The sequence below is a fragment of the Setaria viridis genome, chromosome 4 (genome assembly GCF_005286985.2).
Source record: "Setaria viridis chromosome 4, Setaria_viridis_v4.0, whole genome shotgun sequence".
In the NCBI taxonomy this organism is placed as follows: Eukaryota; Viridiplantae; Streptophyta; class Magnoliopsida; order Poales; family Poaceae; genus Setaria; species Setaria viridis.
This window is the reverse complement of record NC_048266.2, coordinates 22,628,962-22,773,140: the sequence shown is the minus strand read 5'-3', so window position 1 is coordinate 22,773,140 and position 144,179 is coordinate 22,628,962. Positions and strand designations below refer to the sequence as shown.

The following is a 144,179-nucleotide window of genomic DNA, read 5'->3' as shown; positions in this document are numbered from 1 at the left end:
ACAGCCAACTGTTGCAACATCCAAAAATCTCTACTGCAACACCAGGAGGTACCTATCGCAACATGGAGCCGTCAGTAGGCGCGAGCTTCTACTGCTCCGGTTCGCTATGACGTCGAGCATCACGCGGAGGAGACGGAGCCCGCTCAGATCCATGACGACCAGCCGGCGGGACAACCGTCCGGCGCAGCCACCGGTGCCGCCTTCGTCGCCGAGAAGCCTCCAAGGGTGGGAGGAAGGCGCGGCGTGATGGGGTCGTAGATGCAGAGGCCGGCACGCTCCGCGAACAGGGCACTAAGGTGGAGGACGAGGAGGCCGCCGCAGGACTCCATAGGCGTGTACCTATCAAAACACATTTGACGCGAACGCCCGCCACGGCCACCGCGCGACCTGCGAGTGGTGCCGCATTTGGTGCTCGTCAAGGCTTTGTTCATGGAGGAAGAGCGGCGCCGTAGGGCCGGTAGGCAGTGGAGATCCGGGACCTAACACCAAGGAGAAGCGCTGGCTCGGCACATTCAACACGACGGAGGCGGTTGCGATCGTCTACAACCACGTCGCTGCGACTGATTGAGGAAGAAGGATGTCTGATTTTTTCTAAGCTCAATCGGTGGAAGGTGGGACCTAGGGGCAGTAGAAAATGAGTGGATGACAATGAAAGCATGTGTCCTGAACGGTGGAAGGTGGGACCAAGAACGTCCGATTTTTCAAGTCCTCTCCGGACATCAGGTTCCTAGCATTTCCGCAAAAGATTTGTAATATATCATGGATTCGTGCAAGCATCAAAGTAGTTACAAAGATCAAATTTCTTCTTGATCATCATGATTTATGGCATCATGATTTATGTGTCCATGGATGAATTAAATAGCTCACAGACAGCTACATAGATGATTCACCGTACGAACTGTTTGTATGTCTATCTTCGTATGACATGGCAAATCAAATAGACAACAACTATCTAAACTGTTGTACGTACCCTAATTAAGGTTTTGTTTGGAGCTTTTGGCTAAAGTTTAGCTGCTAAGGATCTAAATGGGTCCAGCTAAAACTTAGCTAAACTTTAGCCAAAGCTCAAAAAGAGCTTTAGCCATTAGCTGACCAAGAGTAGCTAAAACCAGCTAAAAGTGACTAAAGTCCAAAATGCTCCTAAGGGTTCCCAAAAATACCCGCTACCACACAGCATTAACACCTGAGCCCCCTTTCCCCGCCACCCATCGATGCATCACCGCCCTCCCCCAATCCTTGCTGCTGAAGTGGGTAGTGGCGGCAGTGACACTAGCGGCTTGCCCTTTGGAAGCCGCGGCGGCCGTGTCCCACCTCTTCGTCCAACCTCGGCACCAAGTTTGTACCACCCCCCGTCCTCCAAAGCCGCACCGCCCAGCCCTTCCGAGGGGTGGGCATGCGTACACTTTCATCCTCGCTTTGTGTAAAAGGGTTAACCCAAAGATGCTATGGCTGGGGGACAAAGGCTTATAAGTTGGCTCCACTCCTAATCAACTAGCAAGGTGGTACTAAACATGCGCACCTACGCTCATAGGCCACTGCTGGGCCTCAACCAAATTGGGTTGGGTGTCACAGAATTCCTCTCCCTCGTCACCCTAGCCACCCCACCGCTAGCACCGCAAGCCCCGGGGACGAGTTCCAGTCTCCGATTTGGCTCCCCGGAGCTTCGCCCCCTACCGCCGCTCCCACGCGGTGGCTAGCCCTCCGGCGAGTCGTTACCATTCACCATTTTTCCCGCCAACCCGAGCTCGCTGTTGGGCCGTTTCATCATCGTTGGTAGGTCTCCGGCTGAATCCTCGCGCCCACAGCTTTCCCTTGAGCTCGCGCACTCATTTCGCCACTCATCAGTCGCTCTCCCTCGTCGTGCCGACCTCCCGACGCTACCCCTATCCACCGGTCCTGCCGCCGCCCATCAAGCCCCGCTGCGCCACCTCTTCCTCGTCGCGTGGCCCCTTGCTGGTGAGCTCCGCCGCTTCAGGGTGTAGCCCATCTTCCTCCCAACAACGCTGCGCCATCCTTTCACCGCTGCCGTCGCTGGCCACGGGCGCGCACCCTTGGCCTTGGCAGACCGGCCTTGTTTGACTGGAGATGCTGGTGGTGGTGGTGGGCGGTGAGAGGGAGCGGTAGTATAGATAAATTTTTTCTCAACTAGCATTTTAGATAGGGGATCTAAACATCCATTAGCCAAAATAGGTGGATCCAGATAGGACCTAAGCAGTTAGCTATGCTTACTCTTTTGCAGGACTTTTGTTAAATGTTAGGATTATGCTTTTCATAGGTCGGACAGAATAGAAACAACATGCTACCCCATGGAAAAAAAATATGTTAAATCGCCAGGTGGACGGTTATATTCACTGAGCACTTTACGGGCCGGACAAAGCCTTTTTTACTCGCTTGGGTGTAGCCCGGTCCAAAGGGAAATCCCGAGGGAGGAGAGGGGCAGTTCTGGGCCCAATTCACAGGACCGGAAAGCTTCGCCCAAACGGTCGCTGGTCTCTGCCTGTGTACTATCGTCCTGTCCACGGCGGCAATCCCCGCAATCGATGCTGCTGCCATTGCTCTGTAGTTTCGCCGCCCCGGGCTGGCGGGCCCTGTCCCGTCCATCTAGATCGAGAATGCGGCGAGCTCCGGCAGAGGAGCCGAAGTGGCCGAAACGATTTTGAGATGCGCAGCGAGGAGAAAGCATATGGGAATGGATCTGATGCGCTCGTTGTCGTTTCCGCCGGGGAGCCATTGGGCCGGACGCGACGATACGGGGAGCTCCATCGCCGTGCCCTGCTTTCTCCACCGCTGGCTAGCAGGTGACTCTCCTCGCTACCCCAATGCTTTTCCACCAACCACGAGACACCCGACCCATCTCCGCGACTCCGCCTAGGCTTCCACGGCATATCGCTGTGTTGCCGAACTACGCGATAGATCCCATCGATTGCGATTAGGTCCTTTTCGGTGAACACTACATATCGCGATTAGCTTCGACATTTTGAACAAACTGTCCATTGACATACAACTCTCTTTCCTCTGTTTGTTTAAATCCTTTCGTAACGTTGCGGCGTACAGTATGCCCTCCTGCATTGAGATTATAATTGGAGGAAACCTTGTGTCAGTTATCCGTGAGTCAAATGACTCGGACGTGTTATTGTCTGTCAACGTATGTTTGTCTGCTTTCCAGTGTCGGACTACTATCAGCTTGATGAACTGCTGACGCCAGAGGAGAACGATTTACGGATCAAAATCCGGCTGTTTATGGAGAATGATGTTGCTCCAATAATACCCCAGGTTTCTGGTTGTACTAAGTCCGATCCGTAGATTTTTTTTTCCTTTTCTCAAATGTTATATTGGTGAGTGCTGATGATTAATTTACTGTGCTTCTTCTATTGGTTTCTCTGATAGTACTGGGAGACAGCAGTACTCCCATTTCATCTCATTCCAAAGCTGGGTTCTCTCGGTTTCCTTGGAGGCATCATCAAGGTATGTATATATTCGTTTATCTACATTCCGTACTATCTACAAAAAATAATGTATTTAGACTGCCCCAGAAAAGGCTGCAGAGATATCACAGTTTTTGAAAAATAGTATAATACCACAAAATCCTCCTAGCTCACTCAAAACATGAATATATAACAGCTTAACTTAATTCAAGGGTTGACCCATCATCAACATATATGAGGATCTTAGACAGTAGTGACAACCTGAAGTCTGCAGTCCAGAACACAGGTGGAGGTGAAAGGTTGTAGGTGTTTACTTCAAAAAAAAAGAAGAAAGGTTGTAGGCGTGAAGAGGTGGAAGGATGGTGATAGGGTCTGGTACCATATTTAGGTACCTGACCCTATCACCATCCTTAATTCTTTTTATATTATATCACAAGATCTGGCATTTTTCCAGATGTAATATAAAAAGATTGTCTACTTTTCACTGAGCTGGCATCGTTCATATTTATATATAACACGCAGTGTGCTTAGGATTTCCCTAAATGTGATGTTTTGTGAAATCGCCAGAAGAATTTAGCATTTATGCAGGTAACGGCTTATGTTGTATACTAGTACTATGTATTCAGGTTACTGGCTTTACAAATACCGGTTAACCAGGTTAGAGAACGTAAAGCATTGGATTACAGATTTTTCCCTTCTTCAGGGCCACGAATGTCCTGGGCTATCAGCAACAGCTTACGCTATGTGCATATCAGAGGTTGCTCGTGTGGATGCAAGCATAGCCTCATTCTGCCTGGTTCAGTCGTGTCTTGCCATGCTTTGTATCGGTATGTATTGATCTATAACATACTCTATGATCGGAATATATGATGTTTGGAACTATTACTAGCAGTTTCTATGAAAACATGACATTTCAAATAAAAATGATTAATTTTATGAAATTATTTTCGTGATGAATCAAATAACATCTACTCCCTCCGTCCCAAATTACATTCGTTTTAGCTTTTCTAAGTACATAGCTTTTGATATGCACCTAGATATGTCTAGATACATAACAAAAGCTATGTATTTAGAAAAGCCAAAAACGAATAATAATTTGGGACGGAGGGAATATCTTACATTGTGAATACGTGTAATTCTCAATATTACTTGTTAAAGTTAATAATATTTTGATTGGTAGCCGGTTTGAGGAACCTTAAACGACACATATTTTGATTTGGATGAGTATATATGTAATTACATCTATCCTTACCTAAATGATAGACATTGTATTAATATTAGATATATATGATCCTAGAGCTGGCATGAGTGCATGATATATCTGCTGTACTTGTATAGTAATAATCAATGGATACAACAGATTAGTGCTATAGGTCGTGCTGATTAGATTTAATTGATTTGCTATGAGGGAATGAGAGCTTTTGGGTTGTAACTTCAATTCTTCGAGTTGGTGAACATGAAATTTTGATGCGATAGGAAAAGATAGTTTTAGGTCCCATCTCTTACCTTTCTTCAAACAAGAGGGGCAAAAATGTTTCCTAATATAGATATGAGGATTGCTCCAGTTCTCTCTAAAAATTAGCAGTTTAGCACGAATCACAAATCCTAAAGAACATTTAAATAATTAGTTGATTTTATTTTGTGGTGCTCCTGGGCTCACATGCCACGATCACAAGGCAACAGTTGTGCATCTTGATCTAATCCTGATGAATTGGGCTAGGATAGCTAAGGAGCAGGCAGGGCTAGGGCTGGGAGTAGCACAAAACAAAATCAACTAATTATTTTACAGGTGCTTCAGGATTTGTGCTAATTTGTAGGGAGGGAGTACCGGAATAATTTTCAATAGATATATACTGTAAGCCGTAGCCCCTAGCTGCTCAACTTCAGTTAGATGGTGTGTTTATAGCTAGCAAACACTTACGTCTATGTATGCATGACATGTGGTGATCAAGCAGCACAGTTGGGATCTGAATCACAGAAGGATAAATATTTGCCGTCATTGAGCAAACTGCACAAAGTTTGCGCTTATGTAAGTGAAACAGTCAATCCATGGCACTTTGGCTAATTCGGTGCCTAAGAGGCTAGCAAGTTTTAACTGACCTTGCACATTTCCAGGCCTTGACAGAGCCAGACTATGGTAGTGATGCAAGCTCTCTGAACACCGTGGCCCGAAAGGTAGTTATTTGACATGTACTACGACTCCACATCGTTGCCATCATGTCTGCATAAGCTTATATATGCAGATCCAATTGTTCTGGACCTCATCTCAACAAACATTCTATGTGTTAGCTAAGTTATGGAAGATTATTAATTGTGCCCAGAAAACTGTCATTTAGTTCATATATATGCTCTGTTTGTTGATACACTTATTTTAGACTTGTGGCCCAGTTTGATCGATCTTGCGATATGATCTGAGCTTCTTGGTTAGGTTCCTGGAGGGTGGGTCCTAAATGGTCGGAAACGGTGGCCTGGGAACAGCAGTTTTGCAGATGTGTTGGTTGTTCTTGCTCGGAATACCAGCACCAATCAGGTCAATGGGTAAGGCAGACTATATATGAATCGGCATTGTTCACTCACATTAACAATGTATGTTATTTTTTTTTGGTGTTGAACCACAATTTCAGGTTCATCGTGAATGGAGGGAGCCCTGGTCTGCAGATCAGCAAGATTGAGAACAAGGTGTCAATGAGAATGGTGCAGAACTGCGACATCGAGCTGAAGAATGTGTTTGTCCCCGAAGATGACCGGTTGCCTGGTGCCAATTCTTTTCAGGATCTCGTTAATGTATTTAATATCTTTTCCCACACCTACCCTACATATGTTAAAAACAGCTTGGTAGTCTACAGCTGGTTAAGGAAATTAAACCTTTCCATTGTTCTTGCATGCAGTCGCTTGCTTTCAGTCGTGTCATGGCTGCCTGGGTCAGCATTGGCATCGCAGTAGGGGTGTACGACGCATGCCGGAGGTACATCACTTCAGCTCAGAAGCTTCCGTTGACAATATTTTCATACACTCATTCTTGCTGCGCTGCACCACTATATTTGGTCAGGTACCTGGGAGAGAGGAAACAGTGGCGCGTACCCCTAGCCGCGTTCCAGCTGAACCAAGAGAAGCTTGTCAGGATGCTTGGCAACATCCAGGCCATGTGGCTCTTCGGCTGGCGCCTCTGCAAGCTGCACGGCTCCGGCAAGATGACCATCGGCCAGGCCAGCCTGGGCAAGGTCAGTTGGTGGCTCAGTTTTACCCGTACTTTCTTTCTTTTCGGTGCATAATTCAATGGATAATTGACAGTAGGACTCGAACTGATATCAACAATACATATATATGGACATCACAATAGCTACCTAATCAATCTCGCAGGCATGGATCACGAAGCAGGCAAGGGAGACGGTGGCGCTCGGCAGGGAGCTCTTTGGCGGCAACGGCATTGTCACTGATTTCCACGTTGGCAAGGTAGGCTGTTGTGACAGTTACTATTTATCAGTTACCTAAGCTTTATTTTTCTGCTCATTGGGAATTCTGGTCCTTTGTTGACTGTCTAATTCAGTAATTTGCGTTGCCTATTTATGTCATGCACGCAGGCATTCTGCGACATGGAGACCGTGTACACATACGAGGGTAGCTACGAAATTAACGCCCTCATTGTCGCACGGGAGATCACTGGCATCTCCAGCATTAGGCCAACAAGCCGGCTCTAGCGATGCCAAACTGTGAGCCAAGCCAATAAACAGAGCATGTAGTTCTGTTTTCTTTCATTCAGCACGTCTGCACCTACTTGTATGGGAAATGCACAAAGAGGACTGTACGAGGCAAAAAAAAGGGTCATCATCACATAAGAGATCCTCAACCCCCAGTGCCCCACAAGACTAACATATAAAACTATTAGGGATAGGTGATGCTACAAACTTGGTAAACTTCATTGTGATTTGATAAAAAGGAACACCGTACTAATTCCCACAATGAGGCAATATATGTACGCTACCCAGCTAGACTTGTATGTCAGACATCAAGCCTAAGCAAACTCTTCTCTGAATGTTGTCTTCCAACCTGAATTGGACATTATTTCACTGTTGAACACTTTCAGATATCTTTGCCATGATGTATTCTCTGGATGTCGTTTGCCTTAGCCAGTTAATGCTTTGGCTTAAAGCACATAGCCACATAGGCCACCGTACTTGCTCTGCACAATATAAACCTTCCTATCGAAAGAGTCTTCTTGTGCAAGTGTATTGTTTGATAACTATATTCATTTACTTACGATAACTTTGTGAGGGTAGTCAAAATTAGTATCCTAGGTGTCTAGAGTTCGATGAACGGATACTCCCTCCGGTCTAAAAATAACCGTAGTCTATTTTTTGAGAGGGCACACAACCACGGACACACACGCGTACGTGTTCATATACACACTAGAGAAGAGATTGGAGAGACTACTTCCCTCATTGCGCGGGAAACACGCAGTACCACTGAATGCGCACGCATGTGTATACCCATAGCAATCCAGGAATAAATCTTGAAAAACCCACCAGAATTCATCCTCACTGAGGATCGAACCTGCGACCTCTTGGGCCGGGATGCTACCGAGGTCTTGCTGACCAACCCTGATCACAGGCCTGTTCGCAGATAACCGTAGTCTTGATCACAGGCCTGTTCGTAGATAACCGTAGTCTAAAGAGCAACACGGTGGAACACTATTTTGATCATGAATTATTAGTATTATAAACACATTCCAAATATATCAAGTGTGTAATATTTTGACTGTTGTTAAAGATGAATATAGGAAAACTATTTTCAAAAGTTAATTTCAAATATTAAAGAAATATTGATGTTCAAAACTAAAATGTTTTGACTACAAGCGACACGGGATGAGGTTGCTCTGTAGTAGCTGAATCTGTAGCTACCTCACTGATGCATGGACCCAACCCCACATGTTAGTGGCCAGTGCATAGGAACCTCTTATCTCAATTTACATTTATTTGGCAGCTAGAGGGGTAAACAAAAGTCTCCCAGGGCCCTAGCACGTGTCTCCCACGTGCCACATAGCCCTGCGTACCGTCACACCTGGTTGCTGCCCTGTTACACGGTTGCGTAGCCTCTTCACCGATGGCGTGATCAGCGATGGATTCGGATTGAATACACATCGAATCAAATTTGGATAGCACTATTTACTATATTTTAATTCAAATTTGGATACGAGTGCAAATCTTATCGAATACGAATACAAAATAAATAGTTCGAATTCGGATTCATATTCGAATACTTATGACTTCACATATATCATCAAAGTGTGTATCAATTTGGTTTATGGATAATTTTTTTGAGTAAAGTATGGGTATATAACTTATTGGAAAAAGGTCCTTTTTAACCATCAAACTATTGCCTCAATCTTGTTTCGACCATCAAACTCAAAAACCAGGAATCTTTAACCATCCAACTGTTAAAACCGTCAATTTTGACCATCTAGCGGTTTTGGTCGGTGGTTTCACTAACGTCTACGACACGTGGCAACCCACACGTCAGATTTATCTTTTTCCCCTCCCTCCCCTTTCTCTCTCCCTCCAGCCACTTCCTCTTCTTGGCATTGCCGCCGCCACTAGCACTCTCCTTGTTCTCGCCCCCGCACCGAGCCGCTGCGGGCCAGCAGTCCATTCCCTCGACGATGGCTACCCGGCAGTGCCAGGCAAGGCCGGCTGGTGCCACCTGGGGTACTCAACGCGCCGCATCATGCCCCAACCCATGCAGGTGCGCTGTAGGGCGAGGAGCAGGTAGGAGGAGCAGTTGAGCGCTGCATAGCGGCAGGTGGCGATCGGTGTCCGCGACCATCGGTGCACGGGCGCCCACTTGCTCCACGACACCCATGCTGCCGATGTCCACGCCAGCACCACTTTCTCCTCTTCTTTCTTCTTCAACCTCTAGCCACTCGCTGGTCAAATAATCTCCATCTGCCCCACCAAACTCAAATCCCCCATACTCGAAGCTCATTCACCCTTTGAGCTCCACCCCTAGCCCCTCCTAGGACAACTCTAGCCACCGGTGGGCCCGGAATTAGAGTTTCCCGAGCTACCATGGCCGTCGGGCCGTCGTGATCCGCTCGCTGTAGACCACCCGCCTCCGGCCATCCTCTACCCCTTTGAGGTACCAAAACTAAACCCCCACAACCCACTAGCAGCTCGCGGGTTAAGCTGGTGTCCTCATCGGAAAACTCGCGAGTGCCGCCGCCACCATCTTGTATGTGCTGCCGCTCACCACCGGCCATGCTACGATGTGTTCCTAGCCACAAGTCGTACAGGTATCGGTGTGCCTAGTCGCTCGGTAGCTATAGGTTTCGGCCTCTTCGTCGGTGACCTTACTGCCGACGAGGAATCACTTGTCAACGGCCAGCAGTGGCTGTCTTGATAGCATTTGGGTCGGTTGACCGCAGTCCTGCACCTTCAGGCAGAGCTGAAGTGTGGGTCCCACTGCCATGTGTCATCCATGTCAGCAAAATCATGAACCAAAACCGCTCGATGGTTAAACGTGAATGGTTTTAACAGTTGAGTGCTCAAAGATTCCTGGTTTTTAAGTTCGATGGTCGAAATCAAACCGAGGCAATAGTTGGATGGTCAAAAATGAACTTTTTCCTAACTCATTTACTGATAGCTTATTGAAAAACATATTATTATAAATATTTCAATAATTAAATATGTAAATACAAATGTAAATGAGTTTTTCATAAATATATAAAAATTTAAAAAGGAAATAAATGCACTAATATGTATAATATATTTTCTTCATTAATAAAATAAACTAAAATATTTCAAAATGATAGGATTATCCATATATAAATTAATTATACTTTATTTTATATATCATTAGTAATATTAGAATCAACATAGTTAGTAATGGTGTGCATGATTACTTCATTAGTAATATTAAAATCAATATCATTATTTATCATTAGTAATTAGTCAAAAAAGATAATTTTAGATGGTTTCATCGGGTGCATTATTCTTCACGGATACGGATAATGTCGGATATTCCATATTGTTTTCCGAATATTCATATGAAATCGGATAGAGAAAAATATTGAAAATCGAATTCGATACATCCATTTAGCATCCATATTAAATCGAGTATGAATATGGATATCCATATTTCTATTTTTGTCGGATATGAATACGAATAATTTGGAATTTTTAGGCATCCATGTCCATCCCTAGACATGACCCGTCCGCTCGCTAATGGACACTACCACCCATTGCAGTGCAAGCTAATGCCCATCAATTAGGCGAGCCGAGGAAGTGGAGGCTAGTAGGCTACCCGTATCGAGACAGAACTAGCAACTATCCCCATGCGTTGTTAAGGATGAAAACAATCTGCTTATATTTATATTCTCACATTATGATGTGCTTGTACATTGCTAAACATGATTGTTTATCCCCATGCGTTGTTAAGGATGAAAACAATCTGCTTATATTTATATTGTCGCATTATGATGTGCTTGTACATTGCTAAACATGATTGTTTAAAAGTGTGCGATGGTGGTCTAACACTGCGAGCTGGGATTCGGTGGAACCTCTTTTTGAGATTCAACATGGGGGTTAGTTCATAACAAGTTGAGTTCATGAGAGTGTTGTTAAGGTGAATTGATAGAAGGATGTTCGAGAAAGTGAGTTAGGCAGGTTCAGGCTGTCGAGAAGCGTAAGATCCTACGTGAGCTTTTTGTATCCCTACTTCTTTCTCCTTGGCCTTAGCTTTTTTGGGCTCAAAGAGCATGTGTCCAAGCCATAGGCTCCTCCCATTTATCGACATGTTCGGCTGGACTTATAAGCCGGCTGAAAATAGGGTCGAGTCGGAAAAAATCGAGGCCCTATACCAAACTCTAAAATGAGGCCTACCTTCCAAAAAAATAGAACTTTAAATAAGATATATGATATATATCACAATAAGATATATCAAAAACCGTACCTATTCGACTTTTGCTTTCATAATCTTTAATTGAAGTACTTTATTCTTTTAGTATTCCTTGAAATGAAATCTTCAATGATATGCTCATAATCAATCTTCTCCAGTAATCCACTTTCAAGTGCTATTGTAGCCAAATCATTAAGTCTTTATTGTGTCATTGTCAAACGCAAATATGACTTCAATAGTTTCAATTTTGAAAAGCTTCGCTCTGCTGATGCAACGGTCACAGGAATGGTCAACAGAATTCTATATGCAATACTTACATTGGGAAAACAGTCATGCCGCTTTAGGAACTTTAGAATTTCAACAGGACCCATATTTTCTTTAGGAATGAAATCTTGAAGAAACTTTAACTCCACATACAAATCATTGGCATCAACATCAGATTTTTCATCTTTTGTAAGGATAGCCCCAAGATTATCACAAGAAGATTTCAAACTCGTGTCATCCAATGACTGTAATGTTTCAGAGGTAAATAGGAAACCAAAATTTTATTGGTAACTCTGGTACTGTTCAAATCTTGTTGTAAGTGAGGAAATTGCTTGATCAACAACAGGTAAAAAATAGCTTATTCTAAATAGCTCCTCGGCAAACTGTGTAGTAGCATTTGTGTCATCTAGGTTTTCATCAAAATGTTTCTTTCTTTTAATTTCTCTTCTTTTACAAAACGTTGTACCAATATCCATCTCAAATGCAATCCCTTTGGCAATCTCTAATGCTTCTGAGAAACCAGTTTCCCTATAACCCTTGAAGAAAGAAATCAACCCTTCCACTTTCTCAATGGCAACATCAATAAGCATATCTTTTGCTTGCAAGTGTTTGCTTACTAAATTAATGGCATATAATACCTCATACCAAATGACGATTGCCACTATAAATTCATATTCTCCAAGTTCATTGTTTGCCAAGCCCTTAGCCTCACTGCTTGTTTTTGGATCATTATCAACATCAGATACCTGAAATTGAAAGGAAGAAAATATGTGTTATAGTTGGAGATAGCCAAAATAAGTACATTATTATCAAATATCAGTACAACAATATTGGGTACTTGAAGTAGAGCCTCTCGAATGTCTGTGCACTGAAATCTTATAGCTTTAACACTTTCAACACGACTCTCCCAACGTGTAGAATTAGCAAAAGTTGTATAGATGCGCTGGATGATTCCAAAGAAATCCTTAGCTTTACCACAAGTCTTAGCCATATCACAAAGTGTTAAATTAAGGCTATGACAACCACAAGCAGAATAGAAAGCACGAGGATTTACATCCAAAAGTTTCTTTTTTACCCCTTTATGTTTCCCTTTCATATTTGACCCATTATCATAACCTTGTCCTCTCACATCATCTATATCAAGACCAAGGAGCTTTAGTTCATTCTCTAGCACATCAAAAAGTCCTTGCCCAGTTGTATCATTGACATCCAAAAATCCTATAAAGGATTCTTCTACGTGAACATCACTTGAAGATGAGTCAATATATCTTATAATTAAAGACATTTATTCTTGGTGGCTTGCATCAGGAGTACAATCAAGTATGACAGAGAAGTACTTTGCACTCTTTATTTTCTTAATAATTTTAGACCTAATAGCAGAAGCAAGAAAATGTATCAACTCATTCTGAATCTTAAAATAAAGATAATGAGCTTGAGTTTCCTCACTTGTAATACGACGAACATGTTCTTGAATAATTGGGTCAAATTCAGCCAACATCTCTACCAATCCCAAGAAATTCCCATTGGTATGTTCATATATTTTGCTATTAGTCCCACGAAAAGCTAGATTATGCTTGGCAAGAAATTTAACAATGCAAACAATTCTGAACAAAACTTTTCTCCAATGGTCCTTTTCTTTCTCGAATTGTCGTTGCGCACCTTTATCAATAGTTTGATCCTTTTGCAATCTACTACGCAACTCATACCAAGTTATCATACTCAAAACATGATCTGGACTTGTCTCATGCTCTTTAAGTCTAATACCAAGATGTATCTGTCGGTGTTTTAGACCGGCAACCCGCCTAGGGGGTACCCTAGGTTGTCTTTTATGCGGTAAGGGTCGTCGAGAATCAAGGAATCAATGGTGACGCAAGGAACACGATTTAGACAGGTTCGGGCCGCTAGATCGCGTAATACCCTATGTCCTGTGTGTTGGTTTGTATTAATGTATGTTCTCGTCTTGAGGGATTGTTGTTTGAGGGGGGTCCCTGCCCGGCCTTATATCCACGGTAGGGCAGGGTTACAAGTCTGAGTCCTAGTCGGGTACTATTACAGAGTTCTACTCGGTATCAGTTCGAGTAGTTTTCCATAAACATACAAGACTAGTCCGAGTAGGATACGCCCATCCTTGTTATGATCAAGTCCGAGTACGTCCCTTAGTGGGCCGTCCAAGGCCTACTCGTGGGTCTGGGGAGTAGTCCCGATAAGCCCCCGAGTACTTTGTAGTCGTGCGCCATAGTCTTGGGCACTGCAGGCACTACCCGAGTAGTTTTGCGGACTGAAGTGCTCGAGTACTGTCGCGTGGCTGGAAGGTACTCTTTCTGCAGCTTCGAGTTGTCTCTATTCCTGAGTAATTTTATATGGTAGTGCGATGTCAATCGCACTCCATATGGAGTAGCCCCCGAGCCTTAGGTTGAGTCGAAGAATCAGGCTTAGGGTCAAACCAGCTTTTGTCCATTTTACCCTCGGAGATCTTGAAAAAGAAAAAACTGACCAACGGGTACGGTACCCGCAGCCCCCGAGCACTTAGGCGATTCCTGTCGTTGAAGTGGTCATCAATCCGTTGAATGTAGTAACCGTTGGGTGTTTATTGCGATTAATACGGCATTTAATCTGTCTGTTGAGCAACTGACGTGTCGAATCCAGAGCCGGCGGAGATAAATATGGAAAGCCCCCTTTTCGATTGTTGTGACGCCGCACGGGTATTAGATCTGTTCTTCCTCCTCCTCTGCACCTTGGCTCAGTTTTTCGCCGCCGCTAGTGCCGCCGCCTCAGCCATTGCCACTTAGATCCGAGTGGAAGCCTCTTCCTTAACTTGAGGTTGAGTCCATCGGATGCCCTCCAAGAAGATGGGCAAGAAACCCGAGAAGATCCAAGGCAAGGCTCCGGCGATGGGCAAGCTCAGATCCAAGAAGGGGAAGGAGTTGGTGCTGCCGGCGCCGAAGGTGGGGCCGACGAACCAGACTACTCCGCCGCCACCTGGGGCAACTTGGCAACACTCGGTGATGAAAGAAGAAGTAGTCCAAGCACTAGTCGATGCCAAGCTACTTCAGCCGAAGGAAATCGTGCAGTGGCGCCCCGCATTTCCCAATGCGTGGCAGTTTGAGGAACATCCGGCGGAGACGGTGATGCTTGCTCACTTCGTGGAAAGGGGACTGGCCGTGCCTACCTCCGACTTCTTCAGAGGTATTCTCGAGTACTATAATCTTCAGCTCGTCCACTTGAATCCCAATGGAGTTCTGCACATGGCTATATTTGTACATCTGTGCGAAGTTTTCCTGGGAGTACCTCCAAGTCTCGAGCTATTCAGAAAATTGTTCCGTTGCAAGCCTCAGCCAAGTGCCCAGCGGACGAAGGTCTTTGGAGGCGCCGGGTTCCAACTTAGGAACTCGAATGCATATATTGAGTATAATCTGACCGACTCCCATGGGGATTGGAAGAAAAGGTGGTTCTATATCGGGAATCATGATCCTCGCCTGCCTGTAGTGACTGGTCACGCGCCCAAGCATGCGGAAAATTGGGTAAGCGAGCCCGAGGACACCCCTGAGCTTGATCTCCAGATGCAGCAGATCACCGAGTTGAAAGCACTCGGTCTGACTGGGATCAACGTGGCAGCCAGCTTCCTGAAGAGAAGGGTCAAGCCACTTCAGAAACGTGCTCACCCGGGAAGTGAGTATAGAGGTCTGAAGGATCCATCGCGTATGTCTGAGGAGGACATATCTGACGATGACGTGGAGGCGCTGCTGGCTAAGTTTTTCACGAACTATCAGGGAGTACCAGTAATCCCTGCAGCCCTACGACAGTATGAATCCTGGTATGAGCCAGAAGTGGTAAGTTTTTTCCTCCTGACTTGTTCTTCTTTGACTTTGGGATTCTTGTTGCTGACACCGATTTGTTGTTTAGAAGTCCCGAGTATTTGACGGCTATGTGGCACAGTCGGAAGAAGAGTCGGAGGCTATTGTCGAGGAGTCGGAGGACGAGCCTTCTCCTCCTATCAAGAGACGCAGAGTAGTCCGCAAGATGGCGGCGGCGAAGTCTCGGGGAACCAAGGTATGTAGTCAATAACTTGTATGTTACTGAGGAGTTTGAAATGCGTTATTGATGTGGTGAATCTTGTCTTGGTTCGCGAAGGCTGTAGATGAGGCTGGCTCTGAAGAAATAGTCGCGTCCGACCCTGAAGTCGGTGATGCAGCTGTTGACATGGTGCCGGAGAGGGTACCATCAACAAAAACTGTGGTAGCCCCCAAGTTAACTGCGCCAACTCCTCCGACTGCCATGCCGCCCATTGCCGACCAGGCGGTTCTGGGGCTGCCTGCTGGAGTAGCGAAGGAGGTGTCACCAGTCCTTGCTACTGGCACCTTGCTGTCCAACGTGATCGCCAGTGGTAAGCGTTGTCTCTTCCGATTGTCTTCAATTGAGTAGTACTGTTGGTCTTGACTTCGTTTTTGCAGGTCTTGGTGAGAAGACGGTGTCGGCGGCTGTTCCCGCGGCTCCGAATACTTGGCCGCCTGTCACCGAGAAGAAGCGTGTGCGACTGCCGCCACGTTCAACCTGGTAGCCTCCTTGTCTTATTGGATGCCGTTGAGTTTTCTCAAAACCACATAGTGACACTTTGTCGGTGCAGGGATGCAGAGGAGACTATCCCTGGAGAGACAGGGATAGTGCCGAAACCTTTGACTACAACATCTATTCCTCTGGAGGACTTCATTGTTGAAGAGGTACCCGAGGTTGACCCCGGTCGTCTTGGAGCTACGATGTCGATGCTTCAAGACGTGATTCGCTCAGTGGAGGAACCTGCTGCTGCATCAGGCTCGGGGAGTGCCGACCTACCATCAGCTTCTGGTGGAGTGCTGGCTGTGGTTGAGAAAGACAAACGAACGAATGCTCCAGGTTAGTGCCCGTGATTTGTTATTGTAGTCGTAGTCGGTAGCTGATATGGTTAATGTTGTAGGTGCTGCTTTGGGTACGATTCCTCATCTTGTGGAGAGTACCCAAAGGCCAGTACCCAGCCCGCCTTCTGACTTGGAGCTCCAGAGGGCCATGGATGTGTTCCGGGGCGTCCAGGTAGATATTGTTGATGTTACTACATGACCCGAGTAGTCTTGAGGCGTAAAAACTCACCACGGCATACTCGGATCTTTTCAGGAAAGAAACCATCAGCTGGGTTCATGAAGTCGGAGCGAAGTCCTTTGCCGTGGAACGCGCAGATCACGCCGTTCTGCAGGAGAAACTGGAGAGCTACTACAAGTCCTTGAACAAGAAGTATCAAGGTAAGAATTGCGACTATGTTGGGTGTGCCCAACTGTAGTTGGTTGTGGCCTGAGTTCTTTTGCTTTGTAGAGCTCAAGAAGCAGGAGGCGGCTGCAAGAAACCAAGTTATTGATTGGAGGAACGCTCATGACTGAGTGGCAGATGAAGCCGAACATCTTCGGGCCGCGCTCACTGAAGCAGAAGCTGGGTGCAAGCACCAGTGGGACCGAAAGATGCAGAATGGCGTGATGCTCGCCATGGCCATGGTGGCATGTAGAGATCATGCCTAGACCTTGGGAAGACTTCGGGGCGAACTCCGAGAGGTGTCTGGAGCGGCCGAAGACTTGGTAAATGCCATAGCCCTCGTGGAGGAAGGCGCAGGACCGCAATCGCTAGTGGAGCGACTAAGAGCTGCCCCGAGTAAAGTAGTGGGACTTTGCAAGACTATTTGCAAACAGGTTCTTGCAGTTGTGAAGTCCTACTACCCGAGGGCAGACTTGGCGGCAGCTGGTGATGGCGTGGCTCGCAACTGCACAGAGGAGGCCTATGCGCAGTACCTTGAGGAGGCAGAGCCTATTGCAGCCAAGATGTCGGAGTTTGTCTCCTTAGAAGAACTCTGAGATTTTGTGTGTACTCTTGTTCTTGTACCAAGTATATTGATACTTTTGAATATCAAGATTTTGGATGTTGTCTTTTGAAGAATGTTGTTGAATCCCGAAGTATTGCAACTTGGCTGAGCCCGTCCCTTTGAGGGGGTAGCTTCACCTCGCTCGACCCCGAGTCCTGGGGCCAGGTGCGCCCGACCCTTTGAGGGTGGAACTCCGCTTCACCCGACCCCGAGACCTGGGGTTGGAGTAGTCGGAGCCCCCGTCATGTAGGCTAAGCTTGGCTAGTAGTCCCGAGTGTCGAGTAGTCGTAGTGCTGTTTGAGTATTCGTCTTCTAAGGGACACGGGTGTACTGTACTCGGCTGTCCTTTGGCGATGTACGGGTGTACTGTGCTCTTTTATCCTTTGCGGAGGCACGGGTGTACTATGCTCCTTTGTTTGTTGCAGCATGAGTGCAGTCACATGGGCAGAGTCAGGAGTTGTCAGACTCATTGATCACGGGTGCACAGTAACTCTTGGGCCGGTGGTAGTTGTGGCTTATGGCTATAAATAGGGCCATCTGCTGGTCGAACCAACTTAAGCTCCTGAGTAGCAATGGATTGCCTGCGGTTGCTTCTGTTTGAGTGTAGAGAGCCAGCAAAGAGCGCACCGGTGCTAGAAGATTCCTCGTAGATTAAGGCCACCTTGCCTCCACAGACTCTTGCGCTCGTAGGGATAGCCGCGATGCTAGAAGAATCCTCGTAGGAGGGTTCATCAATTACCTCATCTTGCAGCTACTGATCCAGCGGAGTACGCGCTGGAACTCGCAGCGAGTGATGGGTGATGAGTGCCGCGGCCTTCATCCCGCTCTGAAAGATGGTGGAGGTGCGGCCGTAGAGTAGATAGGCTTCGCAAGGCTAGCAAAAGAGCAGCCTTGGTTCCCTCTAGGCGCGTCTTGCCGGATTTGACGTTGCCGCTGTCTTGGTGATGGCGGTAATGGAGTACCTGGACGTGCCTTGGGTAGGATACCTGGGCATGGCTGCGTTTTGCGTAGCTTCCTTGCGTGTAGGCCCTTCCTGCGGTTGGCAGACCTGAGTGGCCTTGTGATATAGTAAAAGCCTGAGGCTTAAATGCAGCCCGCCAGTAGGCAGTTGCTTGTAGTCTTTGTTAAGTCGAGTCCTTGTACTCGCATGTAACTTGATGTATTCTTGTATCAGTAAAGATTGATATGAAGAGTTTGTATCAGGGCAAGTTTCCTTGTTGTATTGATAGCGCGTTGAAGCGAACACCCCTTGAAGTCGGTAGTTGAGTAGTCGTCCCGAGTAGTTGCATTGAAGTAAGTACTTGAGTGCTGCTATGGGTAATAGCGACAAAGGTGTTCTATATTCCAGGAGTTTGGCACCTGTTCTCCTGAGAGCTCTTGGAGTCTGCAAGATCCGGGTCCTGTAACCTTTGATACGGTGTAAGGACCTTCCCACGGTGAATTGAGTTTATGTAATCCAGACGTGTCTTGAATACGCTTAAGGACCATATTGCCCGAGTTGAAAGATCTTTCCTTGACGTTGCGATCGTGATAACGCCTTAAACCGTCAAGGTATCTGGCAGATTTCACTAGTGCTGCGCATCTTGTTTCTTCCAAACTGTCTATATCTGTTCGTCGTGTTTCTATTGCAAGCTCTTCGTCGTATTGTTCAACGGACGGTGATTGCCACATGATGTCGGCGGGTAGAATGGCTTCGGAGCCATATACTAGAAAATAAGGTGACAGTCCCGTAGTCTTGCATGGTTGGGTACGTAGGCCCCACAAGGCATTGGGTAACTCTTTGAGCCATCGGCCGCCCTTGGTGTTGCCGACGTCATGTAGTCGTTTCTTCAAAGCATCGAGTATCATGCCATTAGGACGCTCGACTTGACCGTTGGCTCGCAGATGAGCAACCGAGACATAGCGGACGTCGATGCCGCTGTTCTCGCAATATTCCCAAAAGTCGTGATTGTTGAAGTTTGACTCGAGATCTGTGATAATCCTATTGGGAAAACCATAGCGATGGAAGATTTCATCCAAGAAGTCGAGGACTCGGTCTGCCTTTGGGCAAGTGACTAGTTTGACCTCGATCCACTTGGTGAACTTGTCAATTGCCACGAGTACTCTGTTGAATCCTCCTGCCACAGTTGGTAATGGGCCAATCATGTCGAGCCCCCAGCAGGAAAATGGCCATGTTGGAGGTATTGTGACTAGCTTGTAAGCCGACACATGTTGCTGTTTTGTGAAGAATTGACAACCTTTGCATTTCTGGACTAGTTGCTTGGCGTCGGCCAGAGCCATTGGCCAGTAGAACCCTGCTCTGAAAGCCTTGCCGACTAGCGTCCTCGAAGAGGCGTTGTTGCCGCAGATTCCTCTGTGAATCTCTTCTAGGATTTCTTGGCCATCTTCTCTGGTGACGCACTTCATGAGTACCCCAGATGATGCACCTTTCCTGTAGAGCTTGTCTCCGACTAGAACGTAATTCTTTACTCGTCGGGAGATTTGCTCAGCTTGATTCTTGTCGGATGGTAGCTGGTGATCTTTGATGTAGTCGATGAAGGGTGTCCTCCAGTCGACTTCTATCATCATGATCTCTCGGGAGGCGTCAGTAGTCGGGACTACTGGCGATGTGACCTGTTCAGGTATGGAGGGCTTGCGTAGTTCGTGCACGAAGATTCCTGCTGGAACTTCTGCACGAGTTGAGCCCATTTTGGATAAGACGTCGGCAGCAACGTTGTTGTCGCGGACGATGTGATGGAACTCCAAGCCGGAGAATTTGTTTTCCAGCTTATGGACTTCTTTGCAATAAGCGTCCATGTTGTCTTTGTTTCGGTCCCACTCATCATTGACTTGGTTTATGACGACTAGGGAGTCGCCGTACACCAGTAGTCGTTTGATGCCAAGAGAGATCGCAAGGCGAAGGCTGTGTAGCAGTGCTTCGTACTCGGCTTCGTTATTGGATGCTTCCCAGAATATCTGCAGCACGTATTTGAGTTGGTCTCCCTTGGGGGAGATGAGTAAGACGCCTGCGCCGGCCCCTTCAAGTTTGAGGGATCCGTCGAAGTACATTACCCAATGCTCTGGTCGTTCGACTGGAGTAGGAACTTGATTTTCGGTCCACTCGGCTATGAAGTCGACCAAAGCCTGAGACTTGATAGCTGTCCTTGGCTTGAAGCTCAAAGTAAGAGCTCCGAGTTCGACTACCCATTTGGAGATTCTACCCGTGGCATCTCTATTGTGGAGAATTTCGCCAAGCGGGAAGTCGGAGATGACTGTGATGTTGTGCTCTTGGAAGTAATGGCGCAGCTTCCGGGAGGTGAGCAGAATAGCATATAATAGCTTTTGTATCGGTGAATACCGAGTTTTGGAGTCCGAGAGTACTTCACTGATGAAGTAGACAGGTCGTTGGACCTTGTAAGCGTGGCCCGGTTCAGACCATTCGACTACTATTGCCGTGCTGATGACCTGAGTAGTAGCGGAGATGTATAGGAGCAAGTCCTTGTTCGGTGAGGGAGCGATGAGTACAAGAGGCTTTGACAGAAAGTCTTTGAGTTGTGTGAAAGCCTTATCTGCCTCTTCCGTCCATTTGAACTTGTCCTGGCATTTGAGAAGCTTGAAGAAGGGTAGTCCCCGTTCTCTAAGTCTCGAGATGAACCGGTTGAGAGCAGCCATGCAGCCTGTGAGTTTCTGCACATCTTTAATGCTGGCTGGTGCCTGCATGTTTGTGATGGCAGATATCTTCTCAGGGTTGGCCTCAATGCCGCGATGGCTAATGATGAACCCGAGTAGTTTGCCAGAGGGTACTCCGAAGACGCACTTAGTGAGATTGAGTTTCCATCGGAAAGCGCGGAGACTGGAGAAAGTTTCCTCCAAGTCAGCAATGAGTTCCTCCCGGTGTCTTGTTTTGACGACGACGTCGTCAACATAAGCTTCGACATTGCGATGAAGTTGTTTTTCAACGCACATCTGTATGGCCCTTTGGTAAGTTGCTCCTGTGTTCTTGAGTCCGAAGGACATTGTTTTGTAGCAGAAAGCTCCAAAGGGCGTGATGAATGCTATTTTGGCTTGATCTTCCTCTTTGAGGCTTATCTGATGATAGTCGGAGTAGCAATCGAGGAAGCATAGCAAGGCGCACCCAGTGGTGGAGTCGACCACTTGATCGATCCTGGGTAGCCCAAAAGGATCTTTTGGGCAGTGTTTGTTGAGGTCGGTGTAGTCGACGCACATTCTCCATTTGTTGGTTTTCTTACGAACGAGCACAGGATTGGCGAGCCAGTCAGGATGGAAGACTTCCTTGATGAATCCTGCCGCGAGTAGCTTGGCTAACTCTTTTTTGATGGCTTCGCGTCTGTCCTGAGCAAACCGGCGTAGTCGCTGCCGTTTTGGAGTAGCTTTGGGATCAACATTGAGGGAATGCTCGATCAATTCCTTGGGCACACCTGGCATGTCGGCCGACTTCCAAGCGAAGATATCGTGGTTAGCCCGAAGGAAACTGACGAGCGCGAGTTCCTATTTAGGATCCAGCCCTGTTCCGATCAGGGCTGTCTTGGAAGGATCACCGGTCTGGAGGTCGATCGATTTGAAGTCTTGCTCACTGGCGGGTTTCACCTTTGTGGAGCCTGACTTGTTTTCCGGGATCTCGAGTTCAGTTGGATGGAGTTTCTTTGAAGCTGTGAAGACTTGCTGCATGGGACTGGGAGATTGAGTAGTCGCAGCAATTTCCACAGCTTCGGTGTCGCACTCGTAGGATCTCCGGAGATCTCCTCGTAGCGTGAGCTCTCCTTTGGGACCTGGCATCTTGAGTACCAGATAGACATAATGTGGTATGGCCATAAACTTGGCTAGTGCTGGTCGTCCGAGTATGGCGTGATAAGAAGTCTCGAAATCGGCGACCTCGAATCTGATGTACTCGGTGCGGTAATGTTCCTTAGTTCCGAAGGTGACGGGAAGGACCACTTGCCCCAATGGTATGGCCGCGTTTTCGGGCACAATGCCGTAGAAAGGTGAATCTGTTGGAGTAAGCATGTCCGTGATGTCGAGGCACATTTTCCTTAATGTTTTGGCGAAGATAACGTTGAGGCCGCTCCCGCCGTCGATGAGTACTTTGGTTAACTTTGATCCTGCCACGACTGGATCCAAGACTATTGGAAAACGGCCGGGTTCTAAAAATTTCATCCATTGATCTTTTCTGCTGAAAGAAATTGGAACTTCTGACCACTTTAGCGGTGTGGGGTCCGTCGGCTCGATGGCCATGATCTCCGTGAGTACGAGTTTGTTGGCTCGCTTGGATGCCATGCCAGGGATGCCACCAAAAATGACGTTGACGGTTTTTGAGGCTGGTTGGAAATCGCCGTCTTCATCTTCGTCGTTGCAGGCTTTGTTTTTGCCCTTGTCTCTGTTTTTGGCGTACTCTTCAGGAGTTGGTGGTGCTGGCAAGTCTTGCATGACTCGGCGCATGCTGTAACAGTCCAATGCGGAGTGCTTGCTAGTCGGGTGCCATGGACACTGCTTTTTGAGTAGCTCCGTGAAGGTTGGTCCGTCGTCGTTTTTGCGCTGTCCCTTTTTCCCAGAGCTGGTCATGGCAGCAACATTGTTGTCGGGCTTCCTTTTGCGGTTGTGATTATCTGGATAGGAGTTCCGAGCATCATTATGATGAGTTTTATTTGTGTCATTGTTGTGGGTGTTGTCGCGTCCGCGGTTATGGTGGGAACCGAACCGTTCGCGTTCTTTGTCTTCTTCATCAGCCCACTGTTGCACCATAAGTTTGAGTTCTTTGACATCGGCTGGCCGTCGGCGACCGAAGTCTTGGTATGTTCGTCGATCATAGAGTCCGTTTTGGAAACACTCGATGACGTCTGCTTCGGAGATGTCTACTATGGTAGCCTTATTTTCGAAGAACCATCATAGATAGTCGCGCAGGGTCTCGCCCTCTTTCTGCTTAATCTATTGTAAGTCGATCTTGTTGCCTGGTCTAGCCATGGAGCCGGCAAAATTGTTGGTAAAAGCCTTTGTCAAGTCTGCCCAAGAGTTGATGGACTTGGGTTTGAGTGACTCGATCCAGGTCAATGGTGCGGGTTCCATGCATATGGGGAAATGAATGACTTTGGTGTCGTTGTTACCCCCGGCTGCTTGGACGGCTAGCGAGTAACATCGTAGCTATTGAACTGGATCTTGCTTGCCATCGTACTTGGTAATGCCGGTCGGTTTGAACTTTTCGGGTAATTTTGTTTTCATTACCCGGTTTGTGAAAGCAGGAAAGTGGTTGTAGCTGTCGACTTCCCGTTCGCGCCGACTGTTGAGGATTTCTCGTAGATCGCTGATGTTGGACATCTCGCGGTTCTTCCGAGTAGGGCGAACACTTTTAACCGAGTTGGTGCAACTGGCTTCACCCACATCCTTTTGTTGAGTAGGAGCTTTATGCTTGCTTGGACCTTGGCTGTGTTGCCAGGGTTGGTTGACTGCATCATCGTTTTGTGGGGCGACATTTTTATCGGCAGCTCCCCTGCTTCCATCTGTAATGCAAGGAACGGACGGGATTGGTGATTCTTTGTCGAGTAGCTTGTAAGCTTGCTCCGCGAGTTGTGCGATTAGTCTGTTGCCACGCTGCACGAGTTGAGCTGTGGCTGCGTTATCATTATCTTGAGGCATCAGTGTTGTCAAAATATTGATTGAAGCGATAGCCGCGAGTGGAGTATTGTGCTCCTGAGCCTGAACTGCGTTGAAAGCCCGTTCAAGATTTGTAATAGGGATATTTGTAGCCATCGACTGTCGACGCTCAGCTCGAGTAGCATTGCGCGCCCTTCGTTGGTTGCGCTATTCAGGAGTTTCATTGTCGGTTGTAGACTCATCGTCAGAGATGTTGTTTACTTGTGCTAGTCGCCTGGGGGTTCTATTCTGGCTAGTACCCGTGTTGTTAGTCTGAGTGATAACCAGTATCTCCTTGTCCGGGTAGTAGCTTCCGAAACTTGATGTAGCAATCTTTATGTAGCTTCCTTCGTGGTTGGACGTAAGTGGAACGCCTTCTTGATATGGCAAGTTGTCTATATGAGCGACGAGCGCGAGTCGTAGTCACGGTCGAGGAAAGATGGTCGCAATCCCGGCCAGTGGACGAATTTGCCTTGTGGTGTCGAAGTTATTACCAACCCTTGGGCTGGGCCAGATAATGGTATTTCTGGAGAGTAGGATGAGTCGGAGTCAACATCCTCGTCGTGCCCGAGTTCAACTCGGGTTCGAGCGAGAAAATCTTGGTAGACTTTTATCGCGTTGCGAAGTCCGTGCGGGAACTGCTTGAAGTCGAGACCGATTTGGATGCTGACTGGGGCCGCCGAATCTGAAGCGAGTCCGACCCTAAGTCCAGGGGTCGGCTGAGCCCGACCCTTTGAGGGAGTAGCTCTGCCTCGCCCGACCCTGAGTGGTAATCCACCTCGCCCGACCCCGAGTCCTAGGGTCGGGAGCACCGGACCCTGCGGAGGAGTAGTTCCGCCTCGCCCGACCCCGAGTCTTGGGGTCCGGAGAGCCTGACCCCTGAGCGAGACTCCGCCTCGCCCGACCCCAAGGCCTGGGGTCGGCGGAGCCCGACCCTGTGGAAGGGTAACTCCGCGTCGCCCGACCCCGAGGCCTGGGGTCGGCGGAGCTCGACCCTGTGGAAGGGTAGCTCCGCCTCGCCCGACCTCGAGGGAGGCTCCACCTCGCCCGACCCTGAGTGCTGGGGTTGGCGAAGCCCGACCCTTGAGCGAGACGTTGCAGTAGTCCGAGGCGAAGTCGAATCCGACGCGTAGTCGAACTTGAGCTTGTTGACTTTGAAATCTTGATTTTTTCGGGTCAATTCTTCTGGTTTCTTCTCCTGAGTGTCGACGATCTGGCACCGAAACGATCCCGAGCCTTCGGCGACGCAGAGCCAGGATCCGAAAACGAAGGTGGCGCCGGCTTCCATGAAGAAGACGGGCCTGATGATGACTTTCGCCATTGGGTTCGCACTGAGAAACTCGACGAGTTCCCTTATCTGGCGCGCCAGCTGTCGGTGTTTTAGACCGACAAGCCGCCTAGGGGCTACCCTAGGTGGTCTTTTATGCGGTAAGGGTCGTCGAGAATCAAGGAATCAATGATGACGCAAGGAACACGATTTAGACAGGTTCGGGTCGCTAGATCGCGTAATACCCTACGTCCTGTGTGTTGGTTTGTATTGATGTATGTTCTCGTCTTAAGGGATTGTTGTTTGAGGGGGTCCCTACCCGGCCTTATATACACGGTAGGGTAGGGTTACAAGTTTGAGTCCTAGTCGGGTACTATTACAGAGTTCTACTCGGTATCGGTCCGAGTAGTTTTCCATAAACATACAAGACTAGTCCGAGTAGGATACGCCCATCCTTGTTCTGATCAAGTCCGAGTACGTCCCTTAGTGGGCCATCCAAGGCCTACTCGTGGGTCTGGGGAGTAGTCCCGACAGTATCCAATCATTAAACCCCTCATTTGCTAACTGACCTTTTCGATGGTCTTTTGTAAATAATTTACAACCAAAGCAAAAGACCCTATCGAGTTCCTTAGAATAGACAAGTCAATCTCTATCACAATGCTCCCCATTTGATAAAATTCTTGTATAGAATAGTGTAGAAAACCTTCTAGAATATCTATCCTTAGGACCTTTTGTAATTGATAAATCTCTTCTAGGGCCCTTTTGTGCTAAAATATCAATTTGTTTATGATTAAGGGAATCCCAATATCTAGGATCAAATATATCAGGCTGAAAGGAATCATTAACATCTGCAACAATATTGTCATCATTAACTTCCTCAACCCTAACAATATTTTCTGTCTCTATCTGACCATCTGTAGGATCATTGTCATCATTATTATTAAGTGCAGCTTCCTGTCCCTGACCAAGTGATTAATTATCGGTGGACTCTTTTCTAACAAATTTATCCATAGCACCCTTTTGAGATTGAGTTAAATCCTCTATTCTATTTTTTCTTACGCTTTTGGTAACCAGATTCATACTTTCTAGACCGATTTGCAGAAGACATGACTACAACCTCAAATTGGAACACTAGATAATCCAGAACCAGAACAAAAATAATTGAACACGTAGATTAATCAATATTATATTAGTCATCACCCATCAATATTGAATAAAATATTGAAAATTTATTGGATCAAATTAGTATACCTGGAGCGATCGATTACAATTGACAGACCGATTGACGAATACCGGTGTCGATCTTGATTCGTGACGCCGCACGGTACACGCCCACTCGCAGGACGCCGCGGTAGTGGGTACTAGCGCATCGGAGTCCGGAGGTCGGAGCTGACAGACGGACAGGAGTTGCGGCCTGTGGCGGCTGCGCCACGAACGAACAGGGCAGGGCACTAGGGCAGCGAGCTAGGCAGCCGGCGATGGGCCACAAAGGGACACAGGCGAGGCGTCACGCCGTCATGGGACACAGCGACGGGTCAGAATCTATAATCTATTCAATTTTTCACCTATCATCTATCGGAATTCGAATAGACTCCTGTCAAGCAGGCTGGCAGCCTGGCAGGGCGTCAGGTACTCAGGTTCCTAGAGTCATGGGCTCCTACGAAACAACAGGCCTACGAAACAATTATGCCCAGGCCTACCACTGCCTAATGCCTATACCTACAGAAGGTGCGCTCCTTGGGGGCCCTCCAATTTTGGGGGCCCTGTTCATGCGCACCGCTCGCACATGCTCAGGCTCGGCCCTGGCTGAAAAGTTGAAACAACTGATTTGTTGTGAGATGAAAACATTGTTCGGTGGCTGATAAGCCAGCTGATAAGCTGAAGCGAACAGGCTCCATAAGCAGAGGAGCCCATGTCAACTGTCATGGTGGTAGTCACCACCGCACTGGCATCCGGTCAGGCTATAGGGGCTGAGGTGCATACACTGTTGCTTCGTTCCGTCCATCGTCCTAGGTACCGCAGTTTGACAACCCTCCCGCCTCGGGGTAAGGGAGGAAAGGGCTGCCGCGCAATATATCTTAGGTCCTTTTTGGCAACCCACTCTTAAACTTTAGTACCTGTTACATCGGATGTTTGGATACTAATTAGGAGTATTAAATATAGTCTAATTACAAAACTAATTGCACAAATAGAGTCTAATTCGCGAGACGAATCTATTAAGCCTAATTAGTCCATGATTTGACAATGTGGTGCTACAGTAACCATTTGCTAATGATGGATTAATTAGGCTTAATAGATTCATCTCGTGAATTAGTATAGAGGTTCTGCAGTTAGTTTTATAATTAGCTCATGTTTAGTCCTCCTAATTAGCGTCCGAACATCAAATGTGACCCTCCTAAAATTTAGTACCTCGTATCCAAACACCCCCTAGCCCATTGACCCATCGCGTCAACCTGTGTTTAGCTTGCTGCGATGTGAAGGGTCATGGACGGTTTCGTGGGCTGCAGATGAGTGCCTTACCGGGCTTATCCCTGTAACTACGATGTTGCCCATGTCCTGGTGGATGCTGCTAAGTTCATGCACTAAAGTTTAGTTCCTATCACATCGAATGTTTAGATACTAATTAGGAGTATTAAACATAAACTAATTACAAAACCAATTGCACAGATGGAGGCTAATTCGCGATATGGATCTATTAAGCCTAATTAAACCTAATTAGTTCATGATTTGACAATGTGATGCTACAGTAAATATGTGCTAATCATAAATTAATTAGGCTTAATAGATTCGTCTCGCGAATTAGCCTCCACCTGTGTAATTAGTTTTGTAATTAGCTCATGTTTAGTCCTCCTAATTAGCATCCGAAGATTCGATATGACAAGGACTAAACTTTAGCTCAAGGATCCAAATACCCTCTAGGTAATGCCGTCATGCGAGCCCACGCTTCTGGTGACGTGGAGACCAATTGCCCCCCGCGTTTTCCATTGGTGTGGGGAACCCCTTCATCACGACGCCAACCGTGTGAATTGACGAGGGAAAAAAAGAAGGAATGCTTCACTTTATATTTAATAAAAATTATTATGGTTTGCCATGAGAATTATATTTGTGCTTATTAACAATCCAAATCACCACGAAATTTCTTTTTTCCTTTGCATCATAAATTTCTCGAGTCACTTCAGTTGGATTGCCATGGTTAAGGTTAGGTGTAGCTGAACTCATGCATCCTTAAATTATGGTAAAATAGAACTGTTTAATTAGTTACCACAACTTAGTTAAATTGTGACAAAAATGGATGAGGCTAAAGTTTAAGTGCTAGTGACTTTTTTGGAACCGGTAATTAGTTTTATGTTTTAAGTGAGTTCGTTAATGATATTTTATTTCTTACTAGATGGAATTCATCTCCAGGTGGATTTTGTCGAATATTATCCGAATGCTAATGTGTGTGTTCGTGGGATGCTTGGAGGGCTGTGTTTCGAGTCATGTGACTATCGGATTTATTTCTATATTTAAGTGCAGTTAGTTGAGGCAAATTCATCTGCTCATTACTGATTGGATTGATGAATCGCCACGGTTCGCCACAGGAGTGAGTTACAAAGGAGTCTGAGGCCACGTTTAGTTACCCCCAACTCTCAACTTTGACACTATGAAAAAGAAGATTCCTCATCACATCAAACTTGCGGTACATGCATGAAGTACTAAATGTAGACGAAATTAAAAACTAATTGTACAATTTTGTTGTACTTTGCGAGACGAATCTTTTGAGCCTAATTAGTCAATATTTGGATAATAATTCACAAATACAAACGAAACGCTACAGTGTGCTACAGTGCTGGTACAGTAATTTTGCATCTTCCAAATTAGCCAACTGCCTCTAGTTTGCACCCACGTGGTCCGCTGTCGCTGCCTTTTCTCTGTTCCGATTCCCTTCCATAGTTCCATTTGGAGCACGACAACAGATATTATGGCCTGCAAATACGGAAAAATCACCTACCAACTCAGTTGATATTTACAGGTGGGACCACTGTGGGCTAAATTTATCGAAATCTTATCTTACGTACTATTATTAAAGTAAGCAATGCTTTTGCCTGTTTTTTTTGTCTAACCTAATCTTATTGACAGTGGACCTAATCATTGATTTATTGTGATTTGGATTATTGACAGGTGGGTCCCGGAATCCACTCCGTTTACGAGCGAATCGTCCCAATCTGCGGCTCCCTCCCCTCCCGTCCAGCACTCCAGCCGCCACTGTTTCTCGCCCGAGCCTCCTACGCCCGTCCCTACCTCTCCCGCTCTCCGGTGGCCGCAGCCACCCTCCCCGCCCATCCCTGCCTCTTCGGCCACGTGACGCCGTTCGGCTCCCTCTCCTCCATCCATCCCCGCCCGAGAACACCGGCTCGGTTCCACGGCCACGCACAAGAGCCCGCACAGGCGCACAGCGAGGTCGGGGCCATGGCCAGCAAGCAGCACACCGAGGCATAGGTGCATTGCCACTGAAGCTCGGCGTTCGAGAACACGGAGATGAACACTTGCTGCGTGTCGAAGGTCCAATCGGAGAATAACAGGATTGCCTTGAACAACTGCATGGCGCCGGTGCGATGCTTCTGTGCTACCGCTACCTGAAGAAGAGGAGCAGAAAGGTGCTGACTTTACTGTCACCGCCGAATCGAGCGGACAAGCACTGTCGACGTGAATCAAACCTCAGGTGCCGCCGAATTGAGCACCGCTGCTGCCACGAGAGGCGGACGACGTCGGCAGGGCTTGTGTCCGTCGGCCTCGCAGGTGGAGTCAGCGATGCAGATGAGGAATCGGCGGTCGGTGGCGCCAAGGAGAAAGCGGGCTGCCAGGCCGTTGAATTCACGTGGCTCAAGCAATAGTGGCGGCGCCACGGTGTGGAGGCGCGGGTGCCTGGCGCTTGGAGGTACTGGAGGCGCAAGTGGAAAGAGAAGGCGCTCTCTAACGCTGCTGGTTCTTGCTGGACTGGACGTCTGGAGAACTTTTTTTTATTTTTAACCCTTTTTTTATTTATTTTTAAAAATAACCTCACCCGGGCTTTATTTGCGGGGCGTGACCCTTTTGGCCGCGCCAGACCGCCTGGCGCGGCAGTAACACTCTGCCCCGCCGCATGCACTGGCGCGGCGGCCCCTGCCACGCTGGCGCGGCGAGTCGCGGCGCCAGGTGGGCGCTGACGTGGGCGGGCGTTCGCCGCGCCAGCCCGCCAGGCGCGGCAGGACCCACACTAAGTCCACGTTCCGGCTCCCTTCCTCCTCCCTCCCTCCTTTCTTCCTCCTCCAGACACACCACACAGCAGCACCTTGCAGTGCCGGCCCCCACCGCCCCACCCCCAAATCCACCCAAAATCTGACGATTTGGGTGGGGAAAAGTAGTGAAAATCGATCCCTGCTTCGTATGGAAGGTATTCCCCTACTTTTTCTCGTGTTTTACCGTTGCATTTGGTAGATCGGAGGATGTTTAGGTGACTTAGGGTTAGGTTAGTGATTTGAATTTTGAATGAAATGCAATGGTATTTTGTGTTAGATGATACGTAGTTCATACGCAATTAAGTCTCTGCCCGTGATATTGACGTGTAGAACTTGTTGAATGCTTCGATTTAGGTATATATTCATCCAATTGTGTGGTTTACATGACATGTATTTTTTTTATATCTTCAATTAATTAGTCTCATATTTGTTTCAGTGTTTGTATTTTGTAGATCGAGTGTTTACATTTGATCAAAATGATGTATATAGCTTGTATGGATTACGTGTGTAAAGTTTATTTGTGTATTAAATTTGTTGCACTTGATTTCCAGGTGAGATGGCGTCGTTTGGTTGTGAATACAAACGGCGTAGGTGGTATGTGCGTTATGTGGGCGAGTCCAATGGTGGTGGTCCCGTACCTCCTGCCCTTCCGGTACCTCTTTGTAGATGTGGCGCGCAAGCAGAGGTGAAACAATCAAGGCATTCAAAGACAGCCGGAAGAGCCTTCGATGTATGCAAATGGACTTTTGATCCACTGCCTGCCGCACCTTGTGATTTCTTTCAGTGGATCGATGGACTCGACAAATATGATCCTAGGATCCGCCTATTCCCATATCATAGCACAGAGCTTAAACCATACCATCAGTTTAGGCGTTGGGTTCCTCCTCCACCAAACCCACCTAGGATGACCGAGGAGGAGAAGCAGGAGGCTGCTTGTAGGCGTGTGAGGGATCCTCCCATGTGCAAGTGTGGTGTTCCTGCTAAGCTTATGCGTCCTAACTTAGGGGATCCACCTAAGTTTATTCCATTCTTTCGATGCTCCCTAAAGACTCATGTAAGTATATTACGAGAATATTAGTATGTCGTTTAGCTAGCAGTTATAATTTTGCAGTATATTGTTCATACTTTTACTTGATGTTATTTACTTGATGTTATTGCTTGGAAGTTGGAGCAGCGTTTTGTAGTTACTTTACGTATGAGTAGTTCATGTCACGGGTTTTTTGCAGGATGGGTGGCCGTTGTGTAATTTCAATGAGTATATATACGGCCCAATGGCAATGTGGCCAACAGAGGAGGAAGTGCGGGAGTTCGAAAGTGGAGAGGCACCGTGGCCATGTGTGCCCTCTCCTAGTGATAGATGCAAGTGTGGTATATTGGCAACAGAAGGTGTGGTGCCTTCTGAACTTGGATATGGTTCGTTCTGTGGAAATGCACATGGCGATTACTGGGTTAGTAACTACTCGTCTCTTATGTTTTATGAAGGTTGTAACTTGTTTCAAATTTGTAAGAATATTGAATTGTTGTTGCAGGAGGGAAGGGCATGTGATTGGGAAGATTTTTGTGGTCGATATGATTTGTTATTAAAGTTGGGAAATACATCGGAACCATGGAAGTCAAGGAAACAACAAGAAATTAAAGAAAAGATTAGGAAGAAGTATGATGTGCCTATTCCTGACGACGACTTGCTTTGGGGGAAAATATATCAAGATATGGTGCATGAGACTGGAGTGGAACCTGAAGGACTTTATGCAAGGGAAACTATTATTAAGTATTGGAGGCAAAATAGATCCAAGTATCCACGACCTCTAACTGAAAATGAGAAGAGAGAAAATAGGAGGAAGTTGCAGGAGGAGAGGTAGTTGGAGAAACAAAGGTTGAGGGAGGAAAGAGATCGCTTAGGTTATGTGGTGGATCCGAATGTGAAATACCCTAAGGGTTCATGGGAAGAATATTTGCAGCAAGTTAGGGCAAGAAAGAGAAGGATTGAAATGGAAGAGTTACAACAAAAAGCGGAAGAGGCACAGATGGAGACGATGAAGGCTCTTGTTGCCGATTTACCTGTTGGTAAGGTTAATGTCGATAAGAAAGGTAAGGGAGTTGTTGTTGCCGGAGATGATGATGATGATGATGATGATGACGACGAGTTACTATATGAAGGTGACTCAGACTAGATGAACGTGTTGATGTAGCTAGATCATGTTTCTCTGTAGCTGTGAAAACTATGTTCTTTTATGAGAAAACTATGTTTATGTTTATTCTGGGAACTACAATTAGTTGTCAAAACAATTTTCATTTCCGAGAGAACTATGTCCAAACGCATCAAAGTTTCCTCTCCGAGCTAGTAGTCAGCGCTAGAGTGTGAAAGAAATAGTAGTAGCTTCGATGGGATCGATGATTTGGATGGAGGACGAGGAGGAGTGGGCGGTGGAAGAGGAGGAGTGGGCGTGTACTTGCAGTGTACGAATGGGGCAATACGTACCCCTAACATTTAATGCATGTGTGTGTTATTCTTATCCATGATTGCGCACCGGTCTGATCTAATCCTATTGCAGAACACTTTGTGGGTGTCTTGTCAGTACCATGTGCCTTGAGTTAAATGTAGTCAGAATTCGGGCCTACTAATAAATATTATTCTCTATCCTAACCACGGGCTTGCTGCGCCACTCCGCCTGGCGAAGCAGAAATGCGCTGGTGGTAGGGAGGGTGCCAAACGAACCGAACTTTCAGGTTCGTGCCGTGCCGCGCCACTCCACCTGGCGTGGCAGGAGTGCGCTCCCGCGCCAAACGAAACGAACTTTCAGTAGGGTTCCGGGGGGGGAGGGCCTTGCCGCGCCAGGCGGCCTGGCGCGGCAGGAGTGAGCTGCCGCGCCAACTGCAACGAACTTTCAGTAGGTTTCCGGGAGGGGGGGAGGGCCTTGCCGCACCAGGCCTGGCGCGGCAGGAGTGAGGTGCCGCGCCAACTGCAACGAACTTTCAGTAGGTTTCCGGGGGGGCCTTGCCGCGCCAGGTGGCCTGGCGCGGCAGGAGTGAGGTGCCGCGCCAACTGCAACACGCTTTCAGTAGGTTTCCGGCCGGGGGAGGGCCTTGCTGCGCCAGGCCTCCTAGCGCGCCAGGGGTACGCTGCCGCGCCAATTTTAGTAACCTTTCAGTAGGTTTCGGCCCAGGAGGATGGGGCGTCAGGAGCGCGCTGCACAATCCGAAACGTATTTTTGTTCTGAACATTTACGAAAAAATACACGAAATACAAGTACATCATGGAGCAAACATATAACATTGTACGGACATAAAAAAACCTAACAACCAACTTAGTCTTTTACAAACGTGACATGAATAAACCTAACAACCAACTTAGTCTTTTACACACGTGACGGTTCCAAAAGTCTTGAGACATGCTAGGTTCAGTGTCGTGACCGCCGCTCATCCGGAGGGCTAAAAGGATCTCTTGGGCGACGCTCCCTCCTTGGATGCGTGGGCAGCACATTGGCGCTGCCAACGTCGGTGTGGTCCCAGGAACGACGACGTCGGCATGGCAACCGGGTACGAGGTGCATGTTCCTATGGAATAATTGGGCACAAATCATAAAATTTGTATGACACTTCGGGAGCGAACATTAAAATGTATAATTGAATTTGGAGAAACTTGTGAATATACCTGGCTGGACTCTCCCTGCGTCTGAGTCACAGGTGGAGCATCATGAGAAATCTCCAGTTCCTCACCATATGTAGGGTCATCATCCTCAGACTGCTCACCTTCAGAGTCCTCGCTTTCCTGAGGGGATGCGGGTTCCTTGCCTCGCGATCTCCTGCTAGGACCTGCAGCAGTGGACGATGTTGCAGCCCTGGGGGTAGTCGCCAATGCAGTCCGACGTGATCCCGAAGAAGTACCCTGGCCATTGCCCCCGTGGTGCACATCTGAGGACATCATGCAGTTCATCCTCATGGCCATTCGCCTGCAGCTTTTGCGAACCCTCTGCCACATGTAAGCAGCATATATTCACGACTATGTTATTGATGGTTACAAAGGTAGTACGAGTATAAGTGGAAATTAGTTTGGGCTTCTACATCTGCAAAAGCACGAAGCAGACCATCACCTTCCCCGACAGCGTGCTCCATAATCACGCCCGCCTCGTTTGAGAGCCTTGCAAGCTGCTGTCCCTGTACGCAAGAGTTTTCATTCCATGAGTGATCAATGTTACGATACTATAATTACAAACCGAAATCTTACCATGTAGTCGTGGAGAGGTGCACGCTCAGGCTGTGTCCCATAGCGTGTCACCGTGTCATACGCGTCAGCTATGTCAGCGTCATCCTCAAACGGTGCATCCTCAATGGGCACATTAGTCCAAGATGGTTTCACTTTGGTTCTCGTCGAAGTACAGTACCATCGTATGTACTCATTGTTTGGTCGCCAGTACGGTCCACCTTCAGGATCACATCCTTGCTTGTTCTGCCACAGGAGGAGGTACTGGCCATGCTTCAACCTCCAATCATTCTCCTTGTACCGCTTTCTGCGGTCGATACTGCATCAGGAATTAGTGAAGTATTAGTATAACATGTTAAGTGCGTTAATTGAATAGCCTCCAATAGTTATTTATTCCTGCGTACCTGTGCAGCTGCTGCGAAGTCGATAATTCCAAAGGAGGGCACGGTTGCATCCTCCCAAACTGCCGCATCACCCTATGCGCCATATGAAACTCTACCACGTAGTACAATATCAGTGGGGTCGTGCACCTACACAGCTCTCTGTCTCTGTAGCACGTCGGTGAAAATACGATATGGCTAAGCTGCTCACGGTCGTACGGTTTCCATTCCACCTTCAAAAATTTTCACGCAATACTTATTTCATCTATCATTATACGAAAGTTAGCTTAAAAAACTATGGTGAGCAAATTACCTGGTGCTGCGTGAGAACATCAAACTCGTTTGTGTAGGCCCTATAGCGCCTATCCGGGTTGCCACGAACGGGCCGCACATGCTTCCACACATGATAGAACGTGGGACGAGCATCGTCTCGATGCCATGGCTGAAATTGCAAGTAAGTCCAATTGGTCACATGATACAATAGTTTTTCGAACATTAAAGTAGAAAAAGGAATTAGCCGTTGTGACTTACATCGACACGGAGGCGGGAAGGTCGACCCACGGGCATTCGCTCCCAAATCCAAATCTGGAGCATATAAGTGCACCCTCCAACATTGGAATCCCTCGCTGTGTGCCTGCAAGCCTCACATAGCTGTCTGTACAGCCAGGCAAGAGCCGCTGAGCCCCAACTGTAAACAGCTATGTTTTCCCAAACCTGACCTAGAATGGGGAGAACCATCCACGATACTGTGTTCCCAGCTGCATCTGGAAGGAGGAATGTACTGACAAAGTGCCATAGCCACACTCGAGCATAGCGCTGCACGACCTCGTCATTTGCTCCCGGAGGACACACATCGAAGTGCTCCCTCAACCATGCCGAGCTGACACCGGACGTCTTCTTCGAGCTGTCTCCGCCCTCTGGCTCTAGCGGCCTAATCCCAATATGCATCTCGACCATATCACGCCAATTCTCATTCTGTATAATACCCGTCACTAGCTGCCCATCCAGTGGAAGGCCGAGTATCATAGCCACATCCTGCATTGTGATGGTCATTTCTCCGAAGGGCAGGTGGAACGTGTGAGTCTCCGGACGCCACCTGTCGACCATAGCGGTCAACAGCGGTCCATCCATTGGAGGGAGACCCCCCACGACCTGAACAGCGATATCCAAGAAACCTGCTCTCTGCAGGTACTGGGCGTACCGCTCATCCCACATAAGTGGTGAGTGCACCCTAGCCCTGAGTGGTGTCAAATTCTGCAAAACATTATAAGATTATTAAAAAATGAGAAGTCAATCCAATTGTGAATAACGGGCTACTAAAGTGGTAAGTAACACAAATATGATACAAATGACATTTGCAGTATGAAATTGTTTACACTGTACACAAGTGAATAGTAACGATAGGCACATCCTCAATTCATAAGAATATTTCATACGAAAATCTTGCAATTCTCATCCTAAGGTATGCATTCATCAACAAAAATTAGCAACTATTGTTATACCTCATTTAGGTCCGCGAGGTGGTGGGCACGGTGCTGCAAGTCGTAAGCAGCCTCAAGAAGAGGGTACCCCGGGGCCACCATCCTAAAGAAACAACAAAAAAGATCGTTAGTAAAAAGCTTCATTATATGATAATTACGGTAACTATGATAATGTACAACTATAAAAAAGATAAAATAATAGCCATGCAAAATACAAGCAACGCACATACCCAATTGTTCGAAGTACGTGGCCTATTACTGCTCGCTCTAGATTTAGTGCCTTTAGATTTTCTATTGCGGCACGTGCAATTCCTAATGATCTTGTGGCACTTGGAGCAACGATTTTCCGACTTATCAATATCAAAATCACCAGTATCATAATCTGCAGAAAGCCTCCCTTCCGACACGTCCATGTCGCCTGTGAAATGCTTCTTCTGCCTCCTTCCTACTTTATTTCTCATTAAACTGGGGTTAGGCACGTAGCCTGCCCCTTCATATGCCGGCCATTTGTGACGGATCTAGGTAAGGTTGAAAGCTTGATTCCCATATTTTGATGGTGTGCTCCCTAGAGTACAACGGTGACATGTACAAGGGGCTTTCATAGTTAAGACCTCTTGCCTTGCAAACTATAATGAAGTGTGAACATGGAAGGTGCAACAATTGAGGAATATTGCAGGTGCACGAAACTTCGTTCAGATCCACTCTGTAGTGTCGGCCTCCATGACTCTCACCCCCAATGTTAGTCGTACCATAACTTCTTATAGAATACACCATCCTTTCTGGCCCGTACGGTTCTGCTAAGTGGTGCACGGATCTAAGCTCAGCCTCTGATAAATAATTATCTGCAACTTGCCCAATTCTATAGCCTTGATCTAACATTTCACGTGCCTTTCGCCATCGGTTCACAAAGTAGGCGTTGCATTTTTCGAATGTGTATTCAATAATTCCAGCGACAGGCCTACTTCGGATGCCTTTGAAAACTCCGTTGAGTGATTCCGAATAGTTCGTGGTCATAATACCCCAACGCATCCCTCCCTCATCGAAAGCCTGCGCCCATTTATCCTTGTCCTCCATTTCACCCTTCAACCATTCTTTTGCGTCGTCGTTCAAGTCCTTCACTAGATCTTCTAACTTCTCACAAAATTCTCTCTCTATATGAACCTTGCATAATAATTTCAATTTTCCAATCACACGATTGCTCTTCTGCCGACGCGACATATTGACAGCAAAGTGCCTCATGCACCACCTATGCACAAGCGGTGGAAAACCATCAATGTGGTCCTTCGCACAATTTAGGAGCCCATGATGCCTATCTGATATCATACACACTATCCGTGAAAGTCCAAGAACATGTAGCCGAACAAGTTTCATAAACCATGACCAACTCTCATTATTCTCACTCTCGACCAAGGCAAAAGCAAGAGGCACAAGCTGTTGTTCTGGATCTACAGCAACTGCCATCATTAATGTACCCTTGTACTTGCCAGTCAAGAATGTACCGTCCACAAGTATCACAGGACGGCAATGTTGAAATGCCTCACTACATTGAGGGAAGCACCAAAATACCCTTTGCAGTATATGCTTCAAAACTCCATTGTCAGGAAGCATCATGCCACATGAGTCGATGCACCATTTAACTCCGGGATTGTAGTAGGTTATAGCTGAGAGTACCCTAGGAACCATGCCGTACGACTCCTTCCAGTCGCCCCAAAGCAGGGCAACAGCGTGTTGCTTCGCCCGCCAAGCCTTCGAATACTTCACACGGTATCCACTAAAGATGAAGATGGACTCCACGAGTGATGGCACTAATGTCTCGCTGTCTTTACGGATAATGCCTAGGATACGCCGTCCAAGGTACTTTGCTGTGCACTGTACATGCTCTCGCTTCGGCTGTGACGACCGACAAGTATGGGGTTGCACAACATTTGAAATTCTCCATTGTCCGGTGGTTGATATTAGCCGAGACCATACACACCAATGGCATCCTTGCTTGCACATCATATTGTATCTTAAGTTCTTATCAGAGTGAACTACGCTAAAAGGTCTATGTAACCTCACCGCGTAGTCAGCCAAGAAAAACTTCAGCTCCTCAAGACTATTGAACTTCATCCCCTTCTTAAATACTGGACTCTCACCAATGGACGTGCCTTCGGCATTCACCATACTAGATTCACATATTGCTTTGCGAACCATACTTATGTCCTTATCATTGGGAACGGATGGCAGTTCGACATCACGTTCTTCTAACAACCGCAACTCATACTGGGTGTAAGAAAAACAATCGTCCATACGACGAATGCCTTCTACATCATGCACGGTTGCGGTGTCAAATTGCGGTCCATCCTCTTCATTTTCTACCCCGACGTTCTCATATTCATGCCCACCACTCTCAAATAGTGATTCCTCCTCTACCTCCACACCTACTACCCCATCTTCCTCCAATTCACAATCTTCGGAACCCATAGAGACATTATCAACATCTATATTTGCTTCATCCCTCTCAAAAATGTTATTGGGAAAATCATCATTGGCAATAGCCAAGTCAAAATCACGTTCTGTTTCACCTAACATGTGATGCAACATTTCTGACTCCTGGGTACCATTATGGTTCACTACCGCCACTTCCTCCCTCATGACAACATTTGGGCCAGGCATACGAACAATTTCTACTATAACCTCCAAACATGCAACATTAGCTTCATGCACAACATCCTTATAGTGCTTCCAATTCGCATCGGATGCTAACTTCATGAGAACATAATGAGCTCTAGCTTTCCCACAATCAAAACGACCTCTCAAACTGATCTCATCCACTCTACATCCATACTTCCTCATTACACGGTCAACTAAATCACTAAAACTTGGAGGACCATCGAAGAATTCAATTGACTCATTCATATTCTCTAACTCCCCATTTTGTTTCACAACACCACCATCAAAAAATCGAACTAAACGATCCATCTACAAAATACAAACATTTCACCATGTCATATACACTACACATTGCACATATTCGACATATCAACTACACACATTACATATATTGGACAAATTCCAAACAAAAAATACACATATACATTGCACTATACGATTCAATGAATATGTACCTAAATCGACAAGTTCTACACGTCAATATCGCGGGCAGAGACTCAATTGCGTATGAACTACGTATCATCTAACACAAAACACGATTGCATTTCATTCAAAATTCAAAACACTAACCTAACCCTAAGTCACCTAAACATCCTCCGATCTACCAAATGCAACGGTAAAACACGAGAATAAGTAGGGGAATACCTTCCACACGAAGCAGGGATCAATTTCCACTACTTTTCCCCACCGAAAACGCCGGATTTTGGGTGGATTTGGGGGTGGGGCGGCGGGGGGCGGCGCAAGGAGCTCGGGCTCGGGCAAGTCTAGAGGAGGAAGAAAGGAGGGAGGGAGGAGGAAGGGAGCCGGCGCGTGGACTTAGTGTAGGTCCTGCCGCGCCAGGCGGCGAACGCCCGCCCACGTCAGCGCCCACCTGGCGCCGCAACTCGCCGCGCCAGCGTGGCAGGGGCCGCCGCGCCAGTGCATGCGGCGCGGCAGCGTGTTACTGCCGCGCCAGGCGGTCTGGCGCGGCCAAAAGGGTCACGCCGCGAAAATAAAGCCCGGGTGAGGTTATTTTTAAAAATAAATAAAAAAGGGTTAAAAATAAAAAAAAAGTTCACGTCTGAATGCCTATAGAAACATGTGGTTCAAATTTATCTGATGGAATTGGAAGAGATAAAGCTTGGCATATTTGCTTGAAAGCTCTCAGCGTTGATGTAAAATGGACTGCTGATAGTATATGTTATGCAATTTAAAAAGCTTAAAAGACATTAACTTTCCAATATTTTAAATGCGGTTAGCAGATGCAAGCCTGCCGCCACACGCAGTATATGTGTCATCTATTTCATTATATCAAATAAAATGTAGCTCTAAATGAATGGTGCATGGTTGTTTCAAAGTGCGGTAAGTTAAGCAATAATGATATTTATACAAACATATAATTATTTGACCAATTTAATTTAAATTTCATATTTTTTTCTCCCATTGCAATGCACGGGCATATTTGCTAGTAATATATAAATATTTAAAGTAATAATGAATAAAGCTCAATTTTGAGCTAGTTCTCATTCGCTCAATAACATGTTCGAAGCTAGGGAGGAGCACTCTTTTTTTTTAATTTTCTCTCCCTTTTTATCACCTCGGACATACGTTTGGAACCCTGGTCCGTTCATGATAAATATGTATTACTTATTTTTGAACTCATAATGATTAGTCGATAGGACCTTATTTTATCACAAAACCTGACTAGTTGTTTTCTGTTTGGCTTGGTGGTAATTTTTATAATGTTTTGTAATGCAATGTGTTTTACGACGTTTTCAGAAAATAATCATAAATGAATGATGTTTCCCATTTGTCAAAAAACTATGGTGATATATCAGCCAATTTCTTGTAGCGGAAGCAATCCTCTTCGAATCTTCTCCTCTACTAGGTCACGATGTATCCAGACGAGGAGCGGGATGCGGTGTGGAAACCCTAACTTGGGGAGGCAGCGAGTGCCACAACTGTTCGAGAAACTCTTCTATCTAACACGCCTCTGTAGCCGGGACCTAATTGTCAATTGTTTACGGCTTCCACCTCGTGGATTGCATCAAGCTTTGCCAGTTAGCGCTCATCCGCACCCTCCCTCCTCCCTCCTCCAAGCACTCCTCTATGCTCAGAGCCCGATCAGGGGATTCTGGTGCCCCTTCCACCGTGATTTCCCCCCTCTTCAAGATGTAGTTGTAGTGATGGAAGTTCCATCGGATATCCCTCCTCATTCCACGACGAGAAGGCGGAACGATTGGGGAAAGGTGGCGGCCAGTGATCACCAATCTCTCATCACCTAGGAGCCAGCTTTTTGCGCGTTGCCTCGATCAACTCCGCATATTGATGACCACGGGCCGTTTGGAGGGGAGAAAGTGACATCCTCTACCTCTTATTGATGCAGAAGGATGTTGAATTCGAGCCACCATCGCGAACTCTGGCGTTGGAAGTTCGCCAACACCATCGCCCCACTTTTCTTCATTTTTGCCGTCTCTTCCCTTTGGAGCTCTCTCTCTCTGTTTTTCAATGGAGCTCTGACCATTTTTCTTCTTCTTCTGAAATACAGGTGTCCTTTTGGTCTTACAAAAATATAATCATAGATGAAACAGACAGTGTATTTGTTGAGTGCATGCCACAAAAGTGAAGTCTCAACTTTTCCAATACCAGTTTGGCGACATCCCAAAAAAGATCGCCATTCGTATTCCCCAACTTCTCTGTCCAATCCATGTTAACTGTCACTCCACTATGGTTGTTAAATGTTATCGTGCCATACATATAAGACGAAGATCTGACTTGCCAAATCTTCAACTTCTCTTTCCAAATCTACAATCAGGCTCTTATGAAAATGCTCATTACTCACTGCAATCATCATCATAATAAACACCAGTTTGGCGCCATAACAAACTACGAGACAAGATCATTCCCATCCTGCAATTAAGTTCTTGCGTTAAACATGAAAGGCCCCTGGAAAAACCGAGCTAAGTGTATTGTGGAGTATATTGATTATTGATAAACCGAGCTAGTCTTTCTCGAAGAATTTCATGGCATTAAATTTCATGTCATATCAATAATTTTACTGACTTGGCAAGATCATTAAAATGAAAATGAGAAAGATGGGAAACATAACTGAGAGAAATCATGCGTACAATGTAAATATTCAGGTTCCATAATTTGCATCATGCCATGAGTGGACTATTCACATCTCTCCCCACCTCACGTCAGTCGCTTGCTAGTTTTAACTGTCGTCATGGGGTCACGCAGAGAGCGCTGCAGCCTTTGGAGAGGGGAGCGGCGCCACCAGTTACTGCATCACGGCCACGATTAATTAGGTATCGGTCGGCTTGCATGGCGATGCCATGCGTGCCCACTGCCCACTAACACGCGCTGGCAGCGCAGGAAGACAGAAGACTCGCGGCCACCCATGCTTCCATCGATAATATATGTTCGCTGGCACTGCAGGAAGACTCCACGAAGGGGTGTTTGGAAGATACAGGTTAAACTTTAACTCCTATCACATTGGATATTTGATACTAATTAGAAGTATTAAATATAAGCTAATTACAAAACTAATTGCACAACCCCTAGGCTAAATCGTGAGACGAATCTATTAAGCCTAATTAGTCTATGATTTGACAATGTGGTGCTACAGTAACCATTCGCTAATGATGGATTAATTAGGCTTAATAGATTCATCTCGTGATTTAGCTTAGGGGTTCTGCTATTAGTTTTGTAATTAGCTCATGTTTAGTCCTCCTAATTAGCATCCGAACGTCCGATATGACAGGACTAAAGTTTAGCCCCTCCCTCCCAAACTTCCATCACTAATTGCTTGCCACGGTTTTATGTTATCCTTATCTTTTCTCTTGCCAAGTTCTCTTCACGAACATAAGTCTTTCTTCCGTTTACAAATGTAAGTTCAGATCAGATCGCTCATGTGGACGAGCACGATATATCCCTTTTTTTTTGTTTTGTTTTATTTCTTGGCTTCAAAATACGAACAGTACACTATGACTCGCGTGCTAGAACAACACTCATCTTATATTAGGAAATAAACAACCTTATATTTGGCCTCCCCCAAGAAAATTACGGATCCGGGTAGTGAAGTTGTGCGTTAGGGCACACTCGATTGTGTGCGTGGCAAAGACATTTAAATCTATGCTTTTTAATTTTGTTTCCATTTTCCCTTTCTTTTCTTGGAGGTACGTACGGTTCACAAGCATGTACATATAGACTATTCTTAATGGATATTTCAAAATTGTATTTTTAAATTAAATTTGAAACAAGCAACATAACATTTAAATTACAGTAGAACCATACAACACAGTTTTATTGTTTGTTATTTCCAAACATATATGCAAGTCATTAGCTATCTTGGAAATGATGTACATAATGAAGGTAGAGGTGAAATGAATTTCAAACAAAAAAAAATCTGCGGCGGCAGTTTCTGTACTTGCGGTTGTTTCTTCCAACCGTCGTGATTGTTTTGCAAAAAAGTCTCTCAATTTTTTCGTAATCAACCCGTAGTTTTGGGAATATGTCTTGATGATTTTGCAAAAAGATCCCCAAACTTTACTGCAATTGGCCGTCGAAGCTCCCGCGGCGTGCGCCTGCACCACGTGCGGCGCGGACGGGTGCGCCGGCGGCGGCTGCGAGCTCCTCGCCGTGGTGGGGATCGGGTCGAGCAGCAACAACGACGATGGAGGGGAGTAGTCCGCGTCCGCAAGCCGCGCTGCCGTCGCAGGGGCGTGGGCAAGCTACGGCGGCGGCGGAGGAGGAGAGTGAGCAAGAACCGTGGTGTGCGGCTGCGGTCGTGGGGCAAGTGGGTGGCGGAGATCCGTGACCCGCACCACGCCGTGTGCAAGTGGCTCGACACCTTTGACACTGCCGAGGAAGCCGCGCGCGCCTACAACATCACCGTCGTCGAGTTCTGGGCCGTCGCGCCAAGCTCAACTTCCCCAACGACGCGGCCCCAAGCCTGCACCTTCCTGAGCGCTGACCTTGATGTACCACCGCCACTACCACCTACCGCAGCCACTGCTCGAGAGCCTGCATGACATTTGCAGGTCGAACGCGTCCTCGCCGGTGCACCTGGCTCTTGTGGTGGTGGCGTCGGCCAGGCAGCACGGCGCGAGGCCAGTGCCGAAGGAGCAGGACATTTGGGACGGGTTGGACGAGATCATGATGATGGATGACGGTAGCTTCTGGTCGTCCATGCCATTGTCGTCACATTCCCCTCTTATTTTCACTTTCGTTGCTTAGCGGATAATGGTGGTCAGCTGCCCTCTGGTCTATTGTCAATCACAAGCCATCCATCACTTTCATATGGTTTTACACTAGCTTTTGGGCTTTGGCCATGCCTCCACACCCATACGAAATGACTAGTTAGAGTGATATTGATCTACTACCACTTGCCCTAGCGGGCTGCACGCCCTACCCGCCACCTGGACCTAAGGGGTGAAGGAGAGAGGAGGAGGAGGAAAGGAAATAAGGAGCCGAATGCGTCCTTGCAGTCAATCAAGTAGAGCCATGTTCCATCGAGGGCATCATGCCAGCGGCAGTCGGCAGGCAACGCAAACAGAGGGGTGGAGGTTAGGACCTCACACCCCCCTCTCAATGACGTCCATCCCCTTCAGATCCGGAACTAAGACCTCCACATCTAGCAATTGGGGGCTCGATTTTGCAATTGGAAAGATTTGGAGTGGATTATAGAGGGAGGTGGATGGAAATGAGAAGAAGAGGAGAATGCACTCTTGCTCATGGTGGCTAGAGGTGCTGTGGCCTAGCACTCGAAGCGGGAATGAGGCTAGGCATGGGGAGGACGAGCACTTGCCTAGGTGACGGCGAGGGTGGCAAGATGCACAGCGCCTGGGCGATGGCGAGGATGGGGCAAGATGTGGGTGGTACCGATAGATGAAGAGGCAGCGACTGGCTGGGAAATCGAATGAATGGATAGAGCAGATGTTAAGCTGTGATTTATTATTTTCATGTGTGGGTCCCACATAATAAACAGATGGCATCAAGCCACCCACAAATATCTTCTACTAGTATACTGGGACAATGCACCAACATAGTGTGAAGTGAAGCCAATATATTAGGAACAAGCGAATAATAACGTGAGCAAAGTAAGGACCCATATTAACGCGCGGGCATTTCTGAGAGGGCATTAATCCATGCGTGTATATAATATCATACACGACGTGTTTCAAAAAAAAAATCTAGAGAATATTTGAAAAACTGTCCGCCCTATGCATGCCCTTAATTACACTTTGCATTACTTCCCCTCTGCGGCGCTGGATACGTTATACGCACCCATATTACTCAGCAGATCTGCGTGCAGTGAACCTTTTGCTTTTCCTTCTGCATGCTGTCCAGCCTTTTGCTCCCTGCCGTTTACGTGCCATCAATGGCGGACGCTCCCGCTGCGTGCACTGCCACCGCCACGACAAAATGCTCGTCCATATAAATCTGCACGCTGCACCACCGCCCTTTCTGCGCTACACACTATCTCCTCAATTTTGTTGTATGTCCTGACCAGCTCATCCGTTCCTCTTGGATCTGCTCGGCAGAGAAAATAAGCTGCAGCCTGCAGCTCCGACGATATGGAGATAGAGGTGAGTCCAAACAAGAATATACATGCATGAGGAAGAACGTAACCATATGAATTGTCGTTTGTTTCTGCTAGAATTCTTGGCTTCTGTCTGTGTCTGACTGCGGGTATGTTGTTGTTTGTCCATACCGGGCCAGAGGATGATGGGTTGCCAGATCCCGGCGTTTGGGGTGTGGAACTACTGCAACGACCTCTCCATCACGCAGTACTTCGACTCCGCCATGCAGGCAAGGCTGACGAAGCGCTGGAACCGCCGCGGCGACGGCGTTGTTGCGGCCGTCGAGAAGGGTGTGGCCTGCGGGGAACCGCTTGTCTTGTTCAGGACCCCCTCTTTTCAACGCAAGCCAGCCCAGATCAAGGTATGTGTGTACGTAGGCCGAGCAAAAACTCGTCCGGTAGTTCTGCATAATAACGTAATAACTTCATTAGTCCTGATAGTCCACTAATGTTTTAACTCGATAGCTAGGAGGCCACTGATTCATTTGGTATTGTTTTTTAAACTGGTGCATCAGGTGATAAGGAGAGAAGCAGAGAAGCACTGCAGTGCCGACGAGCTGCAGGACGGCGGCGTGCAAGCTGAGGTTGGAGCATACCCAATGAAGCGTAAGGTTGTTAGTAAGCCTGTGGATGAGGACCTGTACAAGGTACCTCAACCGCTGCTGTACCGAAAACCTAAAAAGGTCAGAACAATATATAGAAACACAATAAATAAAGCTATTTGTCCCAAATATTATTTTATGAAATAATTGTTTGCACAATTGTTTCTTATATTCTTTCTTTCCAGTTAATTCTCATGGGCTCAGAGTTGTGATTCCCTGCATGCAGCATGCTTAATTTATTTCTTCATTTATTATGTTGGTGTCTCTTGTCTGCATGGACAAAGTATACGCTGGACCGGTGCTAAAATGATATATGTAGTCTAATTACGAAGTATCTCTCTTGAGCACTCATATTCGATAAAAGACTCCATTAGGCATAGTGAATTGCATGCTGTAATTAATATCCACCAAGAAAAAAAATTATCGGTTTATGAAACATTCCCTTCAGAATCGAAGATTAATTTATTAATGTCTTTACACAATGGGAGGCATGGACTTGTTAATCTGTAAATTATTTGTGTGACTCTGTTAATTGAAACTGGATTGATTGCATCAAAATTAAACAATATAATACTCAACTTTACCCCATTAGCTCGTCTTACAAAGACTATCTGTTGAACTTTCAGATGAGGAAGGTGGTCTGGAGTATGTGGATTGGATGCCTGGGTCTGGACTGCATTGCCTGAGAAACTGTGAAGTAGCTTTATATATATTCCTACTTTTCTTTCTCCAGTTCAAAAATAATTATCCATCCTGCAGGGATCACTTCACCCTTTTTTCTTTGCTCTAATTCTGTGTACCATTGTTTTATTTATGTCTTTAGCTTGGATCCTTTCTCTAGTATAAATGACAACTGAGTATGATTTCTTTGTAACTTAGTACTATTTTCGTACCAAAGGTATGAAGTTTGTCGTAGAAATTTGCCATCAAAGTACTCTCAACAGACACTTTATGATCACTTTGCAACTTCATATTTGTACCAAAGGTATGGCAGTTTGCCAAAGAATTTTGCCATTTACTTAACGGAGCCTTTCCCAGAAAGAAAAAAGAGATAAATCTACTAGCAATCCATCACACCTTGGGGGCACAAGTATCCCTTCGCACAGTGAAATTAATGGAAAAAATAAAGATATAATGTAACTGTACATACCTTAGATGAATATGCATCATAACGTTCTGCCAGACAGCAGAAAATTAACGTGGTCTCCACACAAGAAATTGTGAAACATGCAGAGATTTAGCTGTATATGTAACCCGTAGGGCTTCCCAAATTGCTGGTGATGTTCTTGTCCCATCCCTACATCTTGAAGTGATATTATGTGCTTGACCACTGACTGCTGTACAGAAAGAAAAAAAATTATGAAGTACAGGAAGCAAAATGATGAAACAAGTATCTGTTATAGTTAACACATTCAGTTTTCATGTAGACACGCAACAATCAATTGTCATAAGAAGTCAGGACCCAAGCATTGAACTAGTAACCAGAGTCAAATCATACTAAATCACACAATTCATCTGTGGAACCAAAAAGTGTAGGAGGGCTGGAACCATTGTAGGGAAGAAATTTAGGGGGTGTTTGGATACTAGGTGCTAAATTTAGCAGTGTCACATCAGATGTTCGGATCTTAATTAAGAGAACTAAATATGAGCTAATTATAAAACTAATGATACGAATCTATTAAACCTAATTAATCCATCATCAGCAAATGGTTACTGTAGCACCACATTATCAAATCATAGACTAATTAGGCTTAATAGATTCGTCTCGCGAATTAGACTCCATCTGTGCAATTAGTTTTGTAATTAGTCTATATTTAATACTCCTAATTAGCATTCAAACATCCAATGTGATAGGTGCTAAACTTTAGTGGGGTATCCAACCACCCCTTATCCAAAGTCATAACAGGTTAGCACTACTGCGCCGGAGAGCAGATCCGGTGCTCCCGTGCACCCGGCTGGTGAAACACTTTTACATTTGGCCCCTGCACTTTCAGCAAATTGTGCCCATGGTCCAACATTAACTCCATCACTTGGTGCATCTGGTGCGTTCGCGATGTATCCGACAGTGTGCATCCGTCGGGTGCACGGGAGCACCAGAAGGCCCAGGAGCACCAGATATGCCCTCCTGCGTGCCCATATCTATGGCAATTCATTAAGTAGATATAAGAGGTATAGATGCAGAAACGGGAGAAAGGTTCACGTGCTTCTGCGGGTTAGGGTGCTACCCTGCTCCCAGCCTGCGGATGCACCTCTAAATGTGCATAAAAAATCCATCTAAATTTGAATGTATACTCCTTGACATCTTCTACCATGCATAATTTATCTTTTTTTTCTCCATGCATAAGTGGAGTCTTAAGTTCAAATTTTTCAAGATGATAGCAGACATCATAAGACATGTTAAAAGGTATATTACGAATTTTTTATCATTATTTTGATAGGGTAGGATATTTAATAATAAAATTTATCCTTAAGATACAAAATTATATAAAAACTAATGATGAAAAATTCATAAATTATCTTTAACATAGATTATGATGTCCACTACCACCCTGCAATGTCTCAAATAAAAATTCAAATTGTGTATGAAGAAACAAAAATGACAAATTGCATTGTGGTGTAAGTTAAACAAAATAGTATAGTTTAGGGTAAATTGAACCGAAACATAGTTTAGGAAGTTATCTGGACTTTCGCTATACTTGAAGGGTCCGTGATGCACATATTCCCAGTTGTGCTGGTGAGCTTCAGAAGGTTGCATCCAGCTGGTAGTTCAAGTATGTACCAGTCCCATGTATATGATTGCTGCTCTGAGCATTGTAAGTTTGTAACCATAATACCTTTAAATTGTGATCATGCACTATCATTCATCCACTGTTAAATAATAAACAATATTGGAAGATCAGCAGCAATAATCTGAAAGTTTTCCTTAACATTTTCCTTCGTCGTGTGTGCATGTTTCTTGAAGCAACATATGGTATGGTCAAGAACAACATTCAGCTGAAACCATTCATGGAAACAAAAAAAAAAGAAGGTCTTGTTTGGGAGGGAGGGGTTAAAGTTTAGCCCACTCAAATGAAGGGGCTAAAGTTTAGCAAATGGGGTGTTTGGGTGGAGGACTAAACTTTAACACTAATGAGCAAAATGACTCATCTGCCCTCCTTCCCTCCTCCCGCGCTACCCCTCCTGCATGTTTGCAGTTTGCGCAGCCCCTCCCTCCCGCGATTGCATGCATGCACCCGTGGCCCCTCTGTGCTTGCATGTGCTCGCATGCACGCTCTGCTTGCGCTCGCATGCATGCAGCACTGCTCGCATGCTGCTTGCTGTCCAATAACCACGAAATGAAATAAAAAGTACATTATCCTTATAACATTGAAATTAATAGTTTACGACCTATTGTACAAGGTATGAGCTATTTCATCTCGGAATGCATTCATGTTTCTATCTTCATCTCCTCGGGTACTCGTCCCATATCCTCCACAGTTTAATGTTGCAACCATTGGAATAAAATTTTCATCACGATCACACAAATCAAATTCCCTATCGGCAATACCATTATCTCGAATGAAATTGTGAATTTCCATGCATGCTACAATAATTTTGCTTTGCTTGTGCATTGGAAAACTTGGTATACCTAACAGTATCCGCCACTTCATTTTCAAAACTCCAAAGGACCTCTTGATAATTTCTAAGGGATGAATGCGCATAATTAAAGGTCTCTTTCATACCTTTGGACATTGGACCATTACGAAACTCCGGTAGATGGTACTTCATACCCTCGTAAGGTGCTAGGTAACCAATACGGTTAGGATACTCCGAGTCTACTAGGTAAAACTTGCCTACAAATGAAGACAAACTTGTTAGGTCAATGAACTAGACAACATGTATGTACAAATGTAGAGAGTATCATATAGAAACTAGTGTACCTGTAGGAGGATGTGGAAACTTGTCACCATATTTTTTTATGGCATCACTTAACACTCTCATATCATGGACCGATCCAAACTATCCACTAACAACAAATGTAAACCTCATGTCGAAGTCACAAATAGCTAGCACATTCTGTGTGGTATATTCATGTCTCCCTGTATGCTGAACCACCTTATCACTTGGCACCACAACTGGTACATGTGTGCCATCTATAGCTCCTATGCAGTTGTTGAAGTATGGAGCAAACCGAGGGTTTTGTAATCTTTGGTGCACCATCTTAAATTCAGGGTCCAATGGCCTAATATTATCTACTGCTAGCTTAAGAACACTGCATAACACTTTGTCGAACGTACGGCTTATTGTTTCCAATGACCTCACAAATCGATCCTCAACTTGTCTAAGTGACTGCGGTGCACCAATTATCCACAGGAACATTCCTAAAGCCTCCATTGTTGACATATCTCTAGTTGCCCTCAAATCATATGAGTCAACCAATAAATTATGCAGTTGATGAAATAATGGGCAACTCATCCTAAACATGTTATAGCAAGAGGTCGTACTTGACAGTGTTTCATTTACCCATTCAATGCTCATCACAGTTGCAACCCTCCTTGGAGCTTTGTGTATGTAAGATTCATAGTACATGCCGAACATTAACAGCAAACCGACGAACTTCCGATTCCTCTTACGACAGTGCATTATGAACTCCATAGTTTCATCTTCACTAGAGGAATCTTCCATAGTATGTGATGAGGACATCAACACCAACGATACATCCACACCTACACAAGTACCAGTTTCTGGTCCCATTACTCGCGCCCGTGCTCATCAACTTAATCATCAAGTAAGTTCACTCTTGAGTTCCTGTCCATCCTATTTAGACCATGGAGACGTGTGAACTCTTGTTTTGGTTAGGAACCATGGAGAAGTCCGAAAGGGAAAAGGACTCGCGCAGGCTGGATTCGGACTCCAGTACAGTACCAAATTGTGGTGGTCACCACGGTCGCATACGGACTCGGATTGGGGCGTTCAAGTACTTCACGGATTCGTTATGAAGTCTATTTTCATATGAATCTGGACTAAAGTCTATATCTGGTCTGAGGCGGTCGCAATAACTAATTTACTACCGATAGGTTTTCTGGTGCTGTGTCACCTTATTTTGGTCCAATGGGTTGTGTATCAAGTTGGGTCCATTAGGGACATGTCCTAGGGTTGGAGCACGACCCCAACACCCTCCTGGTCATCCTCCTAGGCATTAATAAGGATTAGAGCCACCACAAATAGATTGAGTTTTGTTTAGATCAAGTTTAGCTCTCGCTACTTGCTTGTAAGCACGCATGCTGGATCAGCCGCTCGTCTTCCTGTCTTCGGAACCCCACCTTATTGAGATTGAGTTGGAAACTTTCATCTTCATCTAGTAAATTCAGTACTTGTTATACTTGTTCTTGCTAGTGGTCGGGTGACGCGCTCCACAAGATCGCGGTAGCCATTGGAGGTGGTGTATCGGTTGCTAAGGCGCAGCTTGGAAGGTTGTAGTCGGGCTGTGAACGTCGTCTCCATTGACCAATCGAGTTATCCCATGCCTCTCATTGAAAGATCGGGAATCAACCGTAGCAGGTTAATATCAGTTGGTTATCAGAGCAAGGTTTATCGGATGAGAGACTTCCAATCCTTCGCTGTTTTACTTTTCCATAGTCAAAAAAAAAGCCAAAAAAATTAGTAGATTAGTTTACCCGCAATCCTATAAACCCTTTGAGCCTTTGCTAGCACTGCTTAGTTAGGGCTATTGAGTTTTCGATTGCATCGGTTGTGTCGTGTTCCTAGTCTTAGTTTTAGTCCTTTAGAGTTTCGAGTTCTTATCACGTTCTGGTCACAGCCGTGTGCTACCATATAAAACCTTCTATTGGTTGGATCTGAATACATCCTTATGTTCAAGTTTGACTAGGACTCTGATTTTGTTTAAGACCAAATCCAACGTGGTGCTGAGTTCGAGTTGGAATCAGTTTGGAGTCCGAATTGACAGCTGCCTTGTTGCTATCTTGAGTTCGAATCTGATTCCTATCCTTTCGGAAAAAGTTTGTGTGGTGTGTGACTCTTGTGAAGTCCTTTTGTTCCTATAATTAGATTTGAGGATCCCCTGAAAAAAAAGAAGAAAAAATACAGAAGAAAAAAGAAGAAAAGAAAGAAAAAAAAGGAAGAAAAGGGGCTGTTTGTTGTGCTTCTCTATTATTTTTTGGTGGTGTGTTGTGACTTCCCTTGTGTCCAGGATCACGTCTCTAGCATGGTCTAGGCTAGGACCAGCACAGTACCACTATTGAACGATTATTCAGCTTTCTTTTATGACTAACGTGGTGCTAATACTTCCTTGCTTCAGCCCACCTATAGCTCCATATATTTTGACTACAACTTGACAGGTCCTGTTGTTGCGGCACCGATACACTTCATTCCACGATTGCAGACTTGTTGGTAGCCGTCCCCCCTGTTGAGCAAGGTAAGAATTGGTAAGAGCTTGTGTAACGGGTTGAGAGTGAGCGCCTTGAAGTAGCTACATCCTAGTAGCTGTAGGGTTTTTATTTCTTCACCTGTTTTCTTGTTGCCTTTGTTTATCTAACCATGACAGGATCAAAGGATAGTCAGAATATGCCACATTCTCCCCGCACTAAGGGCATCATACAACATTTTGAAAAGCTAGTGAAGGGGCACGTCGAGGGGCTCGATGATGATTTGCAGGTGACGAATGAGAAGATTGGGCAGTTGGAGGCCATGCAGCTTGCCACCAACACCAAGCTTACAGGGCGGGAGACGTCAGTCGCTCGTATTGACAAAAGCCTTGATGCTATTTTGAGGCGCTTTGATGAGATGCACACCAAAACCACTAATGGACATGATGGAGATAACAACAAGGATGAGCGTGTCGAGGACAATTGGGATGCTGATACTGAACAAGATGACTCAGATGCTCATGATCGCCGACGACTACGCAATAATCGCAGAGGTATGGGTGGTTACCAACGACACGGGGTACATAATAATGATGATGCTTTCAGTAAGATAAAATTTAAGATACCTCCTTTTGATGGTAAATATGATCCTGGTGCTTACATTACTTGGGAAATTGTTGTTGATCAAAAGTTTGCATGTCATGAGTTTCCTGAAAATACACGTGTTAGGGCTGCTACTAGTGAGTTCACTGATTTTGCTTCTGTTTGGTGGATAAAACATGGCAAGAAAAATCCTAATAACATGCCACAAACATGGGATGCTTTGAAACGGGTCATGCGAGCTAGATTTGTTCCTTCTTACTATGCACGTGATCTTTTAAATAGGTTGCAACAATTGAGACAGGATGCTAGAAGTGTAGAAGAATATTATCAGGAGTTACAAATGGGTATGCTGCGTTGTAACTTAGAGGAGGGTGAAGAACCTGCTATGGCTAGATTTTTGGGTGGTTTAACCGTGAAATTCAGGACATCCTTGCTTATAAAGATTATACTAACATAACCCATTTGTTTCATCTTGCTTGTAAAGCTGAAAGGGAAGTGCAGGGGTGACGTGCTAGCACCAAGACTAATATTTTTGCAGGAAAATCTACATCATGGTAGCCGCACACGACTACCTCTTTGACCACATGTGCACCTCCACCCGCTCCCTCTCCAAGTCGGCCGGCACCACCATCTCTGTCCAGCGACAAGCAACGTGTTCCTCCCACAAATTCAGCAACCAAGACTGCCTAGAAACTAGCCACTAGTACCACTTCAGTTGCATCCATGGGTAGAACAAGAGATGCTCAGTGCCATCGATGCAAGGGCTTTGGACACGTGCATCGTGACTGTCCTAGCAAGCGTGTTTTGGTGGCCAAAGAAGATGGTGGATATTCCTCTGCTAGTGATTTTGATGAAGATACACTTGGTTTGCTTCCTGCTGACCATGCAGGTGGTGAGGAACAACTAGAAGAGGAGATTGGTGCAGAGGATGCAGATCATTATGAGAGCCTCATTGTGCAACGTGTGCTTAGCGCACAAATGGAGAAGGCGGAGCAAAATCAGCGGCATACACTGTTCCAAACAAAGTGTGTCATTAAAGAACATTCGTGCCGTTTGATAATTGATGGAGGTAGCTGCAACAACTTGGCTAGCAGCGATATGGTGGAGAAGCTTGCACTTACAACCAAACCGCACCCACATCCATATCACATTCGATGGCTCAACAATAGCGGTAAGGTTAAGGTAACGAGACCGGTGCGAATTAATTTTGCTATTGGATCATATCATGACATTGTTGAATGTGATGTTGTGCCTATGGAAGCTTGTCATATTCTGCTAGGTAGACCATGGCAATTTGATACGGATTGTATGCATCATGGTAGATCAAATCAGTATTCTCTCATACACCATGATAAGAAAATTGTTTTGCTTTCTATGTCTCCTGAAGCTATTGTGCATGATGATGTTGCTAAAGCTAAGAAAACTAAAACCGAGAGCGAAAAAATGTCAAATCTATTAGTAGTAAGAAATATGAGATAAGATTGAAAGGGCATTGCTTGCTTGCTACTAAATCTGATATTAATGAATTGGTTGCTTCCACTTCTGTTGCCTATGCTTTGGTATGGAAGGATGCTTTGATTTCGGTTCACGACATGCAGCATTCTTTGCCTCCTGTTGTTGCTAACATTTTGCAGGAGTATGCTGATGTGTTTCCAAGTGAGATCCCAGCGGGGCTGCCACCGAAACGAGGGATTGAGCACCAAATTGATCTTATTCCTGGTGCATCTTTGCCAAACCGTGCGCCATACAGGACAAATCCGGAAGAAACGAAAGAAATTCAGCGACAAGTGCAAGAACTACTCAACAAAGGTTATGTGCGTGAGTCTCTTAGTCCTTGTGCTGTTCCGGTTATTTTAGTGCTGAAGAAAGATGGAACATGGCATATGTGTGTTGACTGTAGAGCTATCAATAATATCACAATTTGATATCGACACCCTATTCCACGATTGGATGACATGCTTGATGAACTTAGTGGTGCTGTTGTGTTTTCCAAAGTTGATTTGCGTAGTGGGTACCACCAGATTTGTATGAAATTAGGAGATGAATGGAAAACTGCCTTTAAAACTAAATTTGGTTTATATGAGTGGTTAGTCATGCCTTTTGGGTTAACTAATGCACCTAGTACTTTCATAAGATTAATGAACGAGGTTCTTCGTGCTTTCATTGGAAAATTTGTTGTGGTCTATTTTGATGATATATTGATTTATAGCAAATCTATGGATGACCACCTTGATCACTTACGTGCTATTTTTAATGCTATACGAGATGCGCGTTTATTTGGTAACCTCGAGAAGTGCACCTTTTGCACCGATCGAGTGTCTTTTCTTGGTTATGTTGTGACTCCACAGGGAATTGGGGTTGATCAAGCTAAGGTAGAAGCTATACAGGGATGGCCTGTACTAAAGACTATCACACAAGTGCGGAGTTTCCTAGGACTTGCTGGATTCTATCGCCGTTTTGTGAAGGACTTTAGCACCATTGCTGCACCATTAAATGAGCTTACGAAGAAGGGAGTGCCTTTTAGTGGGGCCAAGTATAAGAAAACTCCTTCAACATGCTGAAAGATAAGTTGACACATGCACCCCTCCTCCAACTCCCTGATTTTAATAAGACTTTTGAGCTTAATGTGATGCTAGTGGAATTGGATTGGGTGGTGTTTTGTTACAAGAAGGCAAACCTGTTGCATATTTTAGTGAAAAATTGAGCGGGCCTGTTCTGAATTATTCTACTTATGATAAGGAATTGTATGCTCTTGTTCGCACATTAGAAACATGGCAGCATTACTTGTGGCCCAAAGAATTTGTTATTCATTCTGATCATGAATCTTTGAAACATATTCGTAGTCAAGGACATCTGAACTGTAGACATGCTAAGTGGGTTGAATTTATTGAATCTTTTCCTTATGTTATTAAGCACAAGAAAGGGAAAGAGAATGTTATTGCTGATGCTTTGTCTAGGAGATATACTTTGCTGAATCAACTTGATTACAAAATCTTTGGATTAGAAACAATTAAAGACCAATTTGTTACTGATGCTAATTTTAAAGATATGTTGCTGCATTGCAAAGATGGAAAAGGATGGAACAAATTCATAGTTAGTGATGAGTTTGTGTTTAGAGCTTACAAGCTATGCATTCCAGCTAGCTCCGTTCGTTTGTTATTGCTATAGGAAGCGCATGGAGGTAGCTTGATGGGGCATTTTGGAGCGAAGAAAACGGAGGACGTCCTTGCTGGTCATTTCTTTTGGCCAAAGATGAGAAGAGATGTGGAGAGGTTTGTTGCTCGTTGCACGACATGCCAAAAGGCTAAGTCACGATTAAATCCACATGGTTTGTATTTGCCTCTACCTGTTCCTAGTGCTTCTTGGGAAGATATTTCTATGGATTTTGTGTTGGATTTGCCAAGGACTAGGAAGGGCCATGATAGTGTGTTTGTGGTTGTTGATAGATTTTCTAAAATGGCACATTTCATACCATGTTATAAAACTGATGATGCTGCCCATATTGCTGATTTGTTCTTTCGAGAAATTGTTCGTTTGCATGGTGTGCCCAACACAATTATTTCTGATCGTGATGCTAAATTTTTTAGTCATTTTTGAAAGACTTTATGGGGAAAACTAGGAACTAAGCTTTTATTTTCTACTACATGTCATCCCCAAACTGATGGTCAAACTGAAGTTGTCAATAGAACTTTGTCTACTATGTTACGGGCTGTTTTAAAGAAGAACATTAAGATGTGGGAAGATTGTTTGCCTCATATTGAATTTTCTTATAATCGTTCGCTGCATTCTACTACAAAGATGTGCCCATTCCAGATTGTATATGGTTTCTTGCCTCGTGCTCCTATTGATTTGATGCCTTTGCCATCTTCTGAAAAATTAAATTTTGATGCTACTAAGTGTGCTGAATTGATGTTAAAACTGCATGAAACAACTAAAGAAGACATAGAGCGTATGAATGCTAAATATAAGTTTGCTGCTGATAAAGGTAGAAAGGAACTAATATTTGAACCTAGTGACTTAGTTTGGTTGCACTTGAGAAATGATAGGTTTCCTCAATTGCGAAAGTCTAAATTGATGCCTTGGGCTGATGGACCCTTTAAAGTGTTGGAGAAAGTTAATGATAATGCATATAAGCTCGATCTACTTGCCAATTTTGGGGTTAGTCCCACATTTAACATTGCAGATTTGAAGCAATATTTGGGAGAAGAAGAAGAGCTTGAGTCAAGGACGACTCAAATGCAAGAAGGGGAGGATGATGAGGACATCAACACCAACGATACATCCACACCTACACAAGTACCAGTTTCTGGTCCTATTACTCGCGTCCGTGCTCGTCAACTTAATCATCAAGTAAGTTCACTTTTCAGTTCCTGTCCATCCTATTTAGACCATGGAGATGCGTGCACTCTTGTTTTGGTTAGGAACCATGGAGAAGTCCGAAAGGTAAAATGACTCGCCCAGGCTGGATTCGGACTCCAGGACAGTATCAAATTGTGATGGTCACCACGGTCGCATACGGACTCGGATTAGGACGTTCAAGTACTTCACGGATTTGTTATGAAGTCTATTTTCATATGAATCTAGACTCATGTCTATATCTGGTCTGAGGCGGTCGCAATGACCGATAAGTTTTCTGGTGCTGCGTCACCTTTTTTTGGCCCAATGGGCCGTGTATCAAGTTGGGTCCATTAGGGAGATCTCCTAGGTTTGGAGCACGAGCCCAACACCCTCTTGGTCGTCCTCCTAGGAATTAGTAAGGATTAGAGCCGCCACAAACAGATTGGGTTTTGTTTAGATCAAGTTTAGCTCTCGCTACTTGCTTGTAAGCGCGCGTGCTGGATCAGCCGCCCGTCTTCTTATCTTCGGAACCCCACCTTATTGAGATTGAGTTGGAAATCTTCATCTTCATCTAGTAAATTCAGTACTTGTTATACTTGTTCTTGCTAGTTCTTTGATTGCTTGCAGGATGAGTGCACTAGTGGCCGGGTGACGCGCTCCACAAGATCACGGTAGCCATTGGAGGGTGTGTATCGGTTGCTAAGGCGCAGCTTGGAAGGCTGTAGTCGGGCCGTGAACGTCGTCTCCATCGACCAATCGAGTTATCCCACGCCTCTCATCGAAAGATCGGGAATCAACCGTAGCGGGTTCATATCAGTATGATTATCCTCATCATCACTTGAACACTCAGTTGAAGAATTAGCATCCTAAACCATAAAGAATGCAGAGGTTAGTAATGTTAAGAGCATGAGGAAGGTTAGCACATAATAGCCACTAAGACAGCAGCACAATATTGATTTTATTCAATCAGTTCTTAGCAGCAAACAACTCAGTTCAACATAAACTAACATTATGACATCTCCAACAATGATGAACATAGCTAAACTAGTACATCTCGTGTTCCTCGCACCATCTCTTTAAGAAAATCAGCCTAGCTTCAGGACTTGGTATGTTGCAGAAAAACTCTCTGTGCAGTCCATCTTTAAAAATTGTCAGACAAGCATAGTACTCAATACTCTCAGGAGCAGCACCACATTCTAAAGCCAATTCTTGACACTTCTTGAACTCTGCTCTTTCCTTTGACTCATTGTTAGCTTTCTCATTCACCTTCTTCTTCAACATCTTATGATGTCTATCATCAGATTCAACCCATTAGCTCACTAGCTTGTCCATAACCTGAACCATAGGGCTCTTGGTCTTCTTTCCAGGACTTGTGGCAGTGGACCTAGTGCTAGTACAACTAACCCTCTTCCTGCTATTTGTACTAATTGGGCTGTCATCACAGCCAAAAGGGAACCCCTGTTCTCCATCTTCTTCTTCCTCTTCTTCTTCATCTTATGTTGGAGGTATGCCCTAGAGACAATCATAGAGATGATGATATTCCATTTGTATCCATGATTTATATTATGTTTCTTAAATATCCATTAAAGGCTACTTGAATTGATTTGCAATTATGTGAATTGCATGTGAAACTCTTTACTTGTATGGTTATTCTAAAGTTGTCCCTAGTTGGAGCTCATGTGAGGACACACATGAATATTAGACTAGTACATGTATTAGTTGATGACTATGTTTCACAGGTCATGGATATGGAGATGTCAAACTAATAATGTAGGTGTATGTGGAGACATGTGGTAGGACCGACCCAACACGAGAAGTGGTTCTCTCTTTACACAACGTATATGCTTTGCCCTTAGATCTGAGTCTGTCGCATGTACTCAAGATGTGGATCGGCTTACTTAGGGACTATCAAATGATACACCATAACTGGGTAGTCAGAAAAGGTAGCTTTCGGGTTTGTCAAGAAGCCTTCTATGAGGCATGGTCAATCAAGATGGAATTTGCCCCTCTCTATTTGAGAGAGATATCTCTGGGCCCCTCGAGTGATCGAATCCGAAAATGCATGGCCATACTAGGTGAGGTTAAGAGTTAACCTAGAAAGGGATTCCAAATCACAGCATCGAGAAAGAGTGGTCGGCTTGGAGCTAGACCAAATATCATAAGGCAAAGGGAATAGCATGTACGTGATGTTGTGATGGTTTGTCTGATATGATCTTCGTAAGCGTATAGGAGTTAGCATGTTTTGCTAGAGGCTGCTACTAACTATTGGTCGAGTAGGAGTACTCAGACCATGTCCATACGTATATGAACCTAAAGGGTCACACACTTAAAGGGCTGGAAGCCCAATTCAAATATGATTTAAATTGGACTAGGTTTAGGAGTACTAATGGGCCTCGGACCTATAGGCCCGTCAGGGACCCCTATATATAGAGGGGTGGGGGCGCCCTAGGGTTCACCCCTTTTGGCCGAACCACAGCTGCTGCGCCTCCCACGCCCTCGCCTCATTGCAACTTGCGGACCTAGCAGTCCGGCTTGCGACGCTTCCTCCTTGCTCGTGTGGATACCTTGGAGGTGTTGCACCTGCAGCACTTGGATGAGCCGCCGATGAGCCGCGGCATAAGGAGGACCTCGCTATTCGTGGACGAGCTGCTGAGGAGCTGCTCGACGTTGACATGATCGACTACGTGTTCGACTTCGCTGATCGACTTCGCTGCCCCGACGCGATTCTACATCTTCCGCACTAGTGCGTCGAGTAGTAATCTCGTGATCAATATACGACAGTTTTCCTGTTTATGTGGTAGAAAATTTTTGTTTTCCGCTAGCGTAGCCTACCTTGTATCCCAACAGTAGTATCAGAGTTGTAGGTGTTTTGTTATGGATTCGGGATGTGTGCATATGGAGATATGCGAGTTTTCAGATTGATCTATGACCTGGTTTTGTGTTCTTGCTACAATGGTTGTGTAACGACATACTCCTACCGGTCAGATTTCCGCCATCGGAGTTAAGTGATACACGTAATGCCAGTTGCAGCGAGCGAAGATCAATGTGATTGATTGAATTGAAACCCAGGTTCATATGCCAGGTGCATGTGATGCGCAATAGTAGATTGGATCTACTACCGGGTCGGAATTTTTGCCGTATGCGTGTGCTTTGGTAAAACAGCCGTAACTTTTCGGTACGATCTCGGATCGAGACAAATTTTATATGAAAATTGATATACAGAAAAAGTTACACATAAAATTCAACTACTTGGCCATTTTTGGCGAAATCAGATTTTCCAAATTCGGCTTGGAAGATGGAGTTTCGGGCCATTTAAGTTTGGAACGTTAGAATGCCTAACTCTGTTTTGCAGGATTTTGTGATCGGTATGGCCCTTGTGTATGTTATGCATGTGTGTAACTGATTCGTGACCTACGTGTCACACGTACGGCAATACGGCTAGAGCCATATGTATTATCACCTTAATGTATTTAATGGCCTGCGTGCCAATCTGTGATGATCCAAGCAACTATGTAATCTTCTTTACTAGCTATTAGATGTAATAGCGTGTACTAGTTCTTGGAGGACTCATCACTGGAAGGATGGCGCACATGGATTATGGAGATGGAGATCATCATGGTGAATGGATTCTATGGAGATGGAGATCACCAATAGAAATCGGGCCATACCGTGTCACAACTGTGTGCATGCTATTCTATTTTGTTTTACTCTTACATGTTGTGATGTTAGAAGTAGAATGATCCGTCGCAAATTTTAAGTTAGTGTGCCCTCCCAACTAAAACTTGAACCATCCCATGTCTTGTACAATTGGTGGTGGGTCTATGAAATTAGGGTGTCTCTAGTTTTCCTTGACTAGACGGGTTTGTATCGGATACTTACACGCATAAGGGTTGGTTTGCTTAACAAGGTCATTTTAACGGTTAAGGACCTTAGGGCATCAAGGTCGGGCGCCGAGACATGGAGATGTCACCCAACAATAGGAGTAATATGTGATATGATTAGCAAGAAGTTTGCTTACCGATCTACCTTGCCTGCTAGCGGTGATGCTAAAGCTCACTAGTAGACTTGTTAGTTGTGGATCCTGAATCACTAAGTATCAATAGAGGGATATTGATTTTAGTGGGAGTAGATTCTGTTAAATAGTTTAATGTGATTTGATCTGTCATGGTTACGTTTGTCTTAGTATTTTGCATTATTATTTTGTTGTAGATGGCACCTAGCAACACCACACCGTTTGCTTTGCGTTCGGTCCTTGAGAAGGACAAATTGAATAGAACAAACTACTCGGATTGGATCCGTAACCTGAGAATTGTTCTTAGGGCTGAGAAAAAGGAAGATGTTCTAGACAACCCATTACCAAAAGAACCTGCTGATGATGCACCTGCTGCTGTTAAGAATGCTTACAAGAAAGCATGTGATGCTAACCTCGAAGTAAGTTGCCTTATGCTTGCTTGCATGGAACCTGAGCTGCAGATGCAGTTCCAAACAAACCATGAGGCGCACGATATGATCGTAGCGCTTAGAGACATGTTACAGACACAAGCCAGGACTGAAAGGTTCAATGTGTCTAAGGCCTTTGTGGAGAGCAAGCTAGCAGAAGGCGCAACAGGAGGACCACACGTAATCAAGATGGTTGGTTACACTTAACGGTTGGAGAAGCTGGACTTCCCACTGGGCCAAGAGTTGGTTACTGATTTCATTCTTTCGTCTCTTCCGTCTAGCTACGGGAACTTCATTTCGAACTACCATATGCATGGGACGGCGAAGGGTCTGAATGAACTGTGTGGCATGCTTAAAACAGTAGAGACTGACATTAAGAAAAGTGCTAGTAGCAGCCATGTGATGGCTATATAGAACAAGCATAGCTTTAAGAAGAAGGGCAATTCTTGGAACAAGAAGGGCAAGGCTGCCAAGCCAAACCCAGCGCCCAAGGTTAAAGCTGGATCTGAATCTGCTCCAGACAAAGAGTGCTTTTATTGTCACGAACTTGGTCACTGGAACAGAAATTGCAAGTAGTACCTAGCTTCGTTGAAGAATGGTGAAAGTAAGAGTACTCCCACCTCAGGTACGCTTGTTGTTAATGTTATAGACAACATATTTCTCGCTAATACAATTATTAATTCTTGGGTATTTCATACCGGATCGGTTGCTCATATTTGCAATTCGATGCAGGGACTGATAAGAAGTAGAAGCGTAGAAAGAGGAGAGGTTGATTTCCGTGTGGGCAATAATGCAAGAGTTGTTGCATTGACCATCGAGATGATGCAACTCCACCTCCCATTAGGATTTATTATGGAGTTGAATAATTGTTATTTTGTTCCTAGTTTAAGTCGAAACATTATGTCCCCTTCATGCTTGATGAAGGATGGTTATTCTTTTGCGAGTGAAAACAATGGTTGTGTGATCTCTAAGAATGATATGTTTATGGTTTTTGCACCCATTGTGAATGGATTGTTTGTTTGAAATCTTGATGATTCACCTGTCTGTAACATAAGTGCTAAAAGGCCTCGGCCTAATGATTTGAGTCCTACCTACATATGACATTGTCGTTTGGGTCATATAAGTGAAAAGCGCATGAAGAAGCTCCATTCTGATGAACTTTTAACTTCGTTTGATTTTGAATTATAAGAGACATGTGAGGCTTGCTTGCTAGGCAAGATGGCCAAGAGGACCTTTCACAGGTTTTCCTGAGAGAGCAGTAGACTTGTTAGAACTCGTACATAGCAATGTATGCAGACCAATGAGCACGACGGCTAGAGGAGGTTTCCAATATTTCATAACTTTCACTGATGATTTTAGTAGATATGGCTATGTCTACTTGATGAGGCACAAGTCTGAAACCTTTGAAAAGTTCAAGGAATTTCAGAATGAAGTTGAAAATCAACGTGGTAAGAAAGTTAAGGCCTTACGATCTGATCGTGGAGGCGAGTATTTGAGCCACGAGTTTAGCAATCATCTAAAAAGTTGTGGAATTGTTCCGCAACTTACGCCGCCTGGAACACCTCAGAGAAACGGTGTATCCGAGCGACGTAATCGAACTTTGTTGGACATGGTTCGATCAATGATGAGCTAGTCGGACCTATCGTTATCATTTTGGGGATACGCTCTAGAAATAGCAGCTTTCACACTTAATAGAGTACCGTCTAAATCTGTAGTTAAGACACCATATGAGATGTGGACTGGAAAGACTCCCAGTTTGTCTTTTCTAAAGATTTGGTGATGTGAAGTATTTGTCAAGCGACTTCAGTCAGACAAGATTACACCCAAGTCGGATAAGTGCATTTTGTGGGATATCCAAAGGAAACATTAGGATACTATTTCTACAACCGATCAGAGGGCAAAGTGTTTGTCACTCGGAACGGTGTTTTCCTAGAGAAAGAGTTTCTCAGAGGGGAGAAGAGTGGAAAGACAATGCATCTTGAAGAAGTTCGGGATGAGCCGATCGAGCAAGAATCAACGAGTGATGCTAACGTAGTAGAACAAGTTGAGATACCCATGGCAAGAGAAGCACCGCCACAACCACGAAGGTCGGCAAGGCTCCGCGAAATGCGGGAAATATTATTGTTGGACAATGATGAGCCTGCGACATATGCAGAAGCAATGATGGACCCAGACTCCAACAAATGGCAGACTGCCATGCAATCTAAAATAGAGTCCATGGGAGACAACCAAGTTTGGAGCTTGGTTGACCCGCCTGATGGTGTTAAAGCCATAGAGTGCAAGTGGATCTATAAAAAGAAGAGAGATATGGATGGAAATGTTCACATCTATAGAGCACGACTTGTCGCATAAGGTTTTCGATAAGTTCAAGGAGTTGACTACGATGAGACCTTCTAGCCCGTAGTGATGCTTAAATTTATTCGGATTATTCTAGCTATAGTTGTATATTTTGATTATGAGATATGGCAGATGGATGTCAAGACAACTTTCCTGAATGGAAATCTAACTGAGGACGTGTATATGATGCAGCCCGAGAGTTTTGTCGATCCGAACAATGCTGGAAAGGTATGCAAACTTTAGAAATCCATTTATTGGTTGAAGCAAGCATCTAGAAGTTGGAACATTTGTTTGATGAAGTGGTCAAAGGGTTTGGCTTCATTAAGAATGAAGAAGAGTCTTATGTTTACAACAAGGTTAGTGGGAGCTCTATAGTATTTCTAATCTTATATTTGGATGACATATTACTGATTGGAAACAACATTCCTATGCTTGAGTCCGTACAGACTTAACTAAAAAATAATTTTTCGATGAAGGACTTAGGGGAAGCAGCATATATTCTGGGCATCAAAATCTATAGAGATAGATCGAGAAGGCTTATAGGATTAAGCCAAGATACTTACATTGACAAAGTGTTGAAACGGTTCAACATGGAAGAGGCGAAGAAAGGGTTCTTGCCTATGTCACATGGCATACATCTTAGCAAGACTCAGTGTCCTTCGACTACTGATGAGCAGGATCGCATGAGTAGAGTGCCATATACTTCGGTTATCGGATCTATCATGCATGCAATGATAAGTACTTGCCCAGATGTTTCATATGCGCTAAGTATGACAAGCAGACACCAGTCTGATCCGGGTGAGTCACTGGGAAGCGGTGAAAAACATTCTTAAGTACTTAAGAAGGACTAAAGATATGTTCCTCGTCTATGGAGGTGAGGAGGAGCTTGTTGTAACAGGTTACACCGATGCTAGTTTCCAAACCGACAGAGATGATTCAAAGTCAAAATCAGGATTTGTGTTCACGCTAAATGGTGGTGCTGTTAGTTGGAAGAGTTCCAAGCAGGAGACGGTGCCTGATTGTACAACAGAAGATGAGTACATCGCGACTTCGGAAGCCGTGAAGGAGAGTGTTTGGATAAGGAATTTCATTATTGAGTTTGGTGTGTTCCCAAATGCGTCTAGCCCATTGAATCTCTACTGTGATAACAATGGGGAAATTGTGCAAGCAAAGGAGCCAGGGAACCACCAGAAGAACAAACACGTAATGCGGCGATTTCATCTCATTCTAGAATTTGTTAACCGGGTTGAGATCAAGATATGCAAAATACACACGGATCTGAATATTTCTGATCCTTTGACAAAGCCACTCCCGCAGGCTAAGCATGATGCGCATGTAAGAGCTATGGGTATTAGGTACCTTCTAGATTGACTCTAGTGCAAGTGGGAGACTGTTGGAGGTATGCCCTAGAGACAATCATAGAGATGATGATATTCCATTTGTATCCATGATTTATATTGTGTTCCTCGAATATACATTAAAGCCTACTTGAATTGATTTGCAATTATGTGAACTGTATGTGAAACTCTTTACTTGTATGGTTATTCTAAAGTTGTCCCTAGTCGGAGTTCATGTGAGGACACACATGAATATTAGACTAGCACATGTATTAGTTGATGACTATGTTTCACGAGTCATGGATATGGAGATATCAAACTAATAATGTAGGCGTATGTGGAGACATGTGCTAGGACCGATCCAACACGAGAAGTGGTTCTCTCTTTACACAATGTGTACACTTTGTCCTTAGACCTGAGTCTGTCGCACGTACTCAAGATGAGGATCGACTTACTTAGGGGCTATCAAACACTACATCGTAACTGGGTAGTCATACAGGTAGCTTTCGGGTTTGTCAAGAAGCATGCTATGAGGCATGGTCAGTCAAGATGGAATTTGCCCCTCTCTATTTGAGAGAGATATCTCTGGGCCCCTCGAGTGATCGAATCCGGAAATGCATGGCCATGCTAGGTGAGGTTAAGAGTTAACCTAGAAAGGGATTCCGAATCATAGCATCGAGAAAGAGTGGTTGGCTTGGAGCTAGACCAAATATCGTAAGGCAAAGGGAATAGCATGTACGTGATGATTTGATGGTTCGTCTGATATGATCTTCGTATGCGTATAGGAGTTAGCATGTCTTGCTAGAGGCCGCTACTAACTATTGGTCGAGTAGGAGTACTCGGGCCATGTCTATACGTATATGAACCTAAAGGGTCACACACTTAAAGGGCTGGAAGCCCAATTCGGATATGATCCGAATTGGACTAGGTTTAGGAGTACTAATGGGCCTTGGACCTTGAGGCCCGTCAGGGACCCCTATATATAGAGGGGTGCGGGCGCCCTAGGGTTCACCCCTTTTGGCCGAACCACAGCTGCCGCGCCTCCCACGCCCTCGCCTCGTTGCAACTCATGGACCTAGCAGTCTGGCTTGCGACGCTTCCTCCCTGTACGTGTGGATACCTTGGAGGTGTTGCACTTGCAGCACTTGGACGAGCCGCCGATGAGCCACGACAAGCCGCAGCACAAGGAGGACCTCGCTGTACGTGGACGAGCTGCTGAGGAGCTGCTCGACGTTGACGTTATTGACTACGTGTTTGACTACGCTGATCGACTTCGCTGCCCCAATGCGATTCTACATCTTCCGCACCAGTGCGTCGAGTGGTAATCTCGTAATCCATATATGGCAGTTTTCCTAGTTTACGTGGTAGAAAATTTTTATTTTCCGCTAGCGTAGACTACCTTGTATCCCAACACAACAATCAGCACATAACATGACATACTACCATTAGTTGAAGCATCAACACAGCATCATTGCATAAACATATAAGCTTCATCTCAAGTTTAGATTAGTACCTTAGAGCCCGGAAAGATCACTTCCACGCCATCAGCACCATCTGGAGGGTTCTTTCCTCAAGATCAAAGAAACCTTCTTCATCAGCAATGGCTCCACCTCGATGACGCCCACTGACACGTACTCGCCGCGTCCTCCGCTGCCGACACCACCATCAGACGTGGATCCAATGAACAAGGACCTAGTCGCGCGACCACCACCTCTGCTGGAGCCACTACCGCCGCCACGGATTGCGCCGCCACCCTTGCTCCCCCCGGCGCTGCCACATCTGGTTCCCCCGGTGCCGCCACCTTTGCTCCCCCCGGTGCAGCCGCCTCTACTCCCCCTGGCGCCGCCACCTCTCGTGCCACCGCCTCCTCTGCTGCCTCCGCCGCCATTGCGGGGCACGTGAAGACCGAGGGTACGAGCGCCGCGCCCTCGAGCAACTCCGCCGCTGTGTCCCCGGAGGAAGTCCGAGTACGAGGTGATGTCGGGGAACTCGTGGACCTGCGAGTTCAGATCCAAGGCCTGCATGCCAGCTCGTGGACCTTGGTACGACTCCTCCTGCGAGAAAAAGTCGATGCCACCGGTGGGGAAGGGCGGATCCGGCTGCGAGAAGGCATTGTCACTGTGGCCGTCCATGAGCACGCACGAGTAGCCCAACGGCGCACTTCGGGGGGGGGGGGGGGGGAGGGGGCCTTTGGATCTGGGGCAGCGTGGGGTGGAGAAGACGCTGCCGCGTGTGGTGGGGAGGGATGGACGGAGGCGGGGTGGCGATGGAAGGAAGGCAGCGGGGTGGGGAAGAAAAGGATGGCGGCGGTTAGGGGAAGGGAAAGGACGGCGGAGGCGCGTCGGCGAAGGGGGCGCGGTGCGGGCTGCGGAGGTGCGGGGACGAGGTGCAGTTGCGAGATCCAGACGGGATGAGGAACGGGAGGGGGGAGAAGATGGCAGCACGCATGATTCTGCGGGAGGGGCAACCAGGGGGAAAGAAGCAACCGGGGACCACTTTTACCCTCTTTAGTCCATTTTAGCACCCCTTAGAGGGGCTAAAGGATTTGGGGAGGCTAAAGTTTAGCATCCTTGTTTTAGCCCTTCTGTTTTGTTTGGGAGCAAGGGCTAAAATTTGGCTAAAAGGGGTGCTAAACTTTAGCCCCCCGCGTCCCCCCTCCCAAACACCCTTGAAGAATGCCTACGATAGGTAGGAGCATACTCGTTATTAATATAGACCACAAAATAAGAGCACACTCACGTACTTGGGGAAGGGAATGTTCCTGACATGTAGATTTTCAAAACCATTACTCCCCTTGTTCCAAATTGCAGGACGTTTTGGCTTTTCTAGATGCATAGTTTTTACTATGCACTGTATGTCTACATGCATAATAATATATATGTGAATTTAGAAAAGTCAAAACGATCTACAATTTGAAACGGAGGGAGTAATAAAAACTATTGATATAGGAATGTACTTGCTATTAATAAAAACTATTACCATGTCAAATCTTTACCTTTTACCTAATATTAAAAGCATGACTGTCTCTTCTGTTTGTCATGTTATTTTTTCTAGAAATACCTCTTCACTTTTTTTATTGAACTTTACTTAAAGTGCATGTGCAGCACGCACATGTTTTGAAAAAACCTTAAAGATTTATAGATCCACCATACTTGCGTTGTCACATTAAAAAATATAATATTTTTAAAAAACTAAAACTATATTATAATTATTTTCATCCATATCTTTGTATATACAAGTGATAAGAGATGGCGTAGTAAAAACTGAATCAAACCTTAAGAGATATATACAAACGTCCTTCAGTAACACATAAGGATTACAGTGCTCATTTTTTTTTAAAAAAAAGCAAAATTACACATAATTTTCAAGCCTGCCAGAGCTCCAAAGGAACATAATTTATTAGTTTCAGTTAGGATACAAGTGAGTGTAATTTTGACCTATGTGCTGCTCACTGAAACTACTCTATCTTATAGTACCACAAAAGATAACGAGGGTGTGGATTTACAATGGTAATGACTGAAGCAGGTCCAAAATCAATGAGCCTCGAACATTGGATCTCTGAAATCAAATCCCACAACTTTGAGCACCTCTTTCTTTATAGTATTGATACCTTGATGAATCTTCATGCTAAAAACCCGATCACACCAGCAACATCTTCCCGATCCACTTAACTCCCCAGCACGCCACCACGGCTAATCTTGCCACTTACATGGTTGACATGTTATTCTGTTGCTTCAACATCTGACAGCTCCTAGATCGCGCCTTTGACAATGCCGTGCGTGGACACTGCAGATCACCCTTGATTGTATTTGCATTGATATATTAATTTTGCAGCCACCTTCAAAAAACACATGTAAGATGCACCTTCAGAAGTATAGACGCATCTATATTAGTAACTCTCTTCTCATAGCCATTGCAACTTTGTAAGCCCATCACAGATAAAGCATTCTAACTCTTCCTTCAAAAGGATAATAATCTTATTGGCATGCGCCTCTATTTATACCTGAGAATCAGAAAAGTCAGCTACACTTCTTGGCTAGGACCAGCCTTCTCTACATTATAAAACTCATCATCAGAAATACCCCAATGGCTTGATCTCTGAGTTAAAACGAAAATAATTTTATAGTTAAACTCATCATCAGAATAAAATTATTTTATTAGTTGGATTTCTGATGCCTCAAGTTCATGTTATAGTTGGATGCACACCACTAAACTTGTAACGAATGACTGCAAACCCTCTTTTAGTGGATGAAAATCAACCCATATATCAAAGTTATTACTCTGATTGATCCTGGTACCACCCCAAATAGGGTTGGGCTACATACATCCAGATAATTCATAAATAATTTGACCTTGAATGGCAATGAATGGATAACAATACTCCCTCCATTCCTGTTTATAAGGCATGGCACGGTCTTCCAAATTAAACTTTGACCATTCATTTATCTTATATTATATTATTTATGATTATAAACTTATAATCATTGGAAAGTACATTTGATTACAAATCCAACCATATCAAATTTATATTACAAAAATAAAAAATTGTTGGGTAAATTATTGGTCAAAGATTGTAGGGTTTGAACCTTAATATGCGTGCGTACCTTATAAACAGGAACGGAGGAAGTAGTACCAATAATTCTAACAAGAAGGGAAAATCAATTGTCAGTATCTTTCCCAACCATAGCAAGCCTAATCTGAGAAAAGGGATTTTTCTGCCATAATATTGGAGGTCCTTCTGTATTTTGCAATTCATCTGTTTTGTGATGCACTAATAAGAATGAAAATTGGTTCGTGGCTAAATGCCTGAACCACAAGACCCCTATCCTGCCCAACAAACCTAACCAGGGTCATTCATAAAGAACATAATATTGCTTGTCAAATTCGTCAACAAAATTATTACAAGTTCAAACTGATCCTAAAAGAAAGAGGGAAGCTGGATTTTAAAATGTTCCACTATGCAGAGTTTACAGATTTGCTGGAAATATTGGAATATCTCAACTTATTCAGTTGGCACTTAGATTTCAGCTATTCAGGATGTTAATTGTTTGGAAAACAAAATATCTTGGTTCATTCTTCTTGAGTTTTATCCATAGCAGGTGCGGGGGAGAAAACCGGATGGTGCGGAAGAGGAAGCAGAATCTCAACAGCAGCTACAGCGAAGGAGGCCCGAGAGCACACCGCATGAGGACACCAGAGCGACGGCGTCTGAATTGGACAAGGAGGAGCATGTATGGCAGCAGCTTACCGGCGATCGAGCTTGAGAATGAAGTCGCTGATGAGCGGCTTGGATGGCATGGTGAGGAGCCCGCAGCAGGGGGCCGCCGGGACGCGACGACGAGCGCGAGGGCGGCGTGGCGTTCGTGGGTGGGGGAGCGAGAGGGGGAGGTCGGGCGCCGCAGCGGCCGTGGAGTCGGAGGCTTGCGAGCAGGCATCCAGGGCCGGTGGGTCGGCCTTGCCGGCGGTGGCCTGTGCGGCGGGTCGGTGTCGCACCCTAGGCTAGTGACGCCGCCACGAGCAAGGAAACGGGAAGCGGGTGAAGCCGTCTTCGACGAGGCGGGAAACCTGGGTGTAGTGTGTGGTGTAAAGGGAGTGGGCGGGCGCCGCTTGTGGACCCAGCCGGTCAGTGAGGGAGTATGTGGGTGGTTTATTCCCCGAACTTGTAATGCTCAACACATGAACTCTTTTATCAGAAACTAAGAAATGTACAGAGGATGTCCGGTTCTGTGGTTGTTCTTCGATTCCATCTAGTCTTCTCACGTCGCTGAGGATGTCCGGTTCTGTGGTTGTTCTTCGATTCCATCTAGTCTTCTCACGTCGCTGGCGATCATCGACGGCCACATATACGACAGTCGGGGACGACAGCCGATGGTCGTGCTCGGTCTTCATGGCTTGGGCTATGCGGTGTTTGGCCATAAGCCATGGCGTGGAGAGCGCGAGGGGGAGTGAGTGGCGCTCAGCCCTCAGCCATGATCGCCGGCCGCAGCGGGGAAGCGAGTGGCGCTCAGCCCTCAGCCATGACCGCGGGCCGCGCTGCGGCCGGCGGAGCGGGAGGGGGAGCGAAGGTGCTGCGGCAGTCAGGGGTGGGGAAGCAGGAGGGGAGCTCGGAGCACGTCGATTTTGGGCGCAGAGGGTACAATGGGCAGGTAGGTTCGCACGCGGTGAGGAAAAAAAACACCTTTTTGGCAAGAACATCCCCCAACTCGCAATTTTTATTGATCTGCACCCTCTCCCACACCTTCAAAGCCTTACAAGTGAGTCCAGCATGAGGGGTACGATGGACCCAATCTTGGTGAGAAAGATTTTCAATTATTTTCAATCTTTATAGTATAGATAGATAGGTACCCGCGGTCCTATCACCCTCACAAGCTTTTGTGCACCTCACTCCTTCATCGTCAGCTTGTATGTACCAGCTAACACTATAAGACTCTACATCTTTCCCTACAGTTTTCTACAAATAGCCTACAGTATTAGTATCTATTAGTGTTTTCTTTCCGATGGTCAACAATTTTCTAAGTGTGGTTCTTAGATTTCCCTACAATTTTTTCAAATTGCCAACAACATAATCCCCCACAACATCATTCTTCAAAGTTTTGTAATTAGTACACAAATATACTAAAAATGTTGGCCACTTGTGACTGTTGGGAAAAATAACAACTCTTGTAGTGAGAACCAGAAGGACCCGCCGCATGGCGAAGGGCCTGCGCGTGAAGCGGTGAGCTAGGGCCTGGTATGCCGTCGTGCACCGGTTCGGGGGCTTCGTGGCGAACGCAGACGTCGGCAAGTAGCCAGCGCAGCTCGACGCCAGGCTACAGGAGACCTACACCTTGGCGCGGTACTACAACTCGCTGTTCGAGTTCAGTGGTAGGGTCAACGAGATATGGATGCTCTTTGATTGTGCAAAGGTGAGCTCTGACATCACCTAAGCCTGTGAGCCTCGATATCATTTGAGGATTGGACGACCCAGGTTGAGCTATCTGTTAATAGTGATATGAGGGAAGGGCTTTATTAACTCCCTCATCATCCTAGGTGGTTGGACTATGTGGAGGCATCTAATGATTGTGTATTCGACTGTACGATGCTACAGCACCGGTTTTGGCAAAGGGTGAAATCCAATTGTGGAGCATGCCAGGAGCTAAGGGGCTCTATCTGCTCACTGCCAGGGGAGTGGCTTAAACTATAATTTTAAGAGCTCTATCTGCTCACGGCCGGCTCCTCTTGGCAAGCATAAAGATAAGGATAGTTTGCAATATATATCTCTCATAAAACATAACAATAGTGTAAAAAAACTAAAAATAATAACCATTATGATTAACTCAAATAAAAATATAAAAATATAATGCTTCAGTGCTTTGTAAAAACTATTATAATTACCTCAAATAAAAATATAAAAAATATAATGCTTCAGTGCTTTGTAAAAAACCATCCTCGGGTATTTCTTGATGCAAAATCTTCAAGAACAGTATCAAAATTAATATCGTCTAAAATATCCTTCTCAATGCTGCACATAGCCAAGCCATTCAATCTTTGTTGTGACATAGTTGATCTCAAATAATTTTTCAATAGTTTCAATTTGGAGAAACTTCTTTCGACTGATGCTACAATACCCGGAATAGTTAAGAGAATTCGATATGCAATGAAACATTTGGGTAGCAATCTGCAGCTTTAACAAACTGAAGAATCTCAGGTCCTGACATCAATTGTTCTGGCAAAGATACTTGCAACACTTTTAATTCAGAGAAAAAATCATCCAAGTCAACATCAGACTTGTTGTCATGAGAAAAAGATTTTGCAAAAGTAGTGTAGCACTTTCGTAGATCATTATCATCCAAGGACTTCAGATTTTCTGAGTTGAATAAGAAACCAAATATTTCTTCAAATTTCTTTAGCTGTTCAAATTGACTAGTCAATTAAGCAATTGCAATATCAACAATAACTAGCTAAAAGTTGTAATTCATCAGTTTCATCATTTTGTTCATCAAAATGCTTCTTTCTTTTACCTTGACGTTTTGTAGGAAATTTTGGTTCTATGTTCATACTAGATGCAATGGATTTTGCAGTCTCCATACTAGCATTGAAGCCTTCTTCTCTGTACTTCTGGAAATATGAGATGACCCCTTCAATTTGTTTGAGAGTAGCATCTAAGCACACAATCTTAGATTGTAACTTTTTGCTCACCATGTTGATAGTAGATAAAATATCATTCTAGATAACCATACCAACTATAAATTCAAATTTCTCAAGTGCAGTTACTAATGATTGAGCATCACTTACTGTTTTTGGATCATCAGTAGCAGTTCTTTCCACTTCCTTCAATGCTGATATTATTTGTGGGGCTTCATACCTGATAGATTGACACTCTTTATTCGACTCTCCAAATGAGTATCACACAAGGGTTTGACAATAAATCTCTCAACATTATTAGTCAAAATTTTCCTCCTTTTAGCAGAGCGTGCAAACAAATAATATATTCTTTGTATAACACCAAAGAATGGAATAGTTGTCTTGCAAGATTTTGCCATATCACAAAGAGTGAGATTCAGACTATGAGATGCACATGGCAAATATAATGCTCTTGGATTAATTTCAAGCAAATGTGTCTTCACACCTTGATGTTCTCCCTTCATATTTGAACAATTGTCATAACCTTGACCTCTCACATCATCTATTTGAACCCTTAGATAATTTTCTGGAGTAGTAAGCATAAGAAAAATGTCTGCCACTAGGATCACAAGAGAATTGTAGATCCATTTCTCTTACAGTTCCTTTCTCAATTAAGATATCTTTTTTGCTATTGTCAAGATTTTTCCTATATTCTAGGATCAAAAATAGTCAAAACTGAATCTTCTTGCTCATCAATATTTGCAGTTTCAGTATCATCTGAAGGTTGTAAAGTGTCACCTCCCGAAGCCTGAGTATGATCATTGGCATCAGCTTCAACATTAAAATTATGCTCTTCTGTAGTACCTTCATTGGTATCGACTTCTGCAACTTGTTCCTGCCCCTGATCTTCACTGACTTCACCATTATTTGAAACTGGAAAAAACTTATGTAGAGCACCTCTCTGCGATTCTACGAACTGATCTTCTTGGTTTCTTTTTTTCTTTTCTGAGTACCCGACAAATGCTTCTTCGGCAACATCTATCATATTCAAATAAATACATTGAATTAGAAATTTTAATCATACCACAATCGGTATAAACATAGCACATAAAAAAATAAATAAGAAAAAAATTGGAAATACTAATCAATCGGTGTGTCGTTTACTGTGACGATCAAACGAAACGTTGCCTGCGGGCTACGGCACACGGAAGCAGAAGGCACTGCTCTTTCAAGGCCGTAAGCGCGATTGTGCCAAGATTCTCCTTCAAGACCATAAGGCAATGCTCCTTCCACACAAGTGACGAAGGATGGAATTACTACACGAAGAAATAATATTAATTATATGATTTCTTTTTGGTGAAATTGACGAAAAAGAAAATGAAGATTGAACTTCAAATAAGCGCTCGCCTCTGACCCTGACAGCGCTCGCGGCTCGCCTCTGTCCTATGACGCGCCCCTGAATCCCTAACGCGCTCCAGATGCCACACTCGGCGCTTGCCTCCTACACCTACGCGATGATGGCTCTGATCGCCTGATTAGATCGGCGCACGGAGTTAGGGAGGGCACAGGCACAGAACAATTAGGTAGGTCTGATTTGGCACGGACGAGAGGCAAGCTGTAGTTGTTACGCGGGCTATTTAGAAAAGCCGAAACAAAGTCGACCAATCAAATTATATGTACTAATTAGCAATATGGTTTTGGACCCCCTAGCTTCATGGATCCCAGGGGGTGGCACGGCCAGCCCCACCCCTAGAGCGGCCCTGGTTAAACTCTGGTTTTAGTGGTCAGGTCTTCAGGCAATCGGGTTTTTTTGTGTGTCTAGTGTCTATGTATGGCTCTTCTTCTCCTATTAATACAATGATACGCAGTTCTTCTACGTGTTCGAGAAAAAGTATGTATCTATAAGGTCGAATATTCTTTTTTCCCCATCGAATGAATAGTTTAAGCTTAACAGTACAGCAGCTCAAGTAAATGTTTTTTTTTGGCATTTGAATTTACTTGCTAGAAGTTTCTTTCGTTTTCCATGCAAAAGGAAATGCTTTAGTATTATATAGTATGTATATTGGGCAACAAATGTGTAAGAATTTTCTCTCTCCCGTTGCGACACAGACACATTAGCTAGTTTGAATAGTATCAATTGCTCGGTATACCCCCAAAGGGCACCCAAACTGACCAAACCTTTTGTAAAAAAAAAACTGACCAAACCGACTATGGTAATGTATCCATGCAATTGACCGCTCTACAAACTGACTCTGTTCAAATGGATTTATTTGCAATGTCCGTTATAAACAAACCGACGAGCAGCAGTCTAAACAGTCTAAACCGATGGTCAGGGAGACCAAATCGGTGGACTCAACTTTTAGAGGTATTTGCAATTTAAGATCAGGTTTTGGGATAAGAAAGGTTAGCTGATATTTTAAGTCAATACAGATTGCCCCTACCTTTCCACATCTCAATCCCTGGCTCACAGGTATTGTTCAGCTATCATACTCAATAGAATTTCATCATATAATCTGATATCAGTACAAGCCACCATACTACCAGTAAAGAGTTAAGGTTGATGACGGGCACGCACTATTTCTTTGCTTTCATGTTTCGGTCAAAGCACAGGTCTTCATTGCTGCTCAAACACCAGATATCTGCAATTTTGGAACGCCTTGTTGCGTTTGCTGTGCTAGCACTTAATGGCATAGCAGCAAGGCTACTGTGGAATAGAAATTCAGCTTGTTATCACCACCAGTCAATTTGTTGGGCTGCACAGGAGAATTTTTCAGTCTTCTGTCACCATTGCTTCCTCTTCACCAGGACTTGCACGTATTTCCAGCTGTGAACTATTGTTCATTTTAAAGTACTGATAGTAATAGCGCAGTGTTACCATGCGAAAGAATGCTGCAGAAAGCGATGATTAAATGTTAGGTTTGTCTAATACGTGCTGATAAACAACAGAATTTTTTTTTACTTGTGTTGATTGCAATTTGAGGAGTCACACTACATTGCTTAAAAAATAGAAGACAATAATAATATGAAGCAGATGAACTAATTTACGTTAACACAAATGAGAGTTGATTACATGCATTCTAAAGAATGAAAAGTTACGGTATCCACCGTGTCATTCTAGCTTTGTTTTAAGTCAAATTATCTTAAGTTTGACCAAGTCAATATAGAAGACTATCAACATCTGTGACACGAAATATGTATATTATGAATCTAATGTTATTTTTTCAGTATTATAAATGTTTGAACTTTTTGTATAAAATTGACCAAATTTAAGATGGTTTGACTTAGGACAATGCTAGAATGAAACTATTTTTTGGGATGGACAAAGTACGGTGCTGGATGACTTTGCTGCTGGTCCTTGTGGGGGTGCAGCTGCTGTACTGGTCCGTGTGCTGCTGGTCCTTGTGGGGCTGCAGCATATGCTTGCTGCAGCACCACTTTGTTAACTACTTTTAGGGTAGGACAGTCCTAGGCATCTTAGACTAGATAGAATAGCATCAAATGCATCTTAGACTAGCATATGCCTTGATATTTGGCTAGTTGGCTGCTAGGCCAGCTATAAATATGTATCCCCAACCCTTGGTTAGACATGGTATTGTGGAAAGAAAACACAGAAAATTATCCCAAGTCTTCCTAGTGCCATCCTCTCGATGATAGTCACAATTCAGATCCTAACAACTGGTATAAGAGCCGTACTATCCTGTAGCTTGAACATCTCCTGCTCACATCCCTCCCCAGCCACCCTTCATCCCCAGCCGGTAGCAGAAACACCAGTTGTCCCTGCTCACTCCTCTCCTCCTACGCAGACGAGCAGCAGCTCGTCGGAAGCAGCCTCTTCCCCACGCAGCCCCCCGGTGGCGCGCCATGTCCGCAGGACAGTCTCAGCACTCAGTCGCCTCGAGCGCGCTGCGTCGGCAGGAGGCTGAGCTCGCTGCGGCAGAGGAGCATACCCGAGTGGCGATAGAGACCGCTGCGGCGGCAGCAAGGGCGTTGAGGCTGGCGGCGGCGGAGCTGGCTGCAGTGAGGGCGGAAGTGGAAGCGGCGGTGACGGCAGATGCTGCGCGTGCGGCGGCAGCGGAGATCGAGACTCTACGTGGCGGTAGCATTAGCAGCGCTACCTCTGCCGATGGCGGTACCGACGTAGAGCTCGTGCTAGCAAGGGAGGCGGCGCAGTGGGCAACCGCGCACCCCCGTGGGTGCGGCGGCGGGAGCCTAGACGGGCATGCACGCGCCGGCAGCACTCCCGACGGGGGGGCGCGCGACGACCGTGTTCTTGGCGGACATGGTGACCGCGACTCCCAGGGTGACCCGCACATCGACCTCGCACTGGAGGTCCAGCGATTGCGGGAAAGGGCTGCCCAGCTGGAGGCGGAGATGGCATTCGATCGGTGGCACGGCGGCCGGGTCGACAGAGAGTGCGGCCCTTACAGGCAGCGCGGCTCTCCTTCCCCGGACCACCGTCATGGTCACCACGAGACCCAGGCTTTTGTTATGGAAGTTGTCCCCGGTGGTGGGTGGCCTACCCTCACCAAGACCAACTACGTCGAGTGGGCCGCGGTGATGAGGGTGAGGCTCCAGGTGTGGCACATGTGGGAGGCAGTCTGGTACGGTGACGTTGACTACGATGAGGATCGACGGGCGCTGGACATCCTCATCACTGCAGTCCCGCCCAAGATGCAGTTCTCGCTTTCCTAGAAGCGGACTGCCAAAGGGGCTTAGGACGCCATCGCTGCAGCACGCATCGGCAGTGACCGCGCCCGCAAGTCCACACTACAGGCACTTCGCAAGGAGTGGGAGAACCTAGCCTTCAAACCAAGTGAGGATGTTGATGACTTTGCTCTTCGTCTCAACATTCTGTTGCAGAAGATGGTGTAGTGCGGCGACGACACATACGGTGAGGAGAGAGCTGTCGAGAAGCTCCTCCGCTGCGTACCTGAGAAGTACTAGCAGATCGCTAGCTCGATCGAGTCTCTGCTGGACCTCTCCAGGATGTCGATCGAGGAGGCGATAGGTCGCCTCAAGGTCGTCGACAGCGATGAGTCACAACCTCCCTCAGGGTCTGTCATCATTGGTGGGAAGCTCCACTTCACTCAGGAGCAGTAGGAGGTCCGCCAGGGTGATCGGAAGAAGGGGGAGCCTTCTTCCTCGAGAGGCGGCCACAAGCGCGGCAAGCCGCACAAGGCGCCCAAGGCGCGACGAGGTACCGAGGGCGGCGCGCGAAGAGGCGCCCAGGGTGGTGCTGGCGGCGTGTGAGGAGGCACCCAGGGAGGTGCCACCGGTGAGCACAGGCTGCCACGAGACGACGTGTGCCGCAACTGTGGCAGGCTTGGCCATTGGGCCAAGGACTGTCGACAGCCAATACACGGCCAGGCTCACGTCGCACTAGCATTGGCGGAGGAGCTGGCTCTGCTCCTGGCACATGCAAGCATCGAGCTATCTCCAGCGGCATCAGCCGCAGCGGCTCTCCTCCACCTTGATGAGCCGAGGGTACACGTCTTCCTCGGTGATGGCTCCAGCAAAGATAAGACTGAGGGGTGGTGCCTCAACACCGGCGCTACCAAGCACATGACCGGTCGGTGGGAGTTCTTCACCGAGCTTGACTCTAGCATCCGAGGCACCGTCAAGTTTGGGGATGCCTCCAGCGTAGAGATCAAGGGCGTCGGCTCCGTCATCTTCATCGCTGAGTCTGGAGAGGACAGGCTACTCACCGGAGTGTACTACATCCCTGCGCTGAGGAACTCTATCATCAGCCTTGGATAGCTGGAAGAGAACGGTTCGCACGTGGTGATCGACGATGGAGTCATGAGGATTTGGGACCGCCGTCGTCGCCTTCTTGCCAAGGTAACCAGAGGCGCAAATCGACTCTACATCCTTAATATGCAGGTGACACAACCCTTCTGCCTCGCTGCTCGTCGGGACGACGAGGTATGGCAGTGGCATGAGCGCTTCGGGCACCTTCACTTCGAGGCCCTGAAGCGGCTCAGTGCCAAGGAGATGGTGCGAGGTCTACCATGTCTCGATCACATGGAGCAGTTCTGCGATGTCTGTGTATTGACAAAGCAGAGGCGGCTTCCCTTTCCCAAGCAGGCGAGCTTCCGAGCCAAGGAGCGGTTCGAGCTCGTGCACGGAGACTTGTGTGGCCTGGTGACACCGGCCACACCCAGAGGACGATGCTACTTGTTGCTGCTCGTCGACGACCTCTCTCTCTACATGTGGGTGATGGTCCTCGGCAGCAAGGGGGAGGCTGCGGACGCCATCAGGCGCACGCAGGCTGCTGCGGAGGTGGAGTGCGGCCGCAAGCTGCGCGTGCTGCGCACCGACAACAGCGGCGAATTCATGGCGGCTGAGTTCGCATTGTACTGCGCTGATGAGGGCATTCATCGCCACTACTCCACGCCGTATAGCCCGCAGCAGAACAGCGTCGTCGAGTGGGGCAACCATATGGTTGTGGGGATGACTCGAGCCCTCCTCAAGCAGAGGGGGATGCCAGCTGTTCTCTGGGGAGAGGTGGTGGTGACGGCTATCTATATCCTCAACCGCTCGCCCACCAAGACGCTCGACGGTAGGATGCCATACGAGCCTTGGCATGGGCGCAAGCCGGCGGTGTCCCACCTGCGGGTCTTCGGCTGCCTCGCGTTTGCCAAGGAGCTTGGCCACATCGGCAAGCTTGACAACAGGAGCACTCCAGGAGTGTTCATCGGCTACGTGGAGGGTTTGAAGGCCTACCGCATTCTCGACCCGGAGACACAGCGTGTGCGCATAGCACGCGATGTTGTGTTCGACGAAGGGCGAGGATGGGCGTGGGACAAGGCGGTGGATGACGGTTCGACTCCGATGTATGACGACTTCACTGTTGAGTACGTCCACTTCGAGGGAGCTGGGGGAGTAGGCAGCTCTTCTTTGCCGAGCGTGCCTACCCCAGTCCCCGAACCTCCACCGACTCCGACGCCTGCTACTCCAGTAGCGCTACGCTCTCCAGCCGCGACTTCGGCTGCGACGAGATTCTGACCGGCACCACCACAACCGGCGACGCCACATACTCCAGCACCGACGACCACCCCTCCAGGCACGTCTACTCTGACACGAGCTCATGTCGAGCACAGCCTGGTGCAGCTCGCTACTCCGCTCTCTCACGACGAGGAGCGCATCGACGCGTACCACGACGGCGAGCAGTTGCGGTACCGTATGATGGAAGACCTCCTCGGCGAGCAGCCGGTGCTGGGACTAGTGCCTCACGACCTGGAGGCACAGTTGCACCTTGCGTGCGATGACGGTGAGCCTCGGTCTTACAAGGAGGCCGAGAGACACGCAGCATGGCACGCCGTGATGCAGTCGGAGATGGACGCGGTTGAGAAGAACCACACCTGGGAGCTTGCTGACCTCCCTCGTGGTCACCACATGATCACCCTTAAGTGGGTGTTACAGCTAAAGAGGGATGAAGCCGGTGCCATCGTCAAGCACAAGGCTCGCTTGGTGGCACGCAGGTTCATGCAGCAAGAGGGGATCGACTACGATGATGCTTTCACCCCCATGGCACGGATGGACTCCGTGCGACTCCTCTTTGCGCTAGCCGCCCAGGAAGGCTGGCGCGTTCATCACATGGACGTCAAGTCGGCGTTTCTTAACGGCGACTTGAAGGAGGAGGTCTACGTGCACCAGCCGCCGGGTTTTGCGATCCTCGGCAAGGAGGGAAAGGTGCTGCGCTTGCGCAAGGTCCTCTATGGCCTGCAGCAGGCACCGAGGGCGTGGAATGCCAAGTTGGATTCCACGCTCAAAGGGATGGGCTTGGAGCAAAGCCCGCACGAGGCGGCCATCTACCTGCGGGGCAATGGAGAAAATGCCCTGCTGGTGGGTGTCTACATCGACGACTTGGTGATCACCGGCACCAAGGATGCGGAGGTGGCGGCGTTCGAGGAAGAAATGAAGGCCACCTTCCAGATGAGTGACCTGAGGCCTCTCTCCTTCTACCTGGGGATCGAGGTGCACTAGGATGATTCCAGGATCACGCTTCGACAGACCACCTACGCCAAGACGTCGTGGAGCTAGCTGGGCTCACCGACTGCAATCCAGCTCTCACTCCTATGGAGGAGAGGCTGAAACTGAGCCGCGACAACACGACGGAGGAGGTAGACGCTACGTAGTACCGGCGTCTTGTGGGGAGCCTTCGCTACCTCACCCACACACGACCCGACTTGGCATTCTCCGTTGGCTACGTCAGTCGGTTCATGCAGCGACCGACGATGGAGCACCAGCAGGTCGTAAAGAGGATCGTCCGCTACGTTGCGGGGACCCTCGACCACGGTCTCTTCTACACGAGGTGCCCCGGGGCAGCACACTTTGTCGGGTACAGCAACAGCGACCACGCTGGTGACATCGACACTAGCAAGAGCACGAGCGGGATTCTCTTCTTCCTCGGCAAGTGCCTCGTTAGCTGGTAGTTGGTCAAGCAGCAGGTTGTGGCGCTATCCAGCTCCGAGGCCGAGTACATAGCAGCCTCCACTGCTTCGACTCAGGCGCTTTGGCTTGCCCGATTGCTCGGTGATCTCCTTGGCAGAGACACTAGAGCGGTGGAGCTCAGGGTGGACAGCAAGTCCGCTCTGGTTCTTGCAAAGAACCCCATTTTTCATGAGCAGAGCAAGCACATTCGGGTGAGGTACCATTTCATCCGAGGCTGCTTGGAGGAAGGAAGCATCAAGGCGAGCTACATCAACACCAAGGATCAGCTTGCGGACCTACTCACCAAGCCTCTTGGGAGGATCAAGTTCCTTGAGCTCTGTTCCAGGACCGGGATGGTCCAACTTTCCCACAAGACGACGCACAAGACTTAGGGGGAGAATGCTGGATAAGTCTTGCTGCTGGTCCTTGTGGGGCTGCAACTGCTGTACTGGTCCCTGTGCTGCTGGTCCTTGTGCTGCTGCAGCTGTTTTGTTGACTGGAGGACAGTGGGGCTGCAGCATATGCTTGCTGCAGCACCACTTTGTTGACTGCTTTTAGGGTAGGACAGTCCTAGGCATCTTAGACTAGATAGGACAGCATCAAAGGCATCTTATACTAGCATATGGCTTGATGCTTGGCTGGTTGGCTGCTAGGCCAGCTATAAATATGTATTCCTAACCCTTGGTTGGACATGGTATTGTGGAAAGAAAACCCAGAAAATTGCCCCAACTCTTTCTAGTGCCATCCTCTCGATGAGAGTTACAATTCAGATCCTAACATATGGCACTAACAAACACTGAATAAAAAGAAGAGGTAGTAATCACATAAGACCCCTTTTTAACTATAAGATTGATTAAGTTCCAACTACAATACAGAACAAATAATCTATAAAAACACATAATTTTGAGGGACTTTTCATGTTGATTTGTTTGATGCTTAAGCCACATATCTACACTGGCACAACACATCATCGATTTGAGCTACATGTGTGCTTCTAAGTACTTTCCAAATCTCTAAAGAATGTTATTGTGGAAATAATCATGATCCTAGAAACAGAACTTTACAATTAATTTTAACACGTATATAGATTTAACAAATATAACTATGGCACCATTAGTAAATTTTGGAGATAAATTCACCCTTGATGTCAATACAAGCATCTACAAAAAGTTCTCAATTCTCTTATCATTCTTTTGGCTTCGGAAATATTGAAGCATCGCAATGAGTTTGTTTTAAAAGGCGCCACCCCAAATGTTAATTTGTTGGTTCAGACAATTACAGATGAGGGACCTCTCTGGTGTACTGCAGGATCCAAGGAGCTCAAAGCTTTTGTTGCTGGATAATCTAGCTGTTTTAGTCTAATTCCTGTATTGATCATAGATACTTTCCTCTTAATGGTGCCTTTGTTCTAAGCCTGAGCCAGTGACAGTGTGTGTAACTGTGTATGTGTCTTTGTGAGTGTCTGAGCGCACGCTGTTTGTAGGGGTTTTCTTGTACTTCGTCCTATTCTTCTAAATGAAATGATGTGCAGCTCTATTGTGTCTTTGAGGTTTCAGCTTGCTGTCATGGTCACCATGACCTTCAGTATATGTTTCTGTCTTTCAGATATATAAGAGGCATCACATCACCAGTATATAAGAGGCATCATATCAAAATAAAAATAACCATACCCAGTTTTCATGATCGTGCAAAATTTAAGCTTCTCTTTATTTGCAATTGAGTAAATAACTGTTGGTGGTTTGGTATTTACAGTACTTCTCTACCTAACGCAAATTCCTCGAGTATGACCTAGCCACTGCCATAACTTTCAGTTTTCTGGATCCTACAATGGAGCAAACCCATATGACAAGGTGCTTAACAAGATAACAGTGTTCAGATATTACATCTTACGGCACCATTATAAGGATTATCTAAGCAGCTAATATGAGCTTGTTGTTTCAGCCAAACAAACTATAAACATCATACCTGCAAGGATGTGTGTCTTCAGACTAATCAAGTTCCAGAAGGTAGTCACTGCAACAGTCATAACAAGCTTCTTGCGTGGACAGGATCTCCATGCATTTAGAATCTTGTCCAGGAAGCATTTGGTTGTAAACACAAGCAATGATTCTGAACATTTACAAGGCACATCAAGCAAAATAGGCAATGTTACCTACCTTTTGTGTGAACCTGACTGGAATAGCAACTATAGAGTTTTGGAAGTGTAAAACAACAAAAAAATTCTGCAAGTACTCCCAACTTTTCATCATACTTAAGATGATATACCATTCGAAAATTTGACTCTTGTTTCCAATTCAATCATGCCTGTTGCCAAAAGCCTCTGTATTGTTAGCAGATGACCAAATTTAGCACCAAATAGAAGAAGAGGAAACACCTAAGATTTCAGGAATCAGATATCATGTAATCATTTAATGAAATCCTTATCATTTTTCTCAAGAAAGTAAAGCAATAAATCAAATGCAAGGCTTACTTTGAGAGTCATTGACGGTTCACCTTTAAAAACCAGTTAGGTCATAGATAAGAGAGTGTTAGCAACTGGCAAAACCGCTTGGACAGCATGCAGTACATCTTCCTCGGTCAACTGGAATTGTCTTACAGGTTCCCGCTGTCTTACAGTTTGAGGATGAAAATTCAAAAACACAATAATTCACGGAACTAGCAAAGATGTAAAAGGTTACCAAATTGTACCTCTGAAATACAGAATCCTTGAAGAAAGCTAAGCCTAAGATCATAACACCAAAGTGGCAGCCCACTGAGATTGGACTGCAAGTTAGAAGCCAATATCAAACACTATATTTATAATATGTAACTTGTGGAACAATATCCCGATAAAATACAACACAAATTGCACATGCCTAATGTTTAACCCTCTTGAAAAAGTTGACGAGATGAAAAGCATGGATCTCGAGCCAAACCAAAATGCTGATCTATCGCAACATTCTTCCACATTACCAAGTCAGCAACCATCTCTGAAAGACCTTTCAAGCCATTCTGCCCTTCATTATTTGATCCTGTACATAAAAAGGAATTAACCAGCATTGTAGAAAACTGATTGGCAACTTGACAATAATACCACAACAAGGTACATCAAGAAGACTGCAAAGAACAGTTGCATGGTAAACTACACAAAAATCCATTTGTCACATTAAATCATTAATGATTTACAAGATCAGAAAAAATGATTGTGTATTAAGGAACGGTGTGCAGAAATAGGTTTTGATATTTTTGGGTAACCAGATATTCTGAACAAATACCAGATAATAGCCCTGTTTGGTACAACGGTCGGGAGAAGCGCTTCTCAAATAAGCTGCACTAATATGGAAAAACTGCTTCTCTGATAAGCAGGTCTAATCCAACTTCTGCGTTTTAGTACAAATGGGAGCGGTAGGGAGAAGCGCGGCCAGGAGAAGCTGCAAAAAAGCGTCCCGTTTGGCTAGTAGTTTCAGCTTATTTTGGCCATAAGCAAGATTTAAGTTGTTCCAAACAGGACCAATATGTTGGCTTTTAAGTCAAGAACTTGCATACATAATACTTGATGTTCCTTTATAAAGTCTGAAATGTGCACCGAAAACCATATGATTGAATATTCTTTTATGTAGAACATGAATAGTACAATGCCAAAGGAATGCAATTTGCAACTTAAATTTTAACTTGTTTATTGAATTAAGAGGTATAAAAATTCATCTATTGATTAAGTAACTGAAATATATGTATAAAGACTATATAATAGGAGCCAAAACAAAATTATCCAATCCTATTATACAGACTATATAATATCACCTTCCTAACTCGGCGGGTTAAAATAGGAAATAGCATAGGAATTCTATGAAAAAAAACATCTGGTACTTAATCCTCTCTTCATGCGATCTTGTAAAGACATCATTGCCCTTGATCTCCCTCCATCACCGACATCAACCTCACACGGTCAAACCCCCACACGACCCCCCACGTCATGCCCAAAGTCACCGCCTTTACATTCTCCTGGCAGCTCATGCATGCATAACATGGGTAATGATCAAGCCACCGCACTTGCAGGACTGCGCAGGCAAATCATGGATGGCATCACACATTCCAAGCCTCTGGTGGGTGTCCATCCCCTTGCAGATCAGCATGTGCCAGTGCATACTTACCAGACTCAACTGCAGTTCCCATATTTGCATCTCCTGCCAAGTGCAAGCCATTGCAACATTTCCATCTCCTACCCAAGGATCGGGTCGCAGCAACAGCATGAGCAACATAGTAGTGGCTAGAAGAAATGGCGCCACTGGCTGCAATCGAATTTTCCTGATCTCCTAAACTGCTTATAAGGAAGTCAAGTCATAAAGAGATTACCCGCAAGGGGCTTCTTCTTGACCACATTCAGCAGATCACAGGATACATCGAGGCACATGATTGTCGGCAATGATGACTTTGCCAAGATGACATTCTACATGGTGTATCTCTACACGTGTTTGACGTTCCAGCACTCTAACCACTGTACCTATTAACATCAGGTAATATGCTTACCAACTTGTTGACGCCAGATTTTGACACGCATGAAATCGACACCAAGGGAAGAAAGGATTGGCCGATGCGGCAGATTGAAAGGTCACGACTAGGAATCAGCCGATTGGCGCTACAGTGTTTTGGCGGATGGAGTTGATGGAGATCGGCCGATTGGAAGGCTGGAGCGATTGGGCCAATATGGGCTTAAAGTGGATTAGAGAAAGAAGATAGAGAAAGATTGGCCCATGGGAGTACGATAACCAACCGAGTTGTACTTGTAAATATTCGTTTTTATTTAAAATTAGAGATAGATCCTAGTCGGTTAGAAAATTGATTGTAACAGGCTATAAATAGCTATCTTTAGAGATTTGTAAATAACACATCAATCAATACAACAGTCTACTATTTCCTTGTACTTTACTTTCAAGTCGGCGACTTCGCCAATACTTTTCTTCTTTCACAAGTTCGTACGGGTTGGCGGGGCTGCATCGACACGATCTCCGGCCGATTCTTTAAGTTCCGTTTATCGAGTAACATTTAAGCTTTAACTTTTGGCGCATCGCCGTTATTTCGTTTAGATATTCACAAGTTATCGATATTTACTAGAGTTATAGGTTTTATCTATTGTTTTAGTTTTATCACCAGTTATCCAGCTTGAGGTTTGAACTATCAACTCTATTTTTGTTACTTTTCATTCATGATTATCGCATAAGCCGATTAGATCTATTTTAAGTGTTGCTTCCGTAGCTTTGTTTAGTCTACTCTTAGTAGTTTTCTTCGCAATCACTACGTGATTGTCGGCTGTACCATAGCCGATTATCTTTATATAGCAAATCGGCCGATTCGCTGATACGCTTTTTCGAGATCGGAACCTTAGCCGATCGGAACCCCTGGAATTTTACACGTTTTCTTCCTTGCCAATCAACAGGTCAGATTGGCTGGCACGCCGCGCGAACAGCACCAGGGCGATCACCCGAACAGGAGCTAAGCAGATTCTCCCAGGTCGTGTGTCCAACGCTGAGGGTCAATCGGCTGACTTTTAGCGCCAACATACTTTTGGCACGCCCGGTGGGACCACCTCAACATCCACCATGTCAAGAGCAATCGAGATCTTCGAAGACAACGTCATCGAGGTGACGAAAGCAGATCTCAAGGATGACTAGAAAGAAGAGTTGGCAAATCAAATGGAACAATACCGGAAAACATGTTTGCAATCTTTCAGTCGTACCAGGAGCGGGGAGACCGTCAAGAAAGCTCCTTTTCCGACTCCCCGCCAAATCACCATCGCTGAGGATTCGGCCAAGATGTCCGACATGATCCAACAGTCTGTCTACCAGGCCTTCATCGATCAATCCCCGGTGATGGCCAACACGGTGTACAATGCCGTCATCAGCTCCCTGGCTAACGGCGTATCTCAAGGATATCAGGGGCCGGCGTACGCCCGACCCATCGCAGCCCTAGTTAGGAGCTTACCGGGCACATCTCAATCGGCTCCTCAGCCGATGCCGACACAGCATGGAGGACACAACACTTCACTGCCTTCAATGCATCCAGGATACAACGGTGCGCCATGTTTTCAATCACAAGCACTGCTGCAGCCTGCTCAAGTTTCCTCCGTGCAATCATTGCCATCAAACTCAGTGCCTTGGGGGGCACCATCGACAGCAGCCGTTTTGGATCAATCGGCCGGCTATGGAGGCTCTCCGATCCAGGCACCATTCCAGTCGGCCACCCGACCGACGTCAGAAATCGAAAGGGGGGCAGACGCTGCTGAGGCACTCCGAGGTGCGGCGCCAATGATACTGTACGATGAGATGGCCGGTTCGCTGCGCCATAAAATGTCAACCACTCAGCCGGCCACGTTGCCGCAGAATCCGCCGCACGCTTTGATTCATCACCCGGTCATCCCACCGCCGATCCACCAACATGTGCCGATTCCCCAGCCAGTAATTCATCAGCAACAAGTAGACTGGACGGCGGGGATAGCAGAGGTGTTTCAAGATCAATTCGGGTTGAAGCCAAAGGTACAAACTTACACGTACAAAACGCCATACCCGCCTGCCTACGATCTACTACCGTTTCCCCATCGGTGCAAAGTTCCCGACTTCACTAAGTTTTCGGGGCTGGATGACACCTCAACTGTAGAACACGTAAACAGATTCATCATCCAATGCGGGGAGGCAGCTACACAGGATGCTCTGCGAGTGCGTCTGTTCTCATCGTCCCTGTTCGGGTCGGCTTTCCAGTGGTTCACTACGCTACCGCCCAATTCCATCGTCACCTGGGCTGACCTGGAAAAATAGTTCCACAAATACTTCTACGTGGGAGTCCATGAGATGAAGCTCTCAGATTTGACCAATCTCAGGCAGAGGAGCGATGAGCTCGTGACCAATTATGTGCAAAGGTTCAGGGAAGTCGGAAACAAATGCTACACCCTAGTCCTGACCGATGCGCAGCTGGCCAACATCGCATTCCAAGGCCTCCTTCTCCAAGAGGGGCAGATCAAACTCTCACCTTATCATACGATCCCATCGGTCGAGCAGCTAAAAAAGATGAAGTATTGCAAATGGCACAATGCCACGTCCCACGACACAAACGAGTGCAAAATCTTCCACCAGCAGATACAATCGGCCATCGAGCAAGGCAGGCTCAAGTTCGAGGTCCTGACAAAGCCACCAAAGCCAATGAAAATTGATCAGCACCCTTTCCCCACTAACATGGTTGATACGGGAAGAAACGCACTTCAAACCAAGGTGCTAACGTCGGAATTGGCTAAAAGGAGTGGCGCTGTGGACCCCAGGAATCAAGCTACGGTCGAAGACGTCAAGGGGAGAGACGGGTTGACGATGAGGGTGAAGGATCGGAAAGACCGCGTAGACCTATTACCTCCCAATTCTTGCTCAACAAATATCAGCGGCAGCAGGAAAGTTCGAGATATCGCGAAGAAATAATGCGGCGACATGAAGATCATTGGCGATGCCCGTTTTTCATCCATTGCTGGGAAAATAACCTCATGTTGCCATCGGCTGATAATTGCCCGGAGTGCAGCGGTCCATATCGCGGTAATCGCCCGTTCAAGAGGTCCCGCTCCAGGGACAAAGGATCAGAGCCAATCAGCAGAAACTGGTGCGAGCAAGAGGATCGGCGCCTTTCAGTGTGTGATCGGCTGGGGGGCAGAGTTGACCGGTATGATCGGCCAAAGAGCAGACGTGAACAGTATGATTGGCCGGGGAGTAGGTGTAACACCCGCCAGTTTAGTCATCAGAGTGACTTTGAAGGATTGGAAGCAATTCGAGAAGAAAAGAAAAAGGAATTGACCGAAAATCAATTTCGGGTCAAATTTGGCCAAAATTTGAATTTTGAATTTGAAATTCAGAAAAATTCGGCAAAAATATAGAATGGAAGTGTAAAGATGAGTTGAACTTAAGGGTCAACAATTTGGAATAATATTTGATCCTAAGCACTCAAAAGAAATCAGAGAAGGAAATGAAAAACTACGTTTACTATTCACCGTCCGAAAACAAGAAATCAGAAAAACAGTTCAGAGTCCATGTTGGAAAGTGAATTCTGATAAATTTCTCAAATAAGTAAATCAGGGAAACTATACCATGTTGAAGTATCAACTTTGGACTCCAAAATTTGGGTGTTGTTGATCAGGAATAGCAGAGGGAGCCATTTTAAATAGAGGCCTAAAGTTGGCACTTTGTCATAATAGGCGACCTTGCTGGAATTTGGTTAAGTCTGAAATTGGTATTGAGTACCTGACTTTAGAACCAATTTCTGGAGAAATTTCCTTAAAAGTAAGCAGATGTTTTTGGACATTAGTGTAATATGGACTATGGAGAAGGTAAATGAATAGTTGTTGTCCAGAGAAAGTGGAAGGTTTGAATTCAAATTGGAGCCAAAAGTCAGCAATTGAGCAGATTTCGAGCTCCTTGCCGAATTAATTCTAAGTCTGGAAAACATGATGAGTATCTATTTTTGAAACCGAATTCTGCCCAATTTTTCAAGTAAGTGAGCAAAGGCAACTAGACAGCGGTGAAGTATGATCCTTGGACATGTTTAATAAGGTGTTGTTGCTCAGAGATAGCGAAAGAATCAAATTTATATCAAAGCTCAAAGTCAGCACTCTAACTATTTCGGCCAACTCTTGAGCTGCGTAAATTCTAAGTCTGAAAACAGTGTTGACTAGCAATATTTGGAGCAAATTTCAGGAAAATCCAGTGCAAAGGTTATATGTTTTCTGGTGCAAAATGGAATCCTTATTAGTTGTAGAACACAAATAGGGAGTGGTTGACCTATATGGAATACAATTGGGCTACTGAAATTTGTGCCAAAGAAGGGTAAACGACCACATTGGAAGACTGTCGAAACTGAATCCGAAAATTCAGTTGACAGTAGAGTGACAGGAGCTTGGAGCTCCGAAATCTCGACCTTAGGGTGCTTAATTCGGTTGGAGGCCAATCTATCAAATGTAGTGCTCGGATTAATCTACAAGATTGCTTAAGGGAGTTCTACGAGTTGAGATGGAATATCTTAAGAAATGGAGGGATGAACAGATCGTTTTGAAAAGAAGAACTAAGAACACTCAGAACAGAGGCAACAGGCAGAGTCGTGCCGTCGCCGGCTCTCGCGCACGATCGGCCAGTACGACGGCCACGTCCGCGCTCGTTCAGGTTGTCGAGGTGGCACGCATGCACGGTGAAAGAGCACGACATCGCTATCCCCGCGCTTATCCGTTTCATCCCGCCGTTTTACATCGCCAGGAACCGAGCTCAAGCAAATCAGTGTCGCCGCCGACCAATTCACCCACGCCGCCGCTTCTCCTTGCGATTCCACCCACCCGAGGTTCTGCAAGCTCCTCCTCAACGCCCCACGCTGCTCCGTTCAATAGTTCCTCGCCGTCGAAGCTCCGAATCACCGCCGTACCGGTCCGCCCGCCGCTACCACTGTCCTCCGGTGAGCCCTCCGCACCGCCCCTTCTTTCACTCGTTTGATCGGGTTTAGGGGGTGGTTGGGTCATGTGGATGCCGTAGAGTGCGCCGCCGGTCGTCCTCGTGCCGCCTCCGTGCGCCGCCATGGCCGGCGGTTGGCCAAGCCGCAGCCGCCCGTGGAGGGGTCGGCTCGGGCCGCCTCCCGGCGAGCTGGCGGTGGGCGCAGGTGCGCCTGGCCTGGGGCGCCACCGCCCCGGTCGGCTCGGCTGCCGGCAAGCCGCCGTTGGCCGGGACCCCGTCCCGTTTTGCCCGCCGGCGTGCTCCCCTGTTTTGGCGCAAGGAAGAAGAAACCAGGCGCCAGGGAGTTGTGAGGAGAAGAAGGAAAAGATAAGGGCCAGCGACGTCTTGGGCCAAAGAAGAATGCCAGCCCGGCCGGCCCGTGCGACAAAAAAAAAAAGGGGGAGGCCCAGGTGGAGCGGGAGAAAAGGAGAAAGCCGGCAGCCGTCTTGGGCCAAGGGAAAGAATTGGCCCAGCTAGCCGCGCGGTGTAAAGGAGGAAGGGAGATCCGGTGGGCTGTCCGCTGATCGGAAAGAAAAATGGGCCGTGCGGCCCAGGGGGAAGTGAAGAAGGAAGAAAGTGGGCCGGCGGGTGAAAGGGGGACCTTAGGCCGGATTAGCAGGCCGATCGAGTGGAAAAAGAAAAAGAGAAGGTGGGCCGGTCGCGGTTGAGAAAGAGGAGAGAAGAGGAAGCCGGCCCAAGCAAGGAGGCCCACGCGTGGAAGGTTAAAAGGCTGGCAGGCCATGTTTCGGCCCAAGGAAAAGATAGGCCGTGGGCCCCACGCGTCAGGGAAGAAAAGAAGAAGAAGAATAAGAGACCGGATAGGCCCTAGGTGGAAGTAATGGTGGGTAAAAGAAGGTTGAGTAAGAAAAATTTGGGCCGAGGGTTTTTATTAAATCTTAGGTTTTCTTTTATTAGATAAATAGATTAAATGCTATTTTCACCATTTAATTCACAGGAAATTCTAGAAGTGTCCAAAATTAGTGAAACCAATTTTATTAGGATTGTTTTATTTTCCTTTATGCATTAAAATTCTTAAACCCTAGGAAAAATAATAACAATTCGGGTATTTATTTAATGCCTTCCTTTTAAGGTAATTAAATAAATACTTAATCTTTATAAAATGTATAAAACTTGAAAAATGCTTTATTATCCACAAATTATTATTAATTCTTAGGAATTAGATTTTTGAGATTAGAAAATTATTATAATGCTTTTAAAAATAAAATAAAAGGTCTAAGGTAGGCCTAGTAAAGGAAATAAAAATGGTGGGTTAATCTTTGGGGTTTTTGTGTGTTGGCTTGCAACTTTATCATGATAAATTGTATAGTCCTTGTTGGCTTGCAACTTTATCATGAAGGAAAGTTGTATAGTCTTGTATTCACAAAGTTTTGCATCTCTAACTCTTGCATATACTGAATCGTAGACGTCACAACTCCTGAAGTGGAATTCATGGAATTCAGCTGGAGATGGACAGCGTTCGCGAAGTGTGGAGTACCTCTTTTAATAAAGAAGTTTTCCGAAGAACTAACCTTGTTGATCCCAGGCAAGCCCTGGTGCATTTATACCTATCTATTTTGGAGTCGTTATTTCATGTGACTAGTTATAGGTTATTTGTTTATTGTATGCACTAAGTCTAGGAGTTGAATGAAACCTATGCTTGTGTATGATCCTGCCTTGATTTAAGGACATCTTTGCCACTTGTTCAAATCCTAGAAACTACCCAAGTCTAGAATTGCTTACTTGCTTACATGATTGGTTTACCAACCTTAAGGAAAACTCTTAAGTCATACATGTTGCTTATGAAGGATAGTTTGGAATATAGAACCAGACAGAAGCTAGAGATGTAGTTCTGTCTGCTAAATTAATCTGGTTGAGGACCGATCCGTGTCTTAACCGCTGATCAAGTGATAAACATCTGATCACTTACTGGGTATGGGACCAGTAAAGCCCAGTAGGTTAGTAAATTCTATGATCAGGAATGCTTCGTACCCGCATTTGACGTGCTGGAGATTGGCAGGGGTGTAGCCTGAAACTCACATGGAGATCAGGCCAGACGTGGGGTCCCATGTGGGGGTGCATCCCTGGGTCCGGTAGTTGTATTCCTAATCATTGACTTTACTAATCGAGAGGTTGCTAGTACGATCTGGACAGTCGTATAATGCTGGTGATCGGGGTACTCTCCTGCAGGATGTATTAGATCCGGATCGCCGCAATTCTCGGTTATGAATGCACTTGATCACTGTTGAGCATCGTAGTATAAACTCATGTGATATAAAATCTCCTGTTGCCAAGTACTGTATGATTTAACAGCTGTGATTGCTTTTACTTTTGTTATCATCTAGAATGGTTAGGTAATGACTTAACTAAAATAAAAGATAAAACTAAGGCCTCACTCGTAGTAAGCTTTTTCGTCAAAAATTGTGTCAACCAAGCACACCCAAAGGCTGACATGCATTCCAAAGAAAAACTATTATATTGGTTAGTCGGGTAAGACTTGCTGAGTACCCCGTACTCAGGGTTTTTCCCCTTGTGGTTATCTTTCAGAAGCTCCACCGGAAGCTACCGAGGAGGAGACCCCGAAGACCTAGAGTATTGACCTGAGACTCACAATACTCTAGAAAATCGTTTATCGACGCATCTTCTTCTGAACTGTTTATGTTTAATCTTAGAGCTTGTCTAACACTGCATCACTAAGTTTGTCTCAACTTATGTCTTGTAATAACTCGTACCTCTTAATTATGTATGTAAAAATGTAATGTTTGTTGATATTATCCCATCGCGGATATTATCCTGATGTATGGCTATGAGACACATCGTGGATCCTTCGAGGAGTCCTAGGGACACTCGACGGACTACCGGACTTATGCTGTTTTAGGTGCGTTTCGGATGATTGCTGTTCTAACAGCGATTAGGCGCACTTAAACCAGCTTAAGTTGGGCGGTTCCACCACAGCAGGTCTGACCAGCACGACCGACCAGGGGGCAGAGTCAGTGCACATGATCGGCTAGAGGAGATGGCCGACGCCAGGGTGTCAGATGAAAACCCCCTAGGATGGGAACCGGACTGGGAGCGCACCAGACCGCCGGCCAAACTGGTGAACCCCAGGTGGTGCCCTGATGGATTGACCAAATCCCAAAAACGAAGGATCCAATGCCTACGCCAATGGGAACAACAGGAAGAAGAGCAGAGGCAGATGGTGGATAAGAAAGACGACAGGTCTCGAGTCTGGCGCCCCAAAAGAAACAACAATGAGGATGATGGCAACCAGGAATCGGCAGCTAACGTTAGCATGGTGTTCATCTTGCCGTTGGAGTTCATGGCTCCCGCCGATAGGTACGACACGACGAAGATGGAGGAACAGATGGCACAATTGGCTCTGGAGCCAATGACAACCACTTTTGAGAAACCCGAAGATAAAAAATGGCAACACCTCAAGGCACTATTCCTCAAAGGACACATCAACGGTCGACCTGTCACTAGGCTACTAGTAGATGGAGGCGCTGCAATCAACATCATGCCATATGCCATGTTCCGGAAGCTGGGTAAAAGCGACGAAGACCTAACCAAGATGGACATGATGCTCAAGGACTTCGAGGGCAACGTGTCTCCCGCATGCGGGGCACTCTGCGTCAACCTCACCATTGGCAGTAAGACCCTTCCCACTACTTTCTTTGTTATTAATGGCAAAGGGTCCTACAATATGTTCCTCGGACGCGATTGGATACACGCGAATTGCTGCATCCCGTCTACAATGTACCAATGCCTCGTACAATGGGTCGGCGACAACATCGAGATAGTCACTGCCGATTCCGCCTACAGTGTTGCTACGGTCGATACGCAGCAGTGGAGCTGCGAACACGTCAAGTGCATATTCGGAAGAACTTGGGACACTGATTTCCTGAAAGTGTCCGATTTTGGCCTACAGCCAATCCGAGCAGTCGGCTCTGAGGATTCAGATTAGATGGATCAGTTCGTCCGAGAAGATGGGAAGCTGGGGCACGGGTTTACGTTGGCCAATTCATTAGAGATGATAGATTTAGGTGATAGCACCAAACCAAGGCCGACATACATTAGTGCTAACCTGGATCCCGAATATAAGTGTAAATTGATAAATTTATTAAAAGAATTCAAAGATTGTTTTGCTTGGGAATACCATGAGATGCCTGGTCTAGACCAGTCCATTGTTGAACACCGGTTGCCTATAAAGCCAAGATATCGGCCATATCAGCAGCCCGCACGACAATGCAATCCTTAAATTCTACCTGATATAAAGGCCGAGATTACAAGACTGATTGAAGCAAAATTTATTCAGCAGTGCCGTTACGCCGAGTGGATCTCTAATATTGTACCCGTATACAAGAAAAATGGAAAGCTGCGCGTATGCATTGACTTCAAGAACCTTAATCAGGCTACGCCGATGGATGGGTATCCAATGCCGACAGCCGATGTTTTGATAGATGCCGCCACGGGACATAAAGTCATCAGTTTTATGGATGGTAATGCTGGGTACAACCAAATATTAATGGCCGAAGAAGATATTTTGAAAACGGCTTTCAGGTGCCCGGGCCACCTCGGTTTATTCGAGTGGGTAGTAATGACCTTTGGATTAAAGAACACTGACGCTACATATCAACAGGCTATGAATTACATCTTCCACAAGCTCATTGGCGTCCTGGTGGAAATCTACATCGACGATGTCGTAATCAAATCAAAAGGGCATCAAGAGCATCTGGCTGATCTGCGAGAAGTATTGGAGTGCACAAGGAAGCATGGGTTGAAAATGAACCCGAACAAGTATGCATTCGGCGTATCGGCCGGGCAATTTCTGGGATTCATGGTTCATGAGCGCGGGATAGAAGTCAACCAAAAAATCATAGAGGCCATCAATAAGGTTGTGGCCCCACAGAACAAAACTGAGTTGCAATCCCTAATCGGCAAAGTTAACTTTATCAGAAGATTCATATCCAACTTGTTTGGGCGTATTCAAGCCTTCACGCCGTTATTGAAGTTAAAGCCCGACCAGGAATTTGTGTGGGAAGAGGAATAGCGGAAAGCACTAGAAGACATCAAGCAATATCTGATCTCGCCACCTGTATTGGTCCCACCACAAGCTGACAAACCGTTCAAAATATACTTATCGGCCGATGAGCGGGCTATCGGATCGGTGCTGGTACAGGAGTTCGAAGGAAAGGAACGGGTAATATATTATGTTAGTAGAAGACTTTTGGACGCCGAGACAAGATATTCCCCGGTAGAGCGGCTATGCCTATGTCTTTATTTCTCATGCACCAAGCTTAGGCACTACCTGTTATCGGCAAAGTGCATAGTCGTATGCTAGGATGACGTGGTAAAATACATGCTGTCATTGCCGATTTTGAAAGGACGGATCAGAAAGTGGATCTTGGCCCTGTCAAAGTTTGACCTAAGATACGAGTCGGCCAAAGCCATTAAAGGTCAAGTCATGGCCGATTTCGTAGCTCAGCATTGTGGACCAGAAGTCGCTGTTGTTGAGCCAGTTCCATGGACTCTATAGTTCGATGGTTCTTCATGTGGAGCCGGGTCAGGAATTGGCATCGTCCTCATATCGCCTCGGGGGGTAAGTTATGATTTCTCTTTGCCGATATAAGTATCCGCAACCAACAATCAGACAGAATACCGAGCCATCCTGAAGGGCATTCAATTATTGAGAGAGATCAAAGCCGACGTTGTGGAAATTGTTGGGGATTCCATGCTCATCATAGATCAGTTTATGGGAAGATCTAAATGTAAAGATGATGTCTTGAGAATTTACTACGAGGATTACCTCCAACTTTTAAAGAAATTCAAGTCCGCGGTTATTGAGCATATTCCGAGAAACTATAATGAAGAGGCCAATAGGCTTGCCCAACACACGTCCTGATATTGGCCGATTCAAGGTGCCATGACTCTTGAACTCGCGGCCGATGATTGGCGAAAGGAGATCGCCGATTACTTGAAGGATCTGTCCAAGAAAGTGGATTGGCGAGTGCGTTTTCAAGCCACAAAGTATGTACTACTCGAAGATGATTTGTTTTACCGAACGATTGACGGAGTTCTGCTCAAATGCCTAGGGACGGAAGAAGCAAAGATCCTAATGGGAGAAATCCACGAAGGCGTGTGCGGGGCTCACCAATCGGCTCATAAAATGAAGTGGATGATTAGGAATAACGGATATTATTGGCCGACAATACTCGAAGACTGCTTCAAATATAATAAAGGGTGTCAGGACTGTCAGAAGTTTGGCAACGTACAACGTGCACCAGCGTCGGCTATGAATCCGATAATCAAGCCATGGCCATTCAGGGGTTGGGGAATAGACCTCATCGGACTGATTTATCCTGCATCAAGCAAGGGACACAAGTTCATATTAGTAGCTACTGATTACTTTACCAAATGGGTGGAGGCGATCCCATTAAAGGCTGTGATATCGGCCGCTATGGTCGATTTCGTAAGAGACCACATTGTTTATTGTTTCGGTATCCCTCAAACCATCACAACTAACCAAGGGACGATGTTCACTTCAGGAGAGTTCGAGGAGTTCACTGCCGATATGGGAATCAAGTTGTTGAATTTTTCTCCATATTATGCTCAAGCTCACGGCCAGGCTGAATCGTCCAATAAGGGGATAATTAAGTTGATCAAAAGGAAGATTGAGGAACAACCTAAAAGTGGCACTTGTGTTTGACCGAGGCTTTATGGGCTTACAAGATGGCCTACCACAGGGCCACTAAAATATCTCCTTATCAATTGGTGTATGGTCATGAGGCAGCGTTGCCTTGGGAATTAAGGATGGGGTCAAGACGCACATCGCTTCAATATTAGTTGACGGCCGATCACTATTCCCTCCTCATGAAAGGAGAGCTCGACGATTTGGCAGGTCAACGATTGAGGGCCCTGATCAGCATTGAGGAGAATAAAAAGAGGGTGGCTAGGTGGTACGACAAGAAGGTCAAAGTCAAGCAATTCTCCCAAGGAGATTTGGTATGGAAGTTGGTACTGCCGATAGGGTCCAAGGATCCCAAGTTCGGTAAATGGTCGCACACCTGGGAAGGGCCGTACAAAATTGGCCGATGCACCCCGGGAAATGCATATATACTGGAAACGATCGAAGGAGAGGAGTTCACAAGGGCCTTGAACAGAAGATATCTGAAGAGGTACTACCCTAGTATATGGGTCGATGCATAACTAATGGTGGAATGTATCGAGATGGTGCAGCCAACTCCTATTAGATCTGATAGCCGATGCAAAATAACATCGTCTTAAGAACAAAACATTCGTCTGATCTTGCCGATTTATTATTCGGTACAAACAACGGGGTACATGGCCGACACGGTACAAGTCACCCTTAGAACAAAAGTACCAACACATCTATTAACCACGCTTTTTCTTAAGCTCCCTCTCTACCCGACCTAACTCGATCAAGAGGCGGATGCTCCTTTCCTCCAAATCCTTCATCGCGGCTTCAGCCTCAACTTGGCGAGGAAGAGGGTGGCTCCAATCAAGCGGTGGTTGAGACGTTCCCGTTGCAGCGTCTCCAAGGGCGACTGGGCGAGGGAGTGGATGACTCCTTTCGATTGGCGGCCGCCTTGAGCAGTTGGCGTCTTTTGATATGATTCCAGATCCTCTAGACTTCAGCAGGGACGTGATCCCTGAGTTCTTCGCGATGGGCTCTGATCAAATCTTTGTCCTCCTGCGACAACGGTTCATCGAAGTGCATGATCTCAATTGCCCGTTCCAGTTCGGGACTAAGGCGTCTCGGCTGAAAAAAATGACAGATAACCACTCGACGTCAAATTGATCAAAATGTCGAACCGGGGATGGAGGGTGAAGGAGGATCTCATACCTGGTTGACGGAGAAGGAGGAAAAGGAGGAAGACGAAGAAGACATTTTGGTGAATAGTCTGATGGTATGAACTACTAGAAGAGAAGAGGATGAGCGAGGCGAATGCCCTTGGAAAGAATACGGAGTCTCGTACTTATAGAAAGAAAAGGGGTGAGAGTTTGGTAAGACACGTCCCATCAGAGTAAAAGGGGTAATAAATGAAAGGCCGCCACGAAGGATGGGTCAGGATTGGATCTGCACATCAACGGTCAAAAGACATTAATGTTTTTACAAAACGTCCAGTACTTTTACAGTTCATCCAAGGAGGGCATTAATAGCCACAATCGCTCATTGTCTAACCTGATCGGCCGAGTCTAAAGTTCGCTGGTCGTCGTTGGCCGATCTAGGGACTTCTAGCATATGGCGATGGAGCTTGATTGCTTCGTGGGCCAGGCTCTACCTCTCTTGCTTTAGCTCGGCAATAACAGAAGGGAGGTCTTGGAGTCTTTTCTCTTCGATGGCTATGTCCTTGGTCACCTGCTCCATCTCCTTGGCGAGCTCTGCCCTTCGGCGCTTGAGGCGGTCTATAGCACCAACAATACCCGGGCGGGAACATTCAAGGAAGTTGATTCGATGATGAACCTCTTGGGCTCGGTGCTTGTATGAATCTTCCTTCTCACGAGCTTTAGCTAGCTTGGCGCGATCGGCCATGTGGCGCAAAGCCCTGAACACTGGGATCCGCATTGATTCAATGTACGCGGTGGGTGCCAGGGCTTCTTCTGCCTCTTCTGGGACTCGACCTCTGATTTCACTGAGTAGTTGCCGAATCGGCAAGGCGTCCTCCACTAATCGGTCGATATCATCTTGAAGGAGGGTCCGTATGCTCTCAAGTTTGGCACAGACATCATCGGGGATCGAGCTCAGTATGACTTGACGTGAAGTGACCTCCTCGTCATCAAAAAGCGCGACCGCGAAAGAGAAGAGACTGTTATTGGGAGTATCTTGTTCCTGCGAGAGGATAAAATAATAAGCATTGGTTAGCCGACGGTAGTAGGGAAATCGGCCAATTTGGGTGATGAGTCTCTTACCTCTTTGAAGCGGATTTCTTCTGCTTGCGCCGGCGGGAGTGCTACCCTTGGTTCTATTGGGTTACGAGGTAGGCTACGCTAGCGCAAATCAAAATTTCTACAGCGTAAACTAGGAAAACTATCGTATATGGATCACGGGATTACCACTCGACGCACTGGTGCGGAAGATGTAGATTCGCGTCGATGCAGCAAAGTCGATCAGCGTAGTCGAACACGTAGTCGATCACGTCGACGTCCAGCAGCTCCTCAGCAGCTCGTCCACGTGCAGCAAGATCGTCCTTGTGCCACGACTCGTCATCGGCTTGTCGTGGCTCGTTGGCGACTCGTCGTGGCTCATCGACGGCTCGTCGTAGCTCGTCAGCGGCTCATCCAAGTGCTGCAGGCGCAACACCTCCAAGGTATCCACTGTTGGAGGTATGCCCTAGAGGCAATCATAGAGATGATGATATTCCATTTGTATCCATGATTTGTATATTGTGTTCATTGAATATCCATTAAAGGCTACTTGAATTGATTTGCAATTATGTGAGGACACACATGAATATTAGACTAGCACATGTATTAGTTGATGACTATGTTTCACAAGTCATGGACATGGAGATGTTGAACTAATAATGTGGACACATGTAGAGACATGTGCTAGGACTGACCCAACACGAGAAGTAGTTCTCTCTTTAAACAACATATATGCTTTGTCCTTAGACCTGAGATTGTCGCATGTATTCTAGATGTGGATCGACCTACTTAGTGGCTATCAAACGCTATGCCGTAACAGGGTAGTTATAAAGGTAGCTTTCGGGTTTGTCAAGAAGCATGCTATGAGACATGGTCAATCAAGATGGGATTTGCCCCTCTCTGATTGAGAGTGATATCTCTGGGCCCCTCGAGTGATCGGATCTGAAAATGCATGGCCATGCTACGTACGGTTAAGAGTTAACCTACAAAGGGATTCCGAATCACAGGATCGAGAAAGAGCGGTCGGCTTGAAGCTAGACCAAATATCGTGAGGCAAAGGGAATAGCATGTATATTATGTTGTGATGGTTCGTCTGATATGATCTTCGTGTGCGTATAGGAGTTGGCACGTCTTGCTAGAAGCCGCTACCGACTATTGGGCCGAGTAGGAGTACTCGGGCCATGTCTATACGTATCCGAACCCATAGGGTCACACACTTAAAGGGCTGGAAACCCAATTCGGATGTGATCCGAGTTGGATTAGGTTTAGAAGTACTAATGAGCCTCGGACCCAGAGGCCCGTTAGGAACCTCTATAAATAGAGGGGTGGGGGTGCCCTAGGGTTTACACCTTTTGCGAAACACACCTGCCACGCCTCCCACGCCCTCACCTGTTGCAACTCGCGGATCTAGCAGTCCAGCTTGCGACGCTTCCTCCCTGCACGTGTGGATACCTTGGAGGTGTTGCGCCTGCAGCACTTGGACGAGCCGCCGACAAGCCACGACAAGCCACCGACGAGCCACGACGAGCCGACGACGAGCCGCGGCACGTGGACGAGCTGCTGGACGTTGACATGATCGACTACGTACGACTACGTTGATCAACTACGTATGACTACGTTGATCGTCTTCGTTGCATCGACGCAAATCTACATCTTCCGCACCAGTAGTGCGTCGAGTGGTAATCCCGTGATCCTTATACGGCAGTTCTTCCTGGTTTTACGCGGTAGAAATTTTGATTTGCGCTAGTGTAGCCTACCTCGTATCACAACAGTGGTATCAGAGTCGTAGCTGTTTAGTTTTGGATTCGGGATGTGTGCATATGGAGATATGCGAGTTTTCAGTTTGATCTATGTCCTGGTTTCGTGCTCTTGCGGCAATGGTAGTGTAACGACATACTCCTACCGGTCGATTTCCGCCATCAGAGTTAAGTGATACACGTAATTCCAGTTGCAGTGAGCGAAGATCAATATAATTGGTTGAATCGAAATACAGGGTCATACGCCAGGCGCATTAGATGTACAATAGTAGATGGGATCTACTACCGGGGTCAGGATTTTTGCCGTATGCGTATGCTTCGGTAAATCAGCCGTAACTTTTCAGTACGATCTCGGATCGGGGCGAATTTTATATGAAAATTGATCTACAGAAAAAGTTACACATAAAATTCAACGGCATTGCCGTTTTCGGCGAAATTAGATTTCCCAAATTCGGCTTGGAAGATGGAGTTTCGGGCATCCGAAGTTTGGAACGTTAGGACGCTTAACTCTGTTTTGCAGGATGTATGTATCTTGTGATCAGTATGGCCCTTTGTGTATGTGATGCATGTGTGTAACTCAATCGTGACCTGCGTGTTGCGCGTACGGCAACACGGCAGGAGCCATATGTGTTGTCACTTTATTGTATTTAATGGTCTGCGTACCAATCTGTGATGATCCAAGCAACTATGTAATCTTCATTACTAGCTTCTTTACTAGCTATTAGGCGTAATAGCATGTTCTAGTTCTTGGAGGACTCATCACCAGGAGGATGGCGCACATGGAACATGGAGATGGAGATCACCATGGTGAACAGATTCTATGGAGATGGAGATCACCATAAGAAAAACGGGCCATACTGTGTCACAACTGTGTGAATGCTATTTTGTTTATGTTTTACTTTCTGCATGCTGTGATGTTAGAAGTAGAACGATCCCTCACAAAGTTTAAGTTAGCATGCCCTCCCAACTAAAACTTGCACCGTCCCATGTCTTGTACAATTAGTGGTGGGTCTATGAAATTAGGGTACCACTAGTTTTCCTTGACTAGACGGGTTTGTGTCGGACACTTACACGCATAGGGTTGGTTTGCTTAACAAGGTTATCCTAACGGTTAAGGACCTTGGGGCATAAAGGTTGGGCGCCGAGACATAGAGATGTCACCCAACAACAGGAGTCATATGTGATATGATTAGCAAAAGTTGCTTACCGATCTACCTTGTTTGCTAGCGGTGATGCTAAAGCTCACTAGTAGACTTGTTAGTTGTGGATCCTGAATCACTAAGTTTCAATAGAGGGATATTGATTGTAGTGGGAGTAGATTCTGTTAAAATAGCTTAATGTGATTTGCTCTATCATGGATACGTTTGTCTTAGTGTATTTTGCATTACTTTTATTGTAGATTAAATGGCACCTAGCAACACCACCACATCGTTTGCTTTGCGTTCGGTCCTTGAGAAGGACAAGTTGAATGGAACAAACTACTCGAATTGGATCCGTAACCTGAGAATTGTTCTCAGGGCCGATAAAAAGGAAGATGTTCTAGACACCCCACTACCACCAGTACCTGCTGATGATGCATCAGCTGCCGTTAAGGTTGCTTACAAGAAGGCATTTGATGCTAATCTTGAGGTAAGCTGCCTTATGCTTGCTTGCATGGAACCCGAGCTGCAGATGCAGTTCGACACAAATCATGAGGCACACGATATGATCATGGCGCTCAAAGACATGTTCCAGACACAGGCTAGGACTGAAAGGTTCAATGTGTCCAAAGCCTTTCTGGAGTGCAAGCTAGCAGAAGGCGCACCAGTAGGACCACATGTAATCAAGATGGTTGGTTACACTCAGCGATTGGAGAAGCTGGGCTTCCCAATGGGCAAAGAGTTGGCCACTGACTTCATTCTTTCATCTCTTCCGCCTAGCTATGGGAACTTCATCTCGAACTACCATATGCATGGGACGGAGAAGGGTCTGAATGAACTGTGTGGTATGCTCAAGACATCAGAGGTAGACATTAAGAAAAGCGCTAGTACCAGCCATGTGATGGCTATACAGAACAAGTCTAGCTTTAAGAAGAAGGGCAATTCTTGGAAGAAAAAGGGAAGGGCTGGAACATCCAAGCCAAACCCAACGCCCAAGGTTAAAGCTGGACATGGACCTGGACCTGCTCCAGACAAAGAGTGCTTTTACTGTCATGAACTTGGTCACTGGAAGAGAAACTGCAAGCAGTACCTAGCTTCGTTGAAGAATGGCGGAAGTAAGAGTACTTCTACCTCAGGTACGCTTGTTTTTAATGTTATAGACAACATTTTTCTCGCTGATACAATTATTAATTCTTGGGTATTTGATACCGGATCGGTTGCTCATATTTGCAATTCGATGCAGGGAATGATAAGAAGTAGAAGCGTGGAAAGAGGAGAAGTTGATTTCCGCGTGGGCAATAATGCAAGAGTTGCTGCGTTGACCGTCGGGACGATGCAACTCCACCTCCCGTCAGGATTTATTATGGAGTTGAATAATTGTTATTTCGTTCCTAGTTTAAGTCGAAACATTTTGTCTCCTTCATGCTTGATGAAGGATGGTTATTCATTTGCGAGTGAAAACAATGGTTGTGTGATCTCTAAGAATAATATGTTTATGGCTTTTGCACCCATTGTGAATGGATTATTTGTTTTAAATCTTGATGGTTCACCTGTCTGTAACGTAAGTGCTAAAAGGCCTCGGCCTAATGATTTGAGTCCTACCTACTTGTGGCATTGTCGTTTGGGTCATATAAGTGAAAAGCGCATGAAGAAGCTCCATTCTGATGGACTTCTAACTTCGTTTGATTTTGAATCATACGAGACATGTGAGGCTTGATTGCTAGGCAAGATGACCAAGACACCTTTCACAGGATTTCCTGAGAGAGCAGTAGACTTGTTGGAACTCGTACATAGTGATGTATGCGGACCAATGAGCACGACGGCTAGAGGAGGATTCCAATACTTCATAACTTTCACTGATGATTTTAGTAGATATGGCTATGTCTACTTGATGAGGCACAAGTCTGAAACCTTTGAAAAGTTCAAGGAATTTCAGAATGAAGTTGAAAATCAGCGTGGCAAGAAAATTAAGGCCTTACGATCTGATCGTGGAGGCGAGTATTTGAGCCACGAGTTTAGCAATCATCTAAAGAGTTGCGGAATTGTTCCACAACTTACGCCACCTGGAACACCTCAGAGAAACGGTGTATCCAAGCGACGTAATCGAACTTTGTTAGACATGGTTCGATAATGATGAGCCAGTCGGACCTACCGTTGTCATTTTGGGGATACGCTCTAGAAACAGCAGCTTTCACACTTAATAGGGTACCATCTAAGTCTGTAGTTAAGACACCATATGAGATATGGACTGGAAAGGTTCCTAGTTTGTCTTTTCTAAAGATTTGGGGATGTGAAGTGTTTGTCAAGCGACTTCAGTCGGACAAGATCACACCCAAGTCGGATAAGTGCATTTTCGTGGGATATCCAAAGGAAACTTTGGGATATTATTTCTACAACCGATCAGAAGGCAAAGTGTTTGTCGCTCAGAACGGGGTTTTCCTAGAGAACGCCGTAACAGGGTAGTTATAAAGGTAGCTTTCGGGTTTGTCAAGAAGCATGCTATGAGACATGGTCAATCAAGATGGGATTTGCCCCTCTCTGATTGAGAGTGATATCTCTGGGCCCCTCGAGTGATCAGATCCGAAAATGCATGGCCATGCTACGTACGGTTAAGAGTTAACCTACAAAGGGATTCCGAATCACAGGATCATGTGAGGACACACATGAATATTAGACTAGCACATGTATTAGTTGATGACTATGTTTCACAAGTCATGGACATGGAGATGTTGAACTAATAATGTGGACACATGTAGAGACATGTGCTAGGACTGACCCAACACGAGAAGTAGTTCTCTCTTTAAACAACATATATGCTTTGTCCTTAGACCTGAGATTGTCGCATGTATTCTAGATGTGGATCGACCTACTTAGTGGCTATCAAACGCTATGCCGTAACAGGGTAGTTATAAAGGTAGCTTTCGGGTTTGTCAAGAAGCATGCTATGAGACATGGTCAATCAAGATGGGATTTGCCCCTCTCTGATTGAGAGTGATATCTCTGGGCCCCTCGAGTGATCGGATCTGAAAATGCATGGCCATGCTACGTACGGTTAAGAGTTAACCTACAAAGGGATTCCGAATCACAGGATCGAGAAAGAGCGGTCGGCTTGAAGCTAGACCAAATATCGTGAGGCAAAGGGAATAGCATGTATATTATGTTGTGATGGTTCGTCTGATATGATCTTCGTGTGCGTATAGGAGTTGGCACGTCTTGCTAGAGGCCGCTACCGACTATTGGGCCGAGTAGGAGTACTCGGGCCATGTCTATACGTATCCGAACCCATAGGGTCACACACTTAAGGGGCTGGAAGCCCAATTCGGATGTGATCCGAGTTGGATTAGGTTTAGAAGTACTAATGGGCCTCGGACCCAGAGGCCCGTTAGGAACCTCTATAAATAGAGGGGTGGGGGCGCCCTAGGGTTTACACCTTTTGGCGAAACACACCTGCCGCGCCTCCCATGCCCTCACCTGTTGCAACTCATGGATCTAGCAGTCTGGCTTGCGACGCTTCCTCCCTGCACGTGTGGATACCTTGGAGGTGTTGCGCCTGCAGCACTTGGATGAGCCGCTGACGAGCCTCGACGAGCCACCGACGAGCCACGATGAGCCGACGACGAGCCGCGGCACGAGGGTGATCTTGCTGCACGTGGACGAGCTGCTGAGGAGCTGCTGGACGTTGACATGATCGACTACGTACGACTACGTTGATCGACTATGTATGACTACGTTGATCGTCTTCGCTGCATCGACGCAAATCTACATCTTCCGCACCAGTAGTGTGTCGAGTGGTAATCCCGTGATCCTTATACGGCAGTTCTTCCTGGTTTTATGCGGTAGAAATTTTGATTTGCGCTAGTGTAGCCTACCTCGTATCACAACATCCACACGTGCAGGGAAGAAGCGTCGAAAGCCGGACTGCTAGATCAGCGAGTTGCAATAGGCGAGAGCGTGGGAGGCGCGACAGATGTGTTTCGCCAAAAAGGTGTAAACCCTAGGGCACCCCTACCCCTCTATTTATAGAGGTTCCTAACGGGCCTCTGGGTCCGAGGCCCATTAGTACCTCTAAACCTAATCCAACTCGGATCACATCCGAGTTGGGCTTCCAGCCCCTTAAGTTTGTGACCCTATGGGTTCGGATACGTATAGACATGGCCCGAGTCCTCCTACTCGGCCCAATAGTCGGTAGCGGTATCTAGCAAGACGTGCCAACTCCTATACGCACACGAAGATCATATCAGACGAACCATCACAACATTATGTACATGCTATTCCCTTTGCCTCCAAATATTTTGTCTAGCTTCAAGCCGATTGCTCTTTCTCGATCCTGTGATTCGAAATCCCTTTGTAGGTTAACTCTTAACCATACGTAGCATGGCCATGCATTTTCGAATCCGATCACTCTAGGAGCCCAGAGATATCACTCTCAATCAGAGAGGGGCAAATCCCATCTTGATTGACCATGTCTCACAGCATGCTTCTTGACAAACCTTAAAGCTACCTTTTTAACTACCCTGTTACGGTGTAGCGTTTGATAGCCCCTAAGTAAGTCGATCCACATCTTGATTACATGCGACAATCTTAGGTCTAAGGAGAAAATGTACATGTTGTGTAAAGAGAGAACTACTTCTTATGTTGGGTCAGTCCTAGCACATGTCTCTACATATGCCTACATTATTAGTTTGACATCTCCATGTTCATGACTTGTGAAACATAGTCATCAACTAATACATGTACTAGTCTAATATTCATATGTGTCCTCACATGAACTCCGACTAGGGACAACATTAGAAAAACCATACAAGTAAAGAGTTTCACATACAATTCACATAATTGCAAATCAATTCAAGTAGCCTTTAATGGATATTCAAGGAACACAATACAAATCATGGATACAAATGGAATATCATCATCTCTATGATTGCCTCTAGGGCATACCTCCAACAGTCTCCCACTTGCACTAGAGTCAATCTAGAAGGTATGTAATACCCATAGCTCTTAGGTACTGTGACGACCGACCCCAAATCTTTCAAGTTTAATCAACTCCGAGTCCCTAATCCCCCTCAGTTACCCCGAGTTAAGTGCTCACCCTCAGTTCTGGTCCCGACCCCCGGTCCCGACCCCTGAGATCCGACCCTCTCCGCTGGTTCCCCGTTCCGAACCTGCCGACCCCAAACCCATACCGCCAGATCCTTTTAAATCTTCCCACAGTATCTCTTTCAATCTGAGTAGTGGACCAACCGAGACTGACTGATGGGCCCACAAAATCTTTTCCCCAGATCCTCCGAGACAGACGCACTCGAGTAGCATGCCCACCTCAGAGCTTCTCCGCCGCGTGGCTCAACTTCTCCGACACCCGCCACTCTACCTCGTCGCCGGCCACGACCGGATGGATTCTCGCGCCCCCTTCCCCAATCGCAGCGGAAGCTCCTCTGCTACCCTTTCTGCAGTACCTCGCGGCTCGCGCCCATCATCACCCCGCCGGACCCCGGCTATAGAGCCCGATGCCTCCCGTCTTTTCCGCCACCTCTCCACCGTCGCGCCGCCCCAGATGCGCTACGCGACGATTCCTCCTCCGCCAACCCCGACCCCGGCCGCGACAGCTCCTTTTCCGCCCTGTCAGAGCTGCGCCCCCCACAATCTATTGCTTCGCGCTTGCCCGCGCGACCGCAGCCCGCCTGTCTTCTCACCTATGCGCCCTCGCTTCTAACGCCATTCCCCCGGTCATTTCCATCAGATCCACCGCATGACGACGCCCGCCTCCGCCAAATCTCAACCACCGGCAAAACCGCGCCTGCGCCGCCCTGTCTTCAGTGCCCAATGGCCGACGGTGTCATCCCCAAAGTCATGCTCCACCACCCCGCTACTCAATCGCCACCCCGGCAGCGCACTCCATCGCTTCTTCCCGGTCTTCGTGCCGCTCTAACCCTCTTTCCTCCGCGCAGCTATAAAAGGGAATACCAGAGCCCCGCCGGAATCCCCTTCGCCATCGCTGCCCTTCCGCCTTGCTCTCTATTTCGTGCCCAAGCGCTACAGCCTAAGTCCCTGAGGGACTCTCCTCTCCGCTTCACATCCACCCTTTCCAATCCACCCAGCCGCTTGCTCCTCTGCGCTGCGCAAGAGCTTGCTTGCGGTCCACAAGAAGCACCGCCGCCGCCGGAGCACTGCCGGATATCGCCGCTGCAAATCTTAGTGCTCCAGTTCCTCCGCCCAAGTCTGCTCTTTCCCGACCCCAAGTTTCACCTGTAAGACGAAGGTAAGCTGCCGACCCCTTGTCCGCCTCGTCCGACCCTGTCTGTCCGCCGACCCCTTTCTCCGTCTCGCCCAACCCTACCTGTTTCGCCAACCCTTTCTCCGCCTCGCCCGAGGGCTCGGCTGTATCTTTTTTCTGGACCTGAGGGTATATGTGTAAAAATCGAAGACTTCCCTGCGTTAAGTCTGAGGACCCCCAGCACATCTATTCCTCTAGTTTAAGGGTCAGATCATAAGTTCCTTCCCGTCCGACCCTTATATCTTGATCTCCACCAACCCAAGTATACTTCCCCACCTTTTTCCGTAGCTTTGCTACAAAGTTTCTGGGCTAAAACTCGCAAGTGTTGCTGTTGAAATAATTGTCTAAATGCTAACCCCCTGCATTGCATTTCGTGTAGAGTTGCATCTCGCCGACGGCTTCTACGAGCTCCACCCGGCACCAGAAGACGAAGCTGCAACCAAGCCCCCGCTTCCAGAAGCCGAAGCCGCCCAAGCGGAAGAGCAGCTTCCCTCCTCCTTGTTTGAAGGCAAGCCCCGGAGCATGAAACCCAGTTTACCAAACTTGCGCATGCCTTCTGCATCTTGTTTGTGCATTTACGTATAGGAGTTGTTTGCAACCATAAAAGCATGACTTAGATCCCTTGATCTGAATACTAGTCTGTTGGGTCTGAGTAGTTGCTATGCTTAATAAGGAGCGGTAAAAGCCGAGTGATTTCCTATCGCTCGCGAGTTGTAGGAGTTGGGTGGTTCTCCTTCTGTTACAACTATAAGGACGATGGACGGGGCAGGGTTTTGGGTTAACTCTTTGGTGGTCGGCTGATCGCCCCGTCTGTCTATGGAACTTGTTAAGGCCCGACAGTGGTGGTGTTCGTGATCAAGTGTTTGAAAGTACTAACCTCATACTTATTATGGGATGAGGAAGCCGAGTACCGGATTGAACCTGCACGTGAGCGGTCGCCCCATTGTCCTTGGAACGGAGTTTCCCCTGCGGCCGCACGTGGTGGCAAGTGTGGTCACAGAACGGCAGAGGCCGGGTCTGTGGAACATTGCACCAAAGGAAATGGGCCCGACACGGGTTAGGGAATTGATGGGGAAGGCCGACACAGGAAGCGACCCTCGATGGTGCGCGGATGTCATGAGGTTAGGTTCACCATGCATGGTTAAAAAACTCGAATCGATTCGTCTGCCTCTCACAGTTTGAGACTACTTGATCGCTATGCTACCCTGAGTAATAAAGGAATCTAATGATGCATTGGTCTTGATGATGGTTGTATATACCTTTTGGTTGGTTCTATGTTTGCTTAGAGTAAGTTGCTAACTTAGACCGGGTAATGAACTTAGAACCTGAGCTAAAACTTGAAAATAGGGATCTACATAGTGCTTTTGGCAAACAAACCCCTCATCCAAAGAGCCTTGCATGTCTAGAAGTGGTAGAGTAGTTACTCCCGGTCGGTTAAGTCTTATTGAGCTTAGTAGCTCAACCTTGTTGTGGCTTTTTTCTTTTTCAGGTGAAGTCGCTACTCCCGAGTCTTCTTCTGTGGGCACTTGGCCGCCCCAACTCCCTCTGGGTTGGACGGTCGAGTGGGATCCTTCCTCGGACGATGAGGAGAGGGATCACTGACGTCTTGGCTGGCCTCACCAAGGACGTCCGACCCCTGCGTTTAGCTTCCGCTGTTTTACCTTCTGCTGTTTCCTTTTGAACCGTGTAAAACTTTGATTTCGTTTTGTTGTTGAGCTAAATGGCCAAATTTGTTTAACTCAGTGGACTTGTTGTATTCTCTGGAACCGCTCACCTTCGTGTGAGTTTGCTAACTCGGTCCTGTTCAAGTGGTTAAATCGGATGAAATCCGACGGCACTTCGTGTTAACTTGGCTAAGGCATGAGTGTCGCGTGTTAGGCGACCTAACCATGTTTAATCAAGCTAATCTGAAGTGGATCTGCCACATATATGCATCATGCTTAGCCTACGGGAGTGGTTTTATCAACGGATCAGAAATGTTTAGATCCATGTGTATTTTGCATATCTTTATCTCACCCTAGTTAACGAAGTCTCGAATGAGATGAAATCGTCGCATTACGTGTTTGTTCTTCTGGTGATTCCTTAGCTCATTTGCTTGCGCAATTGCCCTATTGTTATCACAGTAGAGATTCAATGGGCTGGACGCATTCGGGAACACACCAAGCTCAAAAAAAAATTCCTTATCCAAACACCCTCCTTCGTGGCTTCCCGAAGCCACGAGAAAGAAGATCAATGTAGATGATTTTTATAAGACAGTTGTGTGAGCATGTCAAGCTACTGAAGCGCTATTATGAGCGAATTTTTGCATGTAACAAGAATAAACGAAAACAGGTCCGAGGATGGCTTTCGCTTGGTGCCATGGTATGGCTCGCCTGTCATTAAGGTGTGCCGATTGCTACCGAAAAAATAGTTGCTCTCCGGCTAAGCCAAAAGGCATAGCTGTGGTTGAAATCCTAATGCAGCGCTGAGCAAACAGGTTCTAGGTTTGAACCCGAGCAAATGCAGCTCTTTTTTATGAAATTCAGCTGTAAGGGACCTTCGATAACTGATGTTCTATCATTTGTGCTGTAAAAGCAAAAACATAACTGCAGCTTGCAGGTTACCGCGAAAGCAGAATTTTTGCAGGCTTAAAGTGCTGTTGGAATACTTATCTGGGCCAGAACAGGCAGCTTCGATCTGAAAAGTTGACATGCGTTTTGTCAAAGTCATCAACTGTGATCGAGTTCGTGAGCAGATTCCAGCCTCGCAGCTTTTGTGCTGATTGCACGCTGCTTGTACAAAGGTGATGCAGCGCTTGCATAAATAACCCAGCAGCCGCAGCTTAGCTCGATGGTGGCCAGTAGAGGCGCCGGGCAGCTTCAGGAGAGTTTGCCGGGTTGTCTTAGCTCGGAGGTTCGTCGTTCGCCGCCAAGGTTCGAGCTTGCCGTGGAGGTCGTTCTTGCTGCGAGGGTTCCGGGCTTCTAGCAACCTCGAGGGTTGAGCTCTTGCCGCTCAGGTTTGATGCTTGCTGCGAGGGTTCTTGCAGCCTCGAGGGTTCAGCTCTTGCTGCGAGGGTTGGCTTCTGGCCGGAATTTCCGAGCACAACTTGATTCCAAGCATCGTCATTCGAAGACAAGGCAATTAAAAGAGAACAAAGTTGCTGCTGAGTTGCTAAGTTGGCCAAACTGCGTGCATGCTGCGGGCCTGCGGCTCAGTATGTTATGAACTATGGTTGGTGGCTCAAGATTGCGAGGTTTAATAGTCGAGGGTGGCAGCTTGACTTGAGAGGGTTCTGTGGCTTAGCGCGGAAGTTCTAAGTGTAGCTCGCGAGGGTTTCGCTTGCTGCGAGGGTTCTTTCCGCGCGAGGGTTCTTGTGGAGGTTGTTGTTGAAAAAATTCTGACAGCTTTGGTGGGCAGTTATTAGCTTCGGGAGAGCTGGCCGGGTTGTCCTGGCGTCAATAGCTTTGGCGCATGCATGCAGAGGTTCTAGATGTGTGCATGCTTTTTGTTTGACGCATGCATACATTGCCTTGCAGCTTAGGAGCCTCGGAGGTTCACCACGGAGGTTCAGCTAGCTGCGGAAGTTTGAGTTATCTGCCGAGGTCAGTGATAGCCGCGAGCCCGCGAGGGATCAGCTCGTCGCGGAGCTTTTTGCCGCAGAGGGTCTGCAGATGAGCTTCCTGCCGCGAGGGTTCTAAGTAGACAGGAAGTGCAGACTCGGCTGGCTAATTAGCGTAGCATGGTTATTAAAACCATTATTTGTCAGGATCGGAGCTCCATTGTAGCCTTTTGTTGCTGCGTTCGGTTTGGGCGTTATCCTCGATCCAAAGTGCATTAAGGCTAATCGCGGCATTATCCTCTTCGGTATGCTAGGACTCTTACGTCTGGAGAGATTAAAAACATCGGACGCGTTGCTATCGTTGCCCACCGGACGTGCCTCTTGCTCACACGCAGACACGCCCCTATCCCCCTTCCCTTCTTCACCGCGGGCCCCACCACAAACCTTATCCCCTCCCTTCCAGCACTTTCTTCTCTAACCGTTCTATCTCTTTCTCCATTCTTCCTCCATGAACAGATGGATTGCACGGCGGTAGTCTTGACGAGCACCAAATGCGGCACCACGCGGAGGATGCGTGGCGGCCACGGCTAGCTACGCTGAGCTGCGCCAACAAACTTCTCCGTATGTTGCTCGACATCACCGTGACATGGGAGTTGGGATTGATGCAGTAGAGCAGCAAGAGCTCATGCCTAATAATGGTTCCATCAATGAATTGAACCACGAGCACCCTGGTGAGCTCAAGCTAGGCCTCAAGAGCTGATGCGCTACATGCCTGGCGAGCACTTTGACAAGTGCCGGGGGCGCGGTCCGCCACTCCCCCGCGGCCAGGGGGCGAGCCGCGCCAGCCGCCGGAGGAGCTGCTCCACGAGGAAGGGTGCCAAGCGCCGCTCCCCCACGGCCAGGGGCGAGCCACTCCAGCCGCCGCCATCCTCCTCCTCCACCACCATTTTCTAACGTCGGATCCCACTGTGCAGTGCTCCTCCTGCCAGGATTTGCTACATGTTGCAACCATATGTTTCAAGTGTTTCAGATATTTCAGAAGAATGTTGCAAGTGTTTCATGTGGATGTTGCAAAGTAGATCTAGATGTTGCAATGTTGCAAGTGTTTTATCTGGATGTTGCATTTTTAGTAAGAGATTTGAAATGTTCCATGCAACATGAAATAGATATTGCGGCGGGTTTTTTCCTCATCGTCAACAGATGGCTAATAAATTTTTTTCAACATGTTTTTTGATGTTGCAAATAGTGATTTTCTATATTGCAAACGTTTATTTTCTATGTTGCAGACATTATTTTTTTGATGTTGCCATAGACGAACGGAGCATTGATGGGAAGTTTTCCCATCGAACATCTAGGCGCTAGCAACGCCCTATCCTCTTTTATAGGTTACACGGAGGTTCTTGCTATGAGGGTCAGCTTCGATGCCGTGTTATGTAACAGCTTCAAGGGTTCTTTCAATTGAGGTTTAGTTATCATTAGTTGTTAGCTTCAAAGTCCCGAAGTAGTAAAGAAGATGCAAGGTTAGCTGGGTTTTGTTCGTTGATCCGGAGCTAGCAAGGTTAGCTGAGTTTTGCTGTCTTGGCCCAAAACTAGCGAGGTTAGCCAAGTTGTTTAGTTTCGAGGTTAGAAGAGTTTTCAAGCACAACTTGATTTGAGACTTTGCGAGGTTAACCGTGCTGGCCTCTAGCCTTGCGTACGTCCGGATTGCGACTTTGTGAGGTTAACCGTGCTGGCTTCTAGCCTCGTGTGCGTCCGAATTGTGACTATGCGAGGTTAACCGGTTTGGAAATGACTAGAAGCCCGAGGTTAACTTTGCGAGGTTAACTGATGGAAGGTGCGGCCTAGCTCTGTGCTTGTCATGTGTACGGCCAGAGGACCCTTGAGGGTTGAATGATCAGTCGAGTAGAGGTCGGCATTTGCCGCGAGATGGCGAGCTTGCCGGGGAAGTCGTGCTTGTTGCGATGTTCTAGCCTCGAGGGTTGAGCCTCTTTCACTCTAAGATATTGAGCAGTACGCTATGTTCAAGTATTTTAACTTTACCGCCATAAAACTAATTAAAAACTAATTAAATAAAAGGAGTCGTTGCTCATCACCAAAACAAATTGGTTTAGTTGGTTAAAAAGTTTACCTCGAAAACTCTAGGTCAAATGCTGAAATTCCACATGCATTATTTTACCTTAGGGAGATAAAATGAAAGAAAGTGGATGAGGGCTGCCTCACGATGCTCATCGAGGCTGTTGATGTTGACCCGCCGACTTTTTTCTGCCTCACCTTCCTCGTAGTATCGGATACGTGGGGCGCCAAAGGCCACGTCGGATGGCAGGACGGCCTCTGAGCCGTATACCATAAAGAACGGGGTGTAGCCGGTAGCCCGCCTCTTCTGTGTTCGTAGGCCCTAGATGACATGGGGTAGCTTGCATAGGCACTTGGTGGAGTACTTGGACGCGTTGTCGAAGATGCGTGACTTGAGGGACTAGAGGACCATCCCGTTCGCACGTTCGACCTAACCGTTGCAGCGTGGGTACGCTACTGAGGAGTAGTATACGTCGATGAGGTTGTCTTGGCAGAAGTCCCAGAACTCGGAGCCTATGAATTGTGCGCCAAGGTCGGTTATGATTCTGTTTGGCACTCCAAAGTGGTGCATAATTTCCTCCACGAACTGAGCGGCTTTAGCTGACTCGATGCTCGGGATAGCCTTGACTTCAATCCACTTGGTAAGTTTGTCGACTGCCATGAAGATGTGTGTGTAGCTGCCCGGAGCGGAGCGGTCTTGAAGGGTCCGACCATGTTCAGCCCTCAGCGTGCGAAAGGCTAGGATGGTGCGCAGGGCCTGAGCCGGAAGGTGTTGTTGCTTAGAGAAGAATTGACACCCTTTGCACCTTTGGACGAGCTCCTTCGCGTCGTCCACTGCTGTTGGCTAGTAGAAACTAAAGAAAAAGGTTTTGCCGACCAAAGTACCCAAGGCGGCGTGGTTGTTACATGTTCCTGAGTGGATTTCATGCAGGAGTTCAATGCCCTCGTCACGTAGAATGCACTTCAGCAGAATCCTTATAGATGCAGCTTTCCTATAGCGCTCCTTGCGGATGATGATGTAGTTTGCACTGCACCTAGTTGAATTTTCATGCTCTATCTTGTCCTCTGGCGCCATCTGGTCGGTGATCAAGGCTATGAACGGGGTGCGCTAGTCTTCTTCTGCCTCAATCATCATGACATTATTAGTGGTTTTTGGGTCGGCTCCGACCTGAGCGCCAGCGTCGTTGACTTGGTCCAGGTCCAGATTTTGATGGAAGGTTTTCAGAGATCTTGTACGAATATGCTGGCCGGAACTTGTGCGTGCTTGGAGCCGAGCTTGAACAAGACATCGGCGGCAATGTTATGGTCTTTGGGAACATGGTGGAACTCGAGGCCGTCGAAGTTGGCCTGAAGTTTGTGGATTTCCGCGCAGTAAGCGTCCATGGATTCCTTGCTGCAGTCCCAATTTTCATTGACTTGCTCGATGAGAACCTTAGAGTCATCATAAGCAAGGATGCGTTTGATTCCCAGGGTAACAGTGATGCGTAGGCCATGGACAAGAGCTTCGTACTCAACGCCATTATTGGTGGCCTTGTAGTGGATCTGGAGCATATACTTGAGCTTCTCACATTTGGGGGATATGAATAGGACCCCGCGCCGGCTCCTTCGAGGTTGAGGGCACCATCAAAGTACATGGTCCAGTGTTCTGGCCTCTACAGGGAAGGCGGCTTCTAGATCTCCATCCACTCAGCCACGAAGTTGGCCAAAATCTGTGACTTGATCGCATGACTGTAACATTTCTACTTAAACTACACTTGGTTAAGTTGGAATAGGAGGCTTAGACACTAATTTAGCAAGTGAAAAGTCCTTTTCTCCCTTAAAAGCTTAAGTTTGGGGTTAAGTCAAAACTTAAAATTTTGTATAGAAACTTAAAGTTTTTCCAAACTAAAAGTTGTAGAGTTTTACATTTCTAACTACTTTCCTTATTAGCACTTTTGCTAGTTTGAAGTGGAAGAGGTTCAAAAACTAGAAGCAAACTTTGTAGCTTTTGAAACTCACTTCAAAAACTCAAGTGCTGAAAATAGCGAATTTCCTCAACTTTGCAGCCCTTTTTCTCGAAATTTCTAATGTAAGATCAAGTCAAATGTTATATAAAAGTTTTAGTCATACAAGTCTTTGACAACTTTGATTATTGGAGTTAGGCCGAAATCTGCACAAAAGCTTTTCAAAAGTTTGGTCAAAGTCTGAGAGCAGTTCAAAGCATATATCTTGGCAAGCAAGTTACTCACAAAAGTTACACTGAACTTAAGAAAAACCCTTTATAAGAGTTTTAGTACTCAGTCTGTAAAACAACTTTGTCAATAACACTTTGCCCTAATTCAATCGGAAATCCATTCAAAATTCAGGTCAAAAACAGCAAAAATCGTGAAAATCAGCGAACTTGGAAATCTGCCCAAGTCTGGATGACTGGCGTTCTAGCAAACTTTGGAACCCCATAACTTCAAATCTATTTTGATTTGGAAGTGACACCCTTTGTAAGTTTTAAACTTTGACTTAAGGGCTACAAATCTTAGAAAGGGAAAAGTTAAAGTTTAGTTAAAAATCTCACTTAGACTCAACCTAAACCTCAGCCCTTTGACCTGCCTCGGGAATGCCCCGACACCAGAGCGCGCCCAGCACATTCGTCTGTGCGCCGCCCGCCGCGTGGCTCTCGCTCACCGGCGAGCTCGCCGATGGCCAACCGGCAGCCAAGACAAGAGAACTCGCTCGCCCGGTTGCGCAGTAAGCGCCCGACCCTATCCTCCCCTCTGCCATGCATCCCCTTCACCCCGTCCCGAGCGAGCTCCGCCCGATGCTGACGCGCCACACCACCGCCAAGCATGGGTCGAACCGCCTCCGCCAACCCCGATCGTGACCGTGATAGCATGAGGCCCTCGCTCACCAATAGCTTCACCTGGCAAATCGTTTCCGCGCGGTTGCTATCCCGCCAAGCCAATGCCCGTGAGATTGCGCCTTGGAGCTCCGCTCCTTCCGCCAATGGCACCCGCCACCTATCCTCCGGCACCAGCAGCCCTCTGCTCCCCCTCCAGCCCTACTCGCCAGCGCCAGGAGCCCTGCTTCACCCTTAGCACCTCCCCGGTCCTATAAAAGGGGTCAATGCGCTGCCTCAAGGCTCCCCGCATTCGCCAAGCTCCGCCGCCCCTCTGCTCTAAGCGCCGCTGCACCACCCCTCCGTGGAGCCCCCTGTTTTGCACCACCTCACGCCTCACCAATACCTCCGCCCGCTTCGCCGGAATCACGCACACCTCTCCGCGCCGTCCGTTGCCCACGAAGAGCCCCTGGAGTGCCAGAACGCCGCCAAACTTCACCGCCACCCGAGCTTTCCTTCCCCACACTGTTCCGCTGTCCACACGCCGTCTCCTGACCCCCAACCGCCGCCAAGGCCCTCACAGTGAGCTAGCGCACCTCCCCTGCTATTAGGCCGGCCATTGCCGGAATCGAAGCCACCCGCCGCCGGCCACCGTGACTCCATAGGGGCACGGGTGTGATTGGGAAAGCTTCGTAGGGGCCTAGTTGTTAGAGTTAAGGGCTTATCTGTAAGACTTTGAAAACCTTAAGGGCCCCGGTGTAAAACTGTCTCGGTTTATGTGTTTTAAAAAGGCAGATAAATAAAGGAACTTTGGAAATGCACTAAAAAATGTAGGAAGCTTTGAAAAATGTCAAATAAATTTTGTTGGACTCATTGAGGTACCTAGTTTCATGGAAAAATAACCTTGTTCATGTTACTATTAGAAATAATGCTGTATAGTTTTATCTCTTGCTTAGGCCTTTTAAATCATGGTAAATAAAAAAAACTTAAAAAAGACAAATCCACTTCTAAAGTGGTTGTTTCGGTGAGTAGAAGCTTGGAAAAGTAGTTAGGAACCTGGTGTAAAACTTTATATCACTGTTTTAACTTTATCTTTGAATCTAGGGTTAAATCTTTTTTTTTGCATAAGATTTAATCCAGAGCAGAGAAAAATGTGAAACCACTTGGAGTAGCTTAGTTTTAAAGTATAGTTCTTAGGAAAAATATGAAACACTGAATGAAACTTAGTGAAACATGCCTTTCTTTTTCTAGAAAGATAAATAGTAGATAAATATGGGAAACAATTGTCCTTCACTAAAAATCATGAAAAATTCACCCAAGTCTCTGTAACACACTTTCAACCCACTAATTAAATTTCACCCTCGGAATCACTGCAGATTTTGTGATAAAAATGGTTAAGGGCATGCTACCTTTGGGTAATAGAACAATTTTAATTATTTTTGTGCTAATCCAATGGATCCCAATTTTTTACAGTAACTCAGTGATGACATGGTGGAGATACTGCTAACTTTTTAGTGTCATATGTTGCTGTTTGAATACGGAAACAAATTTTGGAAGATGAACTGGTTTAAATGAATAAAGAAAACATTAAGTCCTAGCCAGCTTAAATGGTAATTTACGGAAGAGGTACAGAAAAATATTCAAAAACAAAATAACTTTCCAAATGAACCTTGAACAACCCTAAAGTGACCCCCACCTTCCTTGTGAGGTCTAAGTTGTAAGAACCTTAAATGTGTACACAATCACCATCAAAGTCAACCCCGAGTTTTACACCACAACACACCTTACTTCATGAAGATAATAAAAGTCTAGAACCTTGTTTAGGTGAATGTGGTCGAAATACATCTTACACTTCAACAATAATTCATGTCTTGCATCCTGCATGTGGGAGCATGGAAATTTGAACTATCTGCGTATGCATATCGTGTAGAAGTTAATATTGCCAACGGAACCTACGAGCTCCACCCCACGCTGGAAGAGGAACCCGCCGCAGAGCTACATCACGCAGAACCTGAGCCTGAGCCAGATCAAGATCCCGAAGACCAGCTAACTTTCCATGAACCTAAAGGCAAGCCCCGGAGCATAACCTAGTTTTCTGAATTCATGCAATATATATGTTCTTATGTTTGTGTATTTACGTTCATAGGAGTTGCTTGAAAATTTAGTTGCATAATGTTAGGTACCTATGGTTGAATACTAGCATGATAGGCCGAGTAGTCGTTGTGCTAAATAAGACTCGGTAAAAGTCGAGTGATTTCCTATCACTCGCGAGTTATAGGAGTTACTTGTTGCTCACTCTACAACTATAAGTGTTGGGGGGAAACATTAACGACCTCTTTATACTCCCTAAATGATGGTCATAAGGGCCTGGGCCCACCTCAAGCAACAGTAACCTCCGCCAACATGGCCCGACCTCTGGGACAAGGGGTCGGACATGCCCGACGCCCCGAGGCCGCTCCTCATCTCAGCCGAGAGAGCTCCGCCTTGCCCGACCCTCGGGCGAGAGGGGTCGGACGCGCCCGATCCCTCGTGGTAGGTCTCCGCCTCGCCCGACCCCGGGCGGAAGGGGTTAGGTGTCCGACCCCTCGATGCAAGGCTCTGCCTCGCCCGACCCCAGGCACAAGGAGTCGAAAAGATCCAGACCCATAGGACAGAGCTTTGCCTCGCCCGAGGGTGGGTGCGGATCAGCGGACAAGGGCGCAAATCTCATGGGCCCCTACCGACCTCGCCATAAATGCGATGCGGCTCTGGCGCGCAGAAAGGTGCCCGCGCTCCTCGACGTGACCCGCCACAGTATTCGAGTGGTACACTATAGCCACGACCACATAGGGCTACAGCAGCACCGTCCTAATCCGCTGCCTCCCCTGTTTGTCGTAGGGCACTCCTTACCCACGCTCCCTAGCATAGGAGGGAGCACCGCCCGGTTTCGTGCTTGGTCCAGCGGCAGAGACGTGTTGGCCACGCCTCCCGGTCAGCATGCAGGGCTACAAAGGTCGGCCGTCCTCCATGACGTGCGCCATTGTGGTGGCCAGACATCATCATCATCATCTTGCATGGCTACAACAATCAGTCGCTAGACACGTCCCGCACGCTCAGTTACAGCGGCCGACCGCTGGGTCGTCTACAGGGCCCAACGACATCCATTCCCCTCCGGCGGTCATGCTGACAAGAGACAAAAAATTGGGAGGGAAGGCGACGACCCCGGGGACTCAGTCCTTCTCCCTGTGCTTTACTTCTCCTTACTCCTGGCTCAATTGTAACTCCCGCCCCTTCCTTACCTATAAAAAGAGGACTGGGGGGACCGAGCAAGACAGCTCTCAAGCCAACCGAACACCCCCCAACTCACACACTCTCCTCACGAGCATCAGTGCACACCCACAGAGACTTGGGACCAACTTCCCTCTCTCGCCCATTTGTAACCCCTACTACAAACTCTGCACGAGTAACACGAGCAGCTCCCCACACTAGATGTAGGGTCAATCCCGCCCGAACTAGTATAAACCTCGTGTCCTCTTGTGCAACCATCTGAGCCTTACGCGCATAGAAAATAAATTCACTTGCCGTTGTCTTGACTCGTAATTCTTGACAACGACAGTTGGCGCGCCAGGTAGGGGACCTTTGCGCGTACGTCGATCATCATCGGCTTTGGATGGCCAACCGCGACATCGGCTTTGCTCGCGGCTCCCACATCCGCTTCGGGAGCCTGGACTTCCTCACCACGGGAGAGGGAATCGAGCTAATTCCTCTCCTCGTCCTGCCTGCTCACCCATCGCATCCGGCTCCGCCGCCGGAATGGTGGTGAGCAGCCGGGCGCGCACCATGGGGCCTCCTTCAGAGGAACGGCCCCTTGGACTGCGCAATGCCGTGGCGACTTACGGTCGTCTCCTGGCACGGTCCATGATCGTGACACCCGCGAACAGCGAGATTGTGGACGTGACGGGGACAGCCTCCGATGCTGGTTCCGACAACAGAAGCCACCACCCCTCGCGCGAGTGCTTCATGGCTGATGTGCACTCCAAGGGGTCCAACGATAATGGCGCCGAAGGGAGGCAGCGCACTCCCCCACCGCGCGCTGTAGCTACAACCGGGGCCCTCGCCACGGTCCCAAAACGGCCACATCTGCCGAAGGCGTGCCCAATCAGGAGGTCGAGCGCCACCACAACGAAGGCAGGGCATGTCAACGGGTGCGTGACATCCAGCGGTGCATCTGCGAGGATGAGGATTGTCCACAACTCTTCGCACGTGCCAGCCAGAACATCACCGCCGCAGCGGCCCTACTCCGATGACTCCCTGAGCCAGCGACGCCCGAAGAGCGACCGGCCCACCAAGAGGTGCACAACCTGCTTGAGTGCACCGCAGTTCGGTAGGTAGAGAGCTCCGTGTCCCGGCGACGCGGGTACAACGCCAGCAGGGCAGCGCCCACCACGCCTCCTGAAAGGCGTGGGGAGTCTGTCCACCAGCCTCCCCCCGAGGGAAATCGGGCCACGCCCGCTCGGCAAACACCACCGCATGCAGGAGGCGGAGCCCCATCCGTCCAAGGCGCGTCGCCCCCGTCCGCGACGCCCGTGACACCCTGGAGGTGCGGAGGCACTCCCACGTCGACAGGGAGGATGGAGCGGACCGCGACTACCACATCCACCGTGGTGGCTGCTACGATAGCGAAGAAGATCGGAGCCCGAGCCCCAACCCAGTGGGGCCCAGGGCCTTCTCCGCGCACATCCTGAACACGCCAATCCTAGTGCGCTTCAGGCAACCCACCAATGTGGCCAAATACTCCAGGGAGACAAACCTCGAGCTTTAGCTTAGCGACTACTGGCTTGCTGGTCAGGCCGGTGGGGCGGATGACGACCTGTTCATCATTCGTAACCTCCCGTTGTTCTTGGCCGACTCGGCATGAGCCTGGTTGGAACACATTCCCTCGGGTCAGATCTGTAACTAGAACGACATGAAGGAAATCTTCGTAGGAAACTTCCAGGGCACGTACATGCGCCCTGGAAACTCCTGGGATCTCCGGAGCTGCCATCAGGGGTCGGATGAGTCCCTCCGAGACTACATCCGGCACTTCTCCAGGAAGCACACGGAGCTCTCCAACGTCGCTGATGCTAACATTATCAGAGCCTTCCTGGTAGGAATGTCTTGCAGGCCTCTAGTCCATGAGCTGGGACGCAGGGGCCCGTGGACCACTGAGGAGCTCCTCAACATCGCCACTAGCTTCGCCTCGGGCGAAGAGGCTGTCGGGGCGATCTTTGATCGCTATAAAGGCAAGGCGAAGCGGGAAAAGGACGCTGACGAGGGCACCTCCAACCGACAGCAGAAGAAGAATAAGCAGTAGCGCGAGGCTCCCCTCGTGGTTGTTGCTGAGTGCAAACTGGGATAGCTACCTCCTAATGGCACCCCCGGCTTCTTCGACAACTTGCTCAAGGGACCGTGCCTAAACCACGAGTTCCCCGCCAAGCACGCCTACAAGGACTGCAACCTCATGAAGAGGTACTTTGTGGGCAATCCAGTGAAGGGCAATCGGAGACAGAAGACCCAAGAAGAGAAGAAGGATGGCGAGGAGAAGGAAGACGGCTTCCCCAACATGGACGGCTACTTCATGATCTTCGGCGGGCCGGCGGCCTATGACTCCAAGCGCCGCCGAAAGCTGGAACACCGTGAAGTCTACGTGGCCGACCCCGCTACCCCGACCTTCCTCAACTGGTAAAGGTCCACCATAACCTTCGACCAGTCCAACCACCCGGAGTGCATCCTACAGCTAAGACGCTACCCCCTCGTCGTCGACCCCATCATCGGCACAAAGCGCCTCACCAAGGTGCTCATGGATGGAGGCAGTGTTGGGATACGAGGTAGGCTACACTAGCGCAAATCAAAATTTCTACCACATAAAACCAGGAAGAACTGCCGTATAAGGATCACGGGATTACCACTCGACGCACTACTGGTGCGGAAGATTTAGATTTGCGTCGATGCAGCGAAGATGATAAACATAGTTGTACGTAGTCGATCAATGTATTCGTACGTAGTCGATCACGTCAACGTCCAGCAGCTCCTTAGTAGCTCGTCCACGTGCAGCAAGATCGCCCTCGTGCCGCGGCTCGTCGTCGGCTCGTCGTGGCTCGTCGGCGGCTCGTCGTGGCTCGTCGGCGGCATGTCCGAGTGCTGCAGGCAGAACACCTCCAAGGTATCCACACGTGCAGGGAGGAAGCGTCGCAAGCCGGACTGCTAGATCCGCGAGTTGCAACAGGCGAGGGCGTGGGAGGCGCGGCAGATGTGTTTCGCCAAAAGGTGTCAACCCTAGGGCGCCCCCACCCCTCTATTTATAGAGGTTCCTGACGGGCCTCTGGGTCCGAGGCCCATCAGTACTTCTAAATCTAATCCAACTCGGATCAGATCCGAATTGGGCTTCCAGCCCCTTAAGTGTGTGACCCTATAGGTTCGGATACGTATAGACATGGCCCGAGTACTCCTACTTGGCCCAATAGTCGGTAGCGGCCTCTAGCAAGACGTGTCAACTCCTATACGCACACGAAGATCATATCAGACGAACCATCACAACATAATATACATGCTATTCCCTTTGCCTCACGATATTTGGTCTAGCTTCAAGCCAACCGCTCTTTCTCGATCCTGTGATTCGGAATCCCTTTGTAGGTTAACTCTTAACCGTACGTAGCATGGCCATGCATTTTCGGATCCGATCACTCGAGGGGCCCAGAGATATCACTCTCAATCAGAGAGGGGTAAATCCCATCTTGATTGACCATGTCTCATAGCATGCTTCTTGACAAACCCGAAAGCTACCTTTATAACTACCCTGTTACGGCGTAGCGTTTGATAGCCCCTAAGTAGGTCGATCCACATCTTGAATACATGCGACAATCTCAGGTCTAAGGACAAAGCGTGTATGTTGTTTAAAGAGAGAACTACTTCTCGTATTAGGTCAGTCCTAGCACATGTCTCCACATGTGTCCACATTATTAGTTCAACATCTCCATGTCCATGACTTGTGAAACATAGTCATCAACTAATACATGTGCTAGTCTAATATTCATATGTGTCCTCACATGAACTCCGACTAGGGACAACTTTAGAATAACCATACAAGTAAAGAGTTTCACATACAATTCACATAATTGCAAATCAATTCAAGTAGCCTTTAATGGATATTCAATGAACACAATATACAAATCATGGATACAAATGGAATATCATCATCTCTATGATTGCCTCTAGGGCATACCTCCAACAGGCAGCGGCCTCAACATCCTCTACACCGAGACCCTCGACGCCATGGGGATCGACCGATCCCATCTCCGTCCCAGCGAGGCGCCATTCCACGGCATTGTGCCGGGAAAACGGGCGATGCCCCTCGGGCAGATCGATCTGCCCGTCACTTTTAGGACTCCTTCCAACTTCAGGAAGGAGACCCTCACTTTTGAGGTGGTGGGTTTCTGTGCAACCTACCATGCCATCTTGGGGCGGCCATGCGACGCCAAGTTCATGGCCATCCCCAACTACACCTACCTCAAGCTCAAGCTGGTAGAGCCCAACGGGGTCATCACCGTCGGCACGTCTTTCCAGAAGGCGTACGAGTGCGGCGTCGAGTGCTGCGAGTACGCCACGGCCATCACTTGTTCGGAGGACCATGCGGTCCGGCTTGCGGAGGGCGCCAAGGATCCGCCTGACTCCAAGCAGTCCACCACCTCCTTCGAGGCCACAGAAGGTGTAAAGGAGGTCCCTCTTGACCCCAGCTGCATCGATGATAGGACGGTGAGGATAGGCGCTACCCTATCTCCCAAATAGGAAAGCGCGCTCGTCGACTTCCTCCGTGCAAACAGTGACATTTTTGCGTGGAAACCCTCGGACATGCTAGGCATCCCAAGGGAAGTTGCCGAGTACTCCTTGAACATCAAGGCCGACTCCAAACCGTTGAGACAAGGATTACGCTGCTTTGATGAGGAGAGGCGCAAGGCCATTGGTGAGGAGCTCCAGTAGCTTTTGGCGGCCGAGTTCATCAAGGAAGTGCACCACCCCAAGTGGTTAGCCAATCCTGTTCTTGTATGAAAAAAGAATGGGAAATGGAGAATGTGTGTTGACTATACAGGTCTCAACAAAGCATGCCCAAAGGATCCGTTTCCTTTGCCGCGCATAGATCAGATAGTCGACTACACCGCAGGGTGCGAAACCCTTAGCTTCCTTGATGCGTATTCTGGCTACCACCAAATCGCGATGAAAGAGTCTGACCAGCTTGCGACCTCTATCATCACCCCTTTCGGGCCCTACTGCTACGTCACGATGCCGTTCGGCCTCAAAAATGCGGGGGCTACGTTCCAGCGATGTGTGCTCAAGTGTTTTGGGGACCTCATCGGACGAATCGTTGAGGCCTATGTGGATGACATCATGGTCAAGTCCAACAAGGGCGACCAGCTCATCCCTGACCTTGAACTGGCCTTCGAAAGACTGAGAGACAAGCGCATCAAGCTCAACCCCGAAAAGTGCATTTTCGGGGTCCCAAGGGGCATGTTGCTCGGCTTCATCATCTCCGTGCGCGACATTGAAGCCAATCCGGAGAGGATAGAGGCCATCAGCGATATGGGGATGATCCAAAACCTGAGGGGAGTTCAACGCATCACGGGATGCCTTGCGGCCCTGAGCCGCTTCATCTCATGCCTCAGCAAATGAGGACTCCCTCTCTACCAACTCCTGAGGAAGACGTATCGCTTTGTGTGGATCCCCGAGGCCCAGGAGGTGCTTGACCGGCTCAAGCACATCTTGACGAAGGCCCCAATTCTAGTCCCGCTGACCGACGGGGAGCCACTCCTGCTCTACATCACGGCAACCACCCAGGTGGTCAGCGCAGCTCTAGTGGTGGAGCGAGAGGAGGAGGGGCACGCCCTCAAGGTGCAGCGCCTGGTGTACTTCGTCAGCGAGGTCTTGTCCGAATCCAAGACCCGCTACCCTCAAATCCAAAAGCTCATATACGCAGTCCTCATCACGAAGAGGAAGCTACACCACTACTTCACCTCCCACCTGGTGACGGTCGTGTCATCATTCCCCCTCGACGAAGTGATCCGGAATCAGGATGCCACGGGGTGGATCACGAATTGGGCGCTCGAGCTTATGGACTAGGGCATTACCTACGTCCCCTGGACAACCATCAAGTCCCAGGTACTCATCGACTTTGTCGCAGAGTGGACGGAGATCCAGACGCCACCAGCGCTAGAGAAACAGGAGTACTGGATGATGTACTTCGACGGGTCGCTAATGAAAGCTCGTGTCGGAGCGGGTCTAGTCTTCATCTCTCCCCTCGGCGTGCACATGAGGTACATGATTCGCGTCCATTTCCCCGCATCTAACAATGTCACTGAGTACGAGGCTCTCCTCAATGGGCTTTGCATCGCCATCGAGCTCGGTATCCGGCGGCTGGACATCCGGAGTGACTCTCAGCTAGTCGTTGAGCAAGTCATGAAGGAGTGTAGCTGCCATGATCCCAAGATGGTAGCAAACTGCAACGAAGTCCGCAAGCTCGAGGACAAGTTTGACGGTCTGGAATTCAACCACATCGCAAGACGCTTCAACGCGGCAGCTGACGAGCTAGCAAAGGCGGCGTCTGGCCGGAAGCCAGTCTCCGACGGTGTCTTTATCAGCGACCAGTACAAGCCCTCGATCCGCTACAAGGAGCCGGGAGAGGGCGGCAACGCGCCACCTATCCTGGACTCCGGAGCCGACCCGGGAGAGGTCGGCAACATGCCACCTATCCTGGACTCGGAGGCCAATCCCTCTGACCCTGAGGTCATGGAAATCGACACAAACCCAGCAGAGGGGCCCGACCCCCTGCCTGACTGGAGAGCCCCGTACCTCAATTACCTCCTCTACGAGTTGCTCCCGACGGACAAGACAGAGGCGCGAAGAATCGCCCGCCGCGCCAAATCTTTTGTCATCATCGACCGGGAGCTCTACAAGCGAAGCCATACCGGAATCCTGCAATGCTGCATCCCGATCAAGTATGGAAAGGTGTTACTCTAGGACATCCATGCCGGAGCCTGCGGCCACCACGCTGCACCGAGAACCCTCATCGGAAACGCCTTCCGACAGGGCTTCTACTGGCTGATGGCAGTAGCTGACGCCACCCGCATGGTGCGCACCTACGAAGGGTGCCAGTTCCTCGCGTGACAAACCCATCTGCCCGCCTAGGCACTCCAGACTATCCCCATCACATGGCCCTTCGCGATCTGGGGTCTGGACCTCGTCGGGCCCTTCAAAAAGGCGCTCAGGGGCTTCACCCACCTAGTCATCGCCGTCGACAAGTTCTCGAAGTGGATCGAGGCTTGACCGGTCGCGCAAATCAAGTCCGAGCAAGTGGTGCAATTCTTCACTGACATCATCCATCATTTTGGAGTCCCCAACTCCATCATCACGAACAATGGCACGTAGTTCACTAGGAAGAAACTCCTCAAGTTCTGCGATGATCACCACATCCGAGTGGACTAGTCAGCCGTAGCACATCCTTGCACGAACGGACAGGTTGAGTGGGCCGATGGCATGATACTCCAGGGTCTCAAGCCATAGATCTTCGACCGACTCAACAAGTTCGGCGGCTGATAGGTCGTGGAGCTCCCCGTGGTCCTATGGAGCCTGAGGACAACCCCAAGCAGGGCAACTGGCTTCACCCCGTTCGTCATGGTCTATGGGTCCGAAGCAATCCTCCCCACCGACCTGGAGTACGGGTCCCCAAGGGTCAGGGCGTACGATGAACAAGGGAACCAAACATCTCTCGAGGATGCGCAACACTAGCTCGACGAAGCGTGTGACGTGGCCCTACTGCACTCGGCCAAGTACCAGCAAGCTTTGCGGCGGTATCACAGCCGTAAGGTATGGGGCCGAGCCTTCAATGTTGGGGACCTGGTGCTTCACCTCGTTCAAGACAACAGAGGTCAGCACAAGCTGACCCCTCCGTGGGAAGGTCCTTTCATCGTCGCGCAAGTACTACGACCGGCACGTACAAGCTAGCGACCCCCGACGGGCAGGTCTTCACCAACGCTTGGAACATCGAGCAGCTAAGACGCTTCTACCCTTAGCTATTGTTTCCAAGTTTGTACATACATACTTCTGTCACCTTTTAGTTTGTGAAAAAGGGGCGGTTTTGAGTTGCCTTTGCTAGAGTTTTGTCCCAAGCTTAGGGATATCCGACCCCGGTTCTGCCCCAGGGTCGCATATCCCTCAGGGGCTATCAAGGGCTCTGGCCCAAGACACTTGGCGTCTTCTCAAAACACCATTTTTTTCCAAACCGACCCCTTTCCTAAACGTTTGGGCATGGAATGAAAGGAGTGCGCGAACAACACTCGGGCAAGACTGATCGGACTGCGAGAAACACACGCCCCAGCGGCTACGGTGCCTTCGCTCATTGGCGCTTCCTGACGCATCCGAATCGTGCTCTAAATTTACCTATAATGGGTATGAGATTAGTACTTTCAAACACTTGATCATGAACACCAACACTTTCCGACCTTAACCAATTTCATGTAGACAGACAGGCAATCCACTGACCACCAAAATAGCTCACCAAGCCCTGCCCCGTCCATCGTCCTTATAGTTGTAACAAAAAGGAGAGCAAGCGACTCCTATAACTCGTGAGTGACAGGGAATTACTCGACTTTTACCGAGTCCTGTTTAAGCACTGCAACTACTTCAACTATCATACTAGTGTTCAGATCAAAGGGAACTAAGTCATGCATCTATGGTTCCAAACAACTCCTGAACATAAATGCACATACATACAATAGAAGGCATGCACAAGTTTAGAGAGACTGGGTTATGCTCCGGGGCTTGCCTTCGAGCGGGGTGGAAGCGAACGGGTCTTCGGCGCTCTCGGGCTCAGCTCCTAAGGCAGCTTAGCTACAACTTTGTCTTCGGGCACCGGGTGCAACTCGTAGGTGCCGTCGGCGAGGTTCAGCTCTACACAAAATGCAATGGAAGGGTGAGATACTTAGGCGGTGATTTCAACAACACTTGCAAGGATTTAGCCCAAAAACTATAGCAAAACTACAGGAAAAGTGTGGAACCGACTTCATTGGATTCTACTCAGAAAGAGGATTCCAACCCAAGTGATTTCGCATTTTTCTGATCTTTCCTCGATTTAAGATGAATTTCCCAAGCTTCAGTTGCTTTAGAACAAGATAAAGGAGTCAGATCGGGAAAAAATTACGATCTGACCCTTAGACCTAAGGAATAACTGTACCGGAGTCCTCAAACTTAACACAGAGAAGTCCTCGAAATTTTACACAGATACCCTTGGTCAAAAGAAAAAGATACAACCGAGCCCTCGGGCGAGGCGGACAGGGGTCAGGCGAAACAGATAGGGTCGGGCGAGCTGGAAGGGGTCGGCAACTCACCTTTGGTCCTGCTGATGAAATCTTGGGGTCGGGAAGAAGCAAGCTCAGGTGGAATGAGGAACGACGGCGTTTTGGAGGCGGTGGGGCTTCTTGTGGACAACAAGCAACTCTAGCACTGCGCGAAGGAAGGCAAAGCAGCTGGCGGAGGTGGCAAGGCACGACGTTGGGTGGAAGGGGGAGCTTGACAAAGTGCTTAGGCGGCGGCACTTGCACGTGAAGCAGAGGAGTGTGCGGTGGTGAGTGCGCTGGAGAAGTGCAAACAAGCAATGCAGCAAGGCGACGATGGTGAAGGGAACTCCAGTAAGAGGCCGCAGTACCCTCTTTATAGCTGCACGGAAGTGAACAAGATCGAGTGGCGTGAGGATAAGATCAAGGGAGAAAGAGTGCTCTGCCTCGGCAGCGATTGGTCGGCGTCTCCATTGGCCTTAGAAGCGGAGCTCCTGGGACAGGATCCTACGGCATTGGGCAAGGAAGACAGCGCTAGGCAAGCGTGGTTTTGCCGGGCGGAGGGGTTGTTGAGGTCGAGCGTGTATCTGGTCGCGTCAAGCGTCGGATTGGGTGCGGTGGCTCAGTATTGGCGGATAGCAGGGAGGGAGGTGTACTGCAGGCGAGGGCGCTGCAGGCGAGATGATAGGGCGAGCGATGTGACGCGAGCATGCGTGGACTAGCGGCTCTGCCGGGGTACGCTACTGGTGAGGCGGGGGAAAGGAGTTGTCACTGCCGGCGCGGCGATTGGCGACGATGGCAGTGTCGCGGGGCGCGCGCGCGGGCAGTGCGACTAAGGGTTGACGGAAGGGCCAGAAGGCGTTGGGGCGCGCGGCCGGGATCCAGTGACGCGATGCGTGTGGGAGGCAACGCGGTACTAGCACGGCAGCGGCCAATCTTCGGTCGTAGCGGTAGGCAGTGTGCCTGGCACAGCCGGCGAGGTCTCGGGCGAGACAAGACGGGGCGAAGAGGTCTGCAAGGCGCTTCTGCGCACAATTGGGAAAGGGGTGCGCTGATCCATCTTGTCACGGCTGGCGACTGGGTGAGACGGTGCTTGCCGGTGAGGTTACGCCACGCGGCGGCGGCGCTCTAAAACAGGGCGCAAGCGCGCTCTAGTGTTCTTTGTCCGGTAGATCCGCGGGATTCCTTACCGGGCCCATCTCCCAGCCTCTTGATCTTCCTATTTCCAAACTGCACCACTTTGACTCCCTTAACAAGAGTTGTAGTACTCAGACCAAGGCCCAACTCTTGTAATTGGACCGAGTTCAAAAATGAAGTGGATTTGGAGATCCAAAGCTCCAAAGTTTGGAGGAACACCGGTTTTGCGACTTAGAGAAAACAGCGGTTTGCTGGGTTTTCATGGGTCCGAGCTGATTTGAGCTGCAGATTTGGAAATCTTTGGAGACAAATTGGATCAAGGTCCAATTAACACAGTTAAAGCAAGGACTTCGTTCTCCAACTTCTATAAAGAGGTTTCTTGACATTCTGCTCAACTTTCTAAAGATAAACCCTCCCTAAGGCGCTAGGTTGGGCTGAAAACCAAACTGAGCCGGTATAGCTCAAGAAAGGCTGAGTCAACCAGATTAGGGGACTTGTCTTAATATTAAACTCGGTTGAGTTATTCTAGGTTGTTACACTTGGCCTCGGAGTAGCCGGAGGCGTACCCCCCGCTCATCGTGGCGAAGTTGATGTCGGAGTAGTGAGAGCCGAAGACGCCAAAGGCCCACCTCATGCCGACATGGAGTGCCTCCCGAGCGATCTCACGGGCCCGCCGGTACATCCTGACGACACGGGCCACCAGCGTGCTCGTCCCCTCCTCTTGGACCATGATGAGGTCCTCACAGACGATGCGAATAGCGTCCCGCAGGTTGGCGAGCTCGACGTGCTCCACATCGGTGGCGTCCCTCAGCCGGGCGAGGTCGGCCTTGAGGCCTGTCAAGAAAGGCCTGCCAAGTCAGAAACCACCGCAACACCGCAAAACAAAGAAACAACGAAAGCCTTACCCTCAGATTGAGCTCTCAGCAGACGTTCCCGGTCGAGCCCTTGGGACACGGCGGTCTGAAGCCCCTGCATCTGTGACTGGAGGCGACCGACCTCCACCCAAGGTCAGCCGCCATCCTCTCAGCCTCAACCTTCCGGCCCGCCTTGGGGTCATGCTCCTGCCGAGCGGTATGTCGCTCGTGCTGGATGCGCTCGACGGTTTTTTTAAGGGCCTCATGCTCCTTCCTCAACCCCGCAAGCTCCTCGGCATCATGGCGGGCCTTCTTGGCAACGGCCTGAAACTCCTTGGCATCAAGGCGGGCCTTCTCGACGATGGCCCGAAACTTGTCCTCCACCTATCACGCGCTTTCCCATGCCTCCTATTCCCGCGCTTGCAGGTCGGCGGCGTTCTGTTGGGCGGCGGCGAGCTGCTCGGGCAGCTCCCCGTGTTGCACCTCACTGGTGAAGCGCTCCCAGACCCCCCGCTCGTGCCGGAGGAACTCGGACTTCCCCTAGCTGCATTCCTGGAGGGCCTGCAGAACAATTTACGCTCGGGAACCGTCGAGAGAAAAAAGGGATGGAGAAACGAAAGAAAAATAACCACCAAAGAGAACACCGTACCTAACCGCCGGGAACAACAACGCCATCCAGCTTTACCATCGTGGAAGACAGGGCGGCGCGGACGTCTTCAAGTCCGCCCTGCACCTCCTGCCATCTTTTCCGCTCCCCGACGTCGTCCAGCACGAAGCAGGGCCTCTGCTGGTCCTCACGGGACATCTAGCGCATGGTCGGCCCTCCCCACGCGTTGGGGTCGCGACCAAGCGGGACGAGGGCACGGGAGGACTCTCTGGCCTGCCCCGATGCTGCTGTCCCCATCGTCGCCGCTGGGGCGAGTGCCACCGTCTCCGATGCCGCCGCCGTCCCCGTCGCCGCCGCCAGGGCGCGCGCAGCTGTCTCCACCCCCGCCGCTGTTCCCGTTGTCTGTGGCGGAACACCTCGAATTAACTTAGCTAAAGCATGGATAAGTCGCCTAACACGCGAATCTCATGCTTTAATCAAGTTAACTCGATGATCCGTCAGATTTCATCCGATAAAACCAGTTAGACAGGACCGATGTTAGCATAGCTCACACGAAGGTGAGTGGTTCCAGAGAATACAACAGATCAAATTAATTAGTCCAACGATTTATTACACACTAGTTCGAAATCAGAGTTTTACAAGGTTCAAAAGCAACGGAAAGATAAAATAGCGGAAGCTAGCGCCAGGGGTCGGATGTCCCTGATGAGGCTGATCCGGACATCAGTGATCCCTCTCCTCGCCATCCGAGGAGGGATCCCACTCGACCGTCCACCCAGGAGGAAGCTGGGTGGCCAAGTGCCAACAGCAGCAAACTCAGAAGCTTCAACTTCACCTGAAAAGAGATGCCACAAGCAAGGCTAAGTGGCTAAGGGAAAAACTACTCCACCACTTATAGACATGCAAGGCTCTTTGGCTGAGGGGTTTTGTTTGCCAAAAGCAACTATAGTAGGTCCTTACTTTCAATATTTTAGCTCAGATTCTAAGTTCATTAACCAGTCTACATTGGAACCTTATGCTAAAAAAACATAGTTCCAACAACAATGTGCAGAACAAGCATCGAGTTCATATCATCATCATGTTCCATCTTTACTCAGGGTAGCATAGCGATCAAGCAGTCTCAAACTGTGAGAGGCAGACGAATCTATTCGAGTTCCTTAACCATGCATGGCGAACCTAACCTCACGACATCTGCGCACCATCGAGGGTTGCTTCCTGTGTCGGCCGTCCCCATCAATTCCCTGACCCGTGTCGGGCCCACCTCTCTTGGTGCAAGGTTCCACGGACCCGGCCTCTGCTGTTTTGTGACCACACTTGCCACCACATGCGGCCGCAAGGGAAACTCTATTCCAGAGATAGTGGATCGAACCGCTCACGTCCAGGTTCAATCAGGTACTAGGCTTCCCCAGCCTATAATGGGTATGAGATTAGTACTTTCAAACACTTGATCACGAACACCACCACTGTCGGACCTTAAAAAGATTCAAGTAAATAGACGGGGCGATCCGCCGACCACCAAAAGAGTTCACCAAGCCCTGCCCCGTCCATCGTCCTTATAGTTGTAACCAGAAGGAGGACAACCAACTCCTATAACTTGCGAGTGACAGGAAATCACTCGACTTCTACCGAGCCCTATTAAGAATTGCAACTACTTGGACTCAACAGACTAGTGTTCAGATCAAGGGAACTAAGTCATGCATTCTATAGCTTCAAACAACTCCTATACGTAAATGCACATACATATGAAGGAAGGCATGCGCAAGTTTAGAAAGTTTGGTTCATGCTCCGGGGCTTGCCTTCGAGCGGGGTAGAGGCAAACTGGTCTTTTGCGGGTTCTGTTTCAGCTCCTGCGGTCGGCAGCTCATCTACTGCTCCGTCTTCTGGCGCCGGATGCAGTTCGTATGTGCCTTCGGTGAGATTTAGCTCTACACGGAAGTGCAATGCAGGGGTTAAACATTTAGATGGTTATTTCAACAACATTTGCACGTTCTAGCTCAGACACTTATAGCAAAGCTACAGGAAAGGTGGGGGAGTCCAACTTCAGTTGGTGGAGAACAAGATAAAGGGTCGGATTGGGAGAAACTTATGATATGACCCTTAGACTTAAGGAATAACTGTACTGGGGTCCTCAGACTTAACACAGAGAAGTCCCCAAAATTTTACATAGATACCCTCGGGCCAAAGAAAAAGATACAGCCGAGCCTTCGGGCGAGGCAGATAAGGGTCGGCGAAACAGACAGGGTCGGGCGAGACGGAAAAAGGGGTCAGGCGAACCGGGAAGGGGGGGTAAACAACTTACTTTTAGGCCTACTGGTGAAATCTTGGGGTCGGGAAGAAACAGACTTAGGCGGAAAGACTAAGACGCTAAGGCTTGGATGGCGGCGAGGTTCGACGGTGGTCCGGCGGCGGCGGTGGTTCTTGTGACAGGATTGTGGGTGGCAACTTGACTAGCGTGTGACAGGAAGGAAGGCACTGCAAGCGAGGTCGCAGCAGACGAGGTGACAGGGCGAGCGGTGGCATGAGCGAGAGCAGAACAACGACTTGCTAGGGCACATTACTCGCGAGGCGGAAAAAGGAGTTGTCTCTGCCAGAGCCATGGTTGGCGAGGGCGGTATCATCGTGGAGCGTGCGCGTGGGCGGCGCGACTATGGAGAGGTGGAAAAGCCGGAAGGCATTGGGGCGCGCAGCTGAGGATCCGGGCGAGGTGATGGGTGCGACATGCGAGGCGGTCTAGCGCTGCAGCGGCAAATCCTCTATCGCGGCGGCGACAGGGCACCTTGGCACGACCGGTGAAGGGGCGAGCGAGACGAGGCGAGGCAGAAAGGGCTGCAAAGGCTTCCGCGCGCGATTGGGAGGGAGGCGCGCTGATCCATCTTGTCGCGGCCAGCGACTGGGCGAGGCGGCGCACGTCGGAGAGGTTGAGCCACGCGGCGGGGAAGCTCTGAAGCGGGGCGCACGCTGGCTCTAGCACGTTTGACTCGAGAGATCCGTGGGATCTAGTTTTGGGTCCACCACTCAGTCTCTGGCTCTCCCACAACTCTAAGATTTTGGAGGAACACCGGTTTCGGGACTAAGGGAAGAGCTGCTTCTTGCTGGGTCGGTGCGATTTTGTTGGGTTTTTAGGGGTCGGACCGATGGAAACTGCAGATTTGGGATTAGTTTTGAGATTAACTTGGCCGATTAACCAAGGTCGTTACAGCCTACCCCTCTTAAAAAGAATCTCATCCCGACATTTGGGTGTAGGGGCAACCAGTGGGGGTGTGCGGTTCTTACCTTCTTGGCTGAAAAGAAAACCTCTGAAGTACTTGTTCAGATACTCCTCTATTTCCCAGGTTGCTTCCTCCTCCGTGTGGTTGCTCCATAGTATCTTGTACATTTTCACAACTTACCGTCGGGTGTGTCTTTCCTCACGGTCGAGGACTTTGGCCGGGTACTTGGCGTAAGTCAAGTCAGGCTCAATTTGAAGTTGCTCCTGTTCCAAGACCTCAGTTGGGACTTGCACACATTTCTTCAGTTGGGATACGTGGAAAACATCATGAATGGACAAAAGCTGTTCTGGTAGTTGGATCCGGTAAGCAACGTGTCCACAAATTTCCACAATCTCATAAGGACCAATCTAACGGGGACCCAATTTCCCTTTTACTCCGAATCGTTGCACTCCTTTGGTCGGGGAGACGTGAAGATACACATAATCACCAAGGTTAAACCGGACGGGTCTCCTTCTCCTGTCAGAGTAACTCTTTTGTCGAGATTGGGCTGCCTTGAGGTTTTCCTGAATCACCTTAACTTGTGCTTCGGCTTCTACTACTAGATCAGGACCGTAGGTTTGTCTTTCTCCAACTTGTGACCAACTCAATGGCGTCCAACACCTCCGACCATATAAGGCTTCAAACGGTGCCATCTTCAAGCTAGCCTGGTAGCTGTTGTTGTAGGAGAATTCTGCCAATGGTAAGCACTTATCCCAATTCTTGTCATAATGGATGACACAAGCTCGTAGCATGTCTTCAAGGATCTGATTTACTCTCTCAGTCTGACCATCAGTTTGCGGGTGAAAGGTTGAGCTATGAATGAGCTTGGTGCCAAGTGATGCTTGTAGCTGTTCCCAAAAACGCGCTACAAACTGAACTCTTCGATCAGATATGATTGTCCTAGGCACACCGTGGAGAGAAACAATGCGGCCAAGATACAGCTCTGCATATTTCTTGGCCGGGTAGGTGGTGTGAACAGGAAGAAAGTGGGCAGACTTGGTGAGGCGGTCCATGATAACCCAAATGGAGTCATGTCGCTGCGATGTAGGGGGCAGTCCAACAATGAAATCCATGCTGATGTCTTCCCATTTCCAAGATGGGATAGGTAGCGGCTGCAGGGTACCTGCTACCTTCAAATGGCTGGCCTGGACATGCTGGCAGGTGTCACATCCCGAGACATAGCGTGCAATTTCTAGCTTCATTCCACTCCACCAAAAAGCTTGACGAAGATCATGATACATCTTATTGCTGCCAGGATGGATGGAGAACTTGGAGAGATGAGCTTCATCTAGGAGTTGCTTCTTAAGAGTGGGGTCGGATGGGACAACAAGTCGGTTTCCATAGTACACTCTCCCATTCTCATCCTGTCGGAATTGCTTGTACCCTTCATCCTTCCATGAAATCTTCCTTTTAATTCACTTTATTTCCTCGTCCTCTAACTGTGCCATCCCAATTAGGTCCTTCAAAGCAGACTCAAGGAAAATATGACCGAGGGTTCCATGGGAAACAATCTCCAAACTAAGTTTTTCCATCTCATGACACAGAGTTTATGTGAAGTTGATTACCGACAAGCAATTGCAATGGTTCTTGCAACTGAGAGCGTTTGCTACTACGTTGGCCTTGCCGGGGTGATAATGTACTTCCAAATCATAATCCTTAATCAACTCCAACCATCTTCTTTGGCGCATGTTGAGGTCGGCTTGAGTGAAGATGTACTTGAGGCTCTTGTGATCGGTGTAGATGTTGCAGTGGGTGCCCATCAGATAGTGTCTCCATATCTTTAAGGCATGAATCACTGCTGCCAACTCAAGATCATGGGTCGGATAGTTCAGCTCATGTGGTCGCAACGCCCACGAGGCATAGGCAATGACTCGGTTGTCTTGCATAAGAACACACCCAAGTCCAGTGCCAGAGGCGTCACAGTACACATCAAACGGCCTGGAAGAGTCGGGTTGAGCTAAAACTGGGGCAGAAGTCAGCAGGTGTTTCAAGGTGCGGAAAGCTTCTTCGCACTTGTGGCTCCACACAAACTTGACTTCCTTTTTTAGTAGCTCGGTCATCTCCTTAGCTATCTTTGAGAAATCCGGAATGAAACGCCGATAGTAACCTGCTAGTCCAAGAAAACTGTGGATTTGCTGAACCGAAGTGGGTGGCTTCCAGTTCATGAACTCCTGTACCTTCCTGGGGTCCACTGCTATGCCGTTCCAAGAGATTGTGTGTCCTAAGAACTTGACACTCTCCAACTAGAATTCACACTTGGAGAACTTGGCATAAAGCTGATGATCCCTCAACCACTGAAGAACCACATGAAGATGCTCGGCATGTTCTTCTTCGTTCTTCGAGTATACTAGAATATAATCAATGAACACCACCACAAACTTGTCCACCTTGGGCATGAAAACCGAATTCATGAGATACATGAAATAAGCGGGTGCATTGGTGAGTCCAAAGGACATAACCAGGTACTCGTAGAGTCCATATCTTGTGGAGAAAGCAGTTTTGGGAATGTCACAGGGTCATATCTTGATTTGGTAATAACCGGAACAAAGATCAATCTTGGAGAACACTTTAGCTCCAGCTAACTGGTCAAACAGAACATCAATGCGGAGAAGGGGATACTTATTCTTGACAGTCACCGCATTGAGAGGTCGGTAGTCCACACACATGCGTAGACTTTCATCCTTCTTCTTCACAAACAGGGCTAGGCAACCCCAGGGTGAAGTGCTGGGTCGGATAAAGCCTTTCTCCAACAGATCATGCAATTGGGTTTTCAACTCGGGCAGCCCGGCGGGTGGCATCCGATAGGGTCTTTTTGATATTGGAGCGGTGCCTGGCTGTAGTTCAATGGCAAACTCGATATCCCTATCTGGTGGCATGCCGGGCAAGTCATCTGGAAACACATCGCCGTACTCACAGACAACAGGAAGGTCTTCTATCTGGGCTTCTGTTACAGGGTACGCACAAGGAGTTGCGTACTCGGGGTGGGTCAAGTGTAGGGTAGAGTTGCCATGCAAAGGTGAGTTTGTGTGGAGAGTTCGGGCAGATATGTCCAGAACCACCTGGTGTCGGGTCATCCAATCCATCCCCAAGATGATATCTATCCCTTCTAGATCAAGGATGATGAGATTTTCCCTAAAAAGAATTTGGCCTAACTTGATAGGCACAAGGTTAACTATCTTGTCTGAAGCTATTTTCCCTCCCGGGGTGGAGATCATATATGACCCTTTTGTGTGACCAACGCTCAGCTTACATCTCTCACCAGTCTTATTCCCGATGAAGCTATGGGATGCTCCCGAATCAAACAAAACAACAACAGTTTGATTATGGACAAGGAAGGTACCCGTCATTACTGGCGCACTTTCGGGGAGCTCGGTTAGGCTGGTGTAGTTGAGCGGTTACCATTTACAGGGCGCGGCGGCGGCGATAAGGTCGGCCGGGGCGCCTGCGGGTGGAAATCGGGGAAACGAGGTGCCACTGGTGGTGGAGGGCGAGCAACCCATCGTCCCAACTGCTATGGCCTATGGGGCGCCTGAGGGGGAACCATCCTGAATCTCTGGGCGGGCAGGCTCGGCAATGCCATTGAGGCCTTCCGCTTCTGGTCGGCCTTGAGGGCCTGCATATAGTCCTCTCGAGAGATGGCCAGATTCACCAACTCATTATAGGTGTCTCCCTTGATAGGGTTCAACCTCTCCTTGAGTTCCAGGCTTAAACCTCTGCGGAACCTATCCCTCTTCTTTTCGTCGGTATCCGCATGATAGCCTGCATAGCGGCACAGGTCGTTGAAAGCTTGAGCGTAGTGCAGAACGTCGCAACTTTCCTTGGTAAGAGCCAGGAACTCATTGAGTTTGCGCTCTAGGAGACCTTCTGGAATATGGTGGCCTCTGAAAGCAGTCTTGAACTCATTCCAGCTAACAACATGGTCGGCCGGCAACATGGCGTGGTAGTGGTCCCACCAAAGCCGGGTAGAACCACGCAGTTGTTGAGCTACGAACCGAGCCTTGTTCTGGTCGAGGCACGGGGCGGTGAGGAGTTCGAATTTTGATTCGATTGTGCGAACCCATGCATCGGCGTTGAGAGGGTCCTCTGTCTTGTGGAAGGTCGGGGGCTGCGTGCCCAAAAAGTCTTCATAGCGAGCAACCTAAGGTTGCTGATGAGCCCTCCCTCCATGGGGCTGCTGCTGTTGCCCTTGGGCAATGTGCCTTAGCAGCTCAGTTTGAGCCGCCAAGATGGCTTCCAGCGAAGGTGGGGGCAGAGGCGGGGAAGGTCCTACCTCTGCTCACTGCCACTGGGCACAGAGCCGGATCGGATGTGGTGCGCCATCTGCAAGAGTCAACATTCCATTAGTTCCATAATCCCAGAAGTATTCAAATCATGCGGGAACGTATGTGTTGAATCCTTAAATGCGACTCTTGCTGATAGTGCAACACAGCAACATATCTTTATTAAGGAGGTGTACACCTCTCCTTTCCATCCTAGTTAGTACTAGCTCGTTTCTGCACGGTCGTTTTACTTGGCTAACTGATTGGAAAGGTGTTTTGATCCATACTCAGTAGGGTCCACAAGATCCGTGTTCTCATCGGCTGGTTTGCACACAACCTTAGGCAAGTCAAAACCTTATCCCATGGGTTCCACTAGGTCCGACCTTAAGCGCTCGGGTTGGGCGAAGCGGAGCCGTGCAACAAGGGGTCGTGCGAGGCGGAGACCTGCCGTGAGGGGTCGGGCGCATCCAACCTCGTGACCCTAGGTCGGCCACGCTTTGGACAAACCCAAAGGAATGGAAGCCTGCGTGCCGTCACAGTACAAAAACTCACACAACTTTGGCATCCCAAGTGGGTCCCAAAAGGAATGGATTTTACCAAGATCATTGCATTGCTGGTCCTTTAACACAGAAGGAGTACTCAACTCAAGGCTAACCTATTACATTGCAAAATTTAGGCTGCAGAGGAGTACAACAAAAGAGTAGCTCCCTACAGCCTTCAACCTAAAAGTTATCTAGGTCGCCTACTGAGGGAACACTGTGCGTCGGAGAAGGGGCATCGCCATCCTCAATGTCCATACTAGAGACTCCCACTACCTCCTCAGGGTCTTCCTCCTCCGGGGCCATTTGCTCATCCAGCTGCATTTCTAGGGCATGGATGGCATCGAGCTCGATGTGGTGCTCGTCCAAGTGTGCATTAGCAACCGCGAGCTCCATCTCAACCTCCATCTTTTCTTCGGCAAGCTGAATCATGTCATGCTCCATGTCCGTCACTTCTTCTTCGAGCTCGAAAATCCTGGCCTGCATGTCGGAGACCTGTATGCTTCTCTAGATAAGCTGATACAACCGTTCCACCAAGTCTCTCTTGGCGGTATTGAAATGCTCTTGGGTGTCTATAGCTATCCGAGCCAAGACAGCCATAGCCCATCCTTGAAGCTCAATTAGTCGGTACAAAGCTGACATGCACCTCGTTGTGGTAGAGAGGGTAACCAACAAGTGTGAGGCTGCCAACACCTCCATGTTATTGACGCGGTCAAGCTACGCCGGGTCCAGTCGATCCCTGGCAGGAAACAAACCGATCGGGTCCAAAAGGACCTCAAGCGGGTGTAGCCGGCAAAACTAGGTGAGAGCCTGTAGGGCAGCTGACTCCCAGGTGTCCTCAAGGGTGTGACCATAGGTCGAGACCTCGAGCTGGGGCCACTCGGGCTGTAAGGGTGGAGGTACAACCAATTGCACATTGCACCGCTGCACTCCGTGCTCCTGGTACTCCCGTCCCGCATAGAGAGGCGGTGACTGGTACCCAAACCACCTCAAGGTATCCCACAAAATAGCAGGAAAGCCCTCGAAGTGTAGGCACGTGGAGTGGGAAGTTCCATCAGCGCCACGAAACACATGCCTGGGAGCAGCCATCTGGAACCAAGAACCGAAACAAACGTGAGACAGAAACCCCAAAGAGAACAGATCGGGCAGGGAAAAGCACTCGGACTTCTAACCAGAACGCAAATTGAGAAGGTAGCTAGAAATCCTTAAAGCGAACAAGAGCCTTAAACCAGGGCAAGGTTGTTTTAAGGAGGTGGTTTCACAGATTTTAGTTCATGATGCATGCACGACCTACCTCGTCCTCTCAACCAAAACAACTGCCAAAAGCTTTGGTCTTACACGGTCAGTGCCGGTGGCAAGGCAACCAGTACGTCGCTTCCTATAGTAGCTAGTCGGTTTTCTAGCAACGTTTCCCTAAGCGAACGCGGTTAGTGTACCTGCAGAAAACTCAACCACCTGAACCTTTTGTGCCAGCACTCACGAAAGCATCCCCAAGCATTATCGTTCACTAAGAAACGGTACCCATGCGTTTAACGCTGCATGGACAGCACAACAACCGTGGAAATAGGTTCCCTTTGAATAGAACCATATAACCCTTCGCATACTCCAGATGCGGAATCTGCTCGTATAATAGACGTGGGCGAACAACCGTGATGATAGGCTTGTTGGAATCAAACCATACCACCCTTCACATGAATTAATCATGGAGAACCTGCGCACGTATGATAAATGTGGGCGAAACAACCGCGATGATAGGGTCCTTTGAATAGAACTCCCTATCAACCCTCGCATCCTCGTGATGCGGAACTCAGCACACGTATAATACACGTGGTGAAGTGCTGGAGATAAGCAAAATAACCAATAGGTAGTAGCCACCTAAAATAACCCCAAAATCCCCTAGGGCCTCTCTTACTAAGGTCATCCTTAACGATCGTACGAGGTTTTTTGACATATTTCTTGCAAATTTTATTCCAAAAAGAAAGTGTTTTAGGACCCATTGTGTTCTCTGTCCTGCTAAACCTGGCTCTGGTACCAGCTGTGGCAGAACACCTCGAATTAACTTAGCTAAAGCACGTTTAAGTCGCCTAACACGTGAATCTCATGCTTTAATCAAGTTAACTCGACGATCCATCGGATTTCATCCGATAAAACCACTTAGATAGGATCGATGTTAGCATAGCTCACACGAAGGTGAGTGGTTCCAGAGAATACAACAGATCAAATTAATTAGTCCAACGATTTATTACACACTAGTTCGAAATTAGAGTTTTACAAGGTTCAAAAGCAACGGAAAGATAAAATAGCGGAAGCTAGCGCCGGGGGTCGGATGTCCCTGATGAGGCCGATTAGGACATCAGTGATCCCTCTCCTCGCCGTCCGAGGAGGGATCCCACTCGACCGTCCACCCAGGAGGAAGCTGGGGCGGCCAAGTGCCAGCAGCTTCAACTTCACCTGAAAAGAGATGCCACAAGCAAGGTTGAGCTACTAAGCTCAACAAGACTTAACCGACCGGTGGGAAAAACTACTCCACCACTTCTAGACATGCAAGGCTCTTTGGCTGAGGGGTTTTATTTGCCAAAAGCAACTATAGTAGGTCCTTACTTTCAATATTTTAGCTCAGATTCTAAGTTCATTAACCAGTCTACATTGGCAACTTATGCTAAACAAACATAGTTCCAACAACAATGTGCAGAACAAGCATCGAGTTCATATCATCATCATGTTCCATCTTTACTCAGGGTAGCATAGCGATCAAGCAGTCTCAAAGTGTGAGAGGCAGACGAATCGATTCGAGTTCCTTAACCATGCA

At 47.4% G+C, this 144,179-nt stretch overlaps 3 protein-coding genes and 2 pseudogenes across 7 annotated transcripts in view; 4 read left to right on the top strand and 1 right to left on the bottom strand.

The window, feature by feature from the left end:
* Positions 1 to 7,508, top strand: part of LOC117853738 (acyl-coenzyme A oxidase 4, peroxisomal) — a 12,003-nt gene extending 4,495 nt beyond the window's left edge. Inside the window, exons 1-13 of one of the 4 annotated variants that reach the window (XM_034736026.2) lie at positions 2,225 to 2,798; positions 3,167 to 3,273; positions 3,388 to 3,465; positions 3,948 to 4,013; positions 4,129 to 4,252; positions 5,381 to 5,454; positions 5,541 to 5,600; positions 5,854 to 5,963; positions 6,050 to 6,209; positions 6,314 to 6,390; positions 6,475 to 6,646; positions 6,786 to 6,878; positions 7,007 to 7,508. In XM_034736026.2, the coding sequence (XP_034591917.1) occupies positions 4,008 to 4,013; positions 4,129 to 4,252; positions 5,381 to 5,454; positions 5,541 to 5,600; positions 5,854 to 5,963; positions 6,050 to 6,209; positions 6,314 to 6,390; positions 6,475 to 6,646; positions 6,786 to 6,878; positions 7,007 to 7,123 (993 nt within the window). In that variant the 5' untranslated portion in view covers positions 2,225 to 2,798; positions 3,167 to 3,273; positions 3,388 to 3,465; positions 3,948 to 4,007 and the 3' untranslated portion in view covers positions 7,124 to 7,508. Of the gene's footprint in view, positions 1 to 2,197; positions 2,799 to 3,166; positions 3,274 to 3,387; positions 3,466 to 3,947; positions 4,014 to 4,128; positions 4,253 to 5,380; positions 5,455 to 5,540; positions 5,601 to 5,853; positions 5,964 to 6,049; positions 6,210 to 6,313; positions 6,391 to 6,474; positions 6,647 to 6,785; positions 6,879 to 7,006 lie in introns of those variants that run through there. The other 3 variants (XM_034736024.2, XM_034736022.2, XM_034736023.2) reach the window with 3 other exon arrangements.
* Positions 7,509 to 45,613: 38,105 nt separating this feature from the next.
* On the top strand, positions 45,614 to 47,417 carry LOC117851914 (uncharacterized). Of its 2 annotated transcripts, none has more exons than XM_034733825.2 (4): positions 45,614 to 45,891; positions 46,025 to 46,246; positions 46,400 to 46,531; positions 47,113 to 47,417. In XM_034733825.2, the coding sequence occupies exons 1-4, from the start codon at positions 45,880 to 45,882 to the stop codon at positions 47,170 to 47,172; spliced, it is 426 nt and encodes a 141-aa protein (XP_034589716.1). In that variant the 5' UTR covers positions 45,614 to 45,879; the 3' UTR covers positions 47,173 to 47,417. The 2 variants fall into 2 exon arrangements, with proteins under 2 accessions (XP_034589716.1, XP_034589715.1); XM_034733824.2 differs by having other exon boundaries at positions 45,705 to 45,891; positions 46,400 to 46,567.
* Positions 47,418 to 53,023: 5,606 nt separating this feature from the next.
* LOC140222614 (uncharacterized) lies at positions 53,024 to 55,389 on the top strand (annotated as a pseudogene).
* A 28,816-nt stretch (positions 55,390 to 84,205) lies between these two features.
* LOC117853532 (reticulon-like protein B18) lies at positions 84,206 to 122,212 on the bottom strand (annotated as a pseudogene).
* A 5,674-nt stretch (positions 122,213 to 127,886) lies between these two features.
* On the top strand, positions 127,887 to 128,417 carry LOC117853531 (uncharacterized). The gene has a single exon (XM_034735864.1). It carries the CDS (start codon positions 127,887 to 127,889, stop codon positions 128,415 to 128,417), a length of 531 nt encoding a protein of 176 aa, XP_034591755.1.
* Positions 128,418 to 144,179: the final 15,762 nt, after the last annotated feature.

Excerpts from the sequence above, each read along its gene's own strand:
- LOC117853531 (XM_034735864.1), top strand. The coding sequence starts at position 127,887 with ATGGTAGCAAACTGCAACGAAGTCCGCAAGCTCGAGGACAAGTTTGAC.
- LOC117851914 (XM_034733824.2), top strand. Across the intron at positions 46,247-46,399 it reads GCAAGCCAGCCCAGATCAAG|GTGATAAGGAGAGAAGCAGA; the intron begins GTATGTGTGTAC and ends CTGGTGCATCAG. Across the intron at positions 46,568-47,112 it reads TGTACCGAAAACCTAAAAAG|ATGAGGAAGGTGGTCTGGAG; the intron begins GTCAGAACAATA and ends TTGAACTTTCAG.